Here is a 144,179-nt window from a genome sequence, read left to right on the forward strand (position 1 = left end):
ACCCATGATGGGGGTTTTGAGTAATGAACCAGGCAGGGAGTTTTTAAAAGCCTCAGGTATCTTTTGCATGTGTTTAGAGTTAATTAGTTGATTCAGAAGATTAGGGTAATAGGTCATTTAGAGAACCTTTTCTTGATATGCTAATTTATTGAGACAGGTTTTTTGGGTTATCAGGAGTTGTATGCCAAAATCATCAGTATTAAAACAATAAAAGACCTGACAAATTTCAGTTGGTGGATAATGAATCTATAATATATGAAAGTTTAATTGTAATCATTACATTATGGTAAATAATGAAATTTAACACTATATGCTAATTTTTTGAGAAGGACCTGTATATGTTTACTGCGTACAGATAAATCCAGTGACTCACCGGTGACGTTCTCTCTGATTCTAGTTCATTGCCCATGTTCTTCTCCATCCGGCCCAGACCATCATTACAACTTCCTCCATCAACATCTTGTTTCTGCAGAATGTACCCATGGACATTCTTCACATGGAGGAAAAATAGTTGGTAAAAACTGCACTGCTGGTTCTGTATTCACAATAAAGATTCCATATGCTGCTGCTGATCATCCATGCGGTTTTAATCTCAGCGTGTTTCGAAGTTAACAAGCTTCTTCTTTAGAAGAACACAGTAAGTCGAACAATTGGAATTCTCCTGAGAAGAAGCCCATTAACGTCGAAACGTGTTGTTCTTTATTGTGGATACAGAACCAGCATCGCAGTTTTGACAACTGTTTCTTCCTCCATTTGATCACTACATTGGATTATTCAGCCTGTTGGTCTTACAGCAGCCGACTCTACTAACTTCCAAAGCGCAAACCTTTGTTGTGATGTACAGAACCTCACCAGGTGGGCACCGCTGCAACCCCCAATACCTCACTGCTTTATCCGCTAAGACCCTATTGCGCTTGTTTTATCCCCTTGTCTTGCTAACACAGAAATTCTTGGCTCATCACTTTTTCCAATAAACATCCCCCATACTGCCCTGCATAGTAATAATTCCCCTCCGCCTAACCGCACACCCTTCTACCTCCACACGGTTATAGCGCCCCTTTCTGCTCCCATGTAGAAGTCATCCCCACTTTGCAATGTCCTTCTTTGCCTGTACAATAATTATTTGCCATTTGTGCTCCCGTATAATAATAATGCCCCTTTGTGGCCCTCGCAAAAGCAATGTCTTCTTTCTGCCTCCATACATTAATGATGAATCCCATGCTCCAATCTTGGTGATTATGGTGCTCCTATAACGAGTGACCAGATCGCCCTCTTAGTCCACTCATCATTTGATATTGTTGTGCCACCTGACATCACCCGTACATCACCAGCCTCTGTAGGGCGCAGATCTTAAGCAACCTGTGATTACCAGAGTAAGTGGCGGAGCAGGGAGCCAAGGGATCTTTGTTCCATCACAGTTTTTTACATATAGAGTTAAAAGCAGTGACTGCTCGGGAATATGGGCTGAACTCCTTACCCTCCAGGTCCGGTAGAGATTACACCTTTGGCAACTTTAATAATTACACTCATTTACTGTAGAGGTCAACAGTGATTAGGAATTCATATATCCTTGATCACTACAGCTCTACTGACTGCCTTGCTCGCTTTGGCGGCTGCCTTGCTTGCTCTGTTGGCTGCGTTGCTCGCTCTGGTGGCTGCATTGCTCGCTCTGGCGGCTGCATTGCTCGCTCTGGCGGCTGCATTGCTCGCTCTGGCGGCTGCATTGCTCGCTCTGGCGGCTACATTGCTCGCTCTGGCGGCTGCATTGCTCACTCTGGCGGCTGTCTCGCTCGCTCTGGCGGCTGCCTTGCTCGCTCTGGCGACTGTCTTGCTCGCTCTGGCGACTGTCTTGCTCGCTCTGGCGGCTATCTTGCTCGCTCTGGCGGTTGCCTTGCGTGCTCTGGTGGTTGCCTTGCTCGCACTGTTGGCTGTCTTGCTCGCTTTGTCGGCTGTCTTCCTCGCTCTGGCACACTCGACCTTTCTCTTAGTCAAGAAATGAAGTGCTCCTTGAAGACTACAGGGACATTCGAAAGAGCTGTTTTGTTGTAAATCTGACTTCAGCATTTAAAGGAGATCGTTCCTATCATTTATGCTGCTCGTATCACCGGAACCATGAATTAGAGACCGGCTCCTGCATTACTCTGCAGTGTTTTACTTTGAAACACTGCCGCATTTTAGAGAAAAAATGTTGAAAGTACAGTTGGAGTTGAAATGACTAGTTCAAGAAGTATGTCACCGCTAGTTGCTCCTGGGACGCTATACACAATATGATAGACCTGTCAGTCTAGCTTAATAGTGTGAATCAGTGGGAACAAACCCTTCCAAAGCTCGTTCAAAACTCCTCCAAAACCCTTCCAAACTCTTCCAAAACTCATCCAAATTTTACCAAAACTCATCCTAAACTCCTCCTGAAACTCTTCATGAACCCCCCAAAAAAGCATTTCCTGGAGCGCTTTCCACTTAAAAAAAATTAATCAATTTTGAACACTTCAAAAAACACCTTGTATTCATACCATAAAGTGTGAAAAGATGGATTTAAAGTCTAACCGTGTGATGAAACATAAACTGGATTTCAGACCACCGCAGACTCCATTGGACAATGCAGCTAAGCTGGAGTCTCCGACCATGTGTGTCCTGTATGAACATGGCAAGACACAGCAGAAAAGCTTCTTTCATAGTCTCAGGCCACAGCTGACATCTGCCTGTGACGTCTTTAAGTAAACGTTCACATTGTTTTATTTGAATCAGTTTTATTATAAAAGGGACAATCGACACGTAGACGCATTAAATTAAATAACGGCTTTGTATACATATATAGTCACAAACAAAACATTTGCTGCCTGTGGAAAAATACAAAATAAGTGCTTTCTGGAAAGTGTCTTTCTAATATAAGTCCAATTGTTATTTCTTTTTCCTTATTTTTCATAAACTCACAAATTTTAATTCCTATTTTTTTTTTCACAAAAGGGTCTTCACATATACCAAGTAAACTTCTTATGGCAGTGACTTTCCACTCTACCATTAGAAATTAGTTCCACATTGAGTCTGGGTTATTAACAATAAGGCCATTTGTAATTAATTTCCAATTTTACAGTGGAAAGCTACCACGAAAAAAAATGTGCAAAAAAAAAAAGAAAATTGCAGTGCTTTAAAAACATCCATAAATCTGGTATCACCTTTTAAAGGGGACCAGTCGCTGGTTTAAAAGTGGTAAGTTTTTACTCTTATTTTTATTCCCACTGATCCTTTTAGTATTCCTTTTTTTTTTTTTTAAATCCACCATATGGTATCAGAGATATGGGCTTTTATATTTCATGCTACATGTTATGGTTTTTATAAAGGGGTGTGGCATACAGGAGTCCTTGGGGGGGTGACTAGGCTGCACCGCATAATTACTCTGTAAGCCACACCCCTTTAGAGAGATCATAAAATAGTAGCACTAAATAAAAAGGCCCATTTCTCTGGAACCGTATGGCGGATTTAAAAAAAAAAAAAAACAACTAAAAAACAAGATAGTGAGAGGAACAGCGGGAATAGAATGAGAGTAAAACTGGCCACTTTTAGACTAAAATTTAACATTTATTTTTCCACTTGAAAATCTGGAATTCTAGCATAGTCATTGGCACAATACTAGATCACGCTTTATAAATCTATAATATAATTATAAGTGCTGCCTGGACACCATAATCCGTCCTTAGCATTAGAAAGTGCAAAACATAAGGACATTATGGGAATATGGGATACTTTTTATAAGTGCTTAAGTTCTTAAAAAAAAAAAAAAAAATGACATAAGGGAGGATCGTTTGGTAGAAGAATACATCATGGCGGTGGCACCATGCCAAACCGAAATCTGATGACAATGCCCTGTGGTTCCTTAGGAGAGATAAGAGATTAAGAAGTTACTGTATATACAGCAGATCTGTCAAATGTCACAGTACAAGCTTAGACCAGATGGGACTGGTGTACCTACTCTTAAAAAGTACCATGCCAGGATGGCTGTCTATCTAGAGCTTGGCTCATTAAAATGTCAGGTGTGAATGTTCCAGTAAGGATAAAAGCTTGATTTAAAGGGAACCTGTCACCCCCCAGGCATTTGTAACTAAAAGAGCCACTTGTGTAGCACTAATGCTGCATTCTGTCAAGGTGGCTCTTTTATTTGGGGTCCCTTCCACCACTGAAAGAATAGTTTTTATAATTTGCCCTCCATACCTGTAGTTTTTCAGGGGGGCATGTCTGACAGACCCAATTTTGTAAAGTGGTTGTCCCATCAAAACGACCTCATGTACCATTGGGACATGTGGACACTATAGGAGGGGACCCTGGATGGGCATATATGGGGCAGTCCGGAGTCCTGACTGTAGGGCTGTGTATTGTGATGCCAGCCTTAGCTAATAATGGGACTTTTCTGCAAATTGGTAGAGTTGCCCGAGCACAAACGGTTTGCAGGTCCCAGGTCCAGCGGCCACGATGGCACTACACGCAGGACGATGAAGGCACTATGGTTCTCCTGTCTGACTACAATGAGGAGCACAGGTAGATTATTACAAGCGGACACTCTATATCTGGGGTCATATCAGTGACTCCTTCCTCAGAGCAGAAGTCCCTCCCCAATGTGCGCCTCCATGATGTGGTCGCTGACGGCGTGCACTGTTTTATTATATGATCTCAATCAGACGTTACTTGGCGCTCCTCTGACACTGCCCGTCATGTACGAAGCATAGGACGGCCATGGCAGTTTATTATGCTGTTACAATCCCTAGGTGTCCGTTTTTTCTCCCCATGCAATTTTGTTACCATCAGATATATTCTTCTTCTGGGAAATCCCATACGTGGTGTCGGCAAAGTTTAGCTTAGTGTTGGTGGACAGCCGGGTGCTGAGGGACGGGGAGCCTCGGATGCTCCCTGTGCTAAAAGAGGTCCGACAACATAGCACCGAGCGCATCAGCCGGAGCACGGAGGGGCGCAGGATGGTAAAAATCCACGGGTCAAGTATTGAATTCACCGACAAAAATCTCAAGGCCAAAAGGTCCATTTTGTCGTCCCCTTTATCACCGTCCACTCTGTTCATATAAGCTCGTACCTGAAAAACACAAAGTCAAAAGATGTGTGAATGACGTCCGGGGGGGTATTGTACCACGGAATGCGTCAATACTTTTTATACATTATCAGAAGCACTTTCCAATATGTAATAGTGACCTACTGTTCCTAAATATTACCGCTATATAGTGTTCAAATAATATTGTATGCAATGTCTACATAGTAGAGCCTTTATGTACAAATAAAATGTGCACTATGATGCTCACATCATAGTACCTAAAAATTGCATAATATACATTGCCATACAGAAAAAGATGCGAGGGCGGAGGAGATCTTATCAATATATTATATTATAATTTATCCCAAATTAATCATGACCTATTGTGCATAAATAATACCACCCTATAGAGTTCATAAGATATACTTTGTAGCGCCATACTGTGCCTATAAAAAAAAGTGCTCTGTGGTGCCCACATCATAGTACTGCCTGTTACCTAAGTAATTGTCTTATGCAACTCTATTATTAGCACCATACAAATTGCTACCTAATAGTGCCATGCAGTGCTTACACAATAGTGTAATATAGTGCCACACAGTGAATGGGGAGGAAGATAGTTTTTCAATATATAGTGCTATTTTTTAGTGACTGACCTGCTATACTGAAATAATACGACCACGTGCTCAATGGTGCCCATACCATAGTGTGGTAAAGTACCTACATAATTTGCTTGTTTGATTCCACAGTACAGTACCAAACAGTGCCCAGGTAATAGTGTGCCAATCAGTGCCAAGGTAACAGTGTGCCAAACAGTGCCCAGGTAAGTGTGCCAAACAGTGCTGCTCAGGTAATAGTGCCAAACAGTGCCCAGGTAACAGTGTGACAAACAGGGCCCAGGTAACAGTGTTCCAAACTGTGCCCAGGTAACAGTGTGCCAAACAGTGCCCAGGTAAGTGTGCCAAACAGTGCTGCTCAGGTAATAGTGCCAAACAGTGTCCAGGTAACAGAGTGCCAAACAGTGTCCAGGTAACAGTGTTCCAAACTGTGCCCAGGTAACAGTGTGCCAAACAGTGCCCAGGTAACAGTGTGGCAAAAAAGTGCCAAGGTAACAGTGTGGCAAATAGTGCCCAGGTAACAGTGTGGCAAACAGTGCCCAGGTAATAGTGCCAAACAGTGTCGAGGTAACAGTTTGGCAAACAGTGCCGAGGTAACAGTGTGGCAAACAGTGCCCAGGTAACAGTGTGGCAAACAGGGCCCAGGTAACAGTGTGGCAAACAGTGCCCAGGTAATAGTGCCAAACAGTGCCTGGGTAACAATGTGGCTAACAGTGTGGCAAACAGTGCCCAGGTAACAGTGTGGCAAACAGTGCCCAGGTAACAGTGCCAAACAGTGCCCGGGTAACAGTGCGCCAAACAGGGCCCAGGTAAGTGTGGCAAACAGTGCCCAGGTAATAGTGCCAAACAGTGCCTGGGTAACAGTGTGGCAAACAGTGCCGAGGTAACAGTGTAGCAAACAGTGCCCAGGTAACAGTGTGCCAATCAGTGCCCAGGTAACAGTGTGCCAATCAGTGCCCAGGTGACAGTGTGGTAAACAGTGCCCAGGTAACAGTGTGGCAAACAGTGCCCAGGTAACAGTGTGGCAAACAGTGCGCAGGTAACAGTATGCCAAACAGTGCCCAGGTAACAGGCAATAGTATGGCAAACAGGGCCCAGGTAACAGTGTGCCAAACAGGGCCCAGGTAATAGTGCCAAACAGTGCCTAGGTAACAGTGTGCCAAACAGTGCCCAGGTAACAGTGTGCCAAACAGGGCCCAGGTAACAGTGTTCCAAACTGTGCCCAGGTAACAGTGTGCCAAACAGTACCCAGGTAATAGTGCCAAACAGTGCCCAGGTAATAGTGCCAAACAGTACCCAGGTAACAGTGTGCCAAACAGGGCCCAGGTAACAGTGTGGCAAACAGGGCCCACGTATCAGTGTGCCAAACAGTACCCAGGTAAGTGTGACAAACAGTGCCAAGGTAACAGTGTGGAAAACAGTGCCCAGGTAATAGTGACAATCAGTGCCTAGGTAACAGTGTGCCAAACAGGGTCCAGGTAACAGTGTGCCAAACAGTGCCCGGGTAACAGTCTGCCAAACAGGGCCCAGGTAACAGTGTTCCAAACTGTGCCCAGGTAATAGTGTGGCAAATAGTACCCAGGTAACAGTGCCAAGGTAACAGTGTGGCAAACAGTTCCCAGGTAATAGTGTCAAACAATGTGCCAAACAGTGCCCAGGTAACAGTGTGCCAAACAGTGCCCAGGTAAGTGTGCCAAACAGTGCCCAGGTAATAGTGCCAAACAGTGCCCAGGTAACAGTGTGCCAAGGTAACAGTGTGGCCAAGGTAACAGTGTAGCAAATAGTGCCCAGATAATAGTGCCAAACAGTGTCGAGGTAACAGTGTGGCAAACAGTGCCGAGATAACCATGTGGTAAACAGTGCCCAGGTAACAGTGTGGCAAACAGTGCCCAGGTAACAGTGTGGCAAACAGGGCCCAGGTAACAGTGTGCTAAACAGTGCCCAGGTAATAGTGCCAAACAGTGCCCATGTAACAGTGTGCCAAACAGTGCCAAGGTAACAGTGTGGCAAACAGGGCCCAGGTAACAGTGTGCCAAACAGTACCCAGGTAATAGTGCCAAACAGTGCCCAGGTAATAGTGCCAAACAGTACCCAGGTAACAGTGTGCCAAACAGTGCCCAGGTAATAGTGCCAAACAGTACCCAGGTAACAGTGTGCCAAACAGTGCCTAGGTAACAGTGTGGCAAACAGTGCCCAGGTAACAGTGTGCCAAACAGGGTCCAGGTAACAGTGTGCCAAACAGTGCTCGGGTAACAGTGTGCTAAACAGTGCCTGGGTAACAGTGTGGCAAAAAAAGTGCCAAGGTAGCAGTGTGGCAAACAGTGCCCAGGTAATAGTGCCAAACAGTGCCCAGGTAACAGTGTGCCAAACAGTGCCCAGGTAACAGTTTGCTAAACAGGGCCCAGGTAACAGTGTGCCAAACAGGGCCCAGGTAAGTGTGTAATGTAATGTATATATTTGCTATAGAGTGCACTCACTAATAGCGAAAGTGTAGTAGTGGTTTCTGGCCACTAGATGGGGCATTTTAGTAAAAGTAATAGAATACAGTTAAACATAGGAGGGGTCAGCTGCAGCTAAGACAGGGAGGATTTCCTGATTTGAGTCAGAAGAGCCAGGGTGCCCAGACAGTCCACACAGGCTTAAGTGCCCGGGGCAATAGCAGCGACTGCACATCGTTCGCTAAGAGAGAAGCCCAGCCATCTGCAGCATCAGACCTGATCGGTAACAGGCCAGTAGAGTAGCAAGCAAGGAGACTAAAGACAGAAACAGTGACAGGACGAGAATTCTTTGACAAAAGAAAAAGAAAAAAGAGGGACGGCACTACCTTCCACTTGGAGAACTTCAGCCTCTGTGCACATCAAGTGCTTTCATGCAGAAAAGCGGTCCAAATTCCACCACAAGCTACCGGGTGCTCCTCCAGAAATCACATGAAAATCAGTGCATTGCATAAGAAAGGAAGGAGGGCACTCACCGATCTGAAGCTTGACTTTGCTTTATTAAATGTTCATTAAAACATCATGGCTGGGAGACCCGTGGAAGCGCAGTGAAAGCGCAAAACAGCTGTCGTCTTCACACTGCTCACAGGAGCTCCTTGTTTACTCTCCCGGCCATGATGTTTTAATGAACATTTAATAAAGCAAAGTCAAGCTTCAGATCGGTGAGTGCCCTCCTTCTTTTCTTATGCAACGCAGTGACAGGACGAGGACACAGGTAGCTCCAGTATGTGGCAGCTTATAGCATGGGCAGATGCCCTCAGAACCGGGTCAAAACGGCTGAGGGAATGATCAGATGCAGTGAGCTTGGATCAGAAGAGTCGTCGCAAAGTACAGGACAGATGGGCAGGTCACTCGCCAAGTGGCCACTGACTTCGGAGGCTGATAATCTCTTGTCTGGGGCGAAACAGACTAATGAAGGTCTATCCGTAGCAGAGCCGAATTGGGAGGACGCTGAGGAACCGTGCGGTACCGTTCGACCAGTGTATATGCTGTGTGTGACAGAAAGGAAAGTGCAGGGAAAGAGGAAGAAATGTGCAATGTGAAACCTGTTGTAAATGCTGTGAAGAATATGGATGTGCTGTGTAAAGAAAATAGTAAAGTTGTTTATATGAAAGTTGAAAAGGACTGTGTATTAATCTGTGCAACTTTGTCTAAAGGGAGCCTACAGCAGAGCAGAGGAGACCCTGACGGGGCATGAAGAGAAGCCACAGATACGCAAAGTAATGGACATTATTTTCAAGTGAAGGGAGGCCAGAGCACAGACGCCCCAGTATCCTCGGCCATGACTATGGCCCTGGCCCCCTATCACATAACAGTGTGGCAAACAGTGCCCAGGCAACAGTGTGCCAAACAGGGTCCAGGCAACAGTGTGCCATAATTCAGCCAAAATAATAGTGACCTGTTATATCTAAATAATAGCACCACGTAGTGTTCACATAATATTATATTCACTGCCTGCATTATAACGCCATAGTGTGCCAACACAAAAAGTCCTCACACCACAGTGCTGTATAGTGCCGAAATAATAATGTAATGATGGCGCCAGCTGATGCAAAGGTAATTGTGTCCTATAGCGATGCCTCCTATATACGCCCTCGTCACAATGCCACGCTATGGCGTATTTTCCAGTAACACTGACATATCGGGAGGATCGCGTCAGGTTTCATGAATAAATAATGGAGAGAAATCATTTTTGTCGCGTATTGATTCGCACAGGAGTAGCCTGATGGTGCTGAGCCTCATTAACAGGCAGGAAAGTGACCACAAAACTCCTCCAGCCCCGGCACGTCTGTCCACAGGACGGTGTTATCTCTCCCCATTAGACCATGTAACGCTCAGGCGACGCATCAATGACTGACAAATACAGGAGCAATGATTCTGTCCCGGAAAAGTCACAAAGTCAGTTACAAGAAGGGGGAAAAATGAATTTTTGTAGAAGTTGTACCATATCTTGCCAGAAGGCTGGGGCTACACGGTGACATTGGTCGTGAAAAGTGAAGGTCAACATAATGGCTGGCCGTGTCGCCACTTGCAATGTGACCAACGCATCGGTCACTAGTTGCAAAAGTTTTGCTCCCATAGACTTCAATGCAAGTCTGTGATTTTCATAAAATGCTAAAATTGTAGTGTAACAGCCATTGTCCTATAATCCCTTATGTAATCTGGGGCAGGGTATATCCACTGCTCTGCCCATATGCCTGGCCCGATGATGGCACACACACTGGGGCACTTCCCTCTTGGTAACGGTTTAGGATGTGGCTTAAAATGTTGAGCATATGTGTCACATATATAAAGGGGGTGAAACATTTTGCAACATAGTGAATCTGGGTCAGATGCAGAGGACAGTCTGGATTGGAAAGCTTTTCTTTAGTTCTTTTCCATGGGTCACAGAACTGACAATTCACTTTAATAAAATATTTCATACAGGCATATGTCATATCTGTAACGGAGAATTTATAGAGAATACTTGCATTTTCCCATAGATGAAACAATTCTGGAAATTTTGATTTAGAACTTTGCATTGTGCCTCAGTTATTCCTCCGGGAAATGTATAAAAAAGTGAACAACTGGGAGCTTCTGTTTCAGGGGTCCACAGTGTGTCCCCAGACTCCCCACACAGAACGATAGCGTCAGTTCCGATCGTAAAGCATCAGTGAGACCCTCTGACAAAGGGACTAGAAACAATTAATAGTCAACGTCTTCAGACATTTCTAGAAGGAATAACAGAGGAGTGAAACATGCAACGTAAAGAAGCTCCAGGATGGTTTCATGCGGAGGAACGGCACGGTGCAATATGGGGCCGGATGACTACTTATTGGATATGGTGGATTTTTGGTGGTTATTCCTAGATAACTATTGTGGGTAACGAGAGAGAACCTTAAGGCCATGTGCACACGCTGCGGATTCCATTGCGGAATTTTCCGCAGCGGATTTGATTAAATCCGCAGTGCAAAAAGTACTGCGGATTTATCGCGCTTTTTTGTGCGGTTTCCACTGCGGTTTTAGACACCTGCGGTTTTTTAATATAGAGCAGGTGCCAAACCGCTGCGGATTCCGCACAAAGAATTGACATGCTGCGGAAAAAAACCTGCGGCGTTTCCGCGTGTTTTTATCCCGCAGCCTGTGCACAGCGTTTTTTGTTTTCCATAGGTTAACATTGTACTGTACACCGCATGGAAAACTGCTGCGGATCCGCAGCGTCAAAAACGCTGCGGATGCGCAGCAAAAACCGCAAAGTGTGCACATAGCCTTAGGCTTTGTTCCACTATCAGTTTTTGTTGAGTTTTCTAAAAAATGCAAGTAACCTTTTTTAATGGGTGCAGAAAATCTGCAACATGAAAAACTCCTCGTGTGAACGTTGCCTAAGAGGAAGAAATCCCCAAGGGCCAGACGCATCTCCTAACTGGTTCTCTGCTCAGTCTCAGACATTTTGGATTATTGAGACCTGATTATCGGATGCTGGATTAGAGAAATTTTACTATACGTGAAAGCGATTCCCCTCCTCCAGTGCTGTTCCTCTGCTCTGACTTGTAGAAGAATGCTGCGTCTAAGGCTACTTTCACACTAGCGTCGGTACGCCCGACGTACCGACGCATACTGTGAAGAAAATGCCCGACGTTGGCAGCGGAAGCAGTCTTAAGACGCTTCCGAGGCTTCATTGTAAGGTCCGGGGAAGAGGGGGCGGAGTTTCGGCCGCGCATGTGCAGCGCCCCAGAGTCCTGGTCGTTGCAGTACTGTGGCTCCGCCGCTAAGGGGGGCTATGGTACGTCTGATGGCACTGAAGGAGTTCATCTGACCAGGTATCACATACACCAATACATTTCACAGTCGGGCCTCCAGGGGGAGCTAAGGGTGCTATTTATTAGGCCACTCCTCACCACTGTGGGTAAACTGGGGGTCAGGCAGGAAGTGAGTTCAGAAAGCTGACTGGGTTGGAACCAGGCAACACCTTGTGGCAGGGGGTGTTGTGGGGAAGATTCGGTAGGGTCCCTGTCAGGTTTGGGACCCTGACAGAGGCCTGGCAACAAGAAAGAACGTCATGGGACCGTGCCTGCTCAGCATAGCGGCGGTGCCCTAAGAAAGGATCAGAAGCGAGATATATTGTGCTGAGTGAGAAACGAGATCAAAGCAAGAAGGAGATTACCAGTAGGAGTCGTGCTGTAAGACCGAGGCAACATCCTACTGAGGCGCACAACCGGCGGCCGGAACGCCGAGGAAGTATTCATATATCTAGCTCCAAGCAATACTTCAAACCAACGGCAGGACAGTCAGTCACAGGCGGGCTGTCTCACCTAAATCACCTATGCAGACTTGGGGGGCAACCTGTGGAGAGGGGCGACTCTAGGGTCCCGGAAGAGCTCCGAGCCTACCCGTCATACGGGTGCGTCCCAACCATAACACCGGGAGGGACGGAGGATTAGCAGAACATCATCTAATCGAGTTGTTGTGAGGGAACACGAGAAACAGACACAACAGTTGTGGGGACTATCCCGTAAGCACAGCAGGGGAGGACCACAACACACAAGCGCTAGCAGGAAGGCACAGATTTCCACCTGCAAGGAGAACTCTGGAGGTGCCATCGGACCGGCCGGACTTGCGCAGCCTGGTGAACCGTATTCCGGACTGAGGACCCAGAGACCTTCAGTAAAGAGGTAAAGAGACTGCAACCTGGTGTCCTCGTTATTTACTGCACCGCACCACCACCACTATCTACATCTATCACTGTACGCCCCACAGCAGGGTCACGGACCGGGTCTAGCCACCGTGACAACCCCAGAGCAGAGACTCAGAGGCCCGGTACCGGGTACCCCTCGGCCCTGCGGCAGTGGGGGCGCTACAACTTGGCGTCACGAACAGGATCTACTTAAGCCTGAAGAATCAGGTCATGTGTGCCTTGGAACTGTGATTTATTATACTTGGACTGTGACTTATTGCAAAGACTGTGTATTGCCACTTGCCGCCAAAAGTTCCCGCCAAAACCGCCGCCATTACAGCGCTAAGGAGAGCGCAGGAGAAGAAGAAGGGCGTGGAAGTGGGCGTAAACAAACTGAAGAGCGCGAAAGACAATGGCCGCCCAGTCTAAATATTTCTGCCCCTTGAGGACGTGTCCGTCAGCAGCCGAGATCCGCCTACTGATCCTCAATGGGGGGCGGAGACAACAAAAGCGAAACCGCCCACGAAGGAGAGAGCGGGAAAAGGATCAGGAAGAAGAAGTGAGCTGCGTGGGAGACGCCATGGCGAGCCGCCCGGAGCCGGAGTGTGGGGTCGGAGCAGAGGACTCCCCCAGCTACCCAGAGAGATACCGCGGCCAGGCATCACCTGTTGGCTCTGACTTCCTGCAGGCCGGAGTGGACGAGCTCGGCGACCAACTCCGGCGGACGCAGCTGAGCACTGAGGCCGGGTGGAAGAAGACCTTTATCGGGAGCCTCATCAGACGTCTGTTGGCAGCCTTGTCTGGTCCGGAGCAAGAAAGAAGTTCCAGCGCTCCGAAGCCAGAAAGCAAGGCCCTGCCGGAAAGCGAGATGCTGCAAACGGAGATGACAATGCCGCAGCGCAAGGCCCTGCAACCAGCGCTACAGACCCCAGTGGAGACGGAGCAGATCGGCACCGGAGGAACCGCATCTGAAGCAGGTATGAAGAATGACCCTGCCCTGACGACCGACACCACTCCAGTGACTGCTAGTGCCACAGCTGCTGACTCCGTTCCAGTGACTGATCTTGCAGAAACCGCTACCTCTGCTGCAGCAAATGCCCATACTCAAGCTGTGCAGACATCCATCGCTGCGCATGATTTAACCGTACATGAAAGACGGGTTAACGGCGTTTGTCCAGCACTGGGTGTAACCCTGGACCTCACTCTTCCCAGGCCAAGAAGGGTTAAGTGCCAGGTGCAGCCCTGGAAGCCGTCCAACTAAACCTCGGAAACCTGAAAATGTAAATAGTTAACTGTTTGTTTCCCCGCTTTTTGCTGCTCTAAAACCCATCTAGGGTTATTCTTAAGGGGATCCCTTTGTTGACCCGGGATCCCTATTCCTTTTTGTTTGTTTTCTACATTTTGCACAAGTTATCAAAGAACTGCTGAATCATGAACAATGCATGATACAAACTCCTTGTACATAGTTTGCACCTTCTTAAAGGTGCTCCCTACTGGTTCTACATAAAAGACGGACTCTTTGCGAAGAAACTGTTCCTGGAAACAGCACCGGAGTCCTTGCTGCGTACGGACTTGCAGCTTGAAAAGTTGCACTACCTCATAGAGACTTGGTCCCCTCTTAAAGGGGATGTTCACATGTTGCAATTAAGAAAAGTATTGCCTTAAGACAGTTAGATGGTGATAATGTCTTAAAAGTGAAAGTAAAAATGCTGATATGTAAGAGTTAAATGTAACTAAATAGTTAATTGTAAGAAATGTTCAATAATGTTAATAGAAGAATGAGGACAGGAAGTGAACCCGTAGGGGTTAGTGGTGAGTCCTCTTAGGAGCCATAGAGAGATGGCTCAGCGATCTCAAACTGAAAGAAAAACATGTTCTATACTGTGTATAGTAGTGGAAGGACAGAAGGCCCGGGCTGAAAGGAGCGGTCCTGTAATAGAAAGGAGAGGCAGTAGGTCTGGAGCCGTTAGGACAGGCGGTCCTGCAGACATAAAGTAGGAGAATGTAGCACAGTTGCTTAAGCCTTATAATGTGTTATAAGAAGGTCTTTAGTGGATTCAGAGTGTACATCCTTAAAGGCAATGTTGAATTAATGTTTAAAAATTTTGCACTTAGTAGAGTACCCGGTTGGGTAAGAAAAGTTATTTGAAAGTATTTAACCATGTTTGTAACGTTTAAGTGTCCTCACCTCCCATAAAGGGAAGCTCTGTTCAAATATGCTTATTGTTATTGCACTCACAAAAATTGTATGTCTTTTTGCTGACATGTATTGTTGTTTTCTTCCCAGTCCCGGAGTACTGGATTTAACCGGGGGGGAGTGCAGCGCCCCAGAGTCCTGGTCGTTGCAGTACTGTGGCTCCGCCGCTAAGGGGGGCTATGGTACGTCTGATGGCACTGAAGGAGTTCATCTGACCAGGTATCACATACACCAATACATTTCACAGTCGGGCCTCCAGGGGGAGCTAAGGGTGCTATTTATTAGGCCACTCCTCACCGTGTGGGTAAACTGGGGGTCAGGCAGGAAGTTAGTTCAGAAAGCTGACTGGGTTGAAACCAGGCAACACCTTGTGGCAGGGGGTGTTGTGGGGAAGATTCGGTAGGGTCCCTGTCAGGTTTGGGACCCTGACAGAGGCCTGGCAACAAGAAAGAACGTCACGGGACCGTGCCTGCTCAGCATAGCGGCGGTGCCCTAAGAAAGGATCAGAAGCGAGATATATTGTGCTGAGTGAGAAACGAGATCAATGCAAGAAGGAGATTACCAGTAGGAGTCGTGCTGTAAGACCGAGGCAACATCCTACTGAGGCGCACAACCGGCGGCCGGAACGCCGAGGAAGTATTCATATATCTAGCTCCAAGCAATACTTCAAACCAATGGCAGGACAGTCAGTCACAGGCGGGCTGTCTCACATAAATCACCTATGCAGACTTGGGGGGCAACCTGTGGAGAGGGGCGACTCTAGGGTCCCGGAAGAGCTCCGAGCCTACCCGTCATACGGGTGCGTCCCAACCATAACACCGGGAGGGACGGAGGATTAGCAGAACATCATCTAATCGAGTTGTTGTGAGGGAACACGAGAAACAGACACAACAGTTGTGGGGACTATCCCGTAAGCACAGCAGGGGAGGACCACAACACATAGCGCTAGCAGGAAGGCACAGATTTCCACCTGCAAGGAGAAATCTGGAGGTGCCATCGGACCGGCCGGACTTGCGCAGCCTGGTGAACCGTATTCCGGACTGAGGACCCAGAGACCTTCAGTAAAGAGGTAAAGAGACTGCAACCTGGTGTCCTCGTTATTTACTGCACCGCACCACCACCACTATCTACATCTATCACTGTACGCCCCACAGCAGGGTCACGGACCGGGTCTAGCCACCGTGACAACCCCAGAGCAGAGACTCAGAGGCCCGGTACCGGGTACCCCTCGGCCCTGCGGCAGTGGGGGCGCTACACATGCACGGTCGAAAATGGCGGTCCCGACGCACAAAAAAAGTTACATGTAACTTTTTTTGTGGCGGTGGTGCGCAAAAACACGACGCAACCGTCGCACGACGGTTGTGACGTGTGGCACTGCGTCGCAATGCGTCGCTAATAAAAGTCTATGGAGAAAAAACGCATCCTGCGAGCAACTTTGCAGGATGCGTTTTTTATCCACAAGGACGCACTGCGACGTGCAGTGCCCGACGCTAGAGTGAAAGTAGCCTTACTCACACTTGTACTTTGTCCATTGTAAATATTGTCTTTCAGGGCAAGAAAAACAAAACAAAACAGTTTTAAGAAGTCTAAGGCTTCTTTCACACTTCCGTCGTTTAAGGGCTGTCGCAATGCGTTGTTCTGTGGAAAAAACGCATCCTGCAAAGTTGCCCGCAGGATGCATTTTTTGCACATAGACTTGTATTACTGACGCATCATGACGTATGGACACACGTTCCATACGTCGTGCACTGGATGCGTCGGTATTTGGCGGACCGTCATAGCGAAAAAACGTTCAAGGGAACGTTTTTTCGTACGTTGTGTCCTGTATTTCCTACCGCGCATGCGCGGCCGGAACTCCGCCCCCTCCTCCCTGGGACTCTACAGAATTTGCACAACGTCCGCTTAGCGACGGCCCTGTACCGACGGAAGTATGAAAGAGGCCTTATCCAGCATTTATTACCTTTATATCTAGTGCATTTTCACTGAAAGCTTCAATCTGTGACTGAAGCGCAGGACTGATATCACTTCACCTATCCTATACTGTAGATGGCGGCCGGAGAGTCAGTACAGGCAACCGACGTAACAGAACATGGCTGCACTATTACTCCTCATCGATTACTGTGTGTGATGTCATGTGTGCATTATCCCTGTACTGTGACATCACTGTGTGCATTATCCCTGTACTGTGACATCACTGTGTGTATTATCCCTGTACTATGACATCACTGTGTTCATTATCCCTGTACTGTGACATCACTGTGTGCATTATCCCTGTACTGTGACATCACTGTGTGCATTATCCCTGTACTGTGACATCACTGTGTGTATTATCCCTGTACTATGACATCACTGTGTGCATTATCCCTGTACTGTGACATCACTGTGTGCATTATCCCTGTACTGTGACATCACTGTGTGTATTATCCCTGTACTATGACATCACTGTGTGCATTATCCCTGTACTGTGACATCACTGTGTGCATTATCCCTGTACTGTGATATCACTGTGTGCATTATCCCTGTACTATGACATCACTGTGTGTATTATCCCTGTACTCTGACATCACTGTGTGTATTATCCCTGTACTGTGACATCACTGTGTGCATTGTCCCTGTACTGTGACATCACTGTGTGTATTATCCCTGTACTGTGACATCACTGTGTATTATCCCTGTACTGTGACATCAGTGTGTGCATTATCCCTGTACTGTGACATCACTGTGTGTAGTATCCCCTTACTGTGACATCACTGTGTGCATTATCCCTGTACTGTGTGCATTATCCCTGTACTGTGACATCACTATGTTCATTATCCCTGTATTGTGACATCACTGTGTGTATTATCCCCATACTGTAACATCACTTTGTGCATTATCCCTGTACTGTGACATCACTGTGTGCATTATCCCTGTACTGTGTGAATTATCTCTGTACTGTGACATCACTGTGTGCATTATCCCTGTACTGTGACATCACTGTGTGTATTATCCCCATACTGTGACATCACTGTGTGCATTATCCCTGTACTGTGACATCACTGTGTGCATTATCCCTGTACTGTGACATCACTGTGTGCATTATCCCCATACTGTGACATTACTGTGTGCATTATCCCTGTACTGTGACATCACTGTGTTCATTATCCCTGTACTGTGTGAATTATCTCTGTACTGTGACATCACTGTGTGTATTATCCCTGTACTGTGACATCACTGTGTGTATTATCCCTGTACTGTGACATCACTGTGTGCATTATCCCTGTACTGTGACATCACTGTGTGCATTATCCCTGTACTGTGACATCACTGTGTTCATTATCCCTGTACTGTGTGAATTATCTCTGTACTGTGACATCACTGTGTGTATTACCCCTGTACTGTGACATCACTGTGTGTATTATCCCTGTACTGTGACATCACTGTGTGCATTATCCCTGTACTGTGACATCGCTGTGTGTATTATCCCCATACTGTGACATCACTGTATGCATTATCCCTGTACTGTGACATCACTGTGTGCATTATCCCTGTACTGTGACATCACTGTGTGCATTATCCCTGTACTGTGACATCACTGTGTTCATTATCCCTGTACTGTGTGAATTATCTCTGTACTGTGACATCACTGTGTGTATTACCCCTGTACTGTGACATCACTGTGTGTATTATCCCTGTACTGTGATATCACTGTGTGCATTATCCCTGTACTGTGACATCGCTGTGTGTATTATCCCCATACTGTGACATCACTGTATGCATTATCCCTGTACTGTGACATCACTGTGTGCATTATCCCTGTACTGTGTGAATTATCTCTGTACTGTGACATCATTGTGTGTATTATCCCCATACTGTGACATCACTGTGTGCATTATCCCTGTACTGTGACATCACTGTGTGCATTATCCCTGTACTGTGACATCACTGTGTGTATTATCCCCATACTGTGACATCACTGTGTGCATTATCCCTGTAATGTGACATCACTGTGTGTATTATCTCTGGACTGTGTGAATTATCTCTGTACTGTAACATCACTGTGTGTATTATCCCTGTACTGTGACATCACTGTGTGTATTATCCCTGTACTGTGACATCACTGTGTGCATTATCCCTGTACTGTGGCTTGATGTGCTGTGGGAGCTATCTGTATCAGGATCACTCTCAGTCACTTGCACTGTATTTGTGACTGCTGCCGTCTGTAAGTAATTGCTCGGAGAAGGGGACGATAGCTACGCCTGATTATTTTTACATTTGGAAAACAATAGGACTGAAAAACAAATGTAATATTGAAAGCCCCTTAAACGTGAAACCCCCAGTCTGTGCGCAGCTCCGAGTGATCGGGGAAATATGTTTGTTCTATGTGTCACATTTCCATCTTTCCAAGCTCTGGAATCATTCACTGAAATATCAGCTTTTCTTAGACACAACTAGCAACTCTTGTGAATCACCGATGACAAAGCACTGACCTTCCCCTCCACCCTGACACCTCCTGCACTGACTCACAGCATCTTCATGTAATGTAAGGGTCTGCCAGCTACAGGCAGTAATTACCCCTCAGACCCTCATTACTGACCTCCCTAATGGTAAATCATGTTAGTTTCTTTATGAAAATGTGATGTCTGATGGTATTCTCATCTCTCCTCTATGTTTGATGGATCAGTACTGAAGACATATAAAGTGTAATTCGCATTTGAATACTAGTTTATATATAGACTAGAAATAGGCCGAATGCTTTCACATCGGGAGTGCGGTGAAATTAACATCTGTGTATGTGTGCAGTTGTAGCTGTTACTGCGCATGCGTGGGAATAGTGGTGACGTGGATGTCACTTTCGCAGGCGCAGTTCGTGGCCTTGCAGCCATGAACTGTGCCTGCGCAAGTGACACTGCTGCGGTGCCTTATGGGATTTGGGGACAGCGTCCAGAAGTCCCAACTGGCGATTATATATGTAGATGTAATCTACTGTAAAATTTGAGTCACTGTGTACATACACTACACTACTGATCCTGTACTGATCCTGAGTTACATCCTCTATAATACTCCAGAGCTGCACTCACTATTCTGCTGGTGGAGTCACTGTGTACATACATTACATTACTGATCCTGAATTACATACTGTATTATACCACACCTCCCAACTTTTGAAGACGGGAAAGAGGAACAAAGTTTGCGGCGCATGAAGTGCGCCGTGGCAAATTTTAGGCCACGCCTCTGACCACACCCATTCATAATTAGTCACACCCATATCCACGTCCCAACCACGCCCATTTAGCACAGCTGATCACACTGTTTCATATACAATAATTATAAACAAAAAAATATGGCCACACAGTGCCCCATACTGTATAATGGCCACACACGATGCTCCATACTGTATAATAACCGCACATGATGCTGCCTACTGTATAATGACCGCACATGATGCTGCATACTGTATAATGACTGCACATAGTAACATAGTAACATAGTAACATAGTTAGTAAGGCCGAAAAAAGACATTTGTCCATCCAGTTCAGCCTATATTCCTATATTCCATCATAATAAATCCCCAGATCTACATACTTCTACAGAACCTAATAATTGTATGATACAATATTGTTCTGCTCCAGGAAGACATCCAGGCCTCTCTTGAACCCCTCGACTGAGTTCGCCATCACCACCTCCTCAGGCAAGCAATTCCAGATTCTCACTGCCCTAACAGTAAAGAATCCTCTTCTACGTTGGTGGAAAAACCTTCTCTCCTCCAGATGCAAAGAATGCCCCCTTGTGCCCGTCACCTTCCTTGGTATAAACAGATCCTCAGCGAGATATTTGTATTGTCCCCTTATATACTTATACATGGTTATTAGATCGCCCCTCAGTCGTCTTTTTTCTAGACTAAATAATCCTAATTTCGCTAATCTATCTGGGTATTGTAGTTCTCCCATCCCCTTTATTAACTTTGTTGCCCTCCTTTGTACTCTCTCTAGTTCCATTATATCCTTCCTGAGCACCGGTGCCCAAAACTGGACACAGTACTCCATGTGCGGTCTAACTAGGGATTTGTACAGAGGCAGTATAATGCTCTCATCATGTGTATCCAGACCTCTTTTAATGCACCCCATGATCCTGTTTGCCTTGGCAGCTGCTGCCTGGCACTGGCTGCTCCAGGTAAGTTTATCATTAACTAGGATCCCCAAGTCCTTCTCCCTGTCAGATTTACCCAGTGGTTTCCCGTTCAGTGTGTAATGGTGATATTGATTCCTTCTTCCCATGTGTATAACCTTACATTTATCATTGTTAAACCTCATCTGCCACCTTTCAGCCCAAGTTTCCAACTTATCCAGATCCATCTGTAGCAGAATACTATCTTCTCTTGTATTAACTGCTTTACATAGTTTTGTATCATCTGCAAATATCAATATTTTACTGTGTAAACCTTCTACCAGATCATTAATGAATATGTTGAAGAGAACAGGTCCCAATACCGACCCCTGATACCGACACATGATGCTCAATACTGTATAATGACCGCACATGATTCTCAATACTGTATAATGACCGCACATGATTCTCAATACTGTATAATGACCACACATGATGCTCCATACTGTATAATGGCCACACAGTGCCCCATACTGTATAATGGCCACACATAATGCTCCATACTGTATAATGGCCACATTATGCTCCATACTGTATAATGGCCACACATGATGCTTAATACTGTATAATGACCCCCCTCTCCTGTATGCATGGCTCATATCCCCCCTGTATGCATGGCTCATATTCCCCCCTGTATGCATGGCTCATATTCCCCCCTGTAAGCATGGCTCATATTCCCCCCCTGTATGCATGGCTCATATTCCCCCCCCTGTATGCATGTCTCATATTCCCCCTCCCCCTGTATGCATGGCTCATATTCCTTCCTCCTGTATGAATGGCTCATATTCCCCCCCTGTATGCATGGCTCATATTCCCCCCCCTGTATGCATGGCTCATATTCCCCCTGTATGCATGGCTCATATTCCCCCCTCCTGTATGCATGGCTCATATTCCCCCCCTGTATGCATGGCTCATATTCCCCCTCCCCCTGTATGCATGGCTCATATTCCCCCCTCCTGTATGCATGGCTCATATTCCCCCCCTGTAAGCATGGCTAATATTCCCCCTCCTGTATGCATGGCTCATATTCCCCCCCGAATGCATGGCTCATATTTCCCCCTCCTGTATGCATGGCTCATTTCCCCCCCCCCTGTATGCATGGCTCATTTCCCCCCCCCTGTATGCATGGCTCATTTCCCCCCCCTGTATGCATGGCTCATTCCCCCCCCCCCCGTATGCATGGCTCATTTCCCCCCCCCCGTATGCATGGCTCATTCCCCCCCGTATGCATGGCTCATTCCCCCCCCTGTATGCATGGCTCATTCCCCCCCCTGTATGCATGGCTCATTTCCCCTCTCCCCCTGTATGCATGGCTCATTCCCCCCCACTGTATGCATGGCTCATTCCCCCCCCTGTATGCATGGCTCATTCCCCCCCCGTATGCATGGCTCATTCCCCCCCCTGTATGCATGGCTCATTCCCCCCCTGTATGCATGGCTCATTCCCCCCCCTGTATGCATGGCTCATTTCCCCTCTCCCCCTGTATGCATGGCTCATTCCCCCCCACTGTATGCATGGCTCATTCCCCCCCCTGTATGCATGGCTCATTCCCCCCCCTGTATGCATGGCTCATATCCCCTCTCCCCCTGTATGCATGGCTCATTCCCTCCCCCCTGTATGCATGGCTCATTTCCCCCCCCCCCGTATGCATGGCCCATTCCCCCCCATGCATGGCTCATATCCCCCCTGTATGCAAGGCTCATTCCCCCCCCCTGTATGTATGGCTCATTTCCCCCCCCTGTGTATGCATGGCTCATTCCCCCCTTCCTGTATGCATGGCTCATTCCCCCCCCCTGTTATGATCTGGTGACCTTGGAGCCGCATGAGAGACTTTCTCAGGAGTAGGTGTGTTATGACCCCAGTGGACAGGGTCTCAGAGGAACGTGTAAGTCTGCGAGATTCAAAAATCCAGCTCATAGGGCTGTGGTAACTGGGTTGACCAAATAGCTACTCCTAACGCCAACACTAGAAGTAGCCGGGGATCATGCCTACGGTGATCGCTAGATGACTCGCGCCAGCCGGAGAATCTAACTACCCCTAGGAGAAGAAAACAAAGACCTCTCTTGCCTCCAGAGAAAGGGACCCCAAAGCAAGATACAAGCCCCCCACAAATAATAACGGTGAGGTAAGAGGAAATGACAAACACAGAAATGAACCAGGTTCAGCAAAGAGAGGCCAGCTTACTAATAGCAGAATATAGCAAGATAACTTATCTGGTCAACAAAAACCCTATAAAAATCCACGCTGGAGATTCAAGAACCCCCGAACCGTCTAACGGTCCGGGGGGAGAACACCAGCCCCCTAGAGCTTCCAGCAAAGGTCAGGATACAGATTGGAACAAGCTGGACAAAAATACCAAACAAAACAAAAGCAAAAAGCAAGGAAGCAGACTTAGCTTGAAATACAGGAACCAGGATCATAGGACAAGAGCACAACAGATTAGCTCTGATATCAACGATGCCAGGCATTGAACTGAAGGTCCAGGGAGCTTATATAGCAACGCCCCTGAACTAACGGCCCAGGTGAGGATATAGGAAAAGACAGAAGCTCCAGAGTCAAATCACTAATGACCACTAGAGGGAGCAAAAAGCAAAATCACAACAGTACCCCCCCCCTTAGTGAGGGGTCACCGAACCCTCACCACGACCACCAGGGCGATCAGGACGAGCGGCGTGAAAGGCACGAACTAAATCGGCCGCATGAACATCAGAGGCGACCACCCAGGAATTATCTTCCTGACCATAGCCCTTCCACTTGACCAGGTACTGAAGCCTCCGCCTGGACAGACAAGAATCCAAGATCTTCTCCACCACGTACTCCAACTCGCCCTCAACCAACACCGGAGCAGGAGGCTCAGCAGAAGGAACCACAGGCACAACGTACCGCCGCAACAAGGACCTATGAAATACGTTGTGGATAGCAAACGACACAGGAAGATCCAGGCGAAAGGATACAGGATTAAGGATTTCCAATATCTTGTAAGGACCAATAAAACGAGGTTTAAATTTGGGAGAGGAAACCTTCATAGGAACAAAGCGGGAAGAAAGCCACACCAAATCCCCAACACGTAGTCGGGGACCCACACCGCGGCGGCGGTTGGCAAAGCGCTGAGCCCTCTCCTGTGACAACTTCAAGTTGTCCACCACAAGATTCCAGATCCGCTGCAACCTATCCACCACAGAATCCACCCCAGGGCAGTCAGAAGGTTCCACATGACCCGAAGAAAAACGAGGGTGGAAACCAGAGTTGCAGAAAAACGGCGAAACCAAGGTGGCGGAACTAGCCCGATTATTAAGGGCAAACTCAGCCAACGGCAAGAAGGTCACCCAATCGTCCTGATCAGCAGAGACAAAACACCTCAAATAAGCCTCCAAAGTCTGATTAGTTCGCTCCGTCTGTCCATTAGTCTGAGGATGGAAAGCAGACGAAAACGACAAGTCAATGCCCATCCTACTACAAAAGGATCGCCAGAATCTGGAAACGAACTGGGATCCTCTGTCTGACACAATATTCTCAGGGATGCCGTGCAAACGAACCACGTTCTGGAAAAACACAGGAACCAGATCGGAAGAGGAAGGCAGCTTAGGCAAAGGAACCAAATGGACCATCTTGGAGAAGCGATCACATATCACCCAGATAACAGACATGCCTTGAGACACCGGAAGATCAGAAATGAAATCCATGGAGATATGTGTCCAAGGTCTCTTAGGGACAGGCAAGGGCAAGAGCAACCCGCTGGCACGAGAACAGCAAGGCTTAGCTCGAGCACAAGTCCCACAGGACTGTACAAATGACCGCACATCCCTAGACAAGGAAGGCCACCAAAAGGATCTGGCCACCAGATCTCTGGTGCCAAAAATTCCTGGGTGACCTGCCAACACCGAGGAATGAACCTCGGAAATGACTCTGCTGGTCCACTTATCAGGCACAAACAGTCTGTCAGGTGGACAAGAATCAGGCCTATCAGCCTGAAATCTCTGCAACACACGTCGCAGATCAGGAGAAATAGCTGACAAGATAATACCATCCTTAAGAATACCAACAGGTTCAGCGACTCCAGGAGCATCAGGCACAAAGCTCCTGGAAAGAGCATCGGCCTTCACATTTTTTGAACCTGGTAAATACGAGACAACAAAGTCAAAACGGGAGAAAAACAATGACCAGCGGGCCTGTCTAGGATTCAGGCGTTTAGCAGACTCGAGATACATCAGATTTTTGTGATCAGTCAAGACCACCACACGATGCTTAGCACCCTCGAGCCAATGACGCCACTCCTCAAATGCCCATTTCATGGCCAACAACTCCCGATTGCCCACATCATAATTTCGCTCCGCAGGCGAAAACTTCCTAGAGAAAAAGGCGCAAGGTCTCATAACAGAGCAACCAGGGCCTCTCTGCGACAAAACGGCCCCTGCTCCAATCTCTGAAGCATCCACCTCAACCTGAAAGGGAAGCGAGACATCAGGCTGGCACAAAACAGGCGCCGAAGTAAACCGACGTTTCAACTCCTGGAAAGCCTCCATGGCAGCAGGAGCCCAATTAACCACATCGGAGCCCTTCTTGGTCATATCCGTCAAAGGTTTCACAATGCTAGAAAAGTTAGCGATAAAACGACGGTAGAAGTTAGCGAAACCCAAGAACTTCTGAAGACTCTTAACTGACGAGGGCTGAGTCCAATCAAGAATAGCTCGGACCTTGACTGGGTCCATCTCCACAGCAGAAGGGGAAAAAATGAACCCCAAAAAGGGAACCTTCTGTACACCAAAAAGACACTTTGAGCCCTTGACAAACAAATAATTTTCACGCAAAATTTTAAAGACCATCCTGACCTGCTCCACATGCGAGTCCCAATTATCAGAAAAAAACAGAATATCATCCAGATAAACGATCAAAAATTTATCCAGATAGTTCCGGAAAATGTCATGCATAAAGGACTGAAAAACTGAAGGGGCATTAGAGAGCCCAAAAGGCATCACCAAGTACTCAAAATGACCTTCGGGCGTATTGAATGCGGTTTTCCATTCATCTCCTTGCTTAATGCGCACAAGGTTGTACGCACCACGAAGGTCTATCTTGGTAAACCACTTGGCACCTTTAATCCGGGCAAACAAGTCAGACAACAGCGGCAAAGGATACTGAAATTTGACAGTGATCTTATTTAAAAGCCGATAGTCAATACAAGGCCTCAAAGATCCGTCCTTTTTAGCCACAAAAAAGAATCCCGCACCAAGAGGGGAAGAAGACGGACGGATGTGTCCTTTCTCCAGAGACTCCTTGATATATGAACGCATAGCGGTATGTTCAGGTATCGACAGATTAAAAAGTCTTCCCTTAGGAAATTTACTGCCTGGAATCAAATCTATTGCACAGTCACATTCCCTATGAGGAGGCAATGCACTGGACCTGGACTCGCTAAAGACATCCTGATAATCAGACAAATACTCCGGAACTTCCGAAGGCGTAGAAGAAGCAATAGACACAGGCAGGGAATCCTCATGAATACCACGACAGCCCCAACTAGACACTGACATAGCCTTCCAGTCAAGGACTGGATTATGGGTCTGTAACCATGGCAGCCCCAAAACAACCAAATCATGCATTTTATGTAGAACGAGAAAACGTATCACCTCGCGGTGTTCAGGAGTCATGCACATGGTAACCTGTGTCCAATACTGCGGTTTATTTTCTGCCAATGGCGTAGCATCAATACCCCTAAGAGGGATAGGATTTTCAAATGGTTCAAGAATAAAACCACAGCGCTTAGCAAATGAGAGATCCATAAGACTCAGGGCAGCACCTGAATCTACAAACGCCATGACAGGATAAGATGACAGTGAGCAAATCAAAGTTACAGACAGAATAAACTTAGGATGCAAATTACCAACGGTGACAGGACTAACAACCTTAGATATACGTTTAGAGCATGCTGAGATAACATGTGTAGAATCACCACAGTAGTAGCACAAGCCATTCCGGCGTCTATGAATTTTCCTCTCATTTCTAGTCAAGATTCTATCACATTGCATCAAATCAGGTGTCCGTTCAGACAACACCATGAGGGAATTTGCGGTTTTTCTATCACATTGCATCACATCAGGTGTCTGTTCAGACAACAACATGAGGGAATTTGCGGTTTTGCGCTCCCGCAACCGCCGGTCAATTTGAATAGCCAGGGACATGGTATCATTCAGACCTGTGGGAATGGGAAAACCCACCATAACATTCTTAATGGCCTCAGAAAGGCCATTTCTAAAATTAGCGGCCAGTGCACACTCGTTCCAATGTGTAAGCACGGACCATTTCCGAAATTTTTGGCAATACACCTCAGCCTCGTCCTGGCCCTGAGACATAGCCAGCAAGGCTTTCTCTGCCTGAATCTTTGATGATTGGGTTCCTCATAAAGTAAACCGAGCGCCAGAAAAAACGCATCAATATCAGCCAATGCCGGATCTCCTGGCGCCAACGAAAAAGCCCAATCTTGAGGGTCACCCCGTAAGAATGAAATAACAATTTTTACTTGTTGAGCAGAGTCTCCAGACGAACAAGGTTTCAGGGACAAAAACAATTTACAATTATTCCTGAAATTCCTAAACTTAAATCGGTCTCCTGAAAACAGTTCAGGAATCGGAATCTTGGGTTCAGACCTAGGATTTCTGATAACATAATCTTGTATACTCTGCACACGAGCGGCAAGCTGGTCCACACTTGTAATCAAGGTCTGGACATTCATGTCTGCAGCAAGCTTAAGCCACTCTGAGGTAAAGGGGAAAAGAAAAAAAAAAAAAAAATGAGAGAGGGAAAAAAAAAACTCAAAATTTTCTTTCTTATAATCCCACTTCTGCAATGCATTAAACATTTAATACTGGCCTGGCATACTGTTATGACCCCAGTGGACAGGGTCTCAGAGGAATGTGTAAGTCTGCGAGATTCAAAAATCCAGCTCATAGGGCTGTGGTAACTGGGTTGACCAAATAGCTACTCCTAACGCCAACACTAGAAGTAGCCGGGGATCATGCCTACGGTGATCGCTAGATGACTCGCGCCAGCCGGAGAATCTAACTACCCCTAGGAGAAGAAAACAAAGACCTCTCTTGCCTCCAGAGAAAGGGACCCCAAAGCAAGATACAAGCCCCCCACAAATAATAATGGTGAGGTAAGAGGAAATGACAAACACAGAAATGAACCAGGTTCAGCAAAGAGAGGCCAGCTTACTAATAGCAGAATATAGCAAGATAACTTATCTGGTCAACAAAAACCCTATAAAAATCCACGCTGGAGATTCAAGAACCCCCGAACCGTCTAACGGTCCGGGGGGAGAACACCAGCCCCCTAGAGCTTCCAGCAAAGGTCAGGATACAGATTGGAACAAGCTGGACAAAAATACCAAACAAAACAGAAGCAAAAAGCAAGGAAGCAGACTTAGCTTGAAATACAGGAACCAGGATCATAGGACAAGAGCACAACAGATTAGCTCTGATATCAACGATGCCAGGCATTGAACTGAAGGTCCAGGGAGCTTATATAGCAACGCCCCTGAACTAACGGCCCAGGTGAGGATATAGGAAAAGACAGAAGCTCCAGAGTCAAATCACTAATGACCACTAGAGGGAGCAAAAAGCAAAATCACAACATAGGTGGTACCTGTACTGACCACAAACCCTAAACTAACACCGCAACTAGAAGTAGCCATGGGATGTACCTAACACGTCCTAGACATCTCGACACAGCCGGAGGACTAAATACCCCTATAGATGGAAATGGGAATTCTATCTTGCCTCAGAGCAGAACCCCAAAGGATAGGCAGCCCCCCACAAATATTGACTGTGAGTATAAGAGGAAAGACACACGCAGGCAGAAAAACAGGATGTAGCAAAAGAGGCACTTCTAGCTAAATAGAAAAGGATAGGACAGAATTCTAAGCGGTCAGTATTAAAATCCTAAAAATATCCACAGCAGATAATACAAATATTCCACATCTAACTAAAGACATAGAATGTATATCTGCATCTCCTGAGAATCCAGCATGACTGAAAAATCCAAACAAAGTCTAAGCTGGACAAAAACACAATAAATTGCACTGAATTGCAAAGCACACTGCATGTGTGCACAGAGACAAAAAACCAGTCACTTATCTTAGCTGAAATAGCAGCAGGGCATGAGGAGCCAGAGAGAGATGCAATCCCTCCAAGTACAATGGACAACTGGCAAGGACTCATGGATCCTGCACACCTAAATACCTAATAGAGCTGCAATCAGCAGAAACACCTGCCCGGATCACAACCCCAAGACAACTGCACTACCACCAACAACCACCGGAGGGAGCCCAAGAGCAGAATTCACAACAGTACCCCCCCCTTGAAGAGGGGTCACCGAACCCTCACCAGAGCCCCCAGGCCGATCAGGACAAGCCAGATGAAAGGCACGGACCAAATCAGCATGGACATCAGAGGCAAAAACCCAAGAATTATCCTCCTGGCCATAACCCTTCCATTTGACAAGGTACGGAAGCCTCCGCCTCGAAAAGCGAGAATCCAAAATCTTCTCAACCACATACTCCAACTCCCCATCAACCAACACAGGAGCAGGAGGATCAACAGAGGGAACAACGGGCACCACATATTTCCGCAATAAAGATCTATGGAAAACATTATGGATGGCAAAAGAGGCCGGAAGAGCCAAACGAAAAGACACCGGATTGATAATCTCAGAAATCCTATAAGGACCAATAAACCGAGGCTTAAACTTAGGGGAAGAAACCTTCATAGGAACATGACGGGAAGACAACCAGACCAAATCCCCAACCCGAAGCCGGGAACCAACACACCGACGACGGTTAGCAAAACGCTGAGCCTCCTCCTGAGACAATACCAAATTGTCCACCACATGAGCCCAAATCTGCTGCAACCACAGAATCCACACCAGGACAATCAGAAGGTTCAACTTGCCCCGAAGAAAAACGAGGATGAAAACCAAAATTACAAAAGAAGGGCGAAACCAAGGTAGCCGAACTAGCCCGATTATTAAGGGCAAACTCGGCCAATGGCAAGAAAGCCACCCAATCATCCTGATCAGCAGACACAAAGCATCTCAAATAAGTTTCCAAAGTCTGATTAGTTCGCTCGGTCTGGCCATTTGTCTGAGGATGAAATGAGCAAGAAAAAGACAAATCAATGCCCAGCCTAGAACAAAAGGCCCGCCAAAACCTAGAAACAAACTGGGAACCTCTGTCAGACACAATATTCTCCGGAATACCATGCAAATGAACCACATGCTGAAAAAACAACGGAACCAAATCAGAAGAGGAAAGCAATTTAGGCAAAGGCACCAAATGAACCATCTTAGAAAACCGGTCACAAACCACCCAGATAACCGCCATCCTCTTGGAAACCGGAAGATCTGAAATAAAATCCATAGAAATATGCGTCCAGGGCCTCTCAGGGACCGGCAAAGGCAAAAGCAACCCACTAGCACGGGAACAACAAGGCTTGGCCCGCGCACAAGTCCCACAGGACTGCACAAAAGAACGCACATCACGCGACAAAGAAGGCCACCAAAAGGACCTACCAACCAAATCTCTGGTACCAAAAATACCAGGATGGCCACCCAACACAGAACAATGAACCTCAGAAATCACTCTACTAGTCCATCTATCAGAAACAAACAGTTTCCCCACTGGACAGCGGTCAGGTTTGTCAGCCCGAAATTCCTGCAGAACCCGTCGCAAATCAGGGGAAATGGCAGAAAGGACCACCCCTTCCTTCAGAATGCCGACCGGCTCAAGTACCTCAGGAGAATCAGGCAAAAAACTCCTAGAGAGGGAATCAGCCTTAATATTCTTAGAACCCGGAAGATACGAAACCACGAAATCAAAACGGGAGAAAAACAGGGACCATCGAGCCTGTCTAGGATTCAGCCGTTTGGCATATTCGAGGTAAATCAGATTTTTATGATCGGTCAAGACCACAATACGGTGCTTGGCTCCCTCAAGCCAATGGCGCCATTCCTCAAACGCCCACTTCATAGCCAACAACTCCCGATTGCCGACATCATAATTGCGTTTAGCAGGCGAAAACTTACGGGAAAAGAAGGCACACGGTTTCATCAAGGAACCATCAGAATTCCTCTGAGACAAAATGGCCCCTGCCCCAATCTCAGAAGCGTCAACCTCAACCTGAAACGGAAGAGAAACATCTGGCTGACGCAACACCGGGGCAGAAGTAAATCGGCGTTTAAGCTCCTGAAAGGCAGAGACAGCCACAGAGGACCAATTTGTTACATCAGCGCCTTTCTTCGTCAAATCGGTCAGGGGTTTAACCACACTGGAGAAGTTAGCAATGAAACGGCGATAAAAATTAGCAAAGCCCAAAAATTTTTGAAGGCTCTTCACGGATGCGGGCTGAATCCAATCATGAATGGCCTGAACCTTAACCGGATCCATCTCTATAGATGAGGGAGAAAAAATGAAGCCCAAAAAAGAAACCTTCTGCACTCCAAAGAGACACTTAGACCCCTTCACAAACAAAGCATTGTCACGAAGGATCTGAAATACCATCCTGACCTGTTTCACATGAGACTCCCAATCATCGGAAAAAATTAAGATGTCATCCAAATATACAATCATGAATTTATCAAGATAATTCCGGAAGATATCATGCATGAAGGACTGAAAAACAGATGGAGCATTAGAGAGCCCGAATGGCATCACAAGGTATTCAAAATGGCCTTCGGGCGTATTAAACGCAGTTTTCCATTCGTCACCCTGCTTAATACGAACAAGATTATATGCCCCCCGAAGGTCAATTTTAGTAAACCAACTAGCCCCCTTAATCCTGGCAAACAAATCAGAAAGCAAAGGTAAAGGGTATTGAAACTTGACCGTGATCTTATTCAAGAGGCGATAATCAATACAGGGTCTCAAGGAGCCATCCTTCTTAGCAACAAAAAAAAATCCCGCTCCCAACGGTGAAGAAGATGGCCGAATATGCCCTTTCTCCAAAGACTCCTTAACATAACTCCACATGGCGGTATGTTCTGGCACAGACAGGTTGAAAAGTCGGCCCTTAGGAAACTTACAGCCTGGAATCAAGTCAATAGCACAATCACAGTCCCTATGCGGTGGAAGGGAACTGGACTTGGGCTCATCGAATACATCCTGAAAATCAGACAAAAACTCTGGAACTTCAGAAGAGGAGGAAGAGGAGATTGACATCACAGGAACGTCATTATGAACCCCCTGACAACCCCAACTAGTCACAGACATAGACTTCCAATCCAACACAGGATTATGTATCTGCAACCATGGAAAACCCAGCACAATAGCATCATGCAAATTATGCAACACCAGAAAACGACAATCTTCCTGATGGGCTGGCGCCATGCACATGGTCACCTGTGTCCAAAACTGGGGTTTATTTTTAGCCAAAGGTGTAGCATCAATGCCCCTTAAAGGAATAGGGTTCTGCAAAGACTGCAAGGGGAAACCACAATGCCTGGCAAATTCAAAGTCCATTAAGTTCAAAGTGGCGCCTGAATCCACAAACGCCATGACAGAAAATGACGACAATGAGCAGATCAAGGTCACAGATAACAGAAATTTAGGTTGTACAGTTCCGATGGTAACTGAACTAGCGATTCTCTTTGTACGCTTTGGGCAGACTGAAATGACATGAGAAGCATCGCCACAATAAAAACACAACCTATTTTGACGTCTGAATCCTTGTTGTTCCGTTCTAGACAGAATCATATCACACTGCATAGGCTCAGGCATCTGCTCTGAGGACAACGCCACAGCGCGCACAGTTCTGCGCTCCCGCAAGCGCCGATCGATCTGAATGGCCAGAGACATAGAATCACTCAGACCAACAGGCGTGGGAAACCCCACCATAACATCTTTAACAGATTCAGAAATACCCTTTCTGAAAATTGCCGCCAAAGCATCCTCATTCCATTTAGTCAGCACAGACCATTTTCTAAATTTCTGACAATACAATTCTGCCGCTTCTTGACCCTGCGACAGGGCCAACAAGGTCTTCTCCGCTTGATCCACAGAATTTGGTTCATCATATAATAATCCTAGAGCCTGAAAAAAGGCATCTAAATTAAGCAAGGCCGGATTCCCAGATTCCAGGGAAAATGCCCAATCCTGAGGGTCGCCACTGTTGTGAATTCCGCTCTTGGGCTCCCTCCGGTGGTTGTAAGTAGCACTTTTGTGAATTCTGCTTTTGGGCTCCCTCCTGTGGTTTTGAGTGGTATAGCTGCTTCTTGGATTTAGCATCAGCAGCTGCTTCCACTGATCGTCTTTCTGGCTCGGCTATTTTAGTCTGCCTTATCTCTCAATCAATGCCAGTTGTCAATTGTTCCTGCTTGGAGACACGGCTCTTTTGGATTTCCCTGACACTCTGACCCGTTCAGCAAAGATAAGTCCTTGCTTGTCCTTTTGCAGTCCACTTGTTGTGGACTTATTGTTCAGCACATTCTATGTTTTGTTCATTTGTCCAGCTTATCAATATGGATCTATTCAGCTAAGCTGGAAGCTCTGGGCTGCAGATTTTGCCCTCCACACCTTTAGTCAGGTGTGGAGATTTTTGCATATCTCTGCGGTGGACTTTTTCTAGTTTTTATTACTGACCGCACAGTGTTCTTTCCTGTACTATCTATCTAGCTAGAAGTGGCCTCCTTTGCTAAATCTTGTTTCATACTACGTATGTCATTTCCTTCTCCTCTCACAGTCATTATTTGTGGGGGGCTGTCCTATCCTTTGGGGATTTTCTCTGAGGCAAGATTGCTTTCCTATTTCTACCTTTAGGGGTAGCTAGTTCTCCGGCTGTGACGAGGTGTCCAGGGAGTGACAGGAACATCCCACAGCTACTTCTAGTGTTGTGTTAAGATCAGGAACTGCGGTCTGTATAGTTACCACCTGCTCAGAGCTAGTCGCATGTCGCTCCTAAATTACCAGTCCATAACAGTACAACTGGCCAATCATGAGTTGAATGCATCTCAAAAGAAGGAAAAGAAAAAGAGTTCTGAGCCATTTTTTTTTTCTTTAGTCTGTTTTGTCTTTTTCCTTCCTCTTAATCTCTGGGTGGATTTGGGCGCGGACATGGATGTTCAGGGGTTGTTTTCTCGTGTGGATCAGCTTGCTGCAAGAGTTCAGAGTATCCAAGATTATGCTGTTCAGACTCCAGCCTTAGAGCCTAGAATTCCTACTACAGATTTATTTTACGGGGATAGATCTATGTTTTTGAACTTTAAAAATAACTGCAAATTGTTTTTTGCTCTGAAACCCCGTTCCTCTGGTGACCCCACTCAGCAAGTTACAATAGTTATTTCTCTGCTGCGTGGTGACCCTCAGGACTGGGCATTCTCCCTTGAGTCAGGGGATCCGGCATTGCTTAATGTAGATGCATTTTTTCAATCGCTCGGATTATTGTATGACGAACCTAACTCTGTGGATCATGCGGAAAAAACCTTGTTGGCCCTGTGTCAGGGTCAGGAAGCGGCAGAATTGTACTGCCAGAAATTTACAAAATGGTCTGTGCTCACTAAATGGAATGAGGATGCTCTGGCAGCAATTTTCAGAAAGGGTCTTTCAGAAGCCCTTAAAGATGTTATGGTGGGGCTCCCCACGCCTGTTGGTTTGAGCGAATCTATGTCCCTAGCCATTCAGATTGATCGGCGCCTGCGTGAGCGCAAAGTGGTGCACCATATGGCAGCGTCCTCTGAACAGAGTCCTGAGCCTATGCAATGTGATAGGATTCTGACTAGAGCGGAACAGAGGGGATACAGATGTCAGAATGGGCTGTGTTTTTACTGTGGTGATTCTGCTCATACTATTTCTGATTGCCCTAAGCGTATTAAGAGGGTCGCTAGATCTGTTACCATTAGTACTGTACAGCCTAAGTTTCTCCTGTCTGTGACCCTGATTTGCTCATTGTCATCTTTCTCTGTCATGGCATTTGTGGATTCAGGCGCTGCCCTGAACTTAATGGACTTAGACTTCGCCAGGCGCTGTGGTTTTTCTTTGCAGCCTTTGCAGAGCCCTATTCCTTTAAGGGGTATTGATGCTACACCGTTGGCCAAGAATAAACCTCAGTATTGGACTCAGCTGACTATGTGCATGGCTCCAGCACATCAGGAAGATTGCCGTTTTCTGGTGTTGCATAACTTGCATGATGTTGTTGTACTGGGTTTTCCATGGTTACAAGTACACAATCCAGTGTTGGATTGGAAATCGATGTCTGTGACTAGTTGGGGTTGTCAAGGGGTACATAGTGACGTTCCTTTAATGTCAATTTCCTCTTCCCCCTCTTTTGATGTTCCTGAATTTTTGTCAGATTTCCAGGATGTATTCGATGAGCCCAAGTCCAGTTCCCTTCCTCCTCATAGGGACTGTGATTGTGCTATCGACTTGGTTCCTGGCTGTAAGTTCCCTAAGGGCCGACTCTTCAATCTGTCTGTGCCAGAGCATGCCGCTATGCGGAGCTATGTTAAGGAGTCTTTAGAGAAGGGGCATATTCGGCCGTCTTCGTCACCATTGGGAGCAGGATTCTTTTTTGTTGCCAAGAAGGATGGCTCCTTGAGACCCTGTATTGATTATCGCCTTCTTAATAAGATCACGGTCAAATTCCAATACCCTTTACCTTTGCTCTCTGATTTGTTTGCTCGGATTAAGGGGGCTAGTTGGTTTACCAAGATTGACCTTCGAGGGGCGTGTAATCTTGTTCGTATTAAACAGGGTGACGAATGAAAAACTGCATTTAATACGCCCGAAGGCCACTTTGAATATCTGGTGATGCCTTTCGGGCTTTCTAATGCTCCTTCTGTATTTCAGTCCTTCATGCATGATATTTTCCACAATTATCTTGATAAATTCTTGATTTTGTGTATTTGGATGATATTTTGATTTTTTCCAATGATTGGGAGTCTCACGTGAAGCAGGTCAGGATGGTATTCCAGATCCTTCGTGATAATGCTCTATTTGTGAAGGGGTCTAAGTGCCTATTTGGGTTCCAGAAGGTCTCTTTTTTGGGGTTTATTTTTTCTCCTTCGTCTATAGAAATGGATCCTGTTAAGGTCCAAGCCATTCATGACTGGGTTCAACCCACATCTGTGAAGAGCCTTCAGAAATTTTTGGGCTTTGCTAATTTTTATCGCCGTTTCATTGCCAACTTCTCTAGTGTGGTTAAGCCCCTGACCGATTTGACAAAGAAAGGCGCTGATGTGGCAAATTGGTCCTCTGAGGCTGTGGAGGCCTTTTAGGAGCTTAGGCGCCGATTTACTTCTGTTCCAGTCTTACGTCAGCCTGATGTGTCTCTTCCTTTTCAGGTTGAGGTTGACGCTTCCGAGATTGGGGCAGGGGCCGTTTTGTCACAGAGGAATTCTGATGGTTCCTTGATGAAACCGTGTGCCTTCTTTTCCCGAAAGTTTTCGCCTGCAGAACGCAATTATGATGTCGGCAATCGGGAGTTGTTGGCTATGAAGTGGGCATTTAAGGAGTGGCGACATTGGCTTGAGGGAGCCAAGCACCGCGTTGTGGTCTTGACCGATCATAAGAATCTGATTTACCTCGAGTCGGCCAAGCGGCTGAACCCTAGACAGGCTCGATGGTCCCTGTTTTTCTCCCGTTTCGATTTTGTGGTCTCATATCTTCCAGGATCTAAGAATGTTAAGGTGGATTCCCTCTCTAGGAGTTTTTTGCCTGATTCTCCTGGAGTTCTTGAGCTGGTTGGCATTCTTAGGGAAGGGGTGATTCTTTCTGCTATCTCCCCTGATTTACGGCGGGTGCTTCAGGAATTTCAGGCTGATAAACCAGACCGCTGTCCTGTGGGGAAGCTGTTTGTTCCTGATAGATGGACAAGTAAGGTAATTTCTGAGGTCCATTGTTCTGTGTTGGCCGGTCATCCTGGGATTTTTGGTACCAGAGATTTGGTTGCTAGTTCCTTTTGGTGGCCTTCCTTGTCGCGGGATGTGCGTTCTTTTGTGCAGTCCTGTGGGACCTGTGCCCGGGCTAAGCTTTGCTGTTCCCGCACTAGTGGGTTGCTTTTGCCTTTGCCTGTCCCTGAGAGGCCCTGGACGCATATTTCCATGGATTTTATTTCGGATCTTCTTGTGTCTCAGAGGATGTCTGTTATCTGGGTGGTTTGTGACCGTTTCTCTAAAATGGTCCATTTGGTACCTTTGCCTAAATTGCCTTCCTCCTCTGATTTAGTTCCATTGTTTTTTCAGCATGTGGTTCGTTTGCATGGCATTCCGGAGAATATTGTTTCTGACAGAGGTTCCCAGTTTGTTTCCAGGTTTTGGCGGTCCTTTTGTGCTAGGATGGGCATTAATTTGTCTTTTTCTTCGGCGTTCCATCCTCAGACAAATGGCCAAACTGAGCGAACTAATCAAACCTTGGAAACCTATTTGAGATGCTTTGTGTCTGCTGATCAGGATGATTGGGTGGCTTTCTTGCCGTTGGCCGAGTTTGCCCTTAATAATCGGGCCAGTTCGGCTACTTTGGTTTCGCCTTTTTTTTGTAATTTTGGTTTCCATCCTCGTTTTTCTTCAGGGCAGGTTGAGCCTTCTGATTGTCCTGGTGTTGATTCCGTGATGGACAGGTTACAGCAGATTTGGACTCATGTGGTAGACAATTTGACGTTGTCTCAGGAAAAGGCTCAGTGTTTTGCTAACCGCCGTCGGTGTGTTGGTCCTCGGCTTCGTGTGGGGGATTTAGTCTGGTTATCTTCTCGTCATGTTCCTATGAAGGTTTCTTCCCCTAAGTTCAAGCCTCGGTTTATTGGTCCTTATAAGATTTCTGAGATTATCAATCCAGTGTCTTTTCATTTGGCCCTTCCAGCCTCTTTTGCCATCCACAATGTTTTCCATAGATCGTTGTTGCGGAGATATGTGGTACCCGTGGTTCCCTCTGTTGATCCTCCTGCCCCGGTGTTGGTTGAGGGGGAGTTGGAATATGTGGTTGAAAAAATTTTGGATTCTCGTTTTTCGAGGCGGAGGCTTCAGTATCTTGTCAAGTGGAAGGGTTATGGCCAGGAGGATAATTCTTGGGTGGTTGCCTCCGATGTCCATGCCGCGGATTTGGTTCGTGCTTTTCACTTGGCTCATCCTGATCGGCCTGGGGGCTCTGGTGAGGGTTCGGTGACCCCTCCTCAAGAAGGGGGTACTGTTGTGAATTCCGCTCTTGGGCTCCCTCCGGTGGTTGTAAGTAGCACTTTTGTGAATTCTGCTTTTGGGCTCCCTCCTGTGGTTTTGAGTGGTATAGCTGCTTCTTGGATTTAGCATCAGCAGCTGCTTCCACTGATCGTCTTTCTGGCTCGGCTATTTTAGTCTGGCCTTATCTCTCAATCAATGCCAGTTGTCAATTGTTCCTGCTTGGAGACACGGCTCTTTTGGATTTCCCTGACACTCTGACCCGTTCAGCAAAGATAAGTCCTTGCTTGTCCTTTTGCAGTCCACTTGTTGTGGACTTATTGTTTAGCACATTCTATGTTTTGTTCATTTGTCCAGCTTATCAGTATGGATCTATTCAGCTAAGCTGGAAGCTCTGGGCTGCAGATTTTGCCCTCCACACCTTTAGTCAGGTGTGGAGATTTTTGCATATCTCTGCGGTGGACTTTTTCTAGTTTTTATTACTGACCGCACAGTGTTGTTTCCTGTACTATCTATCTAGCTAGAAGTGGCCTCCTTTCCTAAATCTTGTTTCATACTACGTATGTCATTTCCTTCTCCTCTCACAGTCATTATTTGTGGGGGGCTGTCCTATCCTTTGGGGATTTTCTCTGAGGCAAGATAGCTTTCCTATTTCTACCTTTAGGGGTAGCTAGTTCTCCGGCTGTGACGAGGTGTCCAGGGAGTGACAGGAACATCCCACGGCTACTTCTAGTGTTGTGTTAAGATCAGGAACTGCGGTCTGTATAGTTACCACCTGCTCAGAGCTAGTCGCATGTCGCTCCTAAATTACCAGTCCATAACATGCCACACAGCAGGGAGATGACAATTTTAATCTGCTGAATGGGATCACCAGAGGAACGAGGCTTCAGAGCAAAAAAACAGTTTACAGTTGTTTTTAAAACTCAAAAATTTGGACCTGTCCCCAAAAAACAAATCAGGAGTAGGAATCCTAGGCTCTAAAAGCGGAGTCTGAGCAATATAATCAAAAATACCCTGTACCCTAGCAGCAAGCTGGTCTACACGAGAAACTAATCCCTGAACATCCATGCTAGCACAAGACTCCTCAGTCACCCAGAGGAAAACAGGGAAGAAAAGACAAAGCAGGCTACAGAAAAAAAAAATGGCTCTTTCTTCCCTTCTTCTGAGATGCATTTAACTCATTGTTGGCCAGTTGTACTGTTATGATCTGGTGACCTTGGAGCTGCATGAGAGACTTTCTCAGGAGTAGGTGGTACCTGTACTGACCGCAAACCCTAAACTAACACCGCAACTAGAAGTAGCCGTGGGATGTACCTAACACGTCCTAGACATCTCGACACAGCCGGAGGACTAAATACCCCTATAGATGGAAATGGGAATTCTATCTTGCCTCAGAGCAGAACCCCAAAGGATAGGCAGCCCCCCACAAATATTGACTGTGAGTATAAGAGGAAAGACACACGCAGGCAGAAAAACAGGATGTAGCAAAAGAGGCACTTCTAGCTAAATAGAAAAGGATAGGACAGAATTCTAAGCGGTCAGTATTAAAATCCTAAAAATATCCACAGCAGATAATACAAATATTCCACATCTAAATAAAGACATAGAATGTATATCTGCATCTCCTGAGAATCCAGCATGACTGAAAAATCCAAACAAAGTCTAAGCTGGACAAAAACACAATAAATTGCACTGAATTGCAAAGCACACTGCATGTGTGCACAGAGACAAAAAAACAGTCACTTATCTTAGCTGAAATAGCAGCAGGGCATGAGGAGCCAGAGAGAGATGCAATCCCTCCAAGTACAATGGACAACTGGCACGGACTCATGGATCCTGCACACCTAAATACCTAATAGAGCTGCAATCAGCAGAAACACCTGCCCGGATCACAACCCCAAGACAACTGCACTACCACCAACAACCACCGGGAGCCCAAGAGCAGAATTCACAACACCCCCCTGTATGCATGGCTCATTTTCCCCCCCCCTCATACTTACCTGTTCCTCACCGCGCGGCCATCCCTCTCGCTCTGTCCCGACTCCCGGCTGAGCACGCAGTGCAGTGCACCTTCTTCCTGCCTGAGCGGTCATGTGATACCGGTCATTATAGGTCATGAATATGCGCATATTCATGACTCTAATGAGCGGTACAACGTGACAGCTCATTCAGGAGCGCTGCAGAAGGCATATCATGAAGGAACAGACACTTACTTGATCAGCAGCAGGTCCTCTCAGCTATGATAACCCCGATCCTGGATCGATGGCTATTGTCCAAATGAAAGACTGAGGCGCTGAAACGTTTAACCAGTTTACTTCAACAAAAAGGGATTTGCAACCAATACTGTCACCGGAGTCTGTTTAAGAACTCTGAATTACTTTGACCCTGTCAGGATTTCCACCTCTTATTATGCGCAGTTTCTGTATGGCCTTGCTGCTGTTTGTGAACTGGCTGCCGACCCAATCTGTCTCTTCTGTGCTCTGGTTCGACGGACAACCCGAGTCCTTTTTTTGTCGGCTTACCCCCTCTGGGTGTACCGCTGAACTCTGTGTCTGTTGCTGCGTCTTACCCTGGTGAAGCTGATATCACCTCACTTCCTTCCGGTTGCTGTATTATATATAATGAATATAGCCACGGATCCGGTATCCGTCTCTGCGCCTATTCTGGGTAGAGGTTATTGCTACCCGGTTCTCACAATGTCCTTTTTCTCTATTCCTCTTTTCCTACTATGGGTATCACGGGCCTATAATCCGTCATAGGGCTGATAGGAGTTCAGTTATACGACCTCTCACTTTCAGCTCCTCAACCCAATTGCCAGTCCTTTTCTCAGACCAGAATAGATCAAGGGGAGTCTCTGGAGCTCCCCCTTCTGGCCGGAGATGGTAGTGCAGTCTTGCTATTTTAATATTTGTATTTGGTGTCAGTAACTATTTTTGTGGCAAATACCCCTAGGGGCGCCACATATGTGACACAAAATAGTTAATAAATAACATTTCCCACATGTCTACTTTACATCAGCACAATTTTGGAAACAAATTTTTTTTTTGCTAGGAGGTTATAAGGGTTAAAATTTGACCAGTGATTTCTCATTTTTACAACAAAATTTACAAAACCATTTTTTTTAGGGACCACCTCACATTTGAAGTCAGTTGAGGGGTCTATATGGCTGAAAATACCCAAAAGTGACACCATTATAAAAACTGCACCCCTCAAGGTGCTCAAAACCACATTCAAGAAGTTTATTAACCCTTCAGGTGTTTCACAGCAGCAGAAGCAACATGGAGGGAAAAAATTAACATTTAACTTTTTAGTCACAAAAATGATCTTTTAGCATCAATTTTTTTACTTTCCCAAGGGTAAAAGGAGAAACTGGACCACGAACGTTGTTGTCCAATTTGTCCTGAGTACGCTGATACCTCACATGTGGGGGTAAACCACTGTTTGGGTGCACGGCAGGGCTCGGAAGAGAAGGAGCGCCATTTGACTTTTTGAATGAAAAATTGGCTCCAATCTTTAGCGGACACCATGTCGCGTTTGGAGAGCCCCCGTGTGCCTAAACATTGGAGCTCCCCCACAAGTGACCCCATTTTGGAAACTAGACCCCCCACGGAATTTATCTAGAAGCATAGTGAGCACTTTACACCCCCAGGTGCTTCACAAATTGATCCGTAAAGATGAAAAAGTACTTTTTTTTCACAAAAAAATTATTTTAGCCTCAATTTTTTTTTCATTTTCACATGGGCAACAGGATAAAATGGATCCTAAAATTTGTTGGGCAATTTCTCCTGAGTACACAGATACCTCACATGTGGGGGTAAACCACTGTTTGGGCACATGGTAAGGCTCAGACGGGAAGGAGCGCCATTTCACTTTTTGAATGAAAAATTATCTCCATCGTTAGCGGACACCATGTCGCATTGGTAAAGCCCCTGTGTGCCTAAACATTGGAGCTCCCCCACAAGTGACCCCATTTTGGAAACTAGACCCCCCAAGGAACTTATCTAGAAGCATAGTGAGCACTTTAAACCCTCAGGTGCTTCACAAATTGATTCGTAAAAATTAAAAAGTACTTTTTTTTCACACAAAATTTCTTTTAGCCTCAATTTTTTCATTTTCGCATGGGCAACAGGATAAAATGGATCCTAAAATTTGTTGGGCAATTTCTCCTGAGTACGCCGATACCTCATATGTGGGGGTAAACCACTGTTTGGGTGCACGGCAAGGCTCGGAAGGGAAGGCGCGCCATTTGACTTTTTGAATGAAAAATTAGCTCCAATCGTTAGCGGACACCATGTCGCCTTTGTAGAGCCCCTGTGTGCCTAAACATTGGAGCTCCCCTACAAGTGACCACATTTTGGAAACTAGACCCCTCAAGGAACTTATCTAGATGCATAGTGAGCACTTTAAACCCCCAGGTGCTTCACAGAAGTTTATAACGCAGAGCCGTGAAAATAAAAAATAATTTTTCTTTCCTCAAAAATGATTTTTAGCCCGGAATTGTTTATTTTCCCAAGGGTAACAGGAGAAATTGGACGCCAAATGTTGTAGTCCAGTTTGTCTTGAGTACGATGATACCCCATATGTGGGGGTAAACCACTGTTTGGGAGCACGGCAGGGCTCGGAAGGGAAGGCACGCTTTTTGAATGGAAAATTAGCTCCAATCATTAGCGGACACCATGTCGCGTTTGGAGAGGCCCTGTGTACCTAAACATTGGAGCTCCCCCACAAGTGACCCCATTTTGGAAACTAGACCTCCCAAGGAACTAATTTAGATGTGTGGTGAGCACTTTGAACCCCCAAGTGCTTCACAGAAGTTTATAACGCAGAGCCATGAAAATAAAAAATAATTTTTCTTTTCTCAAAAATGATTTTTTAGCCCACAATTTTTTATTTTCCCAAGGGTAACTGGAGAATTTGGACCCCAAAAGTTGTTGTCCAGTTTCTCCTGAGTACGCTGATACCCCACATGTGGGGGTAAACCACTCTTTGGGCACATTCTGGGGCTCGGAAGTGAAGTAGTCACGTTTTGGAATGCAGACTTTGATGGAATGGTCTGCGGGCATCATGTTACGTTTGCAGAGCCCCTGATGTGCCTAAACAGTGGAAACCCCCCACAAGTGACCCCATTTTGGAAACTAGACCCCCCAAGGAACTTATCTAGATGTGTAGTGAGCACCTAGAACCCCCAAGTGCTTCATAGAAGTTTACAACGCAGAGCCGTGAAAATAAAAAATAATTTTTCATTCCTCAAAAATTATATTTTAGCAAGCAATTTTTTATTTTCTCAAGAGTAACAGGAGAAATTGGACCCCAATAGTTGTTGTCCAGTTTCTCCTGAGTACGTTGGTACCCCATATGTGGGGGTAAACCACTGTTTGGGCACACGTCGGGGCTTGGAAGGGAAGCAGTGACTTTTTGAAATGCAGATTTTGATGGAATGGTCTGCGGGTGTCACGTTGCATTTGCACAGCCCCTGATGTGCCTAAACAGTAGAAACCCCCCACAAGTGACCCCATTTTGGAAACTAGACCTCCCAAGGAACTTATCTAGATGTGTGGTGAGCACTTTGAACCCCCAAGTGCTTCACAGAAGTTTATAACGCAGAGCTGTGAAAATAAAAAATAATTTTTCATTCCTCTAATATTATGTTTTAGCAAGCAATTTTTTATTTTCGCAAGGGTAACAGGAGAAATTGGACCCCAATAATTGTTGTCCAGTTTGTCCTGAGTATGCTGGTACCCCATATGTGGGGGTAAACCACTGTTTGGGCGCATGTCGGGGCTCGGAAGGGAGGGAGCACCATTTGACTTTTTGAACGCAAGATTGGCTGGAATCAATGGTGGCGCCATGTTGCGTTTGGAGACCCCTGATGTGCCTAAACAGTGGAAACCCCTCAATTCTAACTCCAACACTAACCCCAACACACCCCTAACCTTAATCCCAACTCTTACCATGACCCTAATCACAACCCTAATCCCAACACACCCCTAACCACAACCCTAATCCCAACCCTAACCCTAATCCCAACCCTAACTCTAATCCCAACCCTAACTCTAACCCCAACCCTAACCACAACTTTAACCCCAACACACCCCTAACCATAACCCTAACCACAAGCCTATTCTTAACCCTATTTCCAACCCTAGCCCTAATTCCAACCCTAACTCTAATTCCAACCCTAAGGCTATGTGCCCACGTTACGGATTCGTGTGAGATTTTTCCGCACCATTTTTGAAAAATCCGCAGGTAAAAGGCACTGCGTTTTACCTGCGGATTTACCGCGGATTTCCAGTGTTTTTTGTGTGGATTTCACCTGCGGATTCCTATTATGGAGCAGGTGTAAAACGCTGCGGAATCCGCACATAGAATTGACATGCTGCGGAAAATACAATGCAGCGTTTCCGCGCTGTATTTTCCGCACCATGGGCACAGCGGATTTGGTTTTCCATAGGTTTACATGGTACTGTAAACCTGATGGAACACTGCTACGAATCCTGTTATGATCCGGTGACCTTGGAGCCGCATGAAAACTTTCTCTGGAGTCGGTGGAACCTATACTGACCGTAAATCCTGAACTAACACCGCAACTAGAAGTAGCCGTGGGGTGTGCCTAACAAACCCTAGACACCTCGACACAGCCGGAGGACTAAATACCCCTATAGATGGAAATAGGAATGCTATCTTGCCTCAGAGCAGACCCCCAAAGGATAGGCAGCCCCCCACGAATAATGACTGTGAGTAGGAGAAGAATAGACATATGCAGGTAGAAAACAGGATTTAGCAAAAGAGGCCACTCTAGCTAAATAGGAAAGGATAGGACAGATTACTAGGCGGTCAGTATTAAAACCCTTCCAAAAATATCCACAACAGATAATACAAAAAGTTCCACAATCTAACTAAAGACATGGAATGTATATCTGCCACTCCAGAGAATCCAGCAAGACTGAGAAAATACTGACACAATCTAAGCTGGACAAGAAAACACAAAGAATAGCACTGAATTGTGAAGCACACAGCATGTGTGCCACAGAAAAAAAAAAAACAGACACTTATCTTTGCTGATTTGGCAGAAAGACAGGAGGAACCAGGCAGAGGTCCAACACCTCCCAACAACAATTGACAACTGGCAAGGACTAATGAATCCTGCACACCTAAATACCCCAGTCAGAACTGCAATCAGCAGACACACCTGACCAGGACTGCAACCCAGGGACAACTGCATTACCACCTACTACCACCGGAGGGAACCCAAAAGCAGAATTCACAACAGTACCCTCCCCTTGAGGAGGGGTCACTGAACCCTCACCAGCGCCCCCAGGCCGATCAGGACGAGCCAGATGAAAGGCACGGACCAGATCAGGAGCATGGACATCAGAAGCAAAAACCCAAGAATTATCCTCCTGGCCATAACCCTTCCATTTGACAAGGTACTGAAGCCTCCGCCTCGAAAAACGAGAATCCAAAATCTTCTCAACCACATACTCCAACTCCCCATCAACCAAAACAGGGGCCGGAGGATCAACAGAGGGAACAGCGGGCACCACATATTTCCGCAATAAAGATCTATGGAAGACATTATGGATAGCAAAAGAGGCCGGAAGCGCCAATCGAAAAGACACCAGATTAATAATCTCAGAAATCATATAAGGACCAATAAACCGAGGCTTAAACTTAGGGGAAGAGACCTTCATAGGAACATGACGGGAAGACAACCAAACCAAATCCCCAACCCGAAGCCGGGAACCAACACACCGACGACGGTTAGCAAAACGTTGAGCCTCCTCCTGAGACAACACCAAATTGTCCACCACATGAGCCCAAATCTGCTGCAACCTGTCAACCACAGAATCCACACCAGGACAGTCAGAAGGCTCAACCTGCCCAGAAGAAAAACGAGGATGAAAACCAAAATTACAAAAAAAAAGGCGAAACCAAAGTAGCCGAACTAGCCCGATTATTAAGGGCAAACTCGGCCTATGGCAAAAAGGCCACCCAATCATCCTGATCGGCAGACACAAAGCATCTCAAATAAGTCTCCAAAGTCTGATTAGTTCGCTCGATCTGGCCATTTGTCTGAGGATGAAATGCAGAAGAAAAAGACAAATCAATGCCCAGCCTAGCACAAAAGGCCCGCTAAAACCTAGAAACAAACTGGGAACCTCTGTCGGACACAATATTCTCCGAAATACCATGCAAACGAACCACATGCTGAAAAAACAACGGAACCAACTCTGAAGAGGAAGGCAATTTAGGCAAAGGCACCAAATGAACCATCTTAGAAAACCGGTCACAAACAACCCAGATAACCGACATCCTCTGGGAAACCGGAAGATCAGAAATAAAATCCATAGAAATATGCGTCCAGGGCCTCTCAGGGACTGGCAATGGCAAAAGTAACCCACTAGCACGGGAACAACAAGGCTTGGCCCGCGCACAAGTCCCAAAAAAGAAACCTTCTGCACCCCAAAGAGACACTTAGACCCCTTCACAAACAAAGCATTGTCACGAAGGATCTGAAATACCATCCTGACCTGTTCCACATGAGACTTCCAATCATCGGAAAAAATCAAAATATCGTCCAAATATACAATCAAGAATTTATCAATATAAGTCCGGAAGATATCATGCATGAAGGATTGAAAAACAGATGGAGTGTTAGTGAGCCCGAATGGCATCACAAGGTATTCAAAATGGCCTTCGGGCGTATTAAACGCAGTTTTCCATTCATCACCCTGCTTAATACGAACAAGATTATATGCCTCCCGAAGGTCAATCTTCGTAAACCAACTAGCCCCCTTAATCCTAGCAAACAAATCGGAAAGCAAAGGTAAAGGGTATTGAAACTTGACCGTGATCTTATTCAAGAGGCGATAATCAATACAAGGTCTCAAGGAGGCATCCTTCTTAGCAAGAAAAAAAAAACCTGCTCCCAACGGTGAAGAAGATGGTCGAATATGCCCTTTCTCCAAAGACTCCTTAACATAACTCCGCATGTCGGTATGTTCAGGCACAGACAGGTTGAAAAGTCGTCCCTTAGGAAACACTGCCTGGAATCAAGTCAATCACACAATCACAGTCCCTGTGCCGTGGAAGGGAACTGGACTTGGGCTCATCGAATACATCCTGAAAATCAGACAAAAACTCTGGAATTTCAGAAGAGGAAGAAGAGGAGATTGACATCAAAGGAACATCATTATGAACCCCCTGACAACCCCAACTAGTCACAGACATAGATTTACAATCCAACACAGGATTATGTACCTGCAACCACGGGAAACCCAGCACGATAACATCATGCAAATTATGCAACACCAGAAATCGACAATCTTCCTGATGGGCTGGCGCCATGTGCATGGTCACCTGTGTCCAAAACTGGGGCTTATTTTTAGCCAAAGGTGTAGCATCAATCCCCCTTAAAGGAATAGGGTTCTGCAAAGGCTGCAAGGGAAAACCACAACGCCTGGCAAACTCAAAATCCATTAAGTTCAAGGCGGCGCCTGAATCCACAAACGCCATGACAGAAAGTGATGACAATGAGCAGATCAAGGACACCGATAACAGAAATTTAGGTTGTACAGCACTGATAGTAAATGAACTAGCGATCCTTTTTGTCCGCTTAGGGCAGACTGAAATGACATGAGAAGCGTCGCCACAATAATAACACAACCTATTCTGACGTCTGAATCCTTGTCGTTCCGTTCTAGACAAAATCCTATCACACTGCATTGGCTCAGGACTTTGCTCTAAGGACGACGCCACAGCGCGCACAGTTTGACGCTCCCGCAAACGCCGATCAATCTGAATGGCCAGAGACATAGAATCACTCAGACCGGAAGGCGTGGGAAACCCCACCATAACATCTTTAACGGATTCAGAAAGACCCTTTCTGAAAATTGCCGCCAAAGCATCATCATTCCATTTAGTCAACACAGACCATTTTCTAAATTTCTGACAATACAATTCTGCCGCCTCTTGACCCTGAGACAGGGCCAACAAGGTTTTCTCCGCTTGATTCACAGAATTCGGTTCATCATATAATAATCCTAAAGCCTGAAAAAAGGAATCTACATTAAGCAAGGCCGGATTCCCAGATTCCAGGGAAAATGCCCAATCCTGTGGATCGCCACGCAGCAGGGAGATGACAATTTTAACCTGCTGAATGGAATCACCGGAGGATCGCGGTCTCAGAGCAAAAAATAGTTTACAATTGTTTTTAAAACCCCAAAATTTGGACCTATCACAAAAACAAATCAGGAGTAGGAATCTTCGGCTCTAAAGCAGGAGTCTGAACAATATAATCAGAAATATCCTGTACCCTAGCAGCAAGCTGGTCTACACGAGAAGCTAATTCCTGAACATCCATGCTGGCACAAGACTCCTCAGCCACCCATAAATAAAGAGGGAAGAGAAGACAAAACAGACTGCAGAAAAAAAAATGGCTCAACACCTTTCTTCCCTTCTTCTGAGATGCATTTAACTCATTATTGGCCAGTTGTACTATTATGATCCGGTGACCTTGGAGCCGCATGAAAACTTTCTCTGGAGTCGGTGGAACCTATACTGACCGCAAATCCTGAACTAACACCGCAACTAGAAGTAGCCGTGGGGTGTGTCTAACACACCCTAGACACCTCGACACAGCTGGAGGACTAAATACCCCTATAGATGGAAATAGGAATGCTATCTTGCCTCAGAGCAGACCCCCAAAGGATAGGCAGCCCCCACGAATAATGACTGTGAGTAGGAGAAGAATAGACACACTCAGGTAGAAAACAGTATTTAGCAAAAGAGGCCACTCTAGCTAAATAGGAAAGGATAGGACAGATTACTAGGCGGTCAGTATTAAAACCCTTCCAAAAATATCCACAACAGATAATACAAAAAGTTCCACAATCTAACTAAAGACATGGAATGTATATCTGCCACTCCAGAGAATCCAGCAAGACTGAGAAAATACTGACACAATCTAAGCTGGACAATAAAACACAAAGAATAGCACTGAATTGTGAAGCACTCAGCATGTGTGCCACAGGAAAAAAAAACCAGACACTTATCTTTGCTGATTTGGCAGAAAGACAGGAGGAACCAGGCAGAGGTCCAACACCTCCCAACAACAATTGACAACTGGCAAGGACTAATGAATCCTGCACACCTAAATACCCCAGTCAGAACTGCAGTCAGCAGACACACCTGACCAGGACTGCAACCCAGGGACAACTGCATTACCACCTACTACCACCGGAGGGAACCCAAAAGCAGAATTCACAACAGAATCCGCAGCGGCCGATCCGCTGCGGATCCACAGCCAAATCCGCACCGTGTGCACATATCCTAATTCTAATGGTAACCCTAGTTCTAACCCTACCCCTAACCCTAACCCTACCCCTAACCCTACCCCCTAACTCTACCCCTAACCCTAACCCTACCCCTAACCCTAGTTCTAACCCTAGTGTAAAAAAAAAATATTTTCTTTATTTTATTATTGTCCCTACCTATGGGGGTGATAAAGGGGGGGTTCATTTACTATTTTTTTATTTTGATCACTGTGATAGATTTTATCACAGTGATCAAAATGTAGCTGGAGCGAATCTGCCGGCCGGCAGATTCGGCGGGCGCACTGCGCATGCGCCCCCCATTTTGGAAGATGGCGGCGCCCGTGGAGAAGACGGACGGACATCGGGAGGCTCGGTAAGTATGAGGGGGGGGGGTGATCGGAGCACGGGGGTGGGATCGGAGCACGGGGGAGTGGGCAGGAGGACGGTGGAGCGGACAGGAGGACGGAGGGGAGCACGGGACTGAACGGAGGACCGGGGAGGCGATCGGTGGTGGTGGTGGTGGGGGGGGCAGATTAGGTTTTCCAGCCATGGCCGATGATATTGCAGCATCGGCCATGGCTGGATTGTAATATTTCACCAGTTTTCATAGTGAAATATTACAAATCGCTCTGATTGGCTGTTTCACTTTCAACAGCCAATCAGAGCGATCGTAGCCACGGGGGGGGGGTGAAGCCACCCCCCCTGGGCTGAAGTACCACTCCCCGTGTCCCTGCAGATCGGGTGAAATTGGAGTTAACCCTTTCACCCGATCTGCAGGGACGCGATCATTCCATGACGCCACATAGGCATCATGGGTCGGATTGGCACAGGTTTTCATGACGCCTACGTGGCGTCATGGGTCGGGAAGGGGTTAAAAAGTTTTCCATTAAAAAATTGTCATTCGATGCATGCAGTTTTTTCTTTATGCAGCGCCCCAGAGTCCTGGTCGTAGCAGTACTGTCGCTCCGCCGCTAAGGGGACTGATGGTACGTCTGATGGCACTGAAGGAGTTCACCTGACCAGGTATCACAGACACCAATACACTTCATAGTCTGGCCTCCAGGGGGAGCTAAGGGTGCTATGTTTTAGGCCACTCCTCACAATCTGGTAAAACTGGGGGTTAGATAGAAAGTTAGACAGAAAGCTGACTGGGTTGGAACCAGGCAACATCCTGTGGCAGAGGGTGTTGCAGGGGAAGATTCAGGGGGTCCCTGTCAGGGGTGGGATCCTGATAGAGGCCTAGCGAAAAAGGAAAGAACGTTAAGGAACCGCGCCTGCACTACATCGCGGCGGTATCTCAAGAAAGGACAAGAAGCGAGGTTTATTGTGGAGAGTGAGAAACGAGATCAAAGCAAAAAGGAGATAACACCAGTAGGAGTCGTACTGTAAAGGTACCGTCACACTAAGCGACGCTGCAGCGATACAGACAACGATGTCGATCGCTGCAGCGTCGCTGTTTGGTCGCTGGAGAGCTGTCACACAGACCGCTCTCCAGCGACCAACGATGCCGAGGTCCCTGGGGAACCAGGGTAAACATCGGGTTGCTAAGCGCAGGGCCGCGCTTAGTAACCCGATGTTTACCCTGGTTACCAGTGTAAAATGTAAAAAAACAAACACTACATACTCACCTTCGCGCCCCCCGGCGTCCGCTTCCTGCACTGACTGAGTGCCGGCCCTAACAGCAGAGCGGTGACGTCACCGCTGTGCTGTGCTTTCACTTTACGGCCGGCGCTCAGTCAGTGCAGGAAGCGGACGGCGGGGGACGCGAAGGTGAGTATGTATTGTTTGTTTTTTTACAGTTTACACTGGTAACCAGGGTAAACATCGGGTTACTAAGCGCAGCCCTGCGCTTAGTAACCCGATATTTACCCTGGTTACCATTGTAAAACATCGCTGGTATCGTTGCTTTTGCTGTCAAACTCAACGATACACGGCGATCTGACGACCAAATAAAGTTCTGAACTTTAATCAACGACCAGCGATATCACAGCAGGATCCTGATCGCTGCTGCGTGTCAAACACAACGATATCGCTATCCAGGCAACATCCTACTGAGGAGCGTAGCCGATGGCCAGAACGCCGAGGAAGTATTAGGCTCCAAGCAATACTTCAAACAGAGGCAGGACAGTTAATTTTAGGTTGGCTGTCTCACCAAAATCACCTAAGAAGACATAGGGGGCAACTGTGGGAGAGGGGCGACGCTAGGGTCCCGAAAGAACTCCAGGCCTTCCCGTCATACGGGTGCGTCCTATCCATATCATCTGGGGGACGGAGAAGAACATCAGAACAGGCATAAGTTGTGGGAAATAACATCAGAAACAGACACAACAGTTGTGAGGACTATCCCGTGGTGCTCAGCAGGGAAGTACTACAACACACAGGCGCTAGAAGGTAGGCACAGATTTCCACCTGCAAAGGGAACTCTGGAGGTGCCATCGGACCGGCCGGTCTCAGACAGGCCTGTTAACCGTACTCTGGATTGAGGAGCTTGAAGCCTTCAGTAAAGAGGTAAAGAGACTGCAACCCTGTGTCCTCGTTATTCATCGCGACCCGCACCCCGCACCACCACTTACAACTTTCATTGGACGCCCCTTAGCAGGGTCACGGACCGGGTCTAGCCACCGTGACAACCCCAGAACCGAGACAGAGAGGCCCGGTACCGAGTACTCCGCGGCCCTGCGTCTGGGGGCGCTCCATTTACAGCAAGTTTAGCTAACAATAAAATGCCTACTGGTAACTGAGGAAGAGGGAGTAGGTCACAAAAATTGGCATATAAGGGGATAAAGCCCCTCTGCTGTATGGTATTGTAGAATTTACAATAGCTATCACTCATGTAAGAACTTGAAATCTGGCAATGTACTATACCTATATTTCTCTGCTGTATCTGTGCATCATGAATCGTGGTATGTGTTAAAGGGGGGGCCCACTGAGACTTTTGCCTGCGGCCCTCAAAAACCTGGAGCCGGCCCTGTCTGTTGTAAGTGGAGACCCCCTTTAAACTATTGATTGTAAAAAGATACATTTTGCAATAATCAAGTAAATGTTACATTTCGCTTTTATGTGTTTTTTTTTTCATTCTGGAATTTGTACCTGGCATAAAACCACATGATGCCGTCACACTAGCAGTATTTGTCAGTATTTTACATCAGTATTTGTAGCCAAAACCAGGAGTGGAACAAATAGAGGAAAAGTATAATAGAAACATATGCACCACTTCTGGATTTATCACCCACTCCTGGTTTTGGCTTACAAATACTGATGTAAAATACTGACCAAATACTACTAGTGTGACGGTAGCCTAAGTGTGTGTGACTCCTGGGAGCTGCGGAGATGAATGAACCCTGCAAAATAACTCTAAATGATGATATTGAATCGGAGACCCCCGTGGACATCACTGTGATATGATCTGAGCGCTGTATAGTGGTGATATGATCTGAGCGCTACATGGCGGTGATGTGATCTGAGCTTTGTATGGCGGTGATATGATCTGAGCGATGCATGGCGGTGATATGATCTGAGCGTTGCATGGCGGTGATGTGATCTGAGCGTTGCATGGCAGTGATATGATCTGAGCGATGCATGGCGGTGATATGATCTGAGCGTTGCATGGCGGTGATGTGATCTGAGCGCTGCATGGCGGTGATATGATCTGAGCAATGCATGGCGGTGATATGATCTGAGCGTTGCATGGCAGTGATATGATCTGAGCGCTGCATGGCGGTGATATGATCTGAGCAATGCATGGCGGTGATATGATCTGAGCGCTGCATGGCGGTGATATGATCTGAGCAATGCATGGCGGTGATATGATCTGAGCAATGCATGGCAGTGATATGATCTGAGCGCTGCATGGTGGTGATATGATCTGAGCAATGCATGGCGGTGATATGATCAGAGTGATGTATGGTGGTGATGTGATCTGAGCGCTGCAAGGCGGTGATATGATCTGAGTGCTGTATGGCGTCTATACCATTGTATTTCGGAATCTGGATGGCAGTGTTATTTGGATGCCTTTCTTTAGGCACTATATGCTGATTTTTACACATAGGGAGAGGCACTATAAGACCATCACAGGATTATGGCAGCATACATCTCCTAGTGCGGTACTATTAGTGTTTACTCCGTAGCCATGTTACTTGTGATGACCTGATGTTCTAGTGCTGAGAAATTGAACTTTGAAGCCACATGCAAAATATTTGGGAAGTGCCTTGGAGGGGTGTCAGAGCACTAGAAAAGCATGAACACCCTCCCCCTATGCACTTCCAGGCTAATTTGCATATGACATATCGGACTATTACAAGACTGTATCATTTTTATTGCTGGACTGGGACCCATAAAGCCATTACACATAGTTTCAGTAGTAAGTTATCCTGGCAAGTTTCTTTTAAAGACTAATATGCCTGTAAGAATATGAGGGAATGATGCATGCAGTGGAGACAGGAAGACAAGGACGGGCAGCACGAGTTGGTTCGTGGCCAGAATCTGCAGCTTCAAAGGCGGCTGCTATTTCACAACTGAAATAAAATCGTCTGTGTGGTGGATGGCGCAGCGGTGACACGTGGCCTTTATTACTGTCCCGAGGTTGGGCAACATTGCTTTAGTTTTGGAAAGTTTTTAGCTGGCTGTGGTTTATGGCTCTGAATGACTGTTGGTGGGGGGTGTATGTGGAAATCCGTAATCAGGCGCTATACTCTGTTTCTTTCTAGGGACGGTTGTGGTGGAGCACAACAGCCGCCCCTGCTGTGGCGGGGCACCACAATTTGGGTCCTGAGGCTTAGGACTACCACAAATCCAAATATCATTAGTCACTAATGTTTGTAACATATTATATAGCACTATTAGTAGATTACTTTAATTATGAAACTGATGAATGCTTTCATTGTTGCACTGTATGGCGGTGTTGACTGTGGCGCTTCTCTTTAGCTATATTTGTAACCACATGTTGGCAGACACTATAACAGCTTTTAAAAAAGGGCTGGATGATTTCCTTGATACACATAACATTGCGGGTTATCGCTAGATTAGTGACGAAATGTACAGTTGGTGGAGAAAGGTTGAACTTTGAGGGACCTAGGTCTTTATTCAATCTACGTAACTATGTAACTATGTTGTTGGTAACATTGGATAACATTAGTCTTTAAGGAACTGTATGGAAGTATTATTGGTCACCATGTGGCACCATGTAGGTAATATACAGCACACACCGTCTACTGGTAAGAGCTGTGCTATATAGTATACGGCATATACTGTCAGTATACGGGATGCCTCTTAGATTTAGACACTGTATTGTTATTTGTTCACTGTATGATACAATATCATCAGGAAGAGTGACTCCAACAGAGCGCACTGCATAAGGGACCACCAGAGGAATTGGTTCTATGCAGACTTATGTGTCTCCACGGTTAGAGACTACAAAGCCTCTTTGTAGTCAGAGTTCACGGTCATTGGTGGATCTGTCAATGTAGAAGCTGTGACGGAGCCCAGAGTTTGATGGGGCCAGTGTGGTGCAATGTATTTCTGTAGAGGATGCACATTGGTGACTTTCTGCTCTCTAGCACTATGTGCTGTTCTCTGATATATGGCAATATTATACATATCTGTAATTGTTGCTACATATGACGCTGTTGCAAGGACCCTGTGTGATTTTCCTGAGGGGCCCTATGACTTCTAGCTACACCTGCATTACTCTCTCTATCACTGCCTGTGGGACCTATGGAGTGAAGTATCCTCAGATCAAACCGAAAAGACGCATAAATCTGCACAGGAGCTGCATGATCCAGCTTCCAAGCTTGCAAAAAAATATTGGATTAAAAAATATTAATAGATTCCATCAAGAGTGTAGACACAGTTATGCGTTTTCATTCGATCTGACTTTTGTTTTTTAGTTCCTTCTGGAGCCTGAATTGTTCCTTTGTCAGATTCTCAATGTTACATAAGACTGATCCCAGGAAGCTCCCGAACATCGGGTAGCTGGCCTTCATATATAGCTTCATGGTTATATAAACTCACAGGCCAACGCCCTTCTGCACCGCAGAGGGATTTACAGAATTAGTAATGTCTGTGAAAAGATTTTTCATGATGATATTTGGATTAGAAGGTTCTCAGATATAGAAATAGAAAAGGTTCATGAGATGTTGTGACCTGCTGGAGCTCTGGAGCAGGTTACATTTTAGTTTCCATCTATTTGTAGAACTAAAATCCTGACCTGACTCTGCTACATCATCTCTAGTGATGGCCGACTGTGCACGAATAATGAATTATCACAGTGGGATAAGGCGATATCACGCTGGGATAAGGCGATATTACTCTGGGATAAGGTGTCATCATGCTGGGATAAGGCATTTTCACTCTTGGAAACAGTGTTATAATGCTGGGATAAGGTGTTATCACGCTTGGATAAGGCGTTGTCACGCTGGGATAAGGCGTTATCACTCTTGGAAACGGTGTTATAACTTTGGGATAAGGTGTCATCACGCTGGGATAAGGCGTTATTACTCTTGGAAACGGTGTTATAACGCTGGGATAAGGTGTCGTCATGCTGGGATAAGGCGTCATCACGCTGGGATAAGGCATTATCACTCTTGTAAATGGTGTTATAACGCTGGGATAAGGCGATGTCACGCTGGGATAAGGTGTCGTCACGCTGGGATAAGGCATTATCACGCTGGGATAAGGTGTCGTCACGCTGGGATAAGGCGTTGTCACTCTTGGAAACGGTGTTATAACGCTGGGATAAGGCGATGTCATGCTGGGATAAGGTGATATTACCCTGGGATAAGGCATCATCACGCTGGGATAAGGCGATGTCACACTTGGATAAGAGGTCATCACTCTTGGAAACGGTGTTCTCACGCTGGGAAAAGGCGTTACCAAGCTGGGATAAGGTGTTATCACTCTTGGAAACGGTGATATCACGCTGAAATAAGGCGCTATCACGCTGGGATGAGGTGTTATCATGCTCCGGTGTTATCTGAGTGACTTCAGTGTGCTCGAATACTATGTTCCAGTCCCAGCGGCTGCATGTCTCACACTGTTTGACAGACACAAACACAGGCAGGGCTGTCTGTTTGTTAGGTAATCCCTGCATGTGTTGCGACTGTCGAGCAGTTGTGGGGACTTGAACATGTTTTTCGAGCACGCCGAAGTCACTAGGTTTGCACACAAGCATGGCGGATAACACCACATATCTGAGCCCGTTCACTCATCAATAGCCATCTCCTCTAAAACATAACGTTTTGTCAATACCAAAAATATACCCGTCCTGTATCCGGGCAAAACTCTTGATGAAATTTTAAATAAAGGATATAGCCGTGTTGCAAGGAGAGATAAATCTGCAGGTAACATACTTTCCCCCCCTGAGTTGTGTAAAAAATGTACTAACAACTCATCGTGGATATCCACAAAGGTTCCGGTAATAATGCAATGTTTGCCATTTTGCTTAAAAAAAAAAAAAAAAAACCCCATAAAATAGGCGACCATTATATTAATTTTCTCTATCCCCATGATGGCACCACGGAGAGAGGGGTCCGCCCCCAGGGACAGGAAACCTACAGGTGAAAAAGGGCGTACCTCTCTCCCACATCAGTTGGTTTCCTGTCCCTGACGGGGAACCTACAGCACGTACCTGAAGGATTCTTCGTGGGATTCCAGGGGCTGGTCCAGTCGATTTCTTGATAGGGGGCGCCCTGTCACGGCTGGATTGAGCGGTTTTCTCCCCCCTTTTTTCCCTTCCCTGAAGCACCACCACAGGGGTCGGTGGGCCTCATGGGTGAGTGAGGGGGGAAGGCAGTGAAAGGAAGCAAGTCTGCCTTCCTCAAAAAAAAAAAAAAAAAAAAAAGGGGGTAGGAAGGAGCGGGTGACGGCGGCCGCCAAAAGAGCTCTATACCACCGCATGGAAGTAGCGGCGGCTACCTTTCCATAAGCCCAGGCAAGATCGGGGCTGCAATGCCCGAACCATGACCGGACGATGTGGGCAGAACACCGGCGCCATTACCGGCAGAGCCGTTACCGCCGAAGTGTAGGCGCCGACAGAGCGCTAGTACGCGCGCGCCGGCGTCCCAGCGCATATCTTTCCCCATGTGAGGCCGGCGATCCAGGGAACCGGAAGTGGGGCGGGCGCATGCGCAGACCGCCACTTCCGGTATCGCCGGCACAAATACAATAAAAGAACGCCAGCAAACAGAAAAGTGTGGCAAATTCAAACTCCAAGTGCACCAGACAGTGCGGAGGCCACTATGAGCGAAAACGAGCAGCAGGTTATGCAGGAAGCTGTCCAGCAATCTCCTGAGCAGGCACATGTGCAGCGGCGTCTGCACTTACAGCAGCAGCGCAAAGGAAACTCTTCCTCTGTACAGCGCAGCAGCAGCGGACGATCAGAGTCTCAACGCAGTCGAGGATCTGCAAAAACCACACGGCCAGTGACGATTCCAGCGGATACAGTCCCCAGGCCTGAGACGGTATCTCTGATCCACAGGGGGTGAGTGATCTACGTGAAAGTGCTGAGTTTAATATGGGGTTACTCTTTTTATTCTAGGGTAAAAAATGTACAAGCAAAACTAAGCACAAGGAATGTGCCATATGTTCAGATGAGCTGCCTTCCTCCTGGGAGAAGAGATTATGCAGCGGTTGTATAAAAAAGACGATTCAGGAGGAAACCCCATCATTTGCCTCAGAATTAAAATCATTAATAAAAAGCCAGGTGGAAAGTGCCATTAAAAATATTAAAACCACAAAGAAAAAACATAAAAAAAGACCGGAGTTCCCTGAGTCTAGTGCGGACGAGTCAGAAAGCGAGTTATCTGACTCAAATGATTCGTCAGCCTCTGACACCTCTTCAGTATCCTCTGAGGGGGGACGCAGTTGCTTCCCTATCGAGGAAACAGACGCTTTGGTAAAAGCGGTCAGAGCAACAATGGGGCTAGTCGATGAGCGACCTAAAAGAACAGCGCAGGACATAATGTTCAGCGGCCTGGAACAAAAAAGGAAAAGAGCATTTCCAGTAAATGAGAAAATTCACTCGCTAATCAAAAGAGAATGGAAAAAGCCAGACAAAAAAGCTCTCCTGACCCCCAAAAGAAAATACCCGTTTGATGACCCAGCCTGCTCGTCCTGGAGTAAGGCACCAAAATTAGATGTGGCCATAGCAAAGGCCTCAAAAAAGTTTGCCCTACCTTTTGAGGACATGGGTACCTTAAAAGACCCGATGGACAAAAAAGCCGAGGGTTTCCTAAAAAATTCCTGGGAAGCGGCAGGAGGCGGGCTTAAACCAGCTGTCGCGGCCACCTGCACGGCTCGCGCGCTAATGGTGTGGCTCGAACACTTGGATTCCCAATTAAAAGAAAAAGTCTCAAGAGACACAATTCAAAAATCAGTGTCCGTAATGAAAGGTGCAGCAGCTTTTTTGGCGGATGCATCTGTAGATTCGGCCAGACTAGCAGCCAGGGCTGCCGCCTTCTCGAACGCCGCAAGACGTGCCCTGTGGCTAAAATGTTGGCCAGGGGACCTTCAGACAAAAACAAGACTGTGTTCAATACCCTGTGAGGGCGAATTCTTGTTCGGCGCAACGCTAGATGACATCCTCGAGAAAGCCGAGGACAAGAAAAAGTCTTTCCCTGGTTTCCCCAACCAATCTTACAGACGTTCCTTTCGGAATAAAAAATTTATGCGGAGAAAACCTCCGAAAGGGAACAAAGAAACATGGGAGGAAAAAAGAAATAAAACCAGAGGGTTCCTATTCAACAAACCTACTCCCGACAACAAAAAAACTCAATGAAGGTGTCCACCAGGTTGGCGGAAGACTGAAAAGATTTCTTCCAGCCTGGGAAAAAATTTCAAGCAGTCCCTGGATACTAGGCATAGAACGAGAAGGGCTCAAGCTAAAGTTCCGCATTCCCCCCAACAACCTCTTCATGGTGACACCACAGAGACAGTCTCAAGAACAGTCGGCTCTTCAGGAAGAAATTCTAGGCCTAGTCCAGAAGGAAGTCCTACAGGAAGTCCCACACCAGGAAAGGGGCATGGGCTTCTACTCTCCCCTCTTCCTCCGAAAGAAGCCAGATGGATCATACAGGACGATAATAAATCTCAAAAAGTTAAACAGTTTTCTCGAGATCCCACACTTCAAAATGGAGACAATAAAATCTTGCGTAAAAATACTCTTTCCCAGGTGTTTCATGACGGTTCTAGATCTACGAGATGCATACTATCATGTACCGATCCACAAGGATCATCAAAAGTACCTCCGGCTAGCAGCGAATATCCAGGGGGAGGTGAAACATTATCAGTTTCGGGCCCTCCCATTTGGGTTAGCTGTCGCACCCCGGGTATTCACGAAACTAATGTCGGAAGTGATGGCTCATATACGAGAACAGAATATCCTGATAGTTCCCTACCTGGACGACCTCCTTGTAGCAGGGACATCATTCCATCACTGCAAACAGCAGTTGGATTTGGTTATGACTTCTCTGTCAAGTCTAGGTTGGCTGCTGAACCTTACCAAATCCAAAGTAGTCCCATCGCAGGTACAGGAGTACTTGGGGATAGTCCTCGACTCAACCACACAAATGTGTTATCTTCTTCAGGGGAAGATTCAAAAAATGACACAGGCAGCAGTACAGTTGTCAGCATCCCCGGTCACCACGCTCAGGAAAGCCATGTCCCTGCTGGGCTCCATGACATCCTGTATCCCGGCCGTGCAGTGGGCACAGTGCCATTCCCGGGACTTACAATGGGAGACTTTAAGTTCAAGCCTGTGTCTGGGAGGAAATTTAGACGGGCAGTTAAGCATATCACCAACTACGCTACACTCCCTACAGTGGTGGGCGGACCCGATAAATCTTACCAGGGGGGTCCCCTGGTCACTACCGACAGAAAAAATCCTAACGACGGATGCAAGCCCCTGGGGGTGGGGTGCTCATATAGACGGTCAGGTGACACAAGGGAACTGGAGCAAAAATCAAGAACTAACCTCATCAAATATGAAAGAACTGCTAGCGGTAAAACTCGCCCTAATACACTTTCTAAAAATCATCCGCTCCCACCACGTAAAAATCTTCTCGGACAATCAGGTAGTGGTAGCATACCTAAACCACCAAGGGGGCACCAGGTCACAAACACTGATGGAAGAAACCCGATCCATCTTCTACATTGCAGAACACAATCTGAAGTCCCTGACGGCCCTTTACATAAAGGGTTCAGAAAACCAGACCGCAGACTTCCTCAGCAGAACACGCTTGAAACAGGGGGAGTGGGAGCTGAAACAGTCGGTATTCAACCAAATAGTGAAGCGTTGGGGAGAGCCAGAAATAGACCTATTCGCGGACTATCAGAACCGGAAAGTGAGAAAGTTCTGCTCAATCGATCCCCGGGGAGGGCCAGTAGCTCTGGACGCTCTTACAGTCCCCTGGAACTATCGCCTCTCCTACGCGTTCCCTCCAATATCCCTCATTCCCCTAGTCTTGAGGAAAATTCGGGAGGAGGGGGCAACAGTGATAATCATAGCTCCATTCTGGCCTCGCAGAATATGGTTTTCTTGGCTGAGAAAGATGTCCTTAGACAGCCCGTGGGTTCTACCAGACACGCAAAATCTGTTATCCCAGGGCCCAGTGTGTCACCCCAATGTAAAAAGCCTACATATGACAGCTTGGCTTTTGAAAGGAAGCTATTAAGTAGCAAAGGGTTTTCATCCAATCTGGTGTCCACATTACTACAGAGTAGGAAACCCGTAACCATCAAAATATATGGCAAAGTGTGGAAGAAATTCATGTCTGTATCGGGAGCTGACCCAGGGGGGGAAATCCCAATAGATAAAATTCTCGAATTCCTGCAAAAGGGTTTGGAAAAAGGGCTAGCTACAAGTACTCTAAAGGTTCAGGTAGCAGCCTTGGGAGCGCTGTATAATTACGATCTAGCCAGAAACCGATGGATCGTGAGATTCATCAAAGCCTCGGGTAGATCAAGACCGGTTCCTTTGCATAATGCCCCTCCATGGGATTTAAACCTTGTTCTAAATGCACTAACCAAATCTCCTTTTGAGCCCTTGGCAGACGCACCCCTAAAGATTCTATCTTTAAAAACAACACTCTTAGTGGCCCTAACCTCAGCCCGTCGCGTTAGTGACATACAAGCATTGTCCGCGGGCCCTCCCTTCACTCAAATTCTCGAGGACAGAGTCATTCTAAAAACAGACCCGGCTTACCTCCCAAAAGTCGCGTCTCAATTTCACAGGACACAAGAGGTCTCCCTGCCCTCATTCTGTCCCAACCCCAAGAATGAGGGAGAAAAAACACTACATACCCTTGATGTTAGGAGGTGCCTACTCCAATACTTGTCAGCCACTAGGGAGTGCAGGAAGGATAGGGCTCTGTTTGTCTGCTTCCAGGGTCCACGGAAGGGACAAAGCGTCAAAAGCTACGCTAGCGAGGTGGATAAGAGATGCCATCGCCCTATCCTACTCTTCCAGCGGGGCGGCCATCCCGGAGAATATAAAAGCGCACTCGACCAGAGCAGTGGCATCATCCTGGGCGGAAAGAGCGGGCACTTCAATACAACAGATATGTAGAGCGGCCACTTGGTCTTCCCAGTCTACATTTTTCAAACACTACCGCTTAGACTTGACCTCCTCTGATCTCACCTTTGGTCGAAGGGTTCTAGAGGCAGTGGTCCCTCCCTAAAAAAATTACAATCTATGTAAATCTCTCCGTGGTGCCATCATGGGGATAGAGAAAATCGTAGTTACTTACCGATAACGGTATTTCTCTGATCCCATGATGGCACCCGTATATTCCCTCCCTTTTCACACACAGGTGTGCACATAATAATAATGTTGATAATTAGTTTAGTCACGGTGCCTCTGTTAAGTTAAAATTGTTAAGCTTAATTGTGTAAATATTAAGTTGCAGCTGAAGTTCTGTATAAGGCTCTGTAAACCAACTGATGTGGGAGAGAGGTACGCCCTTTTTCACCTGTAGGTTTCCTGTCCCTGGGGGCGGACCCCTCTCTCCGTGGTGCCATCATGGGATCAGAGAAATACCGTTATCGGTAAGTAACTACGATTTTTTTATTAATTGCGACACCTGCCATGTGATTTATTGTATTGATATCTGTGATAAAAAGATATGTCTGCTGTACTACTCGCTAGCTGAGCATAAATATACATACATGGCCGAAATTGTTGGCACCCTTGAAGTTATTCCAGAAAATGAAGTATTTTTCCCAGAAAATTCTTGCAATTCCACATGTTTATTTCCTTTCTGTGTAAAGGAACAACAAAAAAATACAGAAAAAAAAGGAAATTGGACCTAATTTCACACACAAACCCAGAAATGGGTCGGACAAAATTGTGGGTACACAACTTTGGTTTCAAGCATGTGATGCTTGTTCACACTCACCTGTGGCAAGTAACAGGTGTGGGCAATATGAAAATCACACCTGAAAGCAGATTAAAAGGGAGACGTTGACTCAATCTTTGCATTGTATGTCTGTGTGCCACACTAAGCATGGAGAACAGAAAGAGAAGAGAACTGTCTGAGGACTTGAGACCCAAAATTGTTGAAAAATATCAACAATCTCAAGGTTACAAGTCCATCTCAAGAAATCTTGAGGTTCCTTTGTCCACAGTGTGCAACATAATCAAGAAGTTTACAACCCATGGCACTGTAACTAATCTCCCTGGACGTCGATGGCAGAGAAAAATTGATGAAAGGTTGCAATGTAGGATAGTCCAGATGGTGGATACAGTGCCTTGCAAAAGTATTTGGCCCCCTGGAACTTTTCAACCTTTTCCCACATATCATGCTTCAAACATAAAGATACCAAATGTACATTTTTGGTGAAGAATCAACAAGTGGAACACAATTGTGAAGTTGAACGAAATGTATTGGTTATTTAAAATTTTTGTGAAAATTCAAAAACTGAAAAGTGGGGCGTGCAATATTATTCGGCCTCTTTACTTTCAGTGCAGCAAACTCACTCCAGAAGTTCATTGTGGATCTCTGAATGATCCAATGTTGTTCTAAATGCCTAATGATGATAAATATAATCCACCTGTGTGTAATCAAGTCTCCGTATAAATAGTCTCAGGGTTCTGTTTGAAGCACAGAGCGCATCATGAAGACCAAGGAACACAACAAGCAGGTCCGTGACACTGTTGTGGAGAAGTTTAAAGCTGGATTTGGATACAAAATTATTTCCAAAACTTTAAACATCCCAAGGAGCACTGTGCAAGCGATCATATTGAAATGGAAGGAGTATCCTACCACTGCAAATCTACCAAGACCCGGCCGTCCCTCTAAACTTTCATCTCAAACAAGGAGAAGACTGATCAGAGATGCAGCCAAGAGGCCCATGATCACTCTGGATGAACTGCAGAGATCTACAGCTGAGGTGGGACAGTCTGTCCATAGGACAACAATCAGCAGTACACTGCATAAATCTGGCCTTTATGGAAGAGTGGCAGGAAGAAAGCCATTTCTCAAAGATATCCATAAAAAGTGTTTAAACTTTGCAACAAGCCACCTGGGAGACACACCAAACATGTGGAAGAAGGTGCTCTGGTCAGATTAAACCAAAATCAAACTTTTTGGCAACAATGCCAAACGATATGTTTGGCGTAAAGGAAACACAGCTCATCCCCCTGAACTCACCATCCCCACTGTCAAACATGGTGGTGGCAGCATTATGGTTTGGGCCTGCTTTTCTTCAGCAGGGACAGAGAAGATTGTTAAAATTGATGGGAAGATGGATAAAGCCAAATACAGGACCATTCTTGAAGAAAACCTGTTGGAGTCTGCAAAAGACCTGAGACTGGGATGGAGATTTGTCTTCCAACAAGACAATGACCCCAAACATAAAGCAAAATCTACAATGGAATGGTCCACAAATAAACGTACCCAGGTGTTAGAATGGCCAAGTCAAAGTCCAGACCTCAATCCAACCGAGAATCTGTGGAAAGAGCTGAAAACTGCTGTTCACAAACGATCTCCATCAAATCTCACTGAGCTCGAGTTGTTTGCCAAGGAAGAATGGGCAAGAATTTCAGTCTCTCGATGTACAAAACTGATAGAGACATACCCCAAGCGACTTGCAGCTGTAATTGCAGGAAAAGGTGGAGCAACGAAGTATTAAGTTAAAGGGGCCGAATATTATTGCACGCCCCAGTTTTCAGTTTTTGAATTTCCACAAATTTAAAATAACCAATAAATTTCGTTCAACTTCACAATTGTTGTTGATTCTTCACCAAAAATTTATATTTGGTATCTTTATGTTTGAAGCATATGTGGGAAAAGGTTGAAAAGTTCCAGGGGGCTGAATACTTTCGCAAGGCACTGTAAGCCGCCCCAATCAAGTTCTAAAGAAATTCCAGCTGTCCTACAGGGATTTTTTGTGAATTATGTCCAATTTGCCTTTTTTTTGTGTGTTGTTCCACTAAACAGAAAGGAAATATACGTGTGTAAGAAAATATGTGAAATTAAAATAATTTTCTGGGAGGAAAGATTAATTTTCTGGGACCATTTCAAGGGTCCTAACACTTTCAGTATGTAACATCAGTATTAATAATATATATAACATATTTGGAAGCCATTTTTTTGGGGGGTGGTAAACACATAACAGCTTCAGCTTCTTTGGATTAGAAAGAGTTAAATCTTCAGATCGAGGAGCAAGGGGAACAGAAACTCTTAATGAGAGACACTTTATTATACAAATCATCCCAGGAATGATAGAAGTGACACTATGGTTATATGCTGTCACTCCACACTTGCTATTTTCCTGTTTCTTTTTACTGTGCCATTTTTTTTCTGGCTGTTCAGTTAGTCGTGGATGTTCCTATCTAATATTTGCATAATTTTACCTCCTCATTGCATTTGCATAATTGTAAATCTGTTACAGATGATTGGTAATGGTTTTCTTCAAAAGTTTGTTCTTTTATATTGACGGCTATACTCTGTCAGTGTCAGAAACGCGTCAGTGTTTCTTCTAGCACTCTAGCACTACCATGTGTGATTTTTAATCTGATGGACCTGAAATAAAGCTTGAAGATTTTTTTTTTTTGGATGTGCCTACCCAGTCTTCCTTTTCTGACGTTTCCTCCCGATCAGCAGTAATTGATTGGAAACCACAATGATAAAGACAGGTGTTCATTAAATGAGCACCGTGAGAGCTCTCAACTTTTTTTTTATGTTAATCCCTTTAAAAGGCAAAATGCACACATTCAGTATTTGAGTTTTTTTACCCCACTATTTGTAAGCCAAAACCAGGAGTGAGTGATAAATGCAGAAGTGGTGCATATGTTTCTATTATGCTTTTGCTCTGACCATTCCACTCCTGGTTTTGGCTTACAAATACTGGTGTAAAAAAACTTGACCAAATACTCAATGTGTGCACATGGCCAAAACGTAACGATCAGCTGATTGACTTAGGATCTATCTCCAGCCTGGCGTTTTCCCTGCAGTGACCTCTACAGGAAAAATGTAGTATTACATGTTAGCAACTCCGAAGAATGACCATCAATGTTCTGGCACACATTAGATGTCCTTGAATTACAATAACCTCTTGTATAAAGCGGCTTTCTCTTCTGGCTCATAAATAGGGGTCCCAAGCTAGAATCCCAATTTAATATTTATGTGCCTTTGTAAAGCATATAGACAGAAGTCGAGACCATTTTAAGGCCCAGCATATGTAATATAGCAGTCATTTCCCGTGCCGTCCTCTCCTCGAATCCTGGGCCTGATGTATAACAGATCTGAAAGGCTGGAAGTAGTTTATGTTGGCGCGGAGAAGTAAATCTATTTTTAAAATTAATCTACCGTAAATCCAAAAAAAGTAAAACAATGAGAAATTCCATCTCTGACACAGAATTGCCATTTAAAACTGCTGGTTTCTAGAGCAACAAGATATTTTACTAAAGTTTTATTTACGGTTATATGTTGAAAGGCCCTCAGTAGTGTAACAACAACGTGCAAATATCTTTTCAAATAGAATAATCCTATATTAACTGTATAGTGAATCTAGAAATGCATTACATTTGTATCCTCCACGGATGCTGAGCTATATTCTGTATAAGGCTATGTGCACACGTTGCAGATTTTGATGCGGATCCGCAGCGTTTTTGGATGTGCGGAATTGCATCAAATCCGCAGTGTAGTGCACAAGCAATGTTAGTCTACAGTACAGACCAAACGTTTGGACACCTATTCTCATTTAAAGATTTTTCTGTATTTTTATGACTATGAAAATTGTACATTCACACTGAAGGCATCAAAACTATGAATTAACACAACTAGGTTCTTCAAAGTAGCCACCTTTTGCTTTGATGACTGCTTGGCACACTCTTGGCATTCTCTTGATGAGCTTCAAGAGGTAGTCCCCGGGAATGGTTTTCACTTCACAGGTGTGCCCTGTCAGGTTTAATAAGTGGGATTTCTTGCCTTATAAATGGGGTTGGGACAATCAGTTGTGTTGTGCAGAAGTCTGGTGGATACACAGCTGATAGTCCTACTGAATAGACTGTTAGCTGCTTTTTTCTTGCCATAATACAAATTCTAAGAAAAATGAGTGACCATCATTACTTTAAGAAATGAAGGTCAGTTAGTCCGAAAAATTGGGAAAACTTTGAAACTGTCCCCAAGTGCAGTGGCAAAAACCACCAAGCGCTACAAAGAAACTGGCTCATATGAGGACCGCCCCAGGAAAGGAAGACCAAGAGTCACCTCTGCTTCTGAGGATAAGTTTATCCGAGTCACCAGCCTCAGAAATCGCAGGTTAACAGCGTCTCTTATTAGAGACCAGGTCAATGCCAGACAGAGTTCTAGCAGCAGACACATCTCTACAACAACTGTTAAGAGGAGACTTTGTGCAGCATGCCTTCATGGTAAAATAGCTGCTAGGAAACACTGCTAAGGACAGGCAACAAGCAGAAGAGACTTGTTTGGGCTAAAGAACACAAGGAATGGACATTAGACCAGTGGAAACCTGTGCTTTGGTCTGATGAGTCCAAATTTGAGATCTTTGGTTTCAACCACCGTGTCTTTGTGCAACGCAGAAAAGTTGAACAGATGGACGCTACATGCCTGGTTCCCACCGTGAAGCATGGAGGAGGAGGTGTGATGGTGTGGGGGTGCTTTGCTGGTGACACTGTTGGGGATTTATTAAAAATTGAAGGCATACTGAACGAGCATTGAATGAAACCAAGAAAAAAATGCGGCAGCACTCACCAGGAAGTGTGGTCCAATCTTTTATTGAAGCATATTCATAGCCGCGTCTTCACGGCTCGGGGGAGTGCAGGAGAGAGGAGGTGAGCAGGAATGAGCAGCAGTCACTCCTGCTCACCTCCTCTCTCCTGCACTCCCCCGAACCGTGAAGACGCGGCTATGAATATGCTTCAATAAAAGATTGGACCACACTTCCTGGTGAGTGCTGCCACATTTTTTTCTTGGTTTCATTCATTGTTCCACTGTTTCCATGCGAGCACCTCCAGTTCTGACGTCGGACTTTCCGTTCACATTACATGTGAACCACGGTTCACTCCAGGGAAGCTAGGCTGTGCAGCACCATTTTTTTATTTTTTTATTTTTTCTTGATATACTGAACGAGCATGGCTGCTACAGCATCTTGCAGCGGCATGCTTTTCCATCCGGTTTGCGTTTAGTTGGACCATCATTTATTTTTCAACAGGACAATGACCCCAAACACACCTCCAGGCTGTGTAAGGGCTATTTGACCAAGAAGGAGAGTGATGGGGTGCTACGCCAGATCACCTGGCCTCCACAGTCACCAGACCTGAACCCAATCGAGATGGTTTGGGGTGAGCTGGACCGCATAGTGAAGGCAAAAGGCCAACAAGTGCTAAGCATCTCTGGGAACTACTTCAAGATTGTTGGAAGACCATTCCCGATGACTGCCTCTTGAAGCTCATCAAGAGAATGCCAAGAGTGTGCAAATCAGTCACCAAAGCAAAAGGTGGCTACTTTAAAGAACCTAGAATATAAGACATATTTTCAGTTGTTTCATACTTTTTTGTTAAGTATATAATTCCACATGTGTTAATTCATAGTTTTGATGCCTTCAGTGTGAATGTACAATTTTCAAAGTCCTGAAAATACAGAAAAATCTTTAAATGAGAAGGTGTGTCCAAACTTTTGGTGTGTACTGTATGTGAAATTGACATTTGGTTTGCACATGCTATGGAAAAAAATGCGCTGATTTGCAGCGTTTTTTTTTTCCCGGAGCATGTCTTTTGTGGATCTGCAGCGTTTCTGCACCCATTGACTTCCATTGTGTCAGGCCAATCCGCAGCAAAACTGCAGGTTTAACAAAGATATGCAGATTTGCTGTGGATGTGCCTGCGAGAAATGCTGTAGATTGGGAGAGGGAAGGGAGTGTAGGCGGAGACTATGTGTGCGTGGAGAAGATGTGCAGGGCTGTGTGCGGGCGTATCTGTGTATCTGCAGGTCTGTGTGTAGGCAGGCATCGTCCGATGGGACTACTAGTCCCATCCAGCTATGCCTGCTACAGTGACAGGTAGCTGGATGATGGGACAGTAGTAGTCCCATCATCCGGCTACTGTGTTCAAGTGTAAAAAAAAAAAAACCAAAATACCCACATACTCACATACAGTACATACAACATACAGTATAAACTCACCATACACCTAGTCCCGAAGCCCTCGATCACCTGGAAAAAAATAAAAATAATGAACCCACAGCATACCTTCTGATCCAATGTAATCCATTTAATAATGAGTGTCCCACGACGATGTCCCGTTGAGAGCTGTCACATTGGCAGATGCGACTGCTCTCCAGGGGCTCCAGGATACATTGACGGAAGGTAACCTTCCGCACTGTATCCCTCCGCCACTGTGAGTACAGTAAAGTTCATACTGTCACTTGCGGCACCGCTGCGTGGGAAAATTCTCACGCAGCAGTGCCGTAAGGTGAGAGGCCATTTATCCCTCAGTGATAACACTGCAGGAGCCATTGTCTCCTGTCAGTGTGTCACTGGAGGCCTATAGAGCTGTCATATCTGCTGATGTGACCGCTCTATAGGGGAGATTGTCGTGGCACACACATTATTAAATGGACTGCCTCGGACCAGGGAGTATTTGTGTTGGTTTATTATTTTTTATTTTTTTCCAGGAGATCGAGGGCGTCGCATAGACTGGCAGAAAAATAGATGGCAAAACTGTGTAGTGTTTTTTATTTCATTAAAATTATTTTCTAGCTGTGTCTTTTTTTTAACCCTTTAAAAACTATAGGATTAGTAATGGATAGGTATCTTATTGACGCCTCTCCATTACTAAGCCGGCTTGATGTCACCTTACAATACAAAGGTGACATTAACCCCCTATTACCCCATATGCCACCGCTACAGGGCACTGGGAAGAGAGAGGCTAATTGCCGGAATTGGCGCATCTTACAGATGTGCCATTTCTGGGGAGGTTGAGTGCTGATGTTTGTAGCCGGGGGGGGGCAATATCTATGGTCCCTTCCTAGGCTATGAATATCAGCCCGCTGCAGCTGTCTGCATAGCCTTTTCTGGCTATTAATTATAGGGGGACCCCAAATCTTTTTTTGGGGGGAGGCCCACCTATTTTAATAGCCAGTAAAGGCTAAATATGCAGCTGCGGGCTGATATTCACAGCCTGGGAAGATCCATGGGTATTAACCCCTTCCCAGGCCATAAACATCAACCCCTAGTCGCTGGCTTTCACTCTCTGGTGCCGAAAATTGCACGGGAGCCCACGCCATTTTTTTCATTTTAGTAATTAAACAAATATTGTGTTTAAGACCGGGGTCATACCTGTGAAAAACTCGCACGAGTCTCTCGCATCAATACCCGGAACTGCCGCCAGCACTCAAGATCGGAGTGTATTTCTATGCAGCTGGACGCTCCGGTCCCGAGTGTCGGCGAGAGACTAGTGCGAGTTTCTCACAAGTGTGACCCCGGCCTAACGTAGATTTTGTGTGTGTGTGTCTTTAACTCTTTATGAACCATTTTATTATGTTTATTACTAAATATCGGGCTTGGTATTATCTACCTATCTATCTATATATCTATCTATTATCTATCTATCTATCTATCTATCCCATATCTATCTATGTATCTATCTATCTATCTATCCATCTATCTATCAACCTTTCTGTGTGTGTAAACATTATTCTTCAATGGAGTATGTAAATGAAGAGGTTGGACAAGAAATGACATCACAATTCTTTTCTTTTTTTTTGTTCAATACTAAATCTTTATCTAGCATTCAAAAACGCATACAAACTATATAAAACAGGAAAGGGATACAAAAAGATATCCAAGGAATTGATAATGCCAGTTTTCATGAAATATGACGTAAGCCTCATTGTGCCATGACTCATACAGAGCTCTGCTACATCTTTTAGGTTTGCTGGTCCAAATGCACAGCTGCATAGCCCCCTCAGTCTGCCTCTGTAATTCTAAATCACTCATTCCCCCTCCCTCCTGTGCAGCTTTGAAACTGGCTGAAAGCAATTCTACTAGCCATGTGCTTTTTTTGTTGTAGGATATAGTTATTCTAGATGAAATAACTTGACCCCAAGTAGTGACATAGGTGTGAAAGCTACATATTTGGAATGTGCATTAATAGTGCCATCATACAGTGGCTTTTCTATGCTCAGCGCCTGGCAGGATCTGAGAAATGCGTTACTGCTTACCCGAGTCACATAGCCAAGCCATGTTTAGACTTACATGTAAGCTAATTTTGTGAGAAGTCATATAATACGTTCGTCGTCCTTCTACGAGGTTCATACCCCAAGATATGTTTAATAGATGGTTTTCCATAACTTTCCAAAGGGGGTGTATCCAGCCCCTCAGTGATATCACTAGCAGAGGGTATAAGACGTTCAACCTCATTTTAGGAATTGTCTTTTGTTGGGGGATTCAGCTACGACAGGCTGTGCAATCTGACCAGATAATGTGGGAATGTCCCCTCCCCCACACAACCACATGGCGTATCACCATCTGAGATGACTGTAAGTGATTTTTCACCTTTAATCCCGTTTATTTTGTAATTGTCTGTACATACTAGATTGTCTCATTTTGGTAATGTCTTTTTATATACTTTTGTAAACACTGCCTAATCTTTTTGGAGTAAAAGTTATAATATTTACTAGTCTTGTCCTCCTTGCTCTAAAACGTACCTCCAGCATCCTCTGAAGTAAATTACGCTACTGATTGGGTTGGCTCCTGACCCGCTATTAGGGATAGGAATAGGAGCTGGTGGCAGCAGATCGTACTGAGATTGTTGGGTAACACTGACAGTGACGGAACGGGGTTTATAAGTGCATTGCTCGGCTGCGGCTGGGAATAATTATATCGACTTCACTGCAGTGTGTGCCCAATAGCCAGCGTATTTTCCGGCGTATAAGACGACTGGGCGTATAAGACGACCCCCCAACTTTACCAGTTAAAAAATAAAATCTTCTTAAAAGTTGGGGGTCTTCTTATACACCGTATGCCGTCTTATAGGGCCGGTGAATATGTGCCTTTTGGGGGGGGGGGAGTGATCCTGATGAGGACGAGGGGGCGTCTCACAGGAAAGTGAGTATCACCCATTACCTTATCATAGCGATGCAGCGTGGGGTCTCTGTGCTGGGAGCGGCGGCTGCTGTGCTGTGCTGTGGCGGCTCCTCTTCTGCAGTGTGGGGCCTCTGGTGCTGTGGGGCGGCGGCGTATCTTCATGCAGTCGGGGCTCCTCCGGCATCTCAAAGACTGGAAGCCCCGCCGGCAACTCCATCGGTACAATGCGGTCAGGTGGCCTCCGGGAAAATGGCCGCTGCTCAGATTCAGATCTCGTCCCGAGATCTCGGGAGACGAGATCTGAATCTGAGCAGCGGCCATTTTCCCGGAGGCAGCTCAATAGGTGCGATGCGGTGGCCCGGCCGCTGGGGGCTGCGCATGCTCAGATTCAGATCTCGTCCCGAAATCTCGGGACACGAGATCTGAATCTAAGCAGCGGCCATTTTCCCGGAGGCCACCGCATTGTACCGATGGAGTTGCCGGCGGGGCTTCCAGGCTGAGATGCCGGAGGAGCCCCGACTGCATGAAGATACGCCGCCGCCGCCACCGCCCCACAGCACCAGAGGCCCCACACTGCAGAAGAGGAGCCGCCACAGCACAGCACAGCAGCCGCCGCTCCCAGCACAGAGACCCCACGCTGCAGCGCTACGATAAGGTAATGGGGGATACTCACTTTCCTGTGAGACGCCCCCTCGTCGTCATCAGGATCACTCCCCCCCCCACCCACCATATACACCCGGCGTACAAGGCGATTCCCGGCGTACAAGACGACCCCCGACTTTTAAGAAGATTTTCAGGGGTTAAAAAGTCGTCTTGTACGCCGGAAAATACGGTATATAGCAGGCAGCCTTTCTGGTGACTAATTATCCTTGGTGCAGTTCCCTGACCGACCAGAGGGGGTAAGGGGGCGCCAGAGAGATGCAAGTTCCGAACCGCAACTGGGAAAGGGGATATAAATAAATTCCTGAAGAAAGACCTGGGGCAACCAAACACCTCTCAGTTCATGACACCAGTCAGCAGCGTTCAAACTGTGATTAACAAATGGAAAATCAGAGGCTCTGTAAAAACAAAACTACGGTCAGGTAGACCAACAAAAATTTTGTCCACAACTGCCAGGAAAATTGTTCGGGACGCAAAGAAAAACCCACAAATAACATCAGCTGAAATACAGGACTCTCTGAAAACTAGCGGTGTGGCTGTTTCAAGATGCACAATAAGGAGACACTTGAAGAAAAATGGGCTGCATGGTCGAGTCGCCAGAAGAAAGTCATTACTGCGCAAATGCCACAAAGTATTTAGCCTATAATACACAAAAGAGCACAGAGACAAGCCTCAAAACGTCTGGAACCAGGTAATTTGGAGTGATGAGACCAAAATTGAACTTTTTGGCCACAACCATAAATGTTACATTTGGAAAGAGGTCAACAAGGCCTATGATGAAAGGAACACCATTCCTACTGTAAAGTACATACAGTTAGGTCCATATATATTTGGACAGAGACAACATTTTTCTAATTTTGGTTATAGACATTACCACAATGAATTTTAAACAAAACAATTCAGATGCAGTTGAAGTTCAGACTTTCAGCTTTCATTTGAGGGTATCCACAATAAAATTGGATGAAGGGTTTAGGAGTTTCAGCTCCTTAACATGTGCGACCCTGTTTTTAAAGGGAACAAAAGTAATTGGACAATTGACTCCAAGGCTATTTCATGAACAGGTGTGGGCAATCCCTTCGTTATGTCATTCTCAATTAAGCAGATAAAAGGCCTGGAGTTGATCTGAGGTGTGGTGCTTGCATTTGGAAGGTTTTGCTGTGAAGTAAACATGCGGTCAAAGGAGCTCTCCATGCAAGTGAAACAAGCCATCCTTAAGCTGCGAAAACAGAAAAAAACAAGCCGAGAAATTGCTACAATATTAGGAGTGGCAAAATCTACAGTTTGGTACATCCTGAGAAAGAAAGAAAGCACTGGTGAACTCATCAATGCAAAAAGACCTGGGCGTCCACGGAAGACAACAGTGGTGAGGATAGAAGAATAATCTCCATGGTGAAGAGAAACCCCTTCACAACAGCCAACCAAGCAAACAACACTCTCCAGGAGGTAGGCGTATCAATATCCAAATCTACCATAAAGAGAAGACTGCATGAAAGTAAATACAGAGGGTTCACTGCACGGTGCAAGCCACTCATAAGCATCAAGAATACAAAGGCTAGACTGGACTTTGCTAAAAAACATCTAAAAAAGCCAGCACAGTTCTGGAAGAACATTCTTTGGACAAATGAAACCAAGATCAACCTCTACCAGAATGATGGAAAGAGAAAAGTATGGTGAAGGCGTCGTACAGCTCATGATCCAAAGCATACCACATCATCTGTAAAACACGGCAGAGGCAGTGTGATGGCTTGGGCATGCATGGCTGCCAGTGGCACTGGGTCACTAGTGTTTATTGATGATGTGACACAGGACAGAAGCAGCCGAATGAATTCTGAGGTATTCAGAGCCACACTGTGTGCTCAGATCCAGCCAAATGCAGCCAAACTGATTGGTCGTCGTTTCATCCTACAGATAGACAATGACCCAAAACATGAAGCCAAAGCAACCCAGGAGTTAATTAAATCAAAGAAGTGGAATATTCTTGAATGGCCAAGTCAGTCACCTGATCTCAACCAAATTGAGCATGCATTTCACTTGTTAAAGACTAAACTTCAGACAGAAAGGCCCACAAACAAACAGCAACTGAAAACCACCGCAGTGAAGGCCTGGCAGAGCATCAAAAAGGAGGAAACACAGCGTCTGGTGATGTCCATGAGTTCAAGACTTCAGGCAGTCATTGCCAGCCAAAGGTTTTCAACCAAGTACTAAAAATGAACATTTTATTTAAAATTATTGAATCTGTCCAATTACTTTTGGTCCTTTTAAAAACAGGGTGGCACATGTTAAGGAGCTGAAACTCTTAAACCCTTCATCAGATTTTAATGTGGATACCCTCAAATGAAAGCTGAAAGTCTGAACTTCAACTGCATCTGAATTGTTTTGTTTAAAATTCATTGTGGTATTGTCTATAACCAAAACTAGAAAAATGTTGTCTCTGTCCAAATATATATGGACCTAACTGTAGGTGGATCGGTGATGTTTTGGGGATGTGTGAGCTACAAAGGCACAGGAAACTTGGTCAAAGTTGAAGGAAAGATAAATGCAGCACGTTATCAGCAAATACTCGAGGCAAATTTGCAATCATCAGCACGGAAGCTGCACATGGGATGTACTTGGACGTTCCAACATGACAACGATCCAAAACACAAGGCCAAGTTGACCTGTCATTGGCTACAGCAGAACAAAGTGAAGGTTCTGGAGTGGCCACCTCAGTCTCCTGATCTCAATATCAATGAGCCACTCTGGGGAGATCTCAAGTGCACAGTCCATGCTAGACAGCTCAGGAATTCAAAGGAACTAGAAGCTTTTTGCCAAGACAAGTGGGCAGCTTTACTGTCTGAGAAAATAAAGAACCTCATCCACAACTACCACAAAAGACTTCAAGTTGTCATTGATGTTAGAGGGGGCAATACACGGTATTAAGAAATGGGGTATGTGAACTTTTGATCAGGGTCATTTGAATGTTTTGGGTTGTCATTATGATTTAAAAAGAAAAAACAGTAGTTTGACAATAAATGGCTTCACCCAACCACTAACCATGAGTGGAGAAAGTTTTGGTGTTATCATTCATATTCTCTGAAAAAAGGCCAGGAAAGCAAAAATTCTGCCAGGGTACATAACCTTTAGAGCACAACTGTACATACACTATAGTACTGATCCTGAGTTACCTCCTGTATTATACCCCAGAGCTGCACTCACTATTCTGCTGGTGTAGTCACTGTTTACATACATTACATTACTGATCCTGTACTGATCCTGAGTTACATCTGGTATTATACTCCAGAGCTGCACTCACTATTCTGCTGGTGCAGTCACTGTGTACGTACATTACATTACTGATCCTGAGTTACATTTGGTATTATACTCCAGAGCTGCACTCAGTCTGCTGGTTTCAGATATGCAATGTCTGAGCATTTCCTGGTTGTACATTTCTTACACAGAACTTGCTATGGAAATTCACATGAAGCAATTTTAGGAACTTCACTAATTTTAAGGGGTGTGTCTGATAATAAGCTTTTTGACAGTGTACATAATCAGCTAGCAGAACAGTGAGTGCAGCTCTAAAGTAAAACGCATGATGTAAGTCAGGATCACTAAAAGATAAATGTACATAGAATGTCCTCATGACATACACTATTTGTATATAAACAATGTTCCTTTTACAATTTATTTTCTCTGGGTTAATAGAGTTCTGACAATCATGTAAAATGCAGGAATTCGCCCCCATGTGATACAAATGAACAGGTTCTGCCACATTTTAGTTTTGGACATTTTTGAGGATTTTTCTTCCATGGTTGTGTCTGATAAAATATAACAACTTCTGCAGTAGAGAGCATGATAGTGTTAGTGCAGCGAATGCATGTGAAAGTGATACGAGCCTATGCGAGTGTGGATATGTACGGCACATGCAGGGCCGTATTTAGAGTTTATGCTGCCCTAGGCACTTTTCGTGGTGCCTCCCCCATTGGTGAGTATGACTAATGCAGACCCTCTCGGCAGTGACTAAGGCTACTTTCACACTAACGCCGTGCACTGCACGTCGCTATGCGTTGTTTTGCAGAAAAAATGCATCCTGCAAAAGTGCTTGCAGGATGCGTTTTTTCTCCATTGACTTGCATTAGCGACGGTTGTGTCGTGTTGCGTCACCACCAAAAAACGTTGAATGTAACGTTTTTTGGTGCGTCGAGAACGTCTTTTCCGACCGGCCATGCGTGGCCGGAACTCCGCCCCCGCCTCCCCGCACCTCACAATTGGCCAGCGGATGCGATGAAAAACAGCATCCGCTGCCCCCGTTGTGCGGCGCTTTCAACGCTAGCGTCGGTGCGCTGCAATGACTTATAGCGACGTGCAGTGCACGACGCTAGTGTGAAAGTAGCCTTAGGCTACTTTCACATCAGCGATTTTTGCCATTTGCGGAAGATCTGGCAGTTTTTCTGCATCTGCCACATAGCAGATCACTTACAGCAACACTGTGTTCGGCCTCATTCATTCCCTATGGGACTTGCAGACATGTGCAGCATTTGCGGTTTTGCCGTGATCCAGAAAATGCGGTACTTGCAGCAATGGAAAGAAAAGTTGCTAGCAGTGTTTTTTGTATCACCACAAGTGCCGCATATGTCCGCAAGTAGACATCACTACCTGTCCCTGCACCTTGCTAGCTCATCCCTAGCATCCCTCTCTGACCTAAAACTACACTATAAAGCTTAGAAAAACAATTTATTAACTGACATTCCTACGATAATGAGGGCTCCAGGCTACGGCGTAAGTGCATTGTTTTCCCTGTGGAGGGATTCAGGAAGACGGCCGCCACAGGCGGCGCATGTGCAGACTGAGATCGCATCTGGACCAAGATCCGAATCTCCACCTTCGGTGGCCCACAGCTTCAGAAATATGGCCGGCAGGAAAGCAATGCACTTCACTTAGGCTAGGTTCCCATTGCGTTAATGGGATAGCGCTAACGGACAGCGTTGCACGGCGAAATTAACGCCGTGCACCGCGTCCGTTAGCGCTCCCATTGCCGGCAATGTTAGAGCGCATTGCTAGCGCGTGTCATTTTCGGCACGCGCTAACGATGTGCCGGTCTTTTGTAGCGCGCCTCGGACGCTGCTTGCAGCGTCCGCGGCGCGCCAGAGGTCCGTTCCCCGCTCTCGCATATCGGGGATCTGCGAGAGCGGGGACGTTAACGCGACCCCTGAACGCGGCCCCGAAAAAGACATTGCGTTAGCGCAATCCGCTAGCGCTCGCGCTAAACGGATTGCACTAACGCAATCTGAACCTAGCCTTAGCTCTTACCGCCAACATTGGGCCCGCAGCATTGCACGGATGTGACACCCCCTCCTCCCATTCAGGGCCCGCTGCATTGTCCCACTTCTGCCACTGCAGACTTCCAGAGGAAGGGACTCTGCCTCCTGTGATCCTGTTTACAAGGCGGGAAACCGCTATTACTGGATCGGGGACGCTATTACAGGGCAGGGACATGTGTATGTATGTACACACACACACACACACACACACACACACACACACACACACACACACACACACACACACTGCACAGGGGGACACAGTAGGCACACACAGACTGCACAGGGGGCACAGTAGGCACACATACAGACTGCACAGGGGGCACAGTAGGCACACATACACAGACTGCACAGGGGGCACAGTTGGCACACACACACAGACTGCACAGGGGGCACAGTAGGCACACACACAGACTGCACAGGGGGGCACAGTAGGCACACACACAGACTGCACAGGGGGGCACAGTAGGCACACATACACAGACTGCACAGGGGGGCACAGTAGGCACACACACTGCACAGGGGGGCACAGTAGGCACACACACTGCACAGGGGGGCACAGTAGGCACACACACACACTGCACAGGGGGACACAGTAGGCACACACACACACTGCACAGGGGGGCACAGTAGGCACACACACACACTGCACAGGGGGGCACAGTAGGCACACACACACTGCACAGGGGGCACAGTAGGCACACACACACAGCCAGCACAGGGGGGCACAGTAGGCACACACACACACTGCACAGGGGGGCACAGTAGGCACACACAGCCAGCACAGGGGGGCACAGTAGGCACACACTGCACAGGGGGGCACAGTAGGCACACACTGCACAGGGGGGCACAGTAGGCACACACTGCACAGGGGGGCACAGTAGGCACACACTGCACAGGGGGGCACAGTAGGCACACACACACAGCCAGCACAGGGGGGCACAGTAGGCACACACACACACAGCACAGGGGGGCACAGTAGGCACACACACACTGCACAGGGGGCACAGTAGGCACACACACAGCCTGCACAGGGGGGGCACAGTAGGCACACACACACAGCCTGCACAGGGGGGCACAGTAGGCACACACACACAGCCTGCACAGGGGGGCACAGTAGGCACACACACAGCCTGCACAGGGGGGCACAGTAGGCACACACACACAGCCTGCACAGGGGGGCACAGTAGGCACACACACAGCCTGCACAGGGGGGCACAGTAGGCACACACACACAGCCTGCACAGGGGGGCACAGTAGGCACACACACAGCCTGCACACACCCATCACAAGCCAGTGCCACCAGAGCCCAGCAGTCTCCAGTGAGCAGTAGAGCAGAGCCTCAGCAGGATAACCCCGCAGCAGTGTGCCGGCATGAGTGCCTCACTTCAAACCGAGGCCTCGCACTGGCCCAGTGTTCTCCACTACCTGTCAGATCCCAGGACCGTCCTAACCAGCTGCGATCTGGACTGGGGACGCTGTGCCGCTCTGGATCTCCTCCTTCCAGTCAGGTGAGTTCGGCAGACACTGACTGCACACAGAGTGGGCGTGTCTGTAGTGCAGGGATGCAGCTGCCGACACCCAGCCTTTAACCCAGCAAGCAGCCAGAAGCTGGGGGACCGTCCCAGGGGCATCTGAACCCTGCGCCCCAGCCCAGCCTGCCCCTGGTGGGATCCGATACTCCCACAGCAGCCGGAAGACAGGTGGGTGGGCGGCCCGACACAGGACTATGAGGCAGAAACTGAACTTGGCGCCTCAGCGAGGAGGGGGTAGGGCTTGCACTGTGACTTGTTTCCGGATCCCTGTGCAGTACACAAGAGGGCGGCGCGCTGTATCTGACACCCCCGCAGCAGCCATAAGACTTAGGAGGGCGGGAGAAGGGAAGGAGGGCGGGCGGACCCGGACTATTTAAAAAAAAAAAAAAAAAAAAAACACCTTGCCTTGCTCAGGTGCCGCCCCCCCGCATCTTACCGCCCTAGGCACGTGCCCTCAAGTGCCTAGTGGCAAATACGGCCCTGGGCACATGGAAGAGCGGGATGAGGTATGGAGCTACTAGTGCTCTGCACCATAACAGTGAGATTGGACACTTGATAGACATAATGAGAATGAGTCAGTACTCGTCTCTTGATGCCTCAGGGAAATCTGAACCGGAAATTGGTGATAGAAATTTTCAGCACAGATTGAAATGGCACATGGGCGAGAGATTCCTGCCTGATGGATCCGGCCATAAAGTGTACTGAAGTGTTTAGGAAGACACAATTACAAGTTTGTAAATATCTTATTTCCTGTTTATATGTAGTAAAACGTCTGTGCTCCCTGCTTCTCATGGGCTTGGCTGCTGACCGTCACTCTGGAGAGAAAGCCAGACTATAAGTCACATATGGTGGGACTCCAGCAGCAGAATAGTGAGTGCAGCTCTGGGGTATAATACAGGATGTAACTCAGGATCAGTAATGTAATGTATGTACACAGTGATTGCACCAGCAGAATACTGAGTGCAGCTCTGGAGTATAATACAGGATGTAACTCAGGATCAGTAATGTAATGTATGTACACAGTGACTGCTCCAGCAGAATACTGAGTGCAGCTCTGGAGTGTAACAAAGGAGGTGACGTATGTACACAGTGACTGCACCAGTAGAATAGTGAGTGCAGCTCTGGTGTATAATACAGGAGGTAACTCAGGATCAGTAATGTAATGTATGTACACAGTGACTGCACAAGCACAATAGTGAGTGGAAACACCGTAATATTGGACATAATACACCCAGACCAAACTGGATTTATGCCAAGTAAGAGTACCTCTATCAATTTCAGGAGAATTCAATCAATAACCCAATATAGTACATTGGTATTGGAGAATAAGCGGGCCATGGCATCACTGGACGCGGCCAAAGCATTTGACTCTCTCGAATGGCCCTTTCTATCTGCATGTTTACAGAGATATCGATTTGACCCTAAATTTCAAAAATTGATTGGCGCAATATATATGAAACCAAAAGCCCGAATAATTATTAATAACTGTATTTCTGAATCATTCTCCTTGAAAAGGGGGACTCGTCAGGGATTTCCTTTCTCCGGCCCTTTTTGCCCTTGCGATAAAAGTACTAGCAATATGTATGACCCCGGCTATCAGGGGCATTACAATAGTGGACCGTACAGATACTATTGGTCTATATGCGGACAATATAATAATATTTATGGATGAAGTGGAAGAGACCCTACCACATGTGATCACCATTATAGAGGGATTTGGTAAACAATCGGGACTATATATCAACTGGGATAAGTCCGCCTTAATGCCTCTCTCCCATGTCTCATCAGATCACCTTGATGTGTTATCTCCATTGCCGGTTGTCTCTAAGTTTAAATACCTAGGAATAATTAGACCAAAATGCAGTAGACTTGAACTACAGTTTAACATTCTCCCGTTATTGGATTTCGTTAAACACAAATTTGTTATATGGAGTAAACTACCATTGTCTGTCTCTGGCCGCATAACCTTGATTAAAATAATATTACTCCCGAAGCTCAATTACTCCCTTCAACATAGTGCAGTCCCGGTCCCTAGATCCTTTTTTTCAAGTTTAAATTCGTTAGCTACGTCCTTTATATGGGGGACGGCTAGACCTAAACTTAACACTGGGGAACACAATTTTTTAAGAGTTAGGTCAGACAACTGTTCTTAATTAATTTTTGGATGCTGAATCCAGAAATGATCTCAGTTTTTCTCTATCATGTCAAGTTTTTGAACTATAGGATTTTTGTCTTCTCAAAAATATGTAAACTACTGTACCTTAAAAATGTTGTTTTTTTTTAAAATAGTACAAATATGAACAAAAAATGAAATATATAAGAAATAGGCATGACAAATATGTTTTTTAACACTATCATGTTTTTTACAAAGGATATATATTTATATGCAAGTATTTAAGGTAAAAATGTACATTTATAGCTTTTTCTGGAGTGTTTAACTTGAGGACAATCACGTTTGATGCTCCAGCAATAGTCAGCCATCATATGTACATCCCTGCTTGCACACTATGTGAGGGGCCCATGGCTTATCTTGATCACCGAGTTTTACTTTAAAATATGCAAAATATGCTTGTTTGACACATGCACTGATGTTTGCCCTTTGAACTGGAATGGTGAAAACACCACAAATATAGCAGAAGGAGTCAGGGTTGTTTAGGCATTTACGACGAGAGGAAGAAGGAGCAGACATGATCTGAAACAAAGGAAATATGTACATATGTAAATAAAACACTGAGATGGAAAGTTACAAGCTTTGAAAACTAACAAAGAAAAAAATCATAAAAGCTATATAAATTACAACTAAGCGCCGAATGTAAAGAGAAAAGCTATCACAAATCCTATTTATTCCTACTATGATAAATTTTTTGTGTAAAGATATTGATAATTATGACGTATTGGGAGCTGCACACACCTCTCACCACACTGTCTCAGTTGTGACTACTCTTAGGGTACTGTCACACTAAACGATTTACCAACGATCACGACCAGCGATACGACCTGGCCGTGATCGTTGGTAAGTGGTTGTGTGGTCGCTGGGGAGCTGTCACACAGACAGCTCTCCAGCGACCAACGATGCTGAGGTTCGCTGGTAACCAGGGTAAACATCGGGTTACTAAGCGCAGGGCCGCGCTTAGTAACCCGATGTTTACCGTGGTTACCAGCGTAAAAGTAAAAAAAAACAAACACTACATACTTACACTCCGGTGTCTGTCCCCGGCGCTGTGCTTCTCTCCACTGTGTCTGCGCCAGCCGGAAAGCACAGCGGTGACGTCACCGCTGTGCTCGCTTTCCGGCCGGCCGGCGCTCACAGTGCAGAGAAGCAGAACGCCGGGGGACAGACACCGGAATGTGAGTATGTACTGTTTGTTTTTTTTTTACTTTTACGCTGGTAACCACGGTAAACATCGGGTTACTAAGCGCGGCCCTGCGCTTAGTTACCCGATGTTTACCCTGGTTACAAGCGAACGCATCGCTGGATCGCTGTCACACACAACGATCCAGCGATGACAGCGGGAGATCCAGCGAAGAAAGAAAGTTCCAAACGATCTGCTACGACGTACGATTCTCAGCAGGGTCCCTGATCGCTGCTGCGTGTCAGACACAGCGATATCGTATGGATACCGCTGGAACGTCACGGATCGTACGGTCGTAGCGACCAAAGTGCCAATGTGTGACAGTACCCTTACAAGTTGCCACGTAGCTCTATGTGAGTCGAATTGTAATCAGATAACAAGTCTTATTACAGATATCAGTGCAATTGTGCTTCTCTGGCAGGTAAGTTGTGGAGGAAAAACTTGACGTGCTAGAAAAAAACTGACTACATTTTTGGAATCAGCATGCCAATTTTAGTATAAATCAGCTCAAAAACCTAACTCAACAGAAATTTTTTTTCAAATTGTTCCCCAGTGTTATCCACCTTGCATAGGTCTAAACAAATGGGAGGGGCGGCGTTGCCAGATTTTTTCTTGTATTATTTAGCTGGACAACTTAGGGTACCGTCACACAGTGCCATTTTGATCGCTACGACGGTACGATTCGTGACGTTCTAGCGATATCCATACGATATCGCAGTGTCTGACACGCAGCAGCGATCAGGGATCCTGCTGAGAATCGTACGTCGTAGCAGATCGTATGGAACTTTCTTTCGTCGCTTGATCTCCCGCTGACATCGCTGGATCGTTGTGTGTGACAGCGATCCAGCGATGTGTTCGCTTGTAACCAGGGTAAACATCGGGTAACTAAGCGAGGGCCGCGCTTAGTAACCCGATGTTTACCGTGGTTACCAGCGTAAACGTAAAAAAACAAACAGTACATACTCACATTCCGGTGTCTGTCCTCCGGCGTCTCAGCTTCTCTGCACTGTGAGCGCCTGCCAGCCGGAAAGCGAGCACAGCGGTGACGTCTGACGTCACCGCTCTGCTTTCCGGCTATGGTGCTTACACAGTGCAGAGAAGCAGAACGCCGGGGGACAGACACCGGAATGTAAGTATGTACTGTTTGTTTTTACGTTTACGCTGGTAACCAGGGTAAACATCGGGTTACTAAGCGCGGCCCTGCGCTTAGTAACCCGATGTTTACCCTGGTTACCCGGGGACTTCGGCATCGCTCCAGCGCCGTGACTGCAACGTGTGACCGCAGTCTACGACGCTGGAGCGATAATCATACGATGCTACGACGTCACGAATCGTGCCGTCGTAGCGATGTAAATGGTACTGTGTGACGGAGTGTCTCTGGGAAAATGGATGCTTGCCAAATTCAGAGAGTCATCTGGCTCATGCCGCAAAGTTTGATTGCCCGTTAGGTGTCTTGGAAGTAAATAGACCATATACCCCTAGACTATTATCACTACTTCGGTTGGCGAGATTCATTTTGAGACAGGTAAAGAAGGTAATCCACTTTGATGGCATTATAGCTGAAATGCCTTTATGGAATAATGAATATTTTCCAGGACTACTGAATCACCCATCTGCTCAGTTCTGGATATCACATGATGTTTTATCGCTTAATGATCTTTATGAGCGGGGGTCTTAATGTCCTTTGAACAATTGCAACTTAAGTATGATATACCAAGGCCTCAATTTTTTCGCTATCTCCAGCTTAGATCAGCGATTCAATCGTATGTTCGTAGTATGAAAACGACACAAGCAATATCTTCTTTCCCACTGATAGGGATCCTTAAATCACAAGGACCTTGTGGTCTCATTTCTGCATTGTATACTTATATGTTACTAGATGGTGTCCCAATTCTAACGCATCGGGAGTTCTAGAATATGTATGTCCACGTAGTATATTGCCCAGCCACGTAGTATATTGCCCAGCCACGTAGTATATTGCCCAGCCACGTAGTATATTGCCCAGCCACGTAGTATATTGCCCAGACACGTAGTATATTGCCCAGACACGTAGTATATTGCCCAGACACGTAGTATATTGCCCAGCCACGTAGTATATTGCCCAGTTACGTAGTATATTGCCCAATGACGTAGTATACAGCACAGAGCCACATAGTATATTGCCCAGTGACGTAGTATATTGCCCAATGACGTAGTATACAGCACAGAGCCACATAGTATATTGCCCAGTGACGTAGTATATTGCCCAGTGACGTAGTATACAGCAGAGCCACGTAGTATATTGCCCAGCCACGTAGTATACAGCACAGAGCCACGTAGTATATTGCCCAGCCACGTAGTATATTGCCCAGCCACGTAGTATATTGCCCAGCCACGTAGTATATTGCCCAGCCACGTAGTATATTGCCCAGTTACGTAGTATATTGCCCAGTTACGTAGTATATTGCCCAGTCACGTAGTATATTGCCCAGCCACGTAGTATATTGCCCAGTTACGTAGTATATAGCCCAATGACGTAGTATACAGCACAGAGCCACGTAGTATATTGCCCAGTGACGTAGTATGCAGCAGAGCCACGTAGTATATTGCCCAGTGACGTAGTATACAGCAGAGCCACGTAGTATATTGCCCAGTGACGTAGTACACAGCAGAGCCACATAGTATATTGCCCAGTGACGTAGTATATTGCCCAGTGACGTAGTATACAGCAGAGCCACGTAGTATATTGCCCAGTGACGTAGTATACAGCAGAGCCACGTAGTATATTGCCCAGTGACGTAGTATATTGCCCAGTGACGTAGTATATTGCCCAGTGACGTAGTATACAGCACAGAGCCATGTAGTATATTGCCCAGTCACGTAGTATATTGCCCAGCCCCGTATGACACAGGTTAAAAAAATAAAAAATAAACATATATACTCACCTTCCGCAGGTGCGTTGTAGCTCTGTCGCCTCTGTGGGGTGCAGGCGGCAGCTTCCGGTCCCAGGGTGTGATGACGTAGCGGTCACGTGACCGTGACGTCACGGCAGGTCCTTTCCGCGCAGGACTTGTGATGACGTCGTGGTCACATGACCGTGACGTCATGGCAGGTCCTTCTGCCAGACCATCCTTGCCACCGGAACGTTCCGCTTGCATCGCAATGAGCAGGAAAGGCGGCGTAGGTGAGTATACAATCATTTTTTTTAATTATTATTATTTTTGACATTAGATGTTTTTACTATTGACGCTGCATAGGCTGCGTCAATAGTAAAAAACTTGGTCACACAGGGTTAATAGCAGCAGTAACGGAGTGCGTTACCCGCGGCATAACGCGGTCCGTTACCGCCGTCATTAACCCTGTGTGAGTGGTAACCGGAGGGGTGTATGCGGGCGCCGGGCAGTGAGTGCGGGGAGTAAGGAGCGGCCATTTTCTTCCGGACTGTGCGCGTCGCTGATTGGTCGTGGCAAAACGCCCACGACCAATCAGTGACTTGGATTCCATGACAGACAGAGGCCGCAACCAATAAATATCCGTGACAGACAGAAGGACAGAAAGACGGAAGTGACCCTTAGACAATTATATAGTAGATCTGTAGGTGCTGATTCTGCTCTATTGCCAGTTAGAGAAAATTGGAAGGTTCTGGTACCTGACCTTCAAGGTGAGGACTGGAAGATGGTTCTCGAGTCCCCAACTAGGGTATCTCCTTCAGCTAACAGTAAAATGATACAAATGTACATATGACAATCATATTTAACCCCGTTACGTCTATTCCAAATTGGGTGGTCTCAATCTTCAGAGTGCCCCAGATGTCATACAGGGGAGGCAGATTTTATTCACATGATATGGGAATGTTCAGTTATTCTATCTTTCTGGAATGAGGTAACTTCATTATTGACCTCTCTAGTACATATCCCCGTTCCTCTGACTCCACTGGTGTGTCTATTTGGGGTATTAGAGGAAGAGACGTGGGGGCACCATGTTCAAATTTTCTTGAGAGACACTTTTCCTGGCAAGGAAATTAATAGCCCTGCGTTGGATGGGCACTACACAGCCATCTCTTAGGGCCTGGTTAGAGCTGGTAAATTCAATGACACCATACGAACAAACCCTGTATCAGAATAGAGGCTGCTTAGAGAAATTTAATAAGATCTGGGATTTATGGAACTCGTTGTACCTGTGTACGTATCAGTGGAAACTACTATGATAAATGTATCTGTACTGACCTGGATATTTGTGAACCATGTATGTATTAGTTGTTTTTTTTTGTGGTTTAATAAACGAATTTAAAAAATAAAAAATAATAGTGAGTGCAGCTCTGGAGTATAATACAGGAGGTAACTCAGGATCAGTAATGTAATTTATGTACACAGTGACTGCACCAGCAGAATAGTGAGTGCAGCTCTGGAGGATAATACAGGATATAAATCAGGATCAGTAATGTAATGTATGTACACAGTGACTGCACCAGCAGAATAGTGAGTGCAGCTCTGGAGTATAATACAGGATGTAACTCAGGATCAGTAATGGTATGTACACGGTGACTGCACCAGCAGAATAGTGAGTGCAGCTCTGGAGTATAATACATGATGCAACTCAGGATCAGTAATGTAATGTATGTACACAGTGACTGCACCAGCAGAATAGTGAGTGCAGCTCTGGAGTATAATACAGGATGCATGTACATAGTGACTCAACTTTTTATGTAGATCACATATGTATGCAGACAATAAAGTTGTGTCCGTGGGTCGCCATTGGCTGTAAGGTGTATACATTGATGGGAGGACATGCTGACGGCTGATTATGACAAAGTTGAATACAAAAGTTGAGGTGTTGCAGGAGCAGCTTTGATGAGAAGCCGCAGTGTCAGTAGTTGTGCAGTCGGTGCTGGGAGAATAGACCCATTTGGGGCAGCTCATATTGAATTGATAGATGAACGTATTTGGTTTATGACACAATGTGACGTGAGTTTAGAAATTATTCTTTAGTTTTAGTAATTAATACGCCCTTTTTTCAGGCTATGCCCAATTCGGCACAATTCCTTTCTGGTATGGTGCAAACATTGTATTAGGGCTTTATAGACTTCATGTCTTTTTCTATATAACAACAATTAGAAGCGATTCTGAATATCTTACCGTGAACGGCACTGAACAGATAATGAAGGCAATGGTCATGATGGACAATAGTATGAGATGGTTGATTTCTTCAGACATGGAAATCTTCTCCCGCTTGCTGGTCTTCAGAGATCCCAGTCTCCGGGTTTTTTGTCTCTTGTGCATCCTGACCAGACTGATGATGACGATGAGGTTGCAGGTCAGCCCAGCTAAGATGAGAAAGAGCAGCAGGGCGGCATAGAGCATGGAGTACACATTGCTGATGTAGCCATCCCTATTTTGACCCCTCATGTTGATAAAGCACCAAGTTCCCGGGCAGTATTGAATGAATTCTCCAAATCCCATAACTGGGAAGAGGCAAAACACGATGCAAAAAGAGTAGATGACTGGAAAGGCGATGATCCCACAACGCTTCTTGATGAACTTCTCGTAGAAGTAAGGATGTCCTATGGCTAATGCACGCTCCAAAGCCATGGCAAAGAGGACCATCATGGTGGCCAGGCTGAAAAAAGTCATGGCAAAAGCAAAATAACTGCAAAGATTCAAAGCGGAGAGAGTCATTCTCCTGGCATAAGATGCCAACACCACCGGACTGATCATACAAGTGCCCAACAGGTCAGTGATGACCAGACCCGTGACCAGGATGAAGAACAGAGAGATTTTGCCCCTGTTCCCTCTTCTCCTTCGCTCCAGCAAAACCAGCGCTGTTAAGTTCCCCAAGACCCCTGCGGAGAACATGATGGCGCTGATAGCCGGGCTCTCGTTGGGTCCTAAATGTGTGGTGGATAAGCATTTGTTGGTGAAGTTATGCTCGGCCATCGTGATCCTGAAAGAATTTGGGCTAAAAAGTCAACCACTTCTGGTCCAGTTCTTCAGGCACATGGCCAGCGAGTTCTCAGCACTAGGAGGAATGAGACTTGGGCAAGAAGAAGAAGAAGCACAATGTGGGAAGCCTCTGACATCACACAGAACTTTCACTCCTCCCAGAAGCAGAAACGAGGAAGAAAGAAGCGAAAGAGAAGACTATTTAATGTAAAACCAATGCCAAGGTCCGTCCACTTACTCCAAGGATGGTCACGTCTCCAGGACTCGAGAGAAGATCCCATGGCATCTCTACAGAAGGAGGAGAACCTGGTGAGATCGCTTCAGTGAAGGAGAAGAACCTGGTGAGATCGCTTCAGTGAAGGAGAAGAACCTAGAGTGATCACTTCAGTGAAGGACAATTCCACGCGACTTGTGTCCCCTCCCACATCCTCTCCCCACAGCACGTTGTGTAGAGGGCGAGCCCCGGAGAAGAGCTGCCAGTCAGCAGGGGAAAGCTGAGGCTGCGACTTGTGAAAAGGCTTCATCATCCTAGAAACACAATCTGTGGCTGCGGGCGTCACTCGCGGAGCTGCAGAGTCGCCACAATCAGACCTGTCCCCATGCAGTGAGGCTCCGGCCGGGCCCGCGTCGTGTGCTCGCCCTGTGCGCACTTTACGTCGGATTTTTTGTTTCTTGCATTTTTCTTGTGTTCTTTTTTTTATTAACGCTTTTATCACCTTATCTGCAGCGCGTCCCCGAGGGATTGATGGAAACTTTTAATGGATACTACAAAGAAATAATAAAAAATAAATTCTGATCACCTTCTCCCAGAATTAACAGAGTGACTGGGCGGCAGCTGCTGAGACTGCAATATATAAAAAGCACAACGTGCAGCAGCATGCACTGTATATACTACCGCCACAGCATACACTGTATATACTACCGCCACAGCATACACTTTATATACTACCGCCACAGCATACACTTTATATACTACCGCCACAGCATACACTGTATATACTACCGCCACAGCATACGCTGTGTATATAATACCTCCACAGCATACACTGTATATACTACCGCCACAGCATACACTGTATATACTACCGCCACAGCATACACTGTATATAATACCGCCACAGCATACACTGTATATACTACCGCCACAGCATACGCTGTGTATATAATACCTCCACAGCATACACTGTATATACTACCGCCACAGCATACACTGTATATATAATACCTCCACAGCACACACTGTATATAATACCGCCACAGCACACACTGTATATAATACCGCCACAGCATACACTGTATATACTACCGCCACAGCATACACTGTATATATAATACCTCCACAGCACACACTGTATATAATACCGCCACAGCACACACTGTATATAATACCGCCACAGCATACACTGTATATACTACCGCCACAGCATACACTGTATATACTACCGCCACAGCATACACTGTATATAATACCGCCACAGCATACACTGTATATAATACCGCCACAGCATGCGCTGTGTATATAATACCTCCACAGCATACACTGTATATAATACCGCCACAACATGCGCTGTGTAAATAATACCTCCACAGCATACACTGTATATAATACTGCTACAGCATGCACTGTATATAATACCGCCACATCATGCACTGTATATAATACCTCCACAGCATACACTGTATATAATACCTCCACAGCATACACTATATAATACCGCCACAGCATGCGCTGTGTATATAATACCTCCACAGCATACACTGTATATAATACCGCCACAGCATACACTGTATATACTACCGCCACAGCATACACTGTATATAATACCTCCACAGTATACACTGTATATAATACCGCCACAGCATGCGCTGTGTATATAATACCTCCACAGCATACACTGTATATAATACCTCCACAGCATACACTGTATATAATACCGCCACAGCATACACTGTATATAATACCTCCACAGCATACACTGTATATACTACCGCCACAGCATACACTGTATATAATACCTCCACAGTATACACTGTATATAATACCGCCACAGCATGCGCTGTGTATATAATACCTCCACAGCATACACTGTATATAATACCTCCACAGCATACACTGTATATAATACCGCCACAGCATACACTGTATATAATACCTCCACAGCATACACTGTATATACTACCGCCACAGCATACACTGTATATAATACCTCCACAGCATACACTGTATATAATACCGCCACAGCATGCACTGTATATACTACTGCCACAGCATACACTGTATATAATACCTCCACAGCATACACTGTATATAATACCTCCACAGCATACACTGTATATAATACCTCCACAGCATACACTGTATATAATACCGCCACAGCATGCACTGTATATACTACCGCCACAGCATACACTGTATATAATACCTCCACAGCATACACTGTATATAATACCTCCACAGCATACACTGTATATACTACCGCCACAGCACACACTGTATATAATACCGCTACAGCATGCACTGTATATAATACTGCTACAACATGCGCTGTATAGAATACTGCTACGGCATGCACTGTATATAATACCGCCACAGCATGCACTGTATATAATACCTCCACAGCATACACTGTATATAATACCGCCACAGCATGCACTGTATATAATACTGCTACGGCATGCGCTGTATATAATACCGCCACAACATGCGCTGTGTATATAATACTGCCACAGCATACACTGTATATAATACTGCCACAGCATGCACTGTATATAATACTGCTACGGCATGCGCTGTATATAATACCGCAAATAGATCAATGGCTGCACTCAACTGTACTTAAGCAAGAAAATGTGCGACACATGAAATGTGAATAGCTTAATGGCTTGTGAAATCTATGAAAAAACACATGAGATGCTTAGCACAAGATTTGGCCAAAAAATGTGAGCCCATCCACCAAACGTCAAGGTAATCTCAGATTGGATGGGTAACTAACCTGTGTGCCTAGTGTGAACACTTACCTATGGCTAATAACATGGTAAAGCCTGCATTTATTGGAAGGTCGGAACCAACTGTGTTTGGATGTAATTAAAATCACAGCATGGTGAAGGGCGGGGCGTTCAAGTCAGAAAAAATAGTACATAGTAAGTATAGGAAAACTGACTGAACAGCAATCTAGTCTGAACTGGTGCATAACCAAAAAAGTCCCACACAGCAAATAGATCAATGGCTGCACTCAACTGCACTTAAGCAAGGAAATGTGCGACACATGAAACGTCAAGGTAATCTCAGATCGGATGGGCAACTGACCTGACTGCCTAGTGTGAACACTTACCTATGGCTAATAACATGGTAAAGCCCGCATTTATAGTGTTCACACTAGGCAGTCAGGTCAGTTGCCCATCCGATCTGAGATTACCTTGACGTTTGGTGGATGGGCTCACATTTTTTGGCCAAATCTTGTGCTAAGCATCTCATGTGTTTTTTCATAGATTTCACAAGCCATTAAGCTATTCACATTTCATGTGTCGCACATTTCCTTAAGTGCAGTTGAGTGCAGCCATTGATCTATTTTCTGTGTGGGACTTTTTTGGTTATGCACCAGTTCAGACTAGATTGCTGTTCAGTCAGTTTTCCTATATTTACTGTATATAATACCGCCACAACATGCGCTGTGTATATAATACCTCCACAGCATACACTGTATATAATACCGCCACAGCATGCACTGTATATAATACTGCTACGGCATGCGCTGTATATAATACCGCCACAACATGCGCTGTGTATATAATACTGCCACAGCATACACTGTATATAATACCGCCACAGCATGCACTGTATATAATACTGCTACGGCATGCGCTGTATATAATACCGCCACAACATGCGCTGTGATATAATACTGCCACAGCATGCACTGTATATAATACCGCCACAGCATGCACTGCATATAATACCGCCACAGCATGCACTGTATATAAAACCGCCACAGCATGCACTGTATATAATACCGCCACAGCATACACTGTATATAATACTGCTACGGCATGCGCTGCATATAATACTGCCACAACATGCGCTGTGTATATAATACTGCCACAGCATGCACTGTATATAATAATGCCACAGCATGCGCTGTATATAATAGTGCCACGGCATGCGCTGTATATAATGCCGCCAGGCCATTCGCTATATATAATACCGACACGGCATGCGCTGTGTATAATACTACCACATCATGCGCTGTATATAATACGGCGACGACATGCGCTGTATATAATACCGTCACGGCATGCTCTGTATATAATGCCGCCACATCGCGCACTGTATATAATACTGCCACGATATGCGCTGTATATAATACCGACATGGCATGCACTGTATATAATACCGCCACATCATGTGCTGTATATAATACCGCCACAACATGTGCTGTATATAATAACGCCACATCATGTGCTGTATATAATACCGCCACATCATTCGCTGTATATAATACCACCACATCATTCGCTGTATATAATACCGCCACATCATTCGCTGTATATAATACCGCCACATCATTCGCTGTATATAATACCGCCACATCATTCGCTGTATATAATACCACCACATCATTCGCTGTATATAATACCGCCACATCATGTGCTGTATATAATACCGCCACATCATTCGCTGTATATAATACCGCCACGGCATGAGCTGTATATAATACCGCCACATCATGTGCTGTATATAATACCGCCACAGCATGCGCTGTATATAATACCGCCACAGCATTCTGCAGCCGATCACACTTGCTTCATTCTCCGAGCAGGTGCTGTGAAGTCATTGTTTCTTTGTAGTATACATTTGGTGGAAGTGATATTTCTCATTCGTTGGCCGAGTTCCTCCCTTCAGTCTAAGGGCTTGTTCAGACGTCTGTTTTTTGCATATCATTGTCTATGGGGCTGTTCACATGTCTGATTTTTTTACTGCCAACCTAGTGATCTGTGTAAAATTGTGGAAACAAGTCGGATATTGATCTGAGTGTCGGATCAAAATTGCCAATGGAAGTCTGTAAGTTCCTGAAAAAATCAGACAGCACTCAGATGCCATTAAAGTGCTGCTCATTTTTCACAGATGAATAGAATGTGGAGAAACATTTTTTATGTTTTTTCTCATCTGATCCCAACAGTGAATCTATGGGCCCAGCCTGAAGATGTTTGAACGAACCAGTAAAAAGTGTCCATAAAGTGTATTACTATGGGACCACACAAGGACTAGATGCCACATCGGCATATCACTTCTGTAACAGACGTGTAGAAGATAATGACAGGCGCTGACGATCTGTGGCACTCCAGGGTTATGGTCGTCACAGTAGCATTGCTTTCCTCAAGGGGAGAGTGATGTTATGTTTGGAGGCAAGGAAGGATAACTGTCGCCAGGTAAACACAAGCATGCAACACATTCACACTCCAGGCCACCAGGGGGAGCTTTTGATCTTATTTACTAGGTGACTCCCCATATATAAGGTAGTTTTGAAGGGAAAGGTCAGAACAGTTCTTGCCAGGAAACAGACTGGATCAGTCTGAGGCAGAAGAGGGTTTACGGAGCTGTGTAGCCACAGTGCTGCAGCTCCTGGAAAGAGGCACATTCAGAAAGCTGAACACATTGCAGTGAGCATGTAGGAGAGCGAAGCACAGGAGAGGATACCAGGGGGAGACCAGCCTCCTTCTGAGGCGCAGAGACCGGTAGCCGGAACACTGAGGTTATAAGGCCCTCTACGACTTGCATCAGAGACCGGCAGGACAGCTGAACTTCACATTACCTGTCCGCCTTAATACCCAGGAGGCACGGTGACAGCTTTAGAGCCTGGGGCGTGCTAGAGACCCTATAAACAGACTCAAGTCACCAATCATACGGGTTATGTCCTATCCTATACAGGGGACAGAGAGAGAGAGAGAACATCTGTGAGGACCTTATCTGAAGCCATAGGCAGTAAGGGACTACAACACCAGGGCGCGAGAGGAAGGCTTTGATTTCCACCTGGGTAAGGGGACTCCTAACTTGCCTCCAGGCCGGCCGGACCCTGCCTGCCCTGTGGCTGCCTGAAGTCTTCAGTAAACCAGGTAAAGATACTGCAAACCTGTGTCCTCATTCTTTACTGCACCATTCACCATCTTCCATCTACACACCGGGAGCCCTGGGGATACACTTCACCTGTGGGAAGTTATACCATCTAGGCTCTAGCTGCCATAACATCACCCCAGAGGACTCCTAAAGCAGCGTCGGTCCCCACTGACCGAATACCACAGGTGGCGTCACAAACATAAACTTTATTCCACCTATATAGGTAACAAGGCTTAAATAGTGGCACTTCCCAACAAACTACACAATCCAATCCGAACAAACCGGAAGCAAATGCCAATGTAAAAAATAAATGCTTTATTCAAAACAATTTAATAAAATTAACAAATACATTTAAAAAATGAAGATACTAGTGCACAATATAACAGCTCTACTATGTGGTACACCCCCGCACATCTTGACATTCTCACCATAAAATTGCCATCCATATAGCTGAATATCACAAGGGCAAAAGAGCTCCTATAGATGCAGATGATGCCTCACTAATTTCTTTTTACACAAAATGACTCATCCTGGTCTACTGCCCCACTGAGGCCAGTATCAAAAGGATATCAAGTTAATGGGCCTGCACAAGCTGTCAAAATATATGATTTCTGTAACATATATATAGAGTAAACTGCTTACCAAAGCTGATAGCATACAATAAGGTGCATAGTGCTAATTTGACAATCTATCACACATAATTCAAATGTCATATTAACAGGGCAAAAATGCCTCAATATACTAGTAAGGTGGTGGACATTGCTAAGTCCCACAGATAATACAAATCTAACAGCCAAAGAAAATGCATAAATAAAGTGCACAGTGCTTCACGGGGCAAAAGATGCCTCAATATAGTCACAGTATGGCTGATATAAATTAAGATGTAGCATATATCAGAAAATAGGAACATAGTTTGGCAGTATTAGCAGCAACAGCAGATATGAGAGATCAGTCTAAATAAACATGAGTGTAAATATAGAAGGGTATACAACCTAGTTAGGCAGCGTAGGTCGTAGCGTAGGTAAACTTTATTCCCTTTAAAGACCTTTCCCTTTTAACGTTGATGCTCAGGGCCACGGACCGGGTCGCAGACACCGTGACATCCCCCCTCTGCGATACCGAGTACCCCACTGCCCTGTGGGCGCGTCAGATCCTCCGTCTATGGCTCCTGCAAGTGTAGTCTCTGCAGATGGTCACTTTCCCAAGTTAGAGGACTATTGTGAGGTTCTTTCTGATGCCTCATTACAGCCGCCCCCTCTATGGGGACAATGACAGCACGGAAGTCTCAATGTGCGCTTCTAGTGAGCCATAGCCAAACCCTTCCAGCAAACCGCCCCTTTAAGACACCACTGATGGCATCCTGGACCCTCCGAGACCTTTCATCTCCAGAGTGATTAAATGGATTAATATGCAGCAAAACTGCATTAAGGTTCATCACTAGTGATGAGCGAATATACTCGTTACTCGAGATTACCCGAGCCCGAGATTTAGTTTTTTTTCGCCGCAGCTGGATGATTTACAGCTACTAGCCAGCTTGATTACATGTGGGGGTTCCCTAGCAGCCAAGTAACCCCCCACATGTACTGATGCTGGGTAGTAGCTGTAAATCATCCAGTTGCGGTGAAAAAACTAAATCTCCGAGCACTAAAATATACTCAGAGGTCACCTGAGCGTGCTCGAGAAATCTCGTGTAACGAGTATATTCGCTCATCACTATTCGTCACCGAGGTTTCCATCCTGCGTGCGACTCGCATCTACAGCCATCAATAAGAAACTGTCAATTATCTCCACATCTCAGGCACGTCACATGTATTTCATGACGCATTCTGCTTTCCCATCAGTTTTTTCTACTAGTCCAGATATGACTTATTTAGAACTGATGGAAATAGTTTGTGTGATGGTACGTGAAGATTAACAAATGGTTTACTGCATATGTGCAAATGTAGCAGAGCTGAATGCGCACTGTAATGTATGAACTGGTAGTATTCTTGTTACAAGCAGCACCATGAAAGTCACAGATCACTACCCATAATAATTCCTCAAAACCCCTTTAAAAAATGGCTGCGTTGCTGGAAAGAAGTGTCTTTCTGCAATATATATATTTATTTATTAAGAATCCAGCCCTAGGGGACCTCAGAGTGTTACAGACGTTTTCTCACATGGCAATTAGAGGATTTGTTAAATGTTTTTGGAACAATTAGGGTTAGTTGAATTTCAATACATTTGCTCATTTTTGTGTGATTCTTATATATACAGTAACCTAAAAAGTACAAACTACACTATAATAGCTGTGACTAAATGGTTAAATATATCACACTTTATTAGCATAAATATTATCAAACGCTGCAGAATATGTTGGCGCTTTATAAATTCTTATTATTATAATTGTCAAAAAAATATTTTCCTGGTTCATCAAAAACATCATCCATCATCTTTCCCCGCTGATGAAGCTATTGGCGAAACGTGAGGAAGTGTGTGTCTATCTGTCCATTAATCTCGGATGTGGTGGGTAATATATTATATTTGAGGGCCCCTTCTGTGTTCAGAATTACGTTGGTAGTGATAGTTTGGCTTGTTGCAGGCTTTATAGCGGTCTTTGATTTCTTAATGACGTTGCTGTAACCACTTTGTGATTAATATATTCTACGTCCACCCATCTGATTTTATACATTGACTTTAATGAACTAGGTATTGCATTTCTTGGTGGCCCTCATAGCGTGACCGTTCTGCCTTACATGGGTTTTTATTGGGGTGTATTTTTATTTTTTTTTGACAATTGTTTCTAGAATTTTTGTGCTAGTAAAGTGTGAGATGTTCAAGTACTTAGTTATACTTGTCAATAATAAATTGTAATGTAGTTTGAGTTCTAGGGTCATTTTATAAGTTATTGTGCATTTATTAATGGTACCCTGCACTAGACATAGATATCTGTGACAGGGCTTATGGGCCGGTGCTGGGGAAAAATACATATATACATGGGATACTATGTGCAAATACATAATGTGTGTCTAGATAGGTCTTTTCTATATGAGGATCCACTAGTCACCACCTGGTATTTCTATAGGAAGCTGCGGGGTAGCCAGTGCCAAGTGGCAATAGTCGCTCCATGGACACTTTGGCATCCAAATAAAACCTCTTTAAAGGGAACCTGTCACTCTGGAAAATGTTATTAGCCTACATGTACGAGGTATTAAAAGGAGGAACAGGAGCCTAGAGTACAAATATAGCAAAAAACTTTATTAATCCAATGGTTAAAATATAGGACAAGGACTAATGAAACATGAGCGTACCACAACAATACATGAGAGGGAACAAAAGAGAGGAGATGACATACAGGTACATACTATATACAGGAGGAGATGACACACGTATATACTATATACAGGAGGAGATGACATACAGGTATATACTATATAAAAGAGGAGATGACACATAGGTATATAGAGGAGGAGATAACATACAGCATGTATATACTATATACAGGGGAGATTGCATACAGGTATATACTATATACAGGAGATGACATACAGGTATATACTATACATAGGAGGAGATGACATACAGGTATATACTATATACAGGGGAGATGACACATAGGTATATACAATATACAGGAGGAGATGACATACAGCAGGTATATACTGTTTACAGGGGAGATGACATACAGCATAGCTCCCAACCGTCCCTTATTGTGCTGGACTGTCCCGGTTTTGAGCCTTTGCCCCGCTGTCCAGCACGGGACGCTCTGCTTCCCGCAGACAGCAGGACCGACACGCCCCCTTGTGTTAAGCCATGCCCCGGGCCCTTACCCTTCCGTATGGCTGCCTGCTTTCTGCACACAGGACCTGTGATGAGGTCACAGGAGGGGAGGAGTCAAGGGTCACATGATCGGGACCTCCGTGGATTGCAGGACTCGGCTGTGCTGGTTGCCAACTTGCCACATGGTGCTGCAGGATGAGGTAAGTAATGCCTTGTGTGGGGTCAGGAGGTGTACAGTGTGGATGTAGCAGAGCTATGTGTGTACGACGTGTATGGAGTGGAGCCATGTGTGTATGAGGTGTATGGTGCGGAGCCGAGTGTGTACGAGGTGTATGGAGCGGAGCCGAGTGTGTACGAGGTGTATGGAGCGGAGCCGTGTGTGTACGAGGTGTATGGAGCGGAGCCGTGTGTGTATGAGGTGTACGGAGCGGAGCTAAATGTGTATGGAGCAGAGCGCGTGTGTACGGAGCAGAGCCGTGTGTGCGAAGTGTACGGAGTGCAGCCGCGTGTGTAGGAGTAGCTATATGTGGCCATTATATGGTACGAAGTATCACGTGTGGCCAATATACAGTATGGAGCATCATGTGCAGTCATTATACAGTATGAAGCATCATGTGTGGTCATTATACAGAATGGAGCATCATGTGGGGCCATTATACAGTATGGAGCATCATGTGCGGTCATTATTCAGTATTGAGCATCATGTGGGGTCATTATACAGTATGGAGCATCATGTGCGGTCATTACAGTATGGAGCATCATGTGCAGTCATTATACAGTATGGAGCATCATGTGCGGTCATTATACAGTATGGAGCATCATGTGCAGTCATTATATAGTATGGAGCATCATGTGCGGTCATTATACAGTATGGAGCATCATGTGCGGTCATTATACAGTATGGAGCATCATGTGCGGTCATTATACAGCATGGAACATCATGTGCGGTCATTATAAAGTATGGAGCATCATGTGGGGCCATTATACAGTATGGAGCATCATGTGCGGTCATTATACAGTATGGAGCATCATGTGGGGCCATTATACAGTATGGAGCATCATGTGCGGTCATTATGCAGTATGGAGCATCATGTGTGGTCATTATACAGTATGGAGCATCATGTGCGGTCATTATATAGTATGGAGCATCATGTGTGGTCATTATACAGTATGGAGCATCATGTGCGGTCATTATACAGTATGGAGCATCATGTGTGGCCATTATACAGTATGGAGCATCATGTGTGGTCATCATACAGTATGGAGCATCATGTGTGGCCATTATACAGTATGGAGCACTGTATAATATATGAAACAGTGTGATCAGCAGTGCTAAATGGGTGTGGTTGGGACGTGGCTAGGGGTGTGACTAATTATGAATGGGTGTGGTCAGAGGTGTGGCCTAAAACTTGCCGATGCGCGCGTAGCGCGCCGCAAACTTTGTCCCTCTTTCCCATCTTCAAAAGTTGGGAGGTATGCATACAGGTATATACTATATACAGGAGATGACATACAGGTGTATACTATATATAAGGGAGATGACAAACATGTATATACTGAGGGGAAAATGAGGGGTGTGAGGTGAAAATTAAAAGGTGTGAGTGCAAAATGAGAGGAGTGAGGGAAAATAGTGGAGTGATCGGAAAATGACAGATGTGAGGTCGAAATGACAAGTGTTAGGGGGAATGGGAGGAGTGAGGGGGGAATTAGAGGAGTGAGGGAGAAAATGAGAGATGTGAGGGGGAAAATGAGAGGCGTGATGGGAAAATAAGAGAAGTGAGGTGCTATAACTAACCACAGATATTTACTATGCCCAGGCAACGCCGGGCTCTTCAGCTAGTAGAATAATAAAGTCCATCAAATTCTCAGAGCTGAGATTTTGTAACAATGTGTCAGTAGCAGTAGCAGTAGCGTAGCTACCGGGGAGGGGGGCAGAGGGGGCCATGGCCCCGGCCCAGTGCTCAGAGGGGGCCCACCCGGAGCTACGCTACTGTAACTATCGGCGCGCGCAGCACGCCTATACAGTCACTGTCTGCGGCAGAGCAGGGAGAATCGATCTCCCTGCCTGCTGCCCGCTATGGGGCCCCCACCTGTCACAGCACTGAGGGAAGGAGCGCTGCGCTCCTCCCATCATCCCCCTGTAGGCGTCTGGCGTCACCGACGCTGACAGTGTGCGCGACGACGTCATCACCTGGCGCCTGCTGTCAGAAGATGAGCGGGAGGTCGGAGCGCCGCTGGAGCAAGGAGGAAGAGAGGTGAGTATTTATTATTTGTTTTTTATGGGGGCTGCCTTATACTTCAGGATCTGCCTATAAGGGGGCTGCCTTATACTTCAGGATCTGTTTATAGAGGTGCTGCCTTATACTTCAGGATCTGCCTATAGGGGGGCTGCCTTATACTTCAGGATCTGCCTATAGGGATGCTGCCTTATACTTCAGGATCTGCCTATAGGGGGCTGCCTTATACTTCAGGATCTGCGTATAGGGGTGCTGCCTTATACTTCAAGATCTGCCTATAGGGGGCTGCCTTATACTTCAGGATCTGCCTATAGGGGGCTGCCTTATACTTCAGGATCTGCCTATAGGGGGCTGCCTTATACTTCAGGATCTGCCTATAGGGGGCTGCCTTATACTTCAGGATCTGCCTGTAGGGGGCTGCCTTATACTTCAGTATCTGCCTATGGGGGGGCTGCCTTATACTTCAGGATCTGCCTATGGGGGGGCTGCCTTATACTTCAGGATCTGCCTATATGGGTGCTGCCTTATACTTCAGAATCTGCCTATGGGGTACTGCCTTTTACTACAGGGCCTGCCTATGGGTGCTGTCTTATGCTACAGGGTCTGCCTATGAGGTGCTGCCTTTTACTAGAGTCTGCCTAGGGGGTGCTGCCTTATACTACAGGGTCTGCCTATGGGGTGCTGCCTTTTACTAGAGTCTGCCTGGGGGGGGGCTGTCTTATACTACAGGGTCTGCCTATGGGGTGCTGTCTTTTACTAGAGTCTGCCTGTGGGGGGCTGTCTTATACTACAGGGTCTGCCTATATAGGTGTTGCCTTATACTTCAGAATCTGCCTATGGGGTGCTGCCTTATACTACAGGATCTGCCTAAGGGGTGCTGTCTTATACTACAGGGTCTGCCTATGGGGTGCTGTCTTATACTACAGGGTCTGCCTATGGGGTGCTGTCTTATACTACAGGGTCTGCCTATGGGGGTGCTGTCTTGTGCTATAGAGTCAGCCTATGGGTGCTACCTTATGCTATAGAGTAGACCTATGGGGAGTGCATTACGCTATATGGAGTCCTATGGGGAGTGCATTATACTATATGGAGGCTTATGGGGAGTGCGTTTTACTATATGGAGACCTATGGGGAGTGCATTATACTATAGGATGATCTGGTGCATTATACTATATGGAGGCCATCTAGTGGGCCATCATACAGTGTGGAGATTACAGTGAAGGGGCCATCATGCAGTGTTGGAGCCATCAAACAGTTTGGGGGCTACTAAGGGGTCCGTATACTGTGTGGATGGTACTATACAGTGAGGGACATTATACTGTGTAGGGGAGCTGTACAGGGGGGCACTTTTACATTTTATTAAATGTAAAGTGGGCACTTCTTGTTATAGGGGATCTCAGGTTACTGTGACTATAAAAGGGGTACACATGGCAATATTACTTGATAGGGAGCAAAATGTGGGCTCTGTTTTCTAGGGCACTTGCACCGGGTATTACTATATTATAGAGGGGTGCTTTAGTATTTAGAAGGTACAGAGAACTGCACAGCAGGTGCAGTAATAGGGACACATACGGCAGCAGTGGCTCAGTATTGGGGTATCAGGTGTAGTAATAGGGACACATACGGCAGCAGTGGCTCAGCATTGAGGTATCGGGCAGTAATAAGGACACGTACGGCAGCAGCGGCTCAGTATTGGGGTATCATGTGCAGTAATAAGGGCACATACGGCAGCAGCGGCTCAGTATTGGGGTATCAGCAGGATGAGGAGTTTGTGCAGGTTGGGAATAGATGGTGATGGCTGGAATATGAGAAGTGAAATGTGTCTTTTTTGTATTCTCTGCAGACGTGTCCTGGCTGGAAGAAGTTGTCGTGTTGGTCTGGGCCAGATGGAAAAGACGGGAAAAGTGAATGATTCCATCAGAGAACATCAACGGTAAGGCTAAGTGCACACGTTGCGGAACTGCCGCGGAAATTTCCGCGGCAATTCCGCAACTCCTGCCGCGGGTATATCGCATGCGGAATTGGCATGAGTATTCCCGCTAAATGCTAGCGTTTTGCAAGCGTAATTAGTCCTCTTTCACACTTCTGTCGTTTAGGGGCCGTTGCAATGCGCCGTTCTGTGCAAAAACCGCATCCTGCAAAGCGGCCTGCAGGATGCGTTTTTTGCACATAGACTTGTATTACCAACGCATCGCGATGTATGGACACACGTTCCATACGTCGTGCACTGGATGCGTCGGTATTTGGCGGACCGTCATAGCGAAATTGATGATTATTGATGATGCAGCATCAATAGTAAAAAGATCTAATATTAAAAATAATTCGCACACACCATCCCAGCCGTCGCGTGCACCGCTGAGAGGCGGGAGGACTCCAGGGGCCATCGGAAGGTGAGAATATCACGATTTTTTATTTTAATTCTTTTTTTTTTTAACAATTATATGGTGCCCAGTCCGTGGAGGAGAGTCTCCTCTCCTCCACCCTGGGTACCATCTGCACATGATCCGCTTACTTCCCACATGGTGGGCATAGCCCCATGCGGGAAGTAAGCTGATCAATGGGGAGCGCCCCCGTCAGGGCAGCGGGGTACTCGGTATCGGGTCCTGCGGTTCACAGGGGGATGTCACGGTGGCTGACCCGGTCCATGGCCCTGGGATGTCCGTGTAAAAGGGAAAGGTCTTTAAAGGGATATGTTCGTGACGCCACCTGTGGTATTCGGTCAGGATGACCGACGCTGCTTTAAGGGGTCCGCTGGGGTGATTTTATGGCAGCTAGATGGTATACCTTCCCACAGGTGAAGTATGTCCCCAGGGCTTCCCAGTGTGTAGATGGTGAATGGTGAGAGGCGCAGTGAAGAACAAGGACATAAGGTTGCAGTCTCTTTACCTTTACTGAAGGCTTCAGCATCCACAGTCCAGGGTACCAGACCTCAGGGCAGGCAGAGTCCGGCCGGTTTGGAGGCAAATCCAGAGTCCCCTTATCGCAGGTGGAAATCAGTAGCCTTCCTTTGCACTGCAGTGTTGTAGTCCCTTACTGCTAAGCTTCTCATAAGGTCCTCACAGATGTTATAGATGTTATGTCTCTCTCTCTGTCCCCCAGATAGAATAGGACAAACCCGTATGACTGGTGGCTTGAGGCGGTTTATAGGGACTCTAGCATGCCCCAGCCTCTGGGAGTTGCCACCGTGCCTCCTGGGTATAGGTCAGACAGGTACCATGTAAATAGCTGTCCTGCCGGTCTCTTAAGTAAAGCGTAGAGATCCTTACTCCCTCGGCATTCCAGCCACCGGATTTCTGCGCCTCAGAAGGAAGCAGCCTGCTCCTGGCTGATCTCCCTCTGATCTCCTCTCCTTTGCTCTGCTTTCCTTCACGCTTGCTGCAATATGTTCTGCTTTCTATCCGTCTGTTTCCTAGGAGCTGCAGCAATTCAGGCCACAGGACTCCTCTGCTTCCTCTCCCTCTGTCTTCCTGACAGGAACTGAACCCTTTTCCCTCCAGATCAGGATGTTCTTATAGGGGAGTTCACCTTAAACAGGCTTAGAGCTCCCCCTTCTGGTCTGGAGTGTGAACATGTTGCATGCATTGTGTTACCTGACAAAGAGTTCTCCTTCATTGCCTCCAAACGTAGCATCACTCTCCTCAAGAGGAAAGCAATACCACTGCGACGACCAGGACCCTGGGGTGCCACAAATGCATTCCTATGTGTGCGGAATCCCCGCGATTCCGCAAATTAATGAACATGCTGCGTTTTTTTCTGGAATGCGTTTTCGCTCAGGAAAAAAACGCAGCATGTGCATACAAAATGCGAATTGCATTCTTTTAAATAAGATGCTTAATGTGTGCATTTTTTAGCGGTTTTATCTCGTTTTTATAGCGAAAAAAACTCGAAAAATCTGGAACGTGTGCACACAGCCTTAGTCATTATCTGTAACTGTGCTGTGATCTCTTGTATGCTCTGTAGGGCTGCTATCTACCACTGACCATATGGCGGTAATATCCATGTTGGTCGTTATATAGAGATTATCTTCAGCAACAGCGCGGTCATCTGCTGAGGTCCTCCATCCACTATTAGGGCGCGTCACCGAATTGTAATAAAGGTTACCTGGTTAGGGGCCCACTCAGAAGCTTGGCCCCCCCTGAACCAAAACCCTAGCTACGCCTCTGGTCAGTAGTCAGAGCTACACTGTTTATAGACAATTGTCACCGTCATCACTCAGCTCTGTAAGCAGGACAATGTCACCGCCACTTTCCAGCCTCTGAATGTAAGCAGCTCCTTACTGACAGAAAGCAGAAGTCCAAGAGAAGTGAAGACTGGAGGTCAGACAGGAAAGGAGCAGTCACTGCTGGGTCTGAGTTGTACATGGAGATTATCTCCAGGGGTCTGTTTGACGCAAATCTATACATGCTACTTTCCCTCTCTCTGATGCGCCCCCTGAGCAGTCTCTTCCTAGCAGTCTCTTTCCAGAAGCCTCTTCCCAGCAGTCTCTTCCCAGCCTTCTGCAGTTTGTCACTGACATGGTGATGCTAAATATGTGTTTTTTATTATAGTTTTTGTTTTTTGTTTTTCCCCAATCACTTTGAGAGTTTTACTAATAGAATTTTGTCCCATGTTACTCCCCACGTTTCGTTTCACCTTTCATCCCACCTTTCAGCCCACTTTTCGGCCCTCTTTTCATCTTACTTTTCGCCTCACTTTTCAGCCCACTTTTTGCCCCAATGTTTGTTACACTTTTTGTCTCACTTTTCGGCCCACTTTTCATTTCACTTTTCGTCTCACTTTTCGCCCCACTTTTCGTCCCACCTTTCGTTCCACCTTTCGTTCCACTTTTCACCCCACTTTTCGTCCCACTTTTCGTCCCACTTTTTGTCTCATTTCCTCTGAATTCTGACCGTCAGCTTAAACTATTGATCTGGGTCTGACAGGGTTTAATGAACAACCTCCACTTAGCAAGGAGCGTCTCCGTGTTCTGCATCAACTCTTATCACTGATGCAATGCAGGTTCCTGATAAAGTTTGTGTTTTTTTCGGACCCAAAACGTCACGGTAAATGTTTTTGGATAATCAGTAAAATGCCGCATTAGCGTTTGGCCCAATGGGCGGCCAAATCTCTTAGTTACTGGTCTGGGGCTGCAGCTTTACTTCGCACCAACTACAGAGCAGGAATAATATAGTAGCTGGTTCCTGTTGGGAAACGTTCCAGTCTCTGACACACGATGCAGACACCGCATGCATCGGCTCAGCGGAGGCTACCTCTGTATATGCCACCTGTGTTGTATGGCACCACAACCAGGATTGGCCAAGGAAGTGTGCCATGTTTGCACCCATTCTGACTCCCAGCACACAGGGCACGTGCCACACTGGGATCACTGGTAAAGAATAGGACCTTGTATCACTGTATTACATTATCTTATAAAAAGTCTGTTGGAGAAGGATGGGTGCTGTACTCTGCTAATGGAGAATGAGTTATGACAATGTGCATCATATACCGATGGAGCATTTCAGAGTGCTCTTATGGGGTCCGACCTTTGGGACCCCCACGATCTGCAAATTATCATCCATCCTGTGGATGAGTGATGTAACTTTTAATTATGTTAAAACCATTTAAAGGGATTTTCAACCTAATCTGAGGACAGATTAACGTAGAGGCAGAGACTCTGATTCCAGCGATGTGTCACTTACTGAGCTGCTTGATGTAGCTATGATAAAATCACTGTTTTATCAGCAGGAGATTATCACTAGAGGACTAGTAAACCTGCTGCCATGTAGTCCAACCCCATCCCCACCACTGACTGGTAGCTTTCTGTCTACTCTCAAGGGGCAAAGAAAGCTGCCAATCAGTGATGTGTTGTAGACCAGATCCTACTGTGACAAACCAACAGCTATAAAGTTGATAGTATTAACATCAAGCTCAGATCTTAAAATTGTCAGAAGTTGAAAAATAAAGTTTATTGCAAACTTGCAGAAGTTTTTCTTATGCAACACAGCTTCATGTGCAGAGACCTGTACTCCAGCGCTGTCCATCTGCAACCCCCTAACTATCCTACACGGTGTCAGGCTGTGTGGGTGAAAGTAACCATTAGATGATAAGTGACTTCTGCGGTGTGCCACCTGTTGTCTGGAGATGCAAACAAAGTCGAATGTCACAAGTCCTATCTGTCACATACTTTCCGCATGGCTTATTCTTTACTGTAAATACCGTATGCTGTTGACAGATCTCATCCAGCTTGGCTTCAGCATTGAATGTATAGAATGTATAGAATTTTTCCCACAGGTATTAGCCAGCTGGACAGTACAATATTGCGTGCGATCTCATCTCCTTCCAAATTACTTAAGTGTCCACTGTCAAAATAATAATCATTCTTAGTGCTTATAAAATAAAAAATGCATTCAAATGTTTCTACAGCGCCTCTGCGGAGTAATGTGTCTCCACAGCAGCAGAAACCACATCCTCAGAGTAGTCGGATCCCACAGGCAAATTCCCTTCCATCTGTCCTGCTTCTACTTTTCCTACCAAATGTGTGTGAGCACAAAAAGGGACTAATGTAAGAACTTATGAGACCACAGGATTATGCTATACTGAATGTATTAGCTGTCTGTTACCGTGTCGGCACATAGGTCTGCAGAATAGCTGTGTACACTAAACAGTAGGTTTTTCTTTGAAGATCCATTGCTAAAATGTATAATAAAGAAAGGAATCCAGCAGTAATATCTCCAGGCAGTCACACTGTATTCCATGTTCAGTATGGCTAGACTTTAAATGTGGTACTCAGCGGCATGAAAGCAGCAGAACAATCGCATATATAGAGAAAATTGCAGCACTCACCAGTTCTTTTTTTTTTTTTTTTACGTAACATCGGGTCCCCAGGAGGAGTAGTATTTAAATTATGGACATCTCGAGGGCACCCACGCTTCTTCAAGGTCTACAGCCGTTTCGCTTTCATGCTTCCTCAGGAGCAGCAGTTTAATTTAGACTTAGGACATGGCAAGGGCTGTGTTCTATTTCTTCTTCGTATCCTATTGCCTAGTTGCTTCATTATAGTGCTTTGGAACAAAGCACTATACTGTTATTCCATCGTGGATAACTTCTTCTTATTATAGTGCTTTGGAACAAAGCACTATACTGTTATTCCATCGTGGATAACTTCTTCTTATTATAGTGCTTTGGAACAAAGCACTATACTGTTATTCCATCGTGGATAACTTCTTCTTATTCTTATTATAGTGCTTTGGAACAAAGCACTATACTGTTATTCCACCGTGGATAACTTCTTCTTATTATAGTGCTTTGGAACAAAGCACTATACTGTTATTCCACCGTGGTAAACTTCTTCTTATTCTTCTTATTATTATTCAGTCCGCACGTAATGCGGCCCGAACCGCTTCACTCACAGACTCCAGTGAGGTGTCATTTCGAAGCCAGCGTCCCCAAGAGGTGTGCTAAGTATTTTTCGTGTCGATCGGATTTGTAGTTTTGGCGCAATTTGCGTTTGAAAATGTTTTTTCCCCTCATTGTAATGCATTTCAATAGGGAAATTTTCCCATAGGTTATAATGGCCGGATTTCTGAGGCAATTTGAAATGTACCTGCCACCTGGCTGATTAGCTCATTGATATGCGCAGTCAGGCCCAGTTACTATGCCAACGCCTGCGAACTGTACATGACCACACCAGCACAGTTTTGCCAGATAATATCAGCTCTTAAAGTGATAGCACAGCACAATTTCAAAGCACTATCTGTAGTCTTATTATAATTATTGCCCCGCTCACCAAATCGGACCCAGAGTGGCGCCGCCCGCCAAATCGGACCCAGAGTGGCGCCGCCCGCCAAATCGGACCCAGAGTGGCGCCGCCCGCCAAATCGGACCCAGAGTGGCGCCGCCCGCCAAATCGGACCCAGAGTGGCGCCGCCCGCCAAATCGGACCCAGAGTGGCGCCGCCCGCCAAATCGGACCCAGAGTGGCGCCGCCCGCCAAATCGGACCCAGAGTGGCGCCGCCCGCCAAATCGGACCCAGTGTGGCGCCGCCCGCCAAATCGGACCCAGAGTGGCGCCGCCCGCCAAATCGGACCCAGAGTGGCGCCGCCCGCCAAATCGGACCCAGAGTGGCGCCGCCCGCCAAATCGGACCCAGAGTGGCGCCGCCCGCCAAATCGGACCCAGAGTGGCGCCGCCCGCCAAATCGGACCCAGAGTGGCGAAGCCCGCCAAATCGGACCCGGAGTGGCGCCGCCCGCCAAATCGGACCCGGAGTGGCGCCGCCCGCCAGAGTGGCGCCGCCCGCCAAATCGGACCCGGAGTGGCGCCGCCCGCCAAATCGGACCTGGAGTGGCGCCGCCCGCCAAATCGGACCCGGAGTGGCGCCGCTCACCAAATCGGACCCGGAGTGGCGCCGCCCGCCAAATCGGACCCGGAGTGGCGCCGCCTGCCAAATCGGACCCAGAGTGGCGCCGCCCGCCAAATCGGACCCAGAGTGGCTACAACTACCAAAACAGCGCCTGAGGGGCACCCAAGTGTGAAAGTCTTGCTGGGGCAACCCGGGCACCATTCCAAAGCACTATCTGTAGTTCCTTCAGGAAATACCCATCTAGTTCTTCTTATTATTATTCAGTCTGCACGTAATGCGGCCCGAACCGCTTCACTCACAGACTCCAGTGAGGTGTCATTTCAAAGCCAGCGTCCCCAAGAGGTGTGCTAAGTATTTTTCGTGTCGATCGGATTTGTAGTTTTGGCGCAATTTGCGTTTGAAAATGTTTTTTCCCCTCATTGTAATGCATTTCAATAGGGAAATTTTCCCATAGGTTATAATGGCCGGGTTTCTGAGGCAATTTGAAATGTACCTGCCACCTGGCTGATTAGCTCTTTGATATGCGCAGTCAGGCCCAGTTACTATGCCAACGCCTGCGAACTGTACATGACCACACCAGCACAGTTTTGCCAGATAATATCAGCTCTTAAAGTGATAGCACAGCACAATTTCAAAGCACTATCTGTAGTCTTATTATAATTATTGCCCCGCTCACCAAATTGGACCCAGAGTGGCGCCGCCCGCCAAATCGGACCCAGAGTGGCGCCGCCCGCCAAATCGGACCCAGAGTGGCGCCGCCCGCCAAATCGGACCCAGAGTGGCGCCGCCCGCCAAATCGGACCCAGAGTGGCGCCGCCCGCCAAATCGGACCCAGAGTGACCCGGGCCGCCAAATCGGACCCAGAGTGACCCGGGCCGCCAAATCGGACCCAGAGTGACCCGGGCCACCAAATCGGACCCAGAGTGACCCGGGCCACCAAATCGGACCCAGAGTGACCCGGGCCACCAAATCGGACCCAGAGTGACCCGGGCCACCAAATCGGACCCAGAGTGACCCGGGCCACCAAATCGGACCCAGAGTGACCCGGGCCACCAAATCGGACCCAGAGTGACCCGGGCCACCAAATCGGACCCAGAGTGACCCGGCCCACCAAATCGGACCCAGAGTGGCCTCAACCCTGAGGGGCTACAACTACCAAACCAGCGCCTGAGGGGCACCCAAGTGTGAAAGTCTTGCAGGGGCAGCCCAGGCACCATTCCAAAGCACTATCTGTAGTTCCTTCAGGAAATACCCATCTAGTTCTTATTATTATTCAGTCCGCACGTAATGCGGCCCGAACCGCTACACTCACAGACTCCAGTGAGGTGTCATTTCGAAGCCAGCGTCCCCAAGAGGTGTACTAAGTATTTTTCGTGTCAATCGGATTTGTAGTTTTGGCGCAATTTGCGTTTGAAAATTTTTTTTCCCCTCATTGTAATGCATTTCAATAGGGAAATTTTCCCATAGGTTATAATGACCGGGTTTCTGAGGCAATTTGAAATGTACCTGCCACCTGGCTGATTAGCTCATTGATATGCGCAGTCAGGCCCAGTTACTATGCCAACGCCTGCGAACTGTACATGACCACACCAGCACAGTTTTGCCAGATAATATCAGCTCTTAAAGTGATAGCACAGCATAATTCCAAAGCCCTATCTGTAGTCTTATTATAATTATTGCCCCGCTCACCAAATCGGACCCAGCCCACCAAGTCGCACCCAGAGTGCCCCCGCCCGCCAAATTGGACCCAGAGTGGCGCCGCTCGCCAAATTGGACCCAGAGTAGCGCCGCCCGCCAAATCGGACCCAGAGTGGCGCCGCCCGCCAAATCGGACCCAGAGTAGCGCCGCCCGCCAAATCGAACCCGGAGCGGACCCGGGGTGGCGCCGCCCGCCAAATCGGACCCAGGGTGGCGCCGCCCACCAAATCGGACCCAGGGTGGCGCCCCCTGCCAAATTGGACCTAGGGTGGCGCCGCCCGCCAAATCGGACCCAGGGTGGCGCCGCCCGCCAAATCAGACCCAGGGTGGCGCCGCCCGCCAAATCGGACCCAGGGTGGCGCCGCCCGCCAAATCGGACCCAGGGTGGCGCCGCCCGCCAAATCGGACCCAGGGTGGCGCCGCCCGCCAAATCGGACCCAGGGTGGCGCCGCCCGCCAAATCGGACCCAGGGTGGCGCCGCCCGCCAAATCGGACCCAGAGTGGCGCCGCCCGCCAAATCGGACCCAGAGTGGCGCCGCCCGCCAAATCGGACCCAGAGTGGCGCCGCCCGCCAAATCGGACCCAGGGTGGCGACGCCCGCCAAATCGGACCCAGAGTGGCGCCGCCCGCCAAATCGGACCCAGAGTGGCGCCACCCGCCAAATCGGACCCAGAGTGGCGCCGCTCGCCAAATCGGACCCAGAGTGGCGCCGCCCGCCAAATCGGACCCAGAGTAGCGCCGCCCGCCAAATCAGACCCAGAGTGACCCCGCCCGCCAAATCGGACCGCCTGAGGGGCACCCAAGTGTGAAAGTCTTTCAGGGGCAGCCCTGGCACCATTCCAAAGCACTATCTGTAGTTCCTTCAGGAAATACCCATCTAGTTATAGTGCTTTGGAACAAAGCACTATACTGTTATTCCACCGTGGTAAACTTCTTCTTTTTATAGTGCTTTGGAACAAAGCACTATACTGTTATTCCATCGTGGATAACTTCTTCTTATTCTTATTATTCTTATTATTATTCAGTCCGCACGTAATGCGGCCCGAACCGCTTCACTCACAGACTCCAGTGAGGTGTCATTTCGAAGCCAGCGTCCCCAAGAGGTGTGCTAAGTATTTTTCGTGTCGATCGGATTTGTAGTTTTGGCGCAATTTGCGTTTGAAAATGTTTTTTCCCCTCATTGTAATGCATTTCAATAGGGAAATTTTCCCATAGGTTATAATGGCCGGGTTTCTGAGGCAATTTGAAATGTACCTGCCACCTGCCACCTGGCTGATTAGCTCATTGATATGCGCAGTCAGGCCCAGTTACTATGCCAACGCCTGCGAACTGTACATGACCACACCAGCACAGTTTTGCCAGATAATATCAGCTCTTAAAGTGACAGCACAGCACAATTTCAAAGCACTATCTGTAGTCTTATTATTATTACAGTACACAGCGCAGAGCCCCGCAGTATACAGCGCAGAGCCCCGCAGTATACAGCGCAGAGCCGCGCAGTATACAGCGCAGAGCCGCGCAGTATACAGCGCAGAGCCGCGCAGTATACAGCATGGAGCCGCGCAGCATACACCGCGTAGCCGCGCAGCATACAGCGCAGAGCCGTGCATTATACAGCGCGGAGCCGCGCAGCATACAGCACAGAGCCGCGCAGTATACAGCGCAGAGCCCCGCAGTATACAGCGCAGAGCCGCGCAGTATACAGCGCAGAGCCGCGCATTATACAGCGCAGAGCCACGCAGCATACAGCGCGGAGCCGCGCAGCATACAGCGCAGAGCCGTGCAGTATACAGCGCAGAGACCCGCAGTATACAGCGCAGAGACCCGCAGTATACAGCGCAGAGCCACGCAGCATACAGCGCAGAGCCCCGCAGCATACAGCGTGGAGCCGTGCAGCATACAGCGCAGAGCCCCGCAGCATACAGCGCAGAGCCGAGCAGCATCCAGCGCAGAGCCGAGCAGCATACAGCGCAGAGCCGCGCAGCATACAGCGCAGAGCCGCGCAGAATACAGCGCAGAGCCCCGCAGCATACAGCGCAGAGCCCCGCAGTATACAGCGCAGAGCCCCGCAGTATACAGCGCAGAGCCCCGCAGTATACAGCGCAGAGCCCCGCAGTATACAGCGCCCACCAAATCGGCCCCTGAGGGGCCCCACCCACCAAATCGGACCCAGAGTGGCTACAACTACCAAACCAGCGCCTGAGGGGCACCCAAGTGTGAAAGTCTTGCTGGGGCAACCCGGGCACCATTCCAAAGCACTATCTGTAGTTCCTTCAGGAAATACCCATCTATTTCTCTCTGTTATCAGCCATTCCAAGTACTGCTGTCAGTCTATTTCTCTCTGTTATCAGCCATTCCAAGTACTGCTGTCAGTCTATTTCTCTCTGTTATCAGCCATTCCCCTGTCCTGCTGTCAGTCTATTCTCTCTGTTATCAGCCATTCCCCGTCCTGCTGTCAGTCTATTCTCTCTGTTATCAGCCATTCCCCTGTCCTGCTGTCAGTCTATTCTCTCTGTTATCAGCCATTCCCCGTCCTGCTGTCAGTCTATTTCTCTCTGTTATCAGCCATTCCCCTGTCCTGCTGTCAGTCTATTCTCTCTGTTATCAGCCATTCCCCGTCCTGCTGTCAGTCTATTCTCTCTGTTATCAGCCATTCCCCTGTCCTGCTGTCAGTCTATTCTCTCTGTTATCAGCCATTCCCCGTCCTGCTGTCAGTCTATTTCTCTCTGTTATCAGCCATTCCCCGTACTGCTGTCAGTCTATTTTTCTCTGTTATCAGCCATTCCCCTGTCCTGCTGTCAGTCTATTCTTTCTGTTATCAGCCATTCCCCGTCCTGCTGTCAGTCTATTTCTCTCTGTTATCAGCAATTCCCCTGTCCTGCTGTCAGTCTATTCTCTCTGTTATCAGCCATTCCCTTGTCCTGCTGTCAGTCTATTCTCTGTTATCAGCCATTCCCTTATCCTGCTGTCAGTCAGAGTGACCCGGCCCACCAAATCGGACCCAGAGTGACCCGGCCCACCAAATCGGACCCAGAGTGACCCGGCCCACCAAATCGGACCCAGAGTGACCCGGCCCACCAAATCGGACCCAGAGTGACCCGGGCCACCAAATCGGACCCAGAGTGACCCGGGCCACCAAATCGGACCCAGAGTGACCCGGCCCACCAAATCGGACCCAGAGTGACCCGGCCCACCAAATCGGACCCAGAGTGACCCGGCCCACCAAATCGGACCCAGAGTGACCCGGCCCACCAAATCGGACCCAGAGTGACCCGGCCCACCAAATCGGACCCAGAGTGACCCGGCCCACCAAATCGGACCCAGAGTGACCCGGCCCACCAAATCGGACCCAGAGTGACCCGGCCCACCAAATCGGACCCAGAGTGACCCGGCCCACCAAATCGGACCCAGAGTGACCCGGGCCACCAAATCGGACCCAGAGTGACCCGGGCCACCAAATCGGACCCAGAGTGACCCGGGCCACCAAATCGGACCCAGAGTGACCCAGGCCACCAAATCGGACCCAGAGTGACCCGGCCCACCAAATCGGACCCAGAGTGACCCGGCCCACCAAATCGGACCCAGAGTGACCCGGCCCACCAAATCGGACCCAGAGTGACCCGGCCCACCAAATCGGACCCAGAGTGACCCGGGCCACCAAATCAAACCCAGAGTGACCCGGGCCACCAAATCGGACCCAGAGTGACCCGGGCCACCAAATCGGACCCAGAGTGACCCGGGCCACCAAATCGGACCCAGAGTGACCCGGGCCACCAAATCGGACCCAGAGTGACCCGGGCCACCAAATCGGACCCAGAGTGACCCGGGCCACCAAATCGGACCCAGAGTGACCCGGGCCACCAAATCGGACCCAGAGTGACCCGGGCCACCAAATCGGACCCAGAGTGACCCGGGCCACTAAATCGGACCCAGAGTGACCTGGGACACCAAATCGGACCCAGAGTGACCCGGGCCACCAAATCGGACCCAGAGTGACCCGGCCCACCAAATCGGACCCAGAGTGGCGCCGCCCGCCAAATCGGACCCAGAGTGACGCCGCCCGCCAAATCGGACCCAGAGTGGCGCCGCCCGCCAAATCGGACCCAGAGTGGCGCCGCTCGCCAAATCGGACCCAGAGTGGCGCCGCCCGCCAAATCGGACCCAGAGTGGCGCCGCCCGCCAAATCGGACCCAGAGTGGCGCCGCCCGCCAAATCGGACCCAGAGTGACGCCGCCCCCGCCAAATCGGACCCAGAGTGGCGCCGCCCGCCAAATCGGACCCAGAGTGACGCCGCCCGCCAAATCGGACCCAGAGTGGCGCCGCTCGCCAAATCGGACCCAGAGTGGCGCCGCCCGCCAAATTGGACCCAGAGTGGCGCCGCCCGCCAAATCGGACCCAGAGTGGCGCCGCCCGCCAAATCGGACCCAGAGTGGCGCCGCCCGCCAAATCGGACCCAGAGTGGCGCCGCCCGCCAAATCGGACCCAGAGTGGCGCCGCCCGCCAAATCGGACCCAGAGTGGCGCCGCCCGCCAAATCGGACCCAGAGTGGCGCCGAATGCCAAATCAGACCCAGAGTGGCGCCGAATGCCAAATCGGACCCAGAGTGGCGCCGCCCGCCAAATCGGACCCAGAGTGGCGCCGCCCGCCAAATCGGACCCAGAGTGGCGCCGCCCGCCAAATCGGACCCAGAGTGGCGCCGCCCGCCAAATCGGACCCAGAGTGGCGCCGCCCGCCAAATCGGACCCAGAGTGGCGCCGAACGCTAAAATCGGACCCAGAGTGGTGCCGCCCGACAAATCGGACCAAGAGTGGCGCCGCCCGCCAAATCGGACCCAGAGTGGCGCCGCCCGCCAAATCGGACCCAGAGTGGCGCCGCCCGCCAAATCGGACCCAGAGTGGCGCCGCCCGCCAAATCGGACCCAGAGCGGCGTCGCCCGCCAAATCGGACCCAGAGCGGCGCCGCCCGCCGAATCGGACCCAGAGCGGCGCCGCCCGCCAAATCGGACCCAGAGCGGCGCCGCCCGCCAAATCGGACCCAGAGCGACCCCGCCCGCCAAATCGGACCCAGAGCGGCCCCGCCCGCCAAATCGGACCCAGAGCGGCCCCGCCCGCCAAATCGGACCCAGAGCGACCCCGCCCGCCAAATCGGACCCAGAGCGACCCCGCCCACCAAATCGGACCCAGAGTGACCCCGCCCACCAAATCGGACCCAGAGTGACCCCGCCCACCAAAATCGGACCCAGAGTGGCCTCAACCCTGAGGGGCTACAACTACCAAACCAGCGCCTGAGGGGCACCCAAGTGTGAAAGTCTTGCAGGGGCAGCCCGGGCACTATTCCAAAGCACTATCTGTAGTTCCTTCAGGAAATACCCATCTAGTTATAGTGCTTTGGAACAAAGCACTATACTGTTATTCCACCGTGGTAAACTTCTTCTTATTCTTATTATTCAGTCCGCACGTAATGCGGCCCGAACCGCTAAACTCACAGACTCCAGTGAGGTGTCATTTCGAAGCCAGCGTTCCTGAGAGGTGTGCTAAGTATTTTTCGTGTCGATCGGATTTGTAGTTTTTGCGCAATTTGTGTTTGAAAAAAGTCTTTCAATGCGTTTCAATGGAGAAATTTTCCTATACGTTTATAATGGGCTGGTTTCTGAGGCAATTTCTAAAAATAACTGCCACCTGGCTGATTAGCTCATTGATATGCGCAGTCAGACACAGTTACTATGCCAACTCCTATGAAATCTACATCAGCTCACCAGGTCACAAGTTTTGTCAGATAATATCAGCTCTTAAAGTGACAGTACAGCACAATTCCAAACCACTATCCGTAGTCTTATGATTATTAGACTGTGGCCCGATTCTAACTCATCGGGTATTCTAGAATATGCATGTCCACGTAGTATATTGCACAGCCACGCAGTATACAGTGCAGAGCCGTGCAGTACACAGCGCAGAGCCGCGCAGTACACAGCGCAGAGCCGCGCAGTACACAGCGCAGAGCCGCGCAGTATAAAGCGCAGAGCCGCGCAGTACACAGCGCAGAGCCGCGCAGTACACAGCGCAGAGCCGCGCAGTACACAGCGCAGAGCCGTGCAGTACACAGCGCAGAGCCGTGCAGTACACAGCGCAGAGCCGCGCAGTATAAAGCGCAGAGCCGTGCAGTACACAGCGCAGAGCCGTGCAGTACACAGCGCAGAGCCGCGCAGTATAAAGCGCAGAGCCGTGCAGTACACAGCGCAGAGCCGCGCAGTACACAGCGCAGAGCCGCGCAGTACACAGCGCAGAGCCGCGCAGTATAAAGCGCAGAGCCGCGCAGTACACAGCGCAGAGCCGCGCAGTACACAGCGCAGAGCCGTGCAGTACACAGCGCAGAGCCGCGCAGTTTAAAGCGCAGAGCCGTGCAGTACACAGCGCAGAGCCGCGCAGTACACAGCGCAGAGCCGTGCAGTACACAGCGCAGAGCCGCGCAGTATAAAGCGCAGAGCCGTGCAGTACACAGCGCAGAGCCGCGCAGTACACAGCGCAGAGCCGCGCAGTACACAGCGCAGAGCCGCGCAGTATAAAGCGCAGAGCCGCGCAGTATAAAGCGCAGAGCCGCGCAGTACACAGCGCAGAGCCGCGCAGTACACAGCGCAGAGCCGTGCAGTACACAGCGCAGAGCCGCGCAGTATAAAGCGCAGAGCCGTGCAGTACACAGCGCAGAGCCGCGCAGTACACAGCGCAGAGCCGTGCAGTACACAGCGCAGAGCCGCGCAGTATAAAGCGCAGAGCCGTGCAGTACACAGCGCAGAGCCGTGCAGTACACAGCGCATAGCCGCGCAGTACACAGCGCAGAGCCATGCAGTACACAGCGCAAAGCCGCGCAGTATAAAGCGCAGAGCCGCGCAGTATAAAGCGGAGAGCCGCGCAGTACACAGCGCAGAGCCGAGCAGTACACAGCGCAGAGCCGCGCAGTAGACAGCGCAGAGCCGTGCAGTACAGAGCGCAGAGCCGCACAGTATAAAGCGCAGAGCCGCGCAGTATACCGCGCAGAGCCGTGCAGTACACAGCGCAGAGCCGCGCAGTACACAGCGCAGAGCCGCGCAGTACACAGCGCAGAGCCGCGCAGTACACAGCGCAGAGCCGAGCAGTACACAGCGCAGAGCCGCGCAGTACACAGCGCAGAGCCGCGCAGTACACAGCGCAGAGCCGCGCAGTACACAGCGCAGAGCTGCGCAGTACACAGCGCAGAGCCGCGCAGTACAGAGCGCAGAGCCGCGCAGTATAAAGCGCAGAGCCGCGCAGTACACAGCGCAGAGCCGCGCAGTACACAGCGCAGAGCCGCGCAGTACACAGTGCAGAGCCGCACAGTACACAGCACAGAGCCGCGCAGTACACAGCGCAGAGCCACCCAGTATACAGCGCAGAGCCGCGCAGTACGCAGCGTAGAGCCACGCAGTATGCAGCGCAGAGCCGCGCAGTATACAGCGCTGAGCCGCGTAGTATACAGCGCAGAGCCCCGCAGTATACAGTGCAGAGCCCCGCAGTATACAGCGCAGACACGCGCAGTACACAGCACGGACACGCGCAGTACACAGCGCAGAGCCGCGCAGTACACAGCGCAGAGCCGCGTAGTATACAGCGAAGAGCCACGCAGTATATAGCGCAGAGCCACGCAGTACAAAGCGCAGAGCTGCGCAGAGCTGCGCAGTATACAGCGCAGAGCCGTGCAGTATACAGCGCAGAACGCGCAGTACACAGTGCAGAGCCGCGCAGTACACAGCGCAGAGCCGTGCAGTACACAGCGCAGAGCCGCGCAGTACACAGCGCAGAGCCACGCAGTATACAGCGCAGAGCCGCGTAGTATACAGCGCAGAGCCGCGTAGTATACAGCGCAGAGCCACGCAGTATACAGCACAGAGCCACGCAGTATACAGCGCAGAGCCACGTAGTTATACTGCCCAGTCACGTAGTATATTGTCCAGTCACATAGTATACTGCATATCCCTGTTAAAAAAAAAAAGAATTAAAATAAAAAAGTTACATACTCACCTCCTGGAGCGGCCGGTATCTGATGGTTGTTGCACCTCCTAGAGCGGCCGGTACACGATGCTTGTTGCACCTGGAGTGGCCGGTACCCGATGCTTGTTGCGCGCTCCGGTCCCAAGAGTGCATTGCGGTCTCACGAGATGATGACGTAGCGGTGTTGTGAGACAGAAAGACGGAAGTGCCCTTAGATAATTAGATAGTAGATTACCCCGCTCACCAATTCGGAACCCGAGAGGCCCGGCCCACCAAATCGGACCCCGAGGGGCCCGGCCCACCAAATCGGACCCAGAGTGACCCCGCCCCCTAAATCAGACCCAGAGTGACCCCGCCCACCAAATCGGACCCAGAGTGGCTCCGCCCACCAAATCGGACCCAGAGTGACCCCTTCCACCAAATCAGACCCAGAGTGACCCCTTCCACCAAATCGGACCCAGAGTGACCCCTTCCACCAAATCGGGCCCAGAGTGACCCCGCCCACCAAATCGGACCCAGAGTGACCCCACCCACCAAATCGGACCCTGAGGTGCCCAGCCCACCAAATCAGACCCTGAGGTGCCCAGCCCACCAAATCGGACCGAGTGACCCCACCCACCAAATTGGTCCCTAAGGTGCCCCGCCCACCAAATCGGACCCAGAGTGGCTCCGCCCACCGAATCGGACCCAGAGTGGCCGCGCCCACAGAATCGGACCAAAAGTGACCCCGCCCACCGAATCGGACCTAGATTTACCCCGCCCACAAAATCAGACCCAGATTGACCCAACCCACCAAATCGGACCGCCTGAGGGGCACCCAAGTGTGAAAGTCTTGCAGGGGCAGCCCGGGCACCATTCCAAAGCACTATCTGTAGTTCCTTCAGGAAATACCCATCTAGTTCTTATTATTATTCAGTCCGCACGTAATGCGGCCCGAACCGCTTCACTCACAGACTCCAGTGAGGTGTCATTTCGAAGCCAGCGTCCCCAAGAGGTGTGCTAAGTATTTTTCGTGTCGATCGGATTTGTAGTTTTGGCGCAATTTGCGTTTGAAAATGTTTTTTCCCCTCATTGTAATGCATTTCAATAGGGAAATTTTCCCATAGGTTATAATGGCCGGGTTTCTGAGGCAATTTGAAATGTACCTGCCACCTGGCTGATTAGCTCATTGATATGCGCAGTCAGGCCCAGTTACTATGCCAACGCCTGCGAACTGTACATGACCACACCAGCACAGTTTTGCCAGATAATATCAGCTCTTAAAGTGATAGCACAGCACAATTTCAAAGCACTATCTGTAGTCTTATTATAATTATTGCCCCGCTCACCAAATCGGACCCAGAGTGGCGCCGCCCGCCAAATCGGACCCAGAGTGGTGCCGCCCGCCAAATCGGACCCGGAGTGGCGCCGCCCGCCAAATCGGACCCGGAGTGGCGCCGCCCGCCAAATCGGACCCAGAGTGGCGCCGCCCGCCAGAGTGGCGCCGCCCGCCAAATCGGACCCGGAGTGGCGCCGCCCGCCAAATCGGACCCAGAGTGGCGCCACCCGCCAAATCGGACCCAGAGTGGCGCCGCCCGCCAAGTCGGACCCAGAGTGGCGCCGCCCACCAAATCGGACCCAGAGTGGCGCCGCCCGCCAAATCGGACCCAGACTGGCGCCGCCCGCCAAATCGGACCCAGAGTGTCGCCGCCCGCCAAATCGGACCCAGAGTGGCGCCGCCCGCCAAATCGGACCCAGAGTGACCCGGGCCACCAAATCGGACCCAGAGTGACCCGGGCCACCAAATCGGACCCAGAGTGACCCGGGCCACCAAATCGGACCCAGAGTGACCCGGGCCACCAAATCGGACCCAGAGTGACCCGGCCCACCAAGCCTCAACCCTGAGGGGCTACAACTACCAAACCAGCGCCTGAGGGGCACCCAAGTGTGAAAGTCTTGCAGGGGCAGCCCGGGCACCATTCCAAAGCACTATCTGTAGTTCCTTCAGGAAATACCCATCTAGTTATTTATCTTATCTGGGCTATAAAATTAATGTTGGTTGTGAATTCCTAAGTAGGTTTTAAGCTATTTTGGAAGATGATAGTTTGATAGTTTAGCCATTTTGGAAAATGTGGGCACTCATTTACTTCCAGTCTAATTAGTATGTTGGCTTGGATTTCTCATGATTGGCACATCAGATTTCCACACAATAGGTCTCAAATTTACTGGGGAGCAAGCATCTATACAGCCGTGCCATTAATTCCATACTGAACAGTTTTAAAAAAAGGTGGTGACCTATGAACAACATTTATCTCCTATCCAAGAGTTAAGAAATGTAAGGTCAGGGCCGGTCCAGCCACTCTGTCTCCATTGCTTATAGACATGAGAATACATGGAGAAGACCCTCCTACACAGTGTGGACGGTACAATCACATGACAGGCAGCCCACATTTCTCAGGAGGAAACGCAATGTGTTATAAAATTGTCCCAAAAGGAAACCAAAGGTAGTAGACCAATATTCAGAATGATTTTAGGTTATGTAGGTCCTAGAATCTAATTGCCAACTTTATTTAGTTACCATCCAGGGAAAGTAAAGTGGAACCGAAAATGTTTGAGCACAGTTGTACCTTTATTAAAGCCAACACAATTTGGGTTAATTTTTTATCGAATTTTCTGCCCCATCTACACCCAGATTCGCTGTATCTGAAATGTATCTGAGATGCCAGGGGGGCAAGAAGTTTTCAGAAGTCCCTGAATTCTGCAGATTTCAGCAGATTCTTCCTGGAGTCAGGCAAATTTCCCCTTTTTTTCTGGAAACCTGGACGGTCCAGGAAGGTTGTCACGACTAGAGGAATGGTTATTCTGATGACCGTAGGGTATGATTCTCCTGCCACTGATACCACGCCTGCCAATATCACGTCATGTTCATATGGAGACAATGGAGTAGGATATTAGGGGATTGAGTTGGATATCACCGTCAGCACATTACTGATAGGCGCTACTGATAAATTCTGCTGCATAGACACATGCCTCCACATACAGGAAAGTGGGAGAAGAATACAGATCTGCGACCCATCCGCAGGTCGGGCACAATCTTGTAAAGTGGTTCATATGCAGTTGCTAAAGCTTTGCAGTGATGCATGGGTCTAAAGGTGCAGATATTCACAGGAGCCCGGAGAGTAATGGGGCCACAGATATCTTCATGTTTGAGTGTCAAGAAATCTCAGCAATCAATATTTGCTCCCCACATTCTAATGAGGTAGTTTTGGAGGCAATGTCCCTACAGATAAATGAGACAGTCACAGAAATTTTTGCAAAGCTCAGTTTGCTCCAAGGCCGAGATGATAACTGTCACGGGGTTTACCATGACAGAGAGGAGCCAGAAGACCGCAGTGTCAGATTTCTCCTACTCCTGCACTGATTAGAAGCACTTCACCTTCATATTAAACCGTGCAAGTTTCTGCTAGCAGTGCAGGGGTTAATCTGTTCAGCTTATAGTCTCTGAAGTCTTCCTGCTTGGATGATCTCCGCTGTTCAGTGTTGGCCACTCCCCTTTCCTATAAATACTTGCCTCTGACAATTTGGATTGTCAGTGATAGTCTCGTACTGCCTGGTGTGGAGTGGAAGAGTTGGTTGTTGGTAGAGGTGCAGCGCCCCAGAGTCCTGGTCATTGCAGTACTGGTGCTCTGCCGCTAAGGGGGGCTATGGTACGTCTGATGGCACTGAAGGAGTTCATCTGACCAGGTATCACAGACACCAATACATTACATAGTCTGGCCTCCAGGGGGAGCTAAGGGCACTATGCATTAGGCCACTGTAATGACCAGAGGTCCGAATAAGATCCAGTGAGTCACAAACCAAGACCAAGGCAGAAATCTCCAACTGTATTTACTCAAAGGCAAAATAATAAAGGCAATATGGAGAATATTAAGGCAAATGCACCCCAAATATACACCAGCTCCGCAGCAGCTGAAATCACTGTGCCACTCCAAGGTCTCCTGAGAACTGTATGCTACAACAGACTAGTAAGAAATTTACCTAACAGGGCAACCAAAAACAGGAACAAGTGTAAATTGAATGTAGTGTTAACAAGGGAGCCCCTGGAACGGCACACTGAGTATAACTTACACAACTCTAATATAAGATACACCTCTAAAGTCACAATTAAACACTCTGAGCAGGGATACCCGGGTATCTATAACTATTGGTACCGTATCCTGAGATAGATCTCCCCTCAGGCAGGAATCTGCACAGGCTGCAGCCAGTCCATATCTTCAGCGCCAATAAGTTACAGCAAGCTCCTCTTGTCTTGTAGGCGATGCCGAGGCCAAACGCCGGGGACTTAGTTAGTGGCCTCACGATGTTGTCTCTTCTTCTGTAGCTCCTAGGAATGCTTCCACGACAACCCGTCCGTCTCTGTATCAGCAATCTGTCCAGACTTGTCTCTCCACTCAATGCACAGGTACTCCACAGATTTCCCAAATACGTAGTGGGTTTGTGCAACGCCCCCACTGCCGCAGGGCCGAGGGGTACCCGGTACCGGGCCTCTGAGTCTCTGCTCTGGGGTTGTCACGGTGGCTAGGCCCGGTCCGTGACCATGCCGAGGGGCGTACGGTGATAGATATGACGGATGGTAGTGGTAGTGAGGCTGTAGTGGTGCGGTGCAGTAAATAACGAGGACACCAGGTTGCAGTCTCTTTACCTCTTTACTGAAGATCTCTGGGTCCTCAGTCCAGAATCTGGATAACCAGGCTGCGCAAGTCCGGCCGGTCCAACGGCACCTCCAGAGTTCTCTTAGCAGGTGGAAATCTGTGCCTTCCTTCTAGCGCTATGTGTTGCGGTCCTTCCCTGCTGTGCTTACGGAAAGTCCCCACAACTGTTGTGTATGTTTCTTAAGTTCCCTCACAACTCGATTAGATGATGTTCTGCTAATCCTCCGTCCCTCCCTGATGTTACGGTTGGGACGGCACCCGTTTGACGGGTAGGCTCGGAGCTCTTCCGGGACCCTAGAGTCGCCCCTCTCCACAAGTTGCCCCCCAAGACTGCATAGGTGATTTAAGTGAGACAGCCCGCCTTAGACTGACTGTCCTGCCGCTGTTTAGAGTATCGCTTGAAGCTGGATGTTGTAATACTCCCTCGGCGTTCCGGCCACCGGTAGTGCGCCTCAGTAGGGTGTTGCCTCGGTCTTACGGCACGACCCCTACTGGTATTCTCCTTATTGCTTGATCTCGTTTCTCACTCAGCACAATCTATCTCGCTTCTCGTCCTTCCTTGGGCACCGCCGCTATCCTGAGCAGGCACGGTCCCGTTACGTTCGCTCAAGTTGCCAAGCCTCTGTCAGGATCCCACCCCTGACAGAGACCCTACTGTATCTTCCCCCACAACACCCTCTGCCACAAGGTGTTGCCTGGTTCCAACCCAGTCAGCTTTCTGAACTAACTTCCTGCCTGACCCCCAGTTTACCCACTATGGTGGGGAGTGGCCTAGTGAATAGAACCCTTAGCTCCCCCCGGAGGCCCGACTGTGAAATGTATTGGTGTCTGTGATACCTGATCAGATGAACTCCTTCAGTGCCATCAGACGTACCATAGCTCCCCTTAGTGGCGGAGCCACAGTACTGCAAAGACCAGGACTCTGGGGCGCTGCACTCCCCCCTGGTTAAACACAGTACTCCGGGACTGAGAAGAAAACAACAATACAAGTTAGCAAAAAGACATACAGTTTTGTTGAGTGTGATAACAATAAGCATATTTAAACAGAGCTTCCCTTTATGGGAGGTGAGGACACTTGAACGTTACAAACATGGTTAAATATCATAGCAACATGCTATAACTAACTTTCTTTTACCCAACCGGGTATTCTACTAAGTGCAAAATTGTTGAGCAATAATTTAACATCGCCTTTAAGGATATACACTCTGAATCCGCTAAAGACCTTCTTATAATCACATTATAAGGCAATTTAACTTTTACATTCTCCTTCTTTAAATCTGCAGGACCGCCTGTCCTAACGGCACCAGACCTACTGCCTCTCCTTTCTTACAGGACCGCTCCTTTCAGCCCGAGCCTTCTGTCTTTTCAACTACTATACACAGTATAGAACATAACATTACTTTCAGTTTAAGAGCACCGAGCCATCTCTACATGACTCCTAGGAGGACTCAGGGTTCACCTTCTGTCCTCGTTATCTATCAACATTATCAAACATTTTCTATAGAACATTAAACCTTCTCCTAGCTTTCACTTTCTTTCAGGGAACATCATCAGCATTTCTTTACAATTAACTAGTTGGATACATATAACTTTCTCACATAAACATTATCATCACGTTCTCTTTATTGAAACATTATTGCTATCTCTCAGTCTTAAAGCAATACTATTCTCTAAGTGCAACACATGAACGTCCCCTTTAAGAGGGGACCAAGTCTCTATGAGGTAGCATGTCTTCTCAAGCTACCAGTCCGTACTCAGCAAAGGTTCCAGTGTGGTATTTTCACAAAGAGTCCTTTTTGAAGTAAAACCAGTAGGGAGCACCTTTAATAAGGTGCAAACTATTTACAAAAAGTTTGTATCATGCACTGTTCATGATTGCGGCAGTTCTGGAAACTTTGTGCAAAAACTCAGAAAAATAAACAAAACAATAGGGATCCCGGGTCAACAAAGGGATCCCCTTAAGAGTTAACCCTGGACGGGTCTAGCAGCAAAAAAAACAGGAAACGAACAAACAGTTAAAGAACTATTTACATGTTCAAGAGTAGTATTATCTTACTCATCTTGTAATGTGGGGGGTGGTCTTCTTCCGGGCCTCACCCGGCCAACGGGTCGCCTTGGTGTGGCAAGGGCCGGTCCTGGCTCCAGCAGCGACAGGATCCCTCGCCGGGATGCCCTCCTAGCTTGTGGGCGAGCGCGACCCAGAGGCACGCGGTGGACCCGGTCCTCCTGCGGCTCCATGGGGACGGGTTCCGGCACCTTCCCTTCAGAAGGCTCATCCTTCGGCACTCCAGTAGCAGCCTGCAGGGCGACGCACCGCTGGACACCCCGAGCTACCCAGCCTGTTCCACCCGCTTCCCTCCTCCACCGGTTGTAGGTCACGGCATCGCCAGGCTCCAGATCGGCGTCATACCTTCCTCCACAGAGCTCGACTTCTTCCCGGTCCACGCGGACCTGCAATGGCTCCCCGATCTCTTGGATGACTCCCTTCCCATGTCGGGAGTTGAAGGAGACCACCACACCCCAGTGGGACGGTGGGGTTTCGTCCACACGGGTTAGATCCACCTGGGCGGCAGGCTGAGGTCTGTCCCGCCACGCTGCCATGAGGCGCCGCAGATGTTCAGCCTCCGGCAGGATCCTCAGGCCCGACGCGCGCAGCTCACACTCTGCCGCGGCCTGAATGAAGGAGGTAGGGGACACTGGAGACAGGCGGACCTCCGTAGGCTGGCCCAGCCGAGAGATCACACAGGCTTCGGCTTCCATGCGGTAAGCTATCCGCCGGGCCTTGGCTGCGGCCACACACTCCTCTGACAGCGGCCTAGGAGGTTGGCCCATCGTTGGCTCTGCAAGGGTCAGCTCCCGCAGTGACGGCGTATCTTGGGCTGCATCGGGCTGTTCGGCCTCTCTCCGAGTCTGATCATTCCCATGCGGGGTCTCTGGCGTCGCCATTTTCATTTTTCCTCCAGTGTCCTCTTCCCGCGGTCTCTTTCGTGGGCGGCCCCGTCTCCATGGTCTCCATCCTCCAAACAAGATCAGGAGGCGGACCTCGGCTGTTGACGGACACGTCCTCAGAACACAAAAATATTTAGACTGGGCGGCCATTGTCTTTCGCGCTCTTCAGCTTGTTCACGCCCACTTCACGCCCCTCTTCTTCTCCTGCGCTCTCCTCAGCGCTGTAATGGCGGCAAATTTTGGCGGTAAATGGCGCAGCACAGTCTTTGCAATAAATCACAATCCAAGCACAATAAATCACAGTTCCAAGGCACACATGACCTGATTCTTCAGGCTTAAGTAGATCCTGTTCGGGGACGCCAAAATTGCAACGCCCCCACTGCCGCAGGGCCGAGGGGTACCCGGTACCGGGCCTCTGAGTCTCTGCTCTGGGGTTGTCACGGTGGCTAGGCCCGGTCCGTGACCCTGCCGAGGGGCGTACGGTGATAGATATGACGGATGGTAGTGGTAGTGAGGCTGTAGTGGTGCGGTGCAGTAAATAACGAGGACACCAGGTTGCAGTCTCTTTACCTCTTTACTGAAGATCTCTGGGTCCTCAGTCCAGAATCTGGATAACCAGGCTGCGCAAGTCCGGCCGGTCCAACGGCACCTCCAGAGTTCTCTTAGCAGGTGGAAATCTGTGCCTTCCTTCTAGCGCTATGTGTTGCGGTCCTTCCCTGCTGTGCTTACGGAAAGTCCCCACAACTGTTGTGTCTGTTTCTTAAGTTCCCTCACAACTCGATTAGATGATGTTCTGCTAATCCTCCGTCCCTCCCTGATGTTACGGTTGGGACGGCACCCGTTTGACGGGTAGGCTCGGAGCTCTTCCGGGACCCTAGAGTCGCCCCTCTCCACAAGTTGCCCCGCAAGACTGCATAGGTGATTTAAGTGAGACAGCCCGCCTTAGACTGACTGTCCTGCCGCTGTTTAGAGTATCGCTTGAAGCTGGATGTTGTAATACTCCCTCGGCGTTCCGGCCACCGGTAGTGCGCCTCAGTAGGGTGTTGCCTCGGTCTTACGGCACGACCCCTACTGGTATTCTCCTTATTGCTTGATCTCGTTTCTCACTCAGCACAATCTATCTCGCTTCTCGTCCTTCCTTGGGCACCGCCGCTATCCTGAGCAGGCACGGTCCCGTTACGTTCGCTCAAGTTGCCAAGCCTCTGTCAGGATCCCACCCCTGACAGAGACCCTACTGTATCTTCCCCCACAACACCCTCTGCCACAAGGTGTTGCCTGGTTCCAACCCAGTCAGCTTTCTGAACTAACTTCCTGCCTGACCCCCAGTTTACCCACTATGGTGGGGAGTGGCCTAGTGAATAGAACCCTTAGCTCCCCCCGGAGGCCCGACTGTGAAATGTATTGGTGTCTGTGATACCTGATCAGATGAACTCCTTCAGTGCCATCAGACGTACCATAGCTCCCCTTAGTGGCGGAGCCACAGTACTGCAACGACCAGGACTCTGGGGCGCTGCACTTGCAGTAAAGTTTCAGTCTTTCAAAATAAAGGTTAGCTCCTCTCCAGAAAAACGCTAGCAACAAAAGTCTCTCACAGAGTTGAACAAAAGGTCAGCTTTTCTCCAGGAAAACGTTAGCAATGAAAGTCTCTCAATAGCTTCTTTTTCTCCAACAAACTCGCAGTAAAATCCACACACAGTCTCTTTGCTATATCACAGCAGCAGCTCCTCTTACTTCCCGCCTTTCTCTTCTCAGCTCTCACTTCCTTATTTCACTTTACACACGAGACACCAGACCCCACCCCCCAGCACACATTGTCTCTCGGGGTTTTGCAGAGTCTGTCCTCTGCTGCAGCAAGCAAAAACCACAGGGTCCTAGTGCCCTCTCAGTGGGACTACAGTTCACCCTCTTACATGCCACCCCACTAGAGGTTGGCGTCTTCGACATACCTTCCCACTCAAATTCATCTTGAGCATATCGCTGAGGCAGTATTCCTGCCGTAGATCGTGTAGTTCTCCTGAGTCCTACATCAACAGGTGCAACCTTAGAGGGAGCTAAAGTCTCTTCCGTGGTCGTGTTAGTGGGCGCAAGTGGAGTTGTCTCTTTCTGCGGCTCGATGTCCTGTGATACAGCGTCAGGACCAAGCAGTTGACCTGATGCACTCTCCTCAACAACATCCTCCATATCCCCAACATTCTCATAACCCGAGGCCAGATCGGTCACAGGGGGCAAATAAGCAGGCGCAGGAGTAAGTACACCATCAAACTCAAGATCATTCAGAGTTCCCGCCCCTTGGAACATGGCCTCTGGCTCTAGGGGGGTAGACGCCGAATCTTCAAACCAGCACCGTTGTAACATGTTACGATGCAAATTACGGGTTGGCCCCCCTGTCCCCACCGGTTCGACCTCGTACACTGGAATCTCAGGGTTCACCTGTTTTTTTATCAGATACGGTATCGCCTCCCATCGGTCACTCAGCTTTCCTGACCGTCGTTTTGTCCTCACCAACACTCTGTCTCCCGGAGAGAACAGCTCTGTTTGTACAGGTCGCGTGTCCCTATGGACCACCTGGCGAAGGCGGTCGCCCACCACCTGATGCACCACCCTCAACCGCCGCCGATGCTCTCGTACCCACTCGGATGCAGTCCGAGGGGGGGCGGAGGAGGGATCTGGCATGTTCAAATCCTCAATGTCTCGGCCAGGTCTACCAAACATCAACATGTGTGGTGAGTAACCAGTAGTACTGTGCACCCTGTTATTGTAAGCCCACATCAATTCGGGGAGATACTCAGGCCAGCATGTCTGTTGCTGACTCTCTAAGGACCTCAACATTTGCAACAAGGTCCGATTAAAACGCTCACACGCCCCGTTACCCTGAGGGTGGTAAGGCGTTGTTCTCGACTGCTCGATACCATAGAGTTGGTGCAACTCTTTTATCAGCGTCCCCTAAAAGCAGGCCCCTTGATCTGAATGTATTCTCTGCGGACACCCAAACACTTGGAAGAAATGTCGGCACACTGCCTCAGCCGCCGACTTGGCCGTCTGATCTCTTGTCGGCACCGCTACAGCATACTTGGTAAAGTGATCTGTCATCACGAGGCAATAGGAGTACCCTGACGTAGAGTACCCTATCAACACGTAGTCAATCATGAGTAGCTCCAGTGGAGCTGAAGTCTTAATAGACTGTGTGGGAGCCCGCTGCTCAGGGCTTTTGTTGAGCCCACAAATTCGGCACTGCCGACACGCGTCAGCCACCATCCCTCCCAACTCAGGGCAGTAGAGGACTCGCTGCAACCACTGAAGTGTCTTTTCACTTCCAAAATGGGCCCCCTTCTCATGCGCCTCACGAGCGACCACTGGACCCATCCCCACAGGAATTATCAGTTGGTACCGATGCTGCAGCTCCAATGGCAGGTACACCTTACGATACAAAAGACCTTGTTCCACACACAATTTATCCCATTGTCGAAGGAGTTTCATTCCTTCCATGGACAACTGAGCCTTGTCCTCTGCACTGGGCCAGGCCTTGTTTTGTACCCAACGGCGCACAAGTGCAACGTCCGGACACTCATCCTGGACTGTTGTCCAATCTGAGGATGTTTTACCCAGGACACAGGGCATCCCGGTGGCCACCCCACTTGAGTGTACCACACTTTGGAAGATAGGTATCTGCCCCAAAGCTGGAGTTTCAGTGTCCTCAAGTTGTTCGTCAACATCTTCCCCTGATAACCCAAGGGGCACTCTTGACAATGCATCTGCATTGCCGTTTTCTCGACCAGAGCGAAATTTAATGCGGTAATTGAACTTGGCTAGTCTGGCGACCCACCGCTGCTCTAACGCTCCCAGTTTTGCATTCTCTAAGTGAGCTAGCGGGTTGTTATCTGTCATGAGTAGCACCTCAGCTCCTGTTAGATACTCAGCGAAGCGTTCTGTCATTGCCCACACCAGGGCCAGCAATTCCAGCCGTAATGAGCTGTAGTTAGCCGGATTTCGCTCGGAGTCTCTTAAAGATCTGCTGCCATAAGAAATCACTCGCTCTCGGCCGTCCTGCACCTGTGCTAGTACTGCCCCCAACCCATGAAGACTACCATCGGTATACAACAAAAAAGGGGTGTCAAACCGGGCGTAGGCCAGCAATGGGGCACTCGTTAGAGCGGTTTTCACTTCATCAAATGCCTTTTTCTGTAGGGGCCCCCATGGAATGGGGCGATTTCGAGGACCCAGCGCTGTCCCTCTCAAAAGTTCATTCAAGGGACTCACCACTTGTGAGAATTTAGGCACAAACCGCCGATAGTATCCTGCTAGGCCCAGGAAGGCCCGCACTTCTCGCAGGTCACAAGGAGGTGGCCACTCTTGTACCGCCTTGATCTTACTGTCTAAAGGTAGTACCCCGTCCGGGGTCACCAGATGCCCCAAATATTCAATCTGGTTTCGTAACAGTTGACATTTTTTTGGCTTTATTTTCAGGCCGTAGCTCTTGAGCCGCCGGAGAACTTGACGCAGCTTCTCCAGATGATCTTCAAATGAAGTTCCGAATACCACAATGTCGTCTAGATATATCAGGACTGATTCAAAATTTAGATCGCCCAAGCAATGTTCCATCAGGCGTTGGAAGGTTCCCGGGGCGGTAGCGAGGCCAAAGGGCATCCGGTTGAACTCAAAGAGCCCCATTGGCAAGACAAACGCCGTCTTGGCCCGATCTTTTTCAGCCATTGGGACCTGCCAGTACCCGCTTGCCAAATCCAACGTTGAGAAATACTTGGCCCGACCCAGGGCCGACAGGGATTCTTCAATACGGGGTAAAGGATATGCGTCCCGTACGGTGTGGGCGTTCAATTTTCGATAGTCCACACAAAATCGGAGTGTCCCATCCTTCTTGCGGACCAAGACTACAGGGGCCGCCCAGGGACTCCGGCTCTCTCGGATCACTTGGTTGTCCAGCATACTGGCCACCATGCTCTTCACCTCTTGATAAAGCGCTGGAGGAATTTGACGATATCTTTCTCTAATGGGTGGAGTATCCCCCGTTGGAATCTCATGCTCAATCGTCTGGGTACACCCGAAGTCCTCTCCATGTCGGGAAAAGGTCTCCTGATGTTCCCACAAAACTCTCTCCAACTGCTCCAACTGCACGGGGGTCAGCTTCTCCCGATCCACTCCCATCTGCTCCATGATCACATGACCATTCCATTCCTCCGTAGGAGGCTCAGTCCGGCCTACCTCGACCGCAAAGGTCCAGGATGACTGTTGGTCTGGTCGCAGTTCGAATCCTGCATTTTCCGGCACCTTTTCTGCCGGCACGAACAGTTCAGCCAGTATGGTTCCAGCGGGAATTGCAACAGCTTCATCTAAAACATTGATGCATCGGACCGGCACTCGTCCATTCTTCACAATCGCCAGAGACCGGGCCACATGTACCTTGGCAAGTGAGGAACCCTCTCGGGCGGGCTCAAGTAGCACTTCAAGTCCATTCAATCTCTGTGCAGCTCCCACAGGCAGCATTAAGAGTTCCTCTTGTCTTGGTCCCAGCAGGATCGGGGCCTTCGATGGCACTCGGACCCGGCCCACCCGGCCACCTGGGACCGCATTTTCAGCAAGTTGCAACTCCGCACTAGACGGTGTAGAATTCTCTGTGTGGGTCGGTGTCTTGTCGCACGGGCCCAGTATCGGGGTCCTTCACTGGCATACATCTGGTGATTCAAGTCTCGCAGCACGTTCATTCCGAGCGTCACTTCCATCCCTCTTCTAGGGGGGTGATCCACCAGTACTACCCCTTTCTGCCCCAGCTCTTGACCAAACATTTTTAGTTGCATCCACACGATTCCCTTGACTGACAGTTGACCATTATTCGCGGCGGTCAGTCGTATCACTCAGCCATCCTCTGGAATCACTAGTCGACTGAAGTATCTCTCATATACTTCTAGTGGCATTATAGTACATTCGGATCCCTTGTCAACCAAGCACCTCATCTTCCACCCTTCAAACTCTGCTTCTATCACTGGACTACATGCAAACAAATCTTGCTCATTCCGTCAAGGGCTTTGTGTGGGTGGGGCCGCTGCTGCTTGCCCTCTCATGGCAGCGGCCGGAAGTTTAAAGCCGGCGACGGGGTTTCTGGGGCTGCAAGCGTCCGGCAGTAACGAGAGATGTGTCCCTGGCGCCCACACTTCCAGCAGGTGATTGCTCCTCGTGGACGAGGGCTTGACTCATTCTGATAGGACGACCTGGCCGTCTGTGGGGTCACCGTTCCAGGGGGTGGAGCAGGAGGCCCCCGTGAGGGGGTAGAGCCGGGATCAACTGTCAGTTGAGACAATTTCAGCTTCAACTCCTTCACCTCAGCACGCAAAGCTTGTACCACGCTTACCAGCCCCTCTCCCCCTGATCCTGATGACCCACCTTCCTCCAGCTGGGCACTGTTCACTGACCCCTCGGGCACATGGGCAGATTTCTCTTCCCTTTCCACTGCAGCTCGGTAAATCTGCCAGAAGGATAATTCTGGTGCAGCCCGGGCCATTTCCAACAGTTTGTCCCGGAGAAGTCTATTGGCTAAACCGGTGATAAATTGATCTCGGAGCAAGCGGTCTACCTCCCGGAACGCTCCCATGGCCCCCTGGTCTAGTCGCTGCATCTCATTCAGCGTCTCTTGCAAGATATTAGAGTACTGCATCAGGGACTCACACTCTCTCTGGGGACGATTAAAGAATAGGGACCGAAGCTGGGCCACACGCGCTCGGCCCCCCAAACTCCCCTCTAACAGTTCCAAAATCTTTTCTAACGTATCCCTCTCTGATTCTGGGCGCACCATCACCATACGTCTAATATCGCCCTCCAGTGCATTTAATGCCAGCTCAGCGCGTAACGCGGGGGTCAAATTACACATGCGCAGAATACTCCGGATTCTCTCAGCTCAGTCTTGCAACGCCATATTGCGCCCGTCGTATTTCAGCATGTGCTGAAGTAAAGCTCCTACAGGCACATACCCTCCCGAAATCGCCGCGGCTGCCAGGGCAACCCCAACCCCCGAGGAGGATGCGGATCCAGCGGGGTCATTTCTACCCTCGCCCTCGTCCATGACAAACACTGGATCCTGCCGACTACGCCAAAAATGTAATGACCAGAGGTCCGAATAAGATCCAGTGAGTCACAAACCAAGACCAAGGCAGAAATCTCCAACTGTATTTACTCAAAGGCAAAATAATAAAGGCAATATGGAGAATATTAAGGCAAATGCACCCCAAATATACACCAGCTCCGCAGCAGCTGAAATCACTGTGCCACTCCAAGGTCTCCTGAGAACTGTATGCTACAACAGACTAGTAAGAAATTTACCTAACAGGGCAACCAAAAACAGGAACAAGTGTAAATTGAATGTAGTGTTAACAAGGGAGCCCCTGGAACGGCACACTGAGTATAACTTACACAACTCTAATATAAGATACACCTCTAAAGTCACAATGAAACACTCTGAGCAGGGATACCTGGGTATCTATAACTATTGGTACCGTATCCTGAGATAGATCTCCCCTCAGGCAGGAATCTGCACAGGCTGCAGCCAGTCCATATCTTCAGCGCCAATAAGTTACAGCAAGCTCCTCTTGTCTTGTAGGCGATGCCGAGGCCAAACGCCGGGGACTTAGTTAGTGGCCTCACGATGTTGTCTCTTCTTCTGTAGCTCCTAGGAATGCTTCCACGACAACCCGTCCGTCTCTGTATCAGCAATCTGTCCAGACTTGTCTCTCCACTCAATGCACAGGTACTCCACAGATTTCCCAAATACGTAGTGGGTTTGCAGTAAAGTTTCAGTCTTTCAAAATAAAGGTTAGCTCCTCTCCAGAAAAACGCTAGCAACAAAAGTCTCTCACAGAGTTGAACAAAAGGTCAGCTTTTCTCCAGGAAAACGTTAGCAATGAAAGTCTCTCAATAGCTTCTTTTTCTCCAACAAACTCGCAGTAAAATCCACACACAGTCTCTTTGCTATATCACAGCAGCAGCTCCTCTTACTTCCCGCCTTTCTCTTCTCAGCTCTCACTTCCTTATTTCACTTTACACACGAGACACCAGACCCCACCCCCCAGCACACATTGTCTCTCGGGGTTTTGCAGAGTCTGTCCTCTGCTGCAGCAAGCAAAAACCACAGGGTCCTAGTGCCCTCTCAGTGGGACTACAGTTCACCCTCTTGCACCACTCCTCACAGTCTGGTAAAACTGGGGGTTGGATAGGAAGTTAGATCAGAAAGCTGACTGGGTTGGAACCAGGCAACACCTTGTGGCAGAGGGTGTTGTAGGGGAAGATTCAGAGGGGTCCCTGTCAGGGGTGGGATCCTGACAGAGGCCTAGCAACCAGAGAGAACGTTACGGGACCGCGCCTGCACGATATAGCGGCGGTACCCCAAGAAAGGACAAGAAGCGAGGTTTATTGTGCTGAGTGAGAAACGAGATCAACGCAACAAGGAGAATACCAGTAGGAGTCGTGCTGTAAGACGAGGCAACATCCTACTGAGGCGCGTAACCGGTGGCCGGAACGCCGAGGAAGTATAGAGCTCCAGGCCAAACTTCAAACCTACGGCAGGACAGTCAGTTATAGGCGGGCTGTCTCACCCAATTGACCTAGGAAGATACAGGGGGGTAACAACAGGAGTGGGGCGACGCTAGAGTCCCGGAAGAGCTCCGAGCCTCCCCGTCATACGGGTGCGTCCTAACCATAAGATCTGGGGGACGTGGAAGAACATCAGAATCGAGTTGTGAGGGAACACGAGAAACAGACACAACAGTTGTGAGGACTATCCCGAGGTGCTTAGCAGGGAAGGACTACAACACACAAGCGCTAGAAGGTAGGCACAGATTTCCAGCTGCAAAGGGAGCTCTGGATGTGCCATCGGACCGGCCAGGCTTGCGCAGCCCGGTTAACCGTATTCCGGATTGAGGATCCTGAAGCCTTCAGTAAAGAGGTAAAGAGACTGCAACCTGGTGTCCTCGTTATTTACTGCAACCTGCACCGCACCACTACAACATCATCACCATCACGCACACCTATCATTGTACACCCCTCAGCAGGGTCACAGACCGGGTCTAGCCACCGTGACAACCCCAGAACAGAGACTCAGAGGCCCGGTACCGGGTACCCCTCGGCCCTGCGGCAGTGGGGGCGCTGCAAACTTGGCATCACGAACAGGATCTACTTAAGCCTGAAGAATCAGGTCATGTGTGCCTTGGAATTGTGATTTATTGTGCTTGGACTGTGACTTATTACAAAGACTGTGTATTGCTACTTGCCGCCAGAAGTTCCCGCCAAAACCGCCGCCATTACAGCGCTAAGGAGAGCGCAGGAGAAGAAGAAGGGCGTGGAGTGGGCGTAAACAAGCTGAAGAGCGCGAAAGACAATGGCCGCCCAGTCTAAGTATTTCTGTCCCTTGAGGACGTGTCCGTCAGCAGCCGAGATCTGCCTCCTAATCCTTAATGGAGGGCGGAGGCAAAGAAAGCGAAACCGCCCACGAAGGAGAGAGCGGGAAAAGGACCAGGAAGGAGAAGTCAGCGACATGGAGGACGCCATGGCTAGCCATCCGGAGCCGGAGCGTGGGGTCGAAGCAGAGGACTCCCCCAGCTACCCAGAGGGGCACCGTAACCAGGCCTCCACCGCTGATGCTGATTTCCTGCAGGCCGGCGTGGAAGAGCTCAGCGACCAACTCCGGCGGACGCCGCTGAGCACTGAGGCCGGGTGGAAGAAGATCTTCATCGGGAGCCTCGCCAGATGCCTGTCGGCAGCCTCGTTTGGTCCGGAGCAGGAAAGAAGGTCCAGCGCTCCGAAGCTGGAAAGCGAGGCCCTGCCGGAAAGCGAGATGCTGCAAACAGAGATGACAACGCCACAGCACGAGGCCCCGCAACAAGCGTACCAGACCCCAACGAAGGCAGAGCAGACCGGCACCGGAGGGACCGCTTCAGAAGCAGGTATGAAGGACGACCCTGCCCTGATGACTGACACCACTCCCGCGACTGCTAGTGCCACAGCTGCTGACTCCGTTCCAGTGACTGATCTTGCAGCAGCCGCTGCCCCTGCTGCAGTTAATGCCCATACTCAAGCTGCGCAGACCTCCATCGCTGCGCATGATTTAACCGTACATGAAAGACGGATTAACGGCGTTTGTCCAGCACTGGGTGTAACCCTGGACCTCACTTTTCCCAGGCCAAGAAGGGTTAAGTGCCAGGTGCAGCCCTGGAAGCCGTCCAACTAAACCTCGGAAACCTGAACATGTCAATAGTTAACTGTTTGTTTCCCTACTTTTTGCTGCTTTAAACCCGACTAGGGTTAACTCTTAAAGGGATCCCTTTGTTTACCCGGGATCCCTTCCTCTGCTTTTGCTTTTGTTTCCTGTTTTATCATTGTTGAGAGAACTGCTGGATCATGAACAATGCATGATTACAAACTTTTTGTACATAGTTTGCACCTTCTTAAAGGTGCTCTCTACTGGTTTTACATAAGGAAAGGACTCTTTGCGAAGACACTGGTCTTGGAACCAGCACCGGAGTCCTTACTGCGAACAGACTTGCAGCTTGAGAAGTTGCACTACCTCATAGAGACTTGGTCCCCTCTTAAAGGGAATGTTCACATATTGCACTTATGAACAGTGTTGCCTTAAGATGGTTAAATGGCAATAATGTCTTGAAAGAAGAAGTTAAATGTAGCTAACTAGTTGATTGTGAGAAATGTTTAATGATGTTGATAGAAGAATGAGGACAGAAAGTGAACCCGTACGGGGTTAGTCAGTGAGTCCTCCTAGGAGCCATACAGAGATGGCTCAGTAATCCTGAACTGAAAGATGGATGATAAGTTCTATACCGTGTATAGTAGTAGAAAGGCAGTAGGCCCGGGCAGAAAGGGGCGGTCCTGTAACAGAAAGGAGAGGCAGTAGGCCTGGAGCAGATAGGACAGGCGGTCCTGCAGTTGTAAAGAAGGAGAATGCAGAAAAGTTGATTAGCCTTATAATGTTTTATAAGAAGTTCTTTAGTGGATTCAGCGAGTACGTCCTTAAAGGCAATGTTAAATTATTGTTCAAAAATTTTGCGCTTAGTAGAATACCCGGTTGGGTAAGAAAAGTTATTTATAGTATGTTACTTAAATATTTAACCATGTTTGTAACGTTCAAGTGTCCTCACCTCCCATAAAGGGAAGCTCTGTTAAAAAGTTTACTTGTACTTGCATTTCCAAAATTGTATGTCTTTTTGCTGACATGTATTGTTGTTTTCTTCCCAGTCCAGGAGTACTGGATTTAACCGGGGGGGGGAGTGCAGCGCCCCAGAGTCCTGGTCGTTGCAGTACTGGTGCTCCGCCGCTAAGGGGGGCTATGGTACGTCCGATGGCACTGAAGGAGTTCATCTGACTAGGTATCACAGACACCAATACATTTCACAGTCTGGCCTCCAGGGGGAGCTAAGGGCACTATGCATTAGGCCACTCCTCACAGTCTGGTAAAACTGGGGGTTGGATAGGAAGTTAGATCAGAAAGCTGACTGGGTTGGAACCAGGCAACACCTTGTGGCAGAGGGTGTTGTAGGGGAAGATTCAGAGGGGTCCCTGTCAGGGGTGGGATCCTGACAGAGGCCCCTAGCAACCAGAGAGAACGTTACGGGACCGTGCCTGCACGATATAGCGGCGGTACCCCAAGAAAGGACAAGAAGCGAGGTTTATTGTGCTGAGTGAGAAACGAGATCAATGCAACAAGGAGAATACCAGTAGGAGTCGTGCTGTAAGACGAGGCAACATCCTACTGAGGCGCGTAACCGGTGGCCGGAACGCCGAGGAAGTATAGAGCTCCAGGCCAAACTTCAAACCTACGGCAGGACAGTCAGTTATAGGCGGGCTGTCTCACCCAATTGACCTAGGAAGACACAGGGGGGTAACAACAGGAGTGGGGCGACGCTAGAGTCCCGGAAGAGCTCCGAGCCTCCCCGTCATACGGGTGCGTCCTAACCATAAGATCTGGGGGACGTGGAAGAACATCAGAATCGAGTTGTGAGGGAACACGAGAAACAGACACAACAGTTGTGAGGACTATCCCGAGGTGCTTAGCAGGGAAGGACTACAACACACAAGCGCTAGAAGGTAGGCACAGATTTCCAGCTGCAAAGGGAGCTCTGGATGTGCCATCGGACCGGCCAGGCTTGCGCAGCCCGGTTAACCGTATTCTGGATCGAGGATCCTGAAGCCTTCAGTAAAGAGGTAAAGAGACTGCAACCTGGTGTCCTCGTTATTTACTGCAACCTGCACCGCACCACTACAACATCATCACCATCACGCACACCTATCATTGTACGCCCCTCAGCAGGGTCACGGACCGGGTCTAGCCACCGTGACAACCCCAGAACAGAGACTCAGAGGCCCGGTACCGGGTACCCCTCGGCCCTGCGGCAGTGGGGGCGCTGCAGAGGCGCTTAACGTGTTGATCTATGACTGTTGCTTGGTGTTTAGGCTGAGTGCAAATCCTCCTCCTCACCTATTTGGTTTTCCATCCTTTTCTCCCCAGTGTACCTGTCTGTTGTATGTGCATATTTGTATGATTGGTATTTTCATTTATCCCTGAAAGTCCCCCTTTGTTAGTCTGGTTTATATACAGGGTGGGCCATTTATATGGATACACCTATTTAAAATGGGAATGGTTGGTGATATCAACTTCCTGTTTGTGGCACATTAATATATGGGAGGGGGGAAGCTTTTCAAGATGGGCCGTGACCATGGTGGCCAATTTGAAGTTGGCCATTTTGGATCCAACTTTATTTTTTTCAATGGGAAGAGGGTCATGTGACACATGGAACATATTGAGAATTTCACAAGAAAAACAATGGTGTGCTTGGTTTTAACGTAACTTTATTCTTTCATGAGTTATTTACAAGTTTATGACCACTTATAAAATGTGTTCAAAGTGTTGCCCATTGTGTTGGATTGTCAATGCAACCCTCTTCTCCCACTCTTGACACACTGATAGCAATACTATATGGAGCACTAGGAGTGTATTTTAATATATGGAGTACTATACGGAGTGTATTATACTATATGGAGGACTATGGGGCACATTATATTATATGGAGGACTGTGGGGTGTGCATTTTACAATATGGAGGACTGTGGTGCACATTATAATATATGGAGGACTATGGGGTGTATTATACTAAACAAGCAAATGGCTGCATATTCATCGATTGATTGGATTGTTTATGCCGGAACAGAAATCATTGTTCTCAGCAGCACATCGCCGGTGTAAACTGTAGATGTGCTGCTGATAACATGATACTGTATGGGGACAGATTGATCTATTAGTGATTGTTCTGATCTCATCATTCTTTCTCAGTTGGTGTAAAGAGGCCGGGAAACAAGTGTTGAACGACTTCAATATTGTCAGTCACACTCGTTTAGTGGCCTGAACTCAGCGCATGTAAATACAACAGAAATACTTCCGTGTGATGTGCAATATGTTAGCATTTGGGGCCCCATTTTAAACTTTTGCCTAAGGCCCCACTTTGCCTAAAACCGGCCCTGACCGGAGTGTACTTATTTCCTTCATTGGTAGATCTAAATTTTTTCTACCGGCCGAGATACATCTTGGCAAAGATAAGGTGGTTATTTCTGCCTTTCTTGACAGTGGGACAGTGTTTAATTTGATTGATGCTAGGTTCGTCTAGGCCCAAGGCCTCAAACCACAAATATTGTCTAGATCAATACCCATAATAGCTATTGACTCCACCCCCTTGAGACAGGGGTATTTTATTCAGATTATTCGTATGTTGCATTTACAGGTGGGGACCATGCACTCTGAGGTACAATGGGTACAGAAAGTATTCAGACCCCTTTAAATTTTTCACTCTTTGTTTAATTGCAGCGATTTGGTAAATTCAAAAAAGTTAATTTCTTTCACGTTAATGTACACTCTGCACCCCATCTTGATTGAAAAAAACAGAAATGTAGAAATTTTTGCAAATTTAATAAAAAAAGAAAAACTGAAATATCACATGGTCTTAAGTATTCAGACCCTTTGCTCAGACACTCTCATATTTAAGTCACATGCTGTTCCTTGTGATCCTCCTTGAGATATTTCTATTCCTTCATTGGAGTCCAGCTATGTTTAATTAAACTGATAGGACTTGATTTGGAAAGGCACACACCTGTCTATATAAGACCTCACAGCTCACAGTGCATGTCAGACCAAATGAGAATCATGAGGTCAAAGGAACTGGCCAAGAAGCTCTAAGACAGAATTGTGGCAAGGCACAGATCTGGCCAAGGTTACAACAGAATTTCTGCAGTACTCAAGGTTCCTAAGAGCACAATGGCCTCAATAATCCTTAAATGGAAGAAGTTTAGGACCACCAGAAGTCTTCTTAGACCTGGCCGACCAGCCAGACTGAGCAATCGTGGGAGAAGAGCCTCGATGAGAGAGGTAAAGAAGAACCCCAAGATCACTGTGGCTGAGCTCCAAAGATGCAGTAGGGAGATAGGAGAAAGGTCCACAAAGTCAACCATCACTGCAGCCCTCCACCAGTAGGGCCTTTATGGCAGAGTGGCCTGACGGAAACCTCTCCTCATTGAAAGACATATGAAAGCCTGCACATGAAGGACTCCCAGACTATGAGAAATAAGATTCTCTGGTCTGATGAGACGAAGATAGACCTTTTTGGTGATAATTCTAAGCAGTATGTGTGGAGAAAACCAGGCACTGCTCATCACCTGCCCAATACAATCCCAACAGTGAAACATGGTGGTGGCAGCATCATGCCATGGGGGTGTTTTTCAGCTGCAGGGACAGGATGACTGGTTGTCGTTGAAGGAAACATGAATGCGGCCAAATACAGATATATCCTGGATGAAAACCTCTTCCAGAGTGCTCTGGACCTCAGACTTGGCCGAAGGTTCACCTTCCAACAAGACAATGACCCTAAGCACACAGCTAAAATAAGACTCATGGCTGTACTAGCTCAAAAGGGTGCTTCTTCTCAATACTGAGCAAAGGGTCTTAATAGTTATGACCATGTGACAATTTTTTTTTTATAGATTTGCAAAAATTACTACATTTCAGTTTGTTTTTATTTTAGTCAAGATGGGGTGCAGAGAAAAAAAATGAACTTTTTTGAATTTACCAAGTGGCTGCAATGAAGCAAAGAGTGAAAAATTTAGACTATGTGCACACGTTGCGGATTTACTGCAGATCCGCAGGGTTTTTTCCGTGCAGAACCGCATGTGATTTACAGTACAATGTAAATCAATGGGAAAATAAAAATGCTGTGCTAATGGTGCAGAAAATTCCGCATGGAATCCACAGCGGATTAAAAAAAGATCATGTCAATTCTTTGTACGTTTCTGCAGCGTTTCTGCACCAATCCATTATAGGAAAACGCAGGGGTAAAAACGCATGAAATCCCCACAAAATCCGCAGGAGAAATGCACAAAATACGCATAAAGTGCAGATTTTGACGTGCGTTTTCTGCCAAGAGATGCAGAATCCGTACGGAAAATTCCACAGGCAAAACCGCAACGTGTGCACATAGCCTTAAGGTGATCTGAATACTTTCCTTACCTACTGTAATATACTGTTATGTGATAGAGGGTCTACCCTCTCCTGCCGTTCTTGGACTACCTTGGCTCACACTACACAACACTGTGGCGGACGAGCAGACTTGGGAGGTGGTGAAATGGAGCGAGCATTGCCATGGACCCTGCTTGGGCATCCGGCTAGCCAGGGTGGGTACCCAATCTCTGCCTGTCTGATTTTGGGAATGTGTTTTTGGAACAGGGGTTCCAAGAACATCCTCCACATCATCCTTATGATTGTGCCGTTAATTTTGTACCTGGGGCCAAGCTGCCAAAGAGCAGGTTATACAATATCTCTGGTACAGAGAGGCAGGCCATGAAGGACTATAACGCTGAAAGTCTGGCAGAGGGTTATTTCAGACCTTCTTTATCTCCTCTTGCTACAGGGTTTTCCTTTGTCATAAAAAAGACAGGGGGGTTACGCCACTGCCTAGACTTTCTCAAACTCAATCGGATCACAGTCTGGGATCCATACCCTCTCCCCCATACCCCGCACTTCATTAATCAGATTGTGGGAGCCAAATGGTTTTCTAGACTGGATCTCAGGTGGGCGTATTATCTCATTCATATTATGGAAGGGGATGAGTAGAAGACTGCCTTCAATAGACCTGAGGGACACTGAAAACCTTGTGATGCCATTTGGGTTTACTAATGCTCCTGCCATCTTTCAACACTTTCCTAATGACATTTTAAGTCACCTTTCAGGTAGGTTTGTTGTGATGTATCTTGATGACATTGATTTATTCGAGTCTTATCAGGTGCATATCAAGTAGGTCCTTCAGATTGACTCAGAGAAAATAAATTATTTGTCAAACCAGAGAAATGTATGCTCTTGATTCAGGAGGTCCCTTTTCTGGGTTATTTCATATTGTCCACCAGTTTTCACATGGATCCGGTGAAAGTCCGGCCAGTGTTGGATTGGGATCGTCCTGATGACCTAAAGGCATTACAATGGTTTTGGGGTTTCTCCAACTACTACCGAAAATTCATCAAAAACCTTTCGGTAATGGCCAAACCCCTGACGGATATGACCAGGAAAGCAACATACTTTTCCAAATAGTCCAGTCTGACTCGGGAGGCATTTGACACCTTAAAAAGATGTTTTGCAACTGAACCAATTCTTGTACAGCCTGACGTCACTCAGCCATTTATAGTAGAACTTGATGATTTTGAGGTGAGGGCTGTTGCAGGGTGAATCTCCTGGTAAATGGTGTCCATGTGCATATTTTTCTAAGAAACTGTCGTCCACTGTGGAAAAAGTAATTGGTAACAGGGAACTCTTGGCAATGAAGTGGGCTTTTGAAGAGAGGCGTCATTTTCTGGAGGGGGCAATTCATTCAGTCATGGTAATCGTTGATCATAAAAAACTTTCATATTTAGAATCTATGAAGTGTCTGACACCTCGACAGTCAAGATAGTTGTTGTTCTTCAACAGATTCAACTTTTTGTGACATATACGACTGGGAATAAGAACATTGAGGTGGATGCCTTATCTCGTTGTTTTCCCGGGGGTGGAGATTATTGTGAACCGATTCCTATACTACAAAAAGGGTGGTTATGGCGTCTATATGTTTGGACGTTGAGAAGGAGGTTGTTCAGGCTCAGGAGGATGCCCCTGCCACCTGTCCATTAGGTAAACTGTTTCTACATGTAAATCTCCATCTGAGAGTCCTTAGTGAAGATCACGATTCGGTCTTGGCCAGACATCCTAGGAATAAAGTCACCATAGATCTCCTTACCTGGCGTTATTGGTGGTCTGGGGTGTATCAGGATGTTCGGGAGTATGTAGCTGTCTACAGTGTCTGTGTGCGTTCTAAGAATCCTCACACTTGTCCGTCTGGGTCTTTCCAACCATTGTCAATTCCCAGTAGACCTTGAACTCATTTGTCTGTAGATTTCATTACTGATTTAC

The 144,179-nt window shown here is 47.7% G+C and overlaps 1 protein-coding gene across 1 annotated transcript; it reads right to left on the bottom strand.

Annotated features, from left to right (window-relative positions):
* Positions 1–2,743: 2,743 nt before the first annotated feature.
* PTGER2 (prostaglandin E receptor 2) lies at positions 2,744–89,319 on the bottom strand. The gene is made up of 2 exons (XM_077270048.1): positions 88,110–89,319; positions 2,744–5,080 (listed from the first exon to the last, which is right to left on the bottom strand). Exons 1-2 carry the CDS (start codon positions 88,905–88,907, stop codon positions 4,757–4,759), a joined length of 1,122 nt encoding a protein of 373 aa, XP_077126163.1. The 5' UTR covers positions 88,908–89,319; the 3' UTR covers positions 2,744–4,756.
* Between the last annotated feature and the right edge of the window lie 54,860 nt (positions 89,320–144,179).

The sequence above is a fragment of the Ranitomeya variabilis genome, chromosome 1 (assembly GCF_051348905.1).
Source record: "Ranitomeya variabilis isolate aRanVar5 chromosome 1, aRanVar5.hap1, whole genome shotgun sequence".
Classification (NCBI taxonomy): domain Eukaryota; kingdom Metazoa; phylum Chordata; class Amphibia; order Anura; family Dendrobatidae; genus Ranitomeya; species Ranitomeya variabilis.

Excerpts from the sequence above, each read along its gene's own strand:
- PTGER2 (XM_077270048.1), bottom strand. The coding sequence starts at position 88,907 with ATGGCCGAGCATAACTTCACCAACAAATGCTTATCCACCACACATTTA. Across the intron at positions 5,081-88,109 it reads TCTGTTCAGTGCCGTTCACG|GTACGAGCTTATATGAACAG; the intron begins GTAAGATATTCA and ends TGTGTTTTTCAG.